The sequence below is a fragment of the Acinonyx jubatus genome, chromosome C1 (genome assembly GCF_027475565.1).
Source record: "Acinonyx jubatus isolate Ajub_Pintada_27869175 chromosome C1, VMU_Ajub_asm_v1.0, whole genome shotgun sequence".
Lineage (NCBI taxonomy): Eukaryota > Metazoa > Chordata > Mammalia > Carnivora > Felidae > Acinonyx > Acinonyx jubatus.
In genome coordinates, this window is record NC_069381.1 from 30681881 (window position 1) to 30787138 (window position 105258).

At 38.3% G+C, this 105258-nt stretch overlaps 1 protein-coding gene across 1 annotated transcript; it reads left to right on the forward strand.

The window, feature by feature from the left end:
- Positions 1 to 18404: 18404 nt before the first annotated feature.
- Positions 18405 to 101851, forward strand: RLF (RLF zinc finger). The gene is made up of 8 exons (XM_027059553.2): positions 18405 to 18675; positions 50821 to 50975; positions 52057 to 52138; positions 55679 to 55811; positions 62646 to 62848; positions 79996 to 80132; positions 89971 to 90112; positions 96967 to 101851. The coding sequence occupies exons 1-8, from the start codon at positions 18439 to 18441 to the stop codon at positions 101608 to 101610; spliced, it is 5733 nt and encodes a 1910-aa protein (XP_026915354.1). The 5' UTR covers positions 18405 to 18438; the 3' UTR covers positions 101611 to 101851.
- The last annotated feature ends 3407 nt before the right edge of the window (positions 101852 to 105258 follow it).

Sequence of the window (105258 nt, forward strand, 5' to 3'; positions counted from 1 at the left end):
TACACTTGTTAATTACCTGAGTAATCAACTCATCAACTTTGCACATATGATAACAAAGCAGGTTTTAGTAAAACATATTTTATTTTAGGTAACCATATTTCTAAATATGTTATTACAAAGTTCATTTTTTTTTTAATGTTTATTTATTTTTGAGAGAGAGAGAGAGAGAGCACACAAGCAGGGGAGGGGCAGAGAGAGAGGGAAACAGATGATCCGAAGGAAGCTCCTGTGCTGTCACCAGAGGGCCCGATGTGGGGCTCGAACCCACAAACCGCGGGATCATGACCTGGGCTGAAGTCAGGCGTTTAACTGCAAAGTTCTTTGTTTTTTTAAGTTTATTTATTTTGAGAGAAAGAGAGAGAGAGAGCAGTACTCGCTCATATCATCCAGGAAAAAGGCATGTGCTCAGTCATTTTTGTGCTTTAGATAACATTATTGGTTTTTGTCTACGCAGACGTGATTGTGGACCGGTCTTGTTTTGTCTGCCTCTGTCATAATCAGATAAACATATCTGATGTTTATGTTCTGCGAAATGTTGTTTTTCTGTTGTTGTTCTGCCAAATGTTTTCATGTTCAACAGGAGAACACCATGGCTGAGCTACGAGTACCAGGCCAGCTCCCAGCTGTGCTAAGGCCCAGGTGTGAGTACCAGGCCAGCTCCAGATGAAAGCGGCTGCTTTTCTCTTTCCCATGATATTAAGAATGCGTATGATATGGGGGCGCCAGTCTAGCTCAGTCAGACAAGCATGCCACTCTTGATCTGGGGGTCATGAGTCGAAGCCCCACATTGGATGTAGAGATTACTTTAAAAAAAAATTGGGGCACCTACATGGCTGTCAGTTAAGCATCCAACTCTTGATCTTGGCTCAGGTCATGATCTCACGGTTTGCGAGTTGAGACCTGACTCACACTGACAGCACAGAGCCTGCTTGGGATTCTCTCTCCCTTTCTCTGCTCCTCCCCCTGCTCACTCTCTCCCTGTCTCTCTCAAAATAAATAAATACATTTTTAAAAAAAGGAACATAAAATTTTTAAAAAGAATGCATATGGTATGAATATATCATGTATAAAAGTTAAAAAGCTGATAATTCGGGGGATGCTGTGTGGCTCAGTTGGTTGAGCGTCTGATTCTTGATTTGGGCTCAGGTCATGATCTCACAGTGAGTGAGATCCAGCCGCTCATCGGGCTCAGCCCTGATGGCATGGAGCCTGCTTGGGATTCTCTCTCTCTCTCTCTCTGTGCCCCTCTCCTGCACTTTCTCCCTCTCAAAAATAATAATAAATATAACTTCCAAAAAGAAAAAGAAAAAAAGAAAAAGCTGACAATTCAGTTAAGTAATTCAATGAAAATTGAGAGGGGTATATTGAAAATTTTAAGTACCTGGTAAAAATAGAGCAGGATAAGAGACAATGTTATAGAGGGAGAATTGTACTGTTAAATGATCCAAATTGTTGTGTAGAATTTTAAGTTTTATTTAAATTATAATGTATATTAGACTAAGATAACAATAATGAGGTGAGGGTGAAATTAAACTTGTCACTCTGAAAGGCTTCCATTCAGTCTGCAAAATGGTTAATGTTTCCTTTGTTTTGGGCTATTTGACACCCAATAGTCATGGAGCATAATAATACAAATGCAGCCTCAGGTCCTAAATCCTTCAAATTATCCTTCAAGAAAAGAAACCAGGGTTCTTGGAGGGCAGCCAGTGCCAAATCTCCAGGCAGAGAAACTCCCCGTACGTCTTGTTACTGACAGGAAATAGCAATTCTTTGGGGATTTCATGTATGGCGTTGGAGGAGGCAAACAGGACAATTTGAGAAGAAAGTGTTCACATTCAGGGACAGTTATGCCACCACAAGCTGAATATTGAAATCAATGACTGTAATCAACTGGAACAAGTTGTTTTTTTTTTCTTTTAAGTGGGTTCTACACCCAATGTGGGGCTTGAACTCACGCCACTGAAATCAGGAGTCACTTGCTCCACTGACTGAGCCAGCCAGGCGCCCCCATGAAACAAGTTAAATCTATAAAAAATGCCTCGAATCCAGGATAATACGAAGAAAAGAGGTATTAACATGAAGTACATTTAAAATATAATTTCAGTGTAGAGGTAAATGATCAATGTATATTTATAACATTCAGAAATATTATTTACTGATTAAGCCAAATCATGAGAAGCTTGTCTTAAAGCTGTGGTCATGACTTGAGTAAATGATCACAAATCATTACCCAACAAGGCAGCACTGCCCAACAGAAATAAAATGTGAGCCCCATATGTAACTTTAAATTTTCTAGAAGCCACATTTATTTATATATTTTTTTAACGTTTATTTATTTTTGAGACAGGGAGAGACAGAGCGTGAACGGGGGAGGGTCAGAGAGAGAGGGAGACACAGAATCTGAAACAGGGTCCAGGCTCTGAGCTGTCAGCACAGAGCCCGACGCGGGGCTCGAACTCACGGAACGTGAGATCATGACCTGAGCCGAAGTCGGACGCTTAACCGACTGAGCCACCCAGGCGCCCCAAGAAGCCACATTTAAAAAGTAAAAAGAAGCAGGTGAAATTAATTGAAATAATATATTTATTTAATCCAATATATTCAAAATATTATAATTTACACGTGATCGATGTAAAATTATTAACGAGACTTTTCTCATCCTTTTTTTCATACTAAGACTTTGAAATGTGGTGTGTATTTTGTTTTTTAAATTTTGTAAAAGCTTTTTTTTCATGTTTATTTTTGGGAAAGAGAGAGAGAGAGAGAGTGGGGTAGGAGCAGAGAGAGAAGGGGACGAGGATCTGAAGTAGGCTCTACACTGACAGCACAGAGCCCAATGTAGGGCTCAAACTCACGAACCATGAGATCAGGACCTGAGCCGAAGTCCGATGCTTAACCAACTGAGCGACCCAGGCACCCCAGATTTTTCTTTTTAAGTAGGCTCCACATCCAATGTGAGGCTTAAACTCACAACCTTAAGATCAAGAATCACACGCTCTACCCACTGAGCCAGCCAGGCACCCCTGGTGTGTATTTTATAATGAGAGTTTATCACAATCTGGACGAGCCACAGTTCAAGTGTTCAATAGCCATATATGTCCACAGGCTCCCATGTTAGACAACATAGCCAAAGGCCTCAGAAATGAATTGCCTGACTAAAGGATAACTGTGAAAAAAACCCAATTCCTCATAGGTCCAAGTTGCAAAGAGAGGCAAGATGTACCTAATAAAGAGGTGGGCATCATAGGAAATCACAAAAACATCTGTTTATAATGATAATCAACATTTATTTAGCATTTTCCATGTACCAGACTCCGTACTAAGAGCTTCACAAGGGTTATTTCATTTACCTTAATCCTCAAAACGCCTAATAAGGTAATAATAATGGCTGACATTGATGTTACATATTTCTAAATATTTGCATCTATTAATGCATTTGATCTTATCTAACCCCATGATGTGGTTTCTGTTAATATTCCATTTTAAAGATCTAAGACAAAGAGATTAAGAGCCTTACCTAGTAAGTGCAGAACTAGAAGCTGGGCAAGCCTATTTGTAAAATATACATTATTTATTATTTTCTTCGCAGAAAGAGAAGGGTCATGGTGAATGGTTTTATTTCAAATGCATTGCTGGCAGAAATTAAGCTGAGATCATTTATTTTAAAGTTTATTTATTTATTTTGACAGAGAGAGAGAGAGAATGTGCTTGCTTGAGCAGGAGAGGGGAAGAGAGAGAGAGGGAGAGAAAGCATCCCAAACCAGCACCATGCTGTCAGGGAGAGCCCACCCAACGTGGAGCTCCGTCTCATGAACCCAGAGATCATGACTTGAGCCAAAGTCAAGAGTCAGATGCTTAACCGACTGAGCCACCCAGGTGTCCCAAATCCGAGATCCTTTTATTTTATTTATTTTTATTTTTTAAAGTTTATGTATTTATTTGAGAGAGAGAGAGCATGGGCAGGGAGGGGAAGAGAGGGAGGGAGAATCTCAAGAAGGCTCCACACTGTCAGCACTGAGCCTGATTCGGGGCTCAAACTCATGAACTGTGAGATCATGTCCTGAGCCAAAATCAAGAATTGGTTGCTAAACCGACTGAGCCACCCAGGCGCCCCTCTGAGACCCTTTTATAGTGCTAAGTGATACCAGGCCATAAAAGATGTGATTTTGTAGTATTTGTAAATTTTTTTCTTTAGAGGTAAGATTAAGCAATCCTATCAAGAACCACTAAATTCCTCATAGTTCTGAAAAGGCCTTTGAAACAAACAAACCAATGAGAGATAAACTTTCTTTTCTGTTGTAATAACCTGGGGAAATGTGCACCCAGGGTGTTACTGAACCTGCTTTTTTACTGGTAGAAACCAAGGAAAGGAGATCTCATAAAATGTTGTCCCAGGCTTTTCGACTTTCTCCGTACAGGGATCCAGTACCATTAAGACAGGTCTCAAAAGGGTCCCTAATTTCACTACCATTTTTTTTTAAGATTTTATTTTTAAGTAATCTCTATACCCAACGTGGGGCTCAAACCCTGAGATCAAGAGTCACATGCTCTACTGATTGAGACAGCCAGGCACCCCAGTTCATGACCATTTTAGGGAGGACTTCGAAGTATAAGAATGTGTACCATTTCCTTCTATTGAAAAATATTTTTTTTAACTTATTTGGTTTTATAGAAAAATCCATCCTAAAATTCATATCAAATCTCAAGGGACCCCAAATAGCCCAAACCATCTTAAAAAGAACTATATTGTTCTTGGTTTCAAAACTTAATCCAAAACTATGGTAGTCAAAACAGTTTGGTACTAGCATAAATGCAGACATAGACCAAAGGAAAAGAATAGAGCGTCTGGGAAAAAACCCTCATATATACAATCCCATTACTTCTTTAACCTTTGTTTTAATTAAAGTATAATTGACACACAATTTTATACTGGCTTCAGGTATACAACGTGATGAGTCCACATTTATATACATTACCAATAATAAGTGTAGTTACCACTTGTCACCACACAAAGTTGTTACAATATTATTGACTATAGTCTCTGTGCTATACTCTCATCCCCATGACATACTTATTTCGTAACTGGAAGCTTATACTTCTTAACCCCTTCACCTATTTTGCCCATCTCCCCAACCCCTACCCCGCTGGCAACCACCCATCTGTCCTCTGTATTTCTGAGTCTATTTCTGTTTATTTAATTTGTTCATTTGTTGTGTTTTTCAGATGCCCCATATATTTTTAAATGTTTATTTATTTTTGAGAGAGAGAGAGAGAGAGAGAGAGCAGGGGAGGGGCAGAGAGAAAGGGAGAATCCGAAGCAGGCTCCAGGCTCTGAGCTGTCAGCACAGAACCTGATGTGGGGCTTGAATTCACAAACTGCGATATCATGACCTGAGCTGAAGTCAGATGTTTAAATGACTGAGCTACCCGGGTGCCCCTAGATGTCCCATATTCTTGCAGGCCCTTTCAGTAGGACTAGAAAATAGTATATCAGCTAGGAAATATACTTATGGATACACATACACACACAAAAATAGATATCATGCACCTTCTAAGATGTTGGGCTGGAGTCAGTTCATATGGGCTTGAAAAAGCTCAATGTTGAATATTCAGGAATTCTTTGAGCAGCTGTTAAACTGATGGTAGTTTGAAATCAACCATAGTAGGAGTATTTATACCACAGAAGTCAGTAAATGCTACATATCAGTGTGGGTTTTTTAAATGTTTATCTATTATTTTTGAGAGAGAGAGCATGGGGGAGGGGCAGAGAGAAAGGGAGACAGAGGACCTGAAGTGGGCTCTTGGCTGAGAGCAGAGAGCCTGATGCAGAGCTCGAACTCATGTGAAATCGTGACCTGAGCCGAAGTCAGATGCTCAACTAACTGAGCCACCCAGGTGCCCTCTCAGTGTGTTTTTTTAATCAGAAAGCCATTTACCAGTACAACTACATATATATCACACACATATATCTACTCTTCTCTATATATGATAGTTAATACTATCTCTATCTCTCTATACATACAGACGTGCACATATATGCATCTATATACACCATGGGCTCACGCTTCTACCTTTAATTCTATTTCAACATCAGTTTGGTCTACTCTTTTCCATTTCCATATTTGTAACTGTCTTCTCCAACAGTAACTTGGCTCCCATTATTCTCCATATATTCACTTATTTACTCAATCTCCTGACCACAGGAGCCATCTGCTTGGCCCCATCCCCATAGACTCTGCCGGAGAGCACAGCCTCCTTTGCCTTGAGGGCCTACCAATCCTGACCTTTCAAACCACACTTTAGCCCTAGCCCTGGCCGCCCAGACCACCGGAGTTGCCTTCTTGGCCTGGGCCCCATCAGCTCTAAGCTCATCAGCCAAATCTTAACTTTAGTCCTCACATTTCCCATGAAACATGCCTGTTTCCCTATTGTTTATGAGCTCACGGTTTTGAGTGGTTAATTTAATTCATTCATATGGATTGCCAGATAAAATACGGGAATCCAGTTCAGTTTGAACCCGGGAAAATACTTAGGCCAAAAAAGTATTTGTTATTTATCTGAATTAGAAATTGAACTGGATGTGCTGCATTTTAATTTGCCGAATCTGGCAATCCTCGTTAGAACTACAAATAAGCTTCCTTTAATCCTCAACAGTCCCTGGGTCATTTTGAAACGTGGGCTGTAACTCCAGACTTCTGGCACACATTGGGCTCCTAGCTCTTCCTGCACTGAGTCCTATCCACCTCATACCTCTGCTTGGAAGGCACAGGTAAGTGCCCCGCCCCAGTCTCACTTTCTATACATCTTTTCTCCGTCCTTGTTCTGCACGCACGGCTTTTGCTCTCCACCAAACAACTATCAGAGTTATAGACAGTAGTACACAGTCTAGTATACAGCTAGAGATTTTGGTTTACTAACTAGTTCGTGTGTTTTTATCCTGGAATACTCATAAAGGAGAGGAGGCAGCCTCATCAATCCTCTGGGGAGCTTTACCTAGTTAGCCAGTAGTCCGTAGTATTGCACAGAACCCACTGTATTCTTTTCATTCCCCCACCATGATTTTTACCTCCTTACATTGAAAATGATCTGCTGCCCTCCCTGTCTGTCAGCCCGTGGACTTGTCAGGGAGCTGATGGCCAAACATCAGGGTCACATGGGGGCCAGACTGTGATGCACTCTGAGGGGAGGGGCCTCCTACTTGCACTTAACCTGATAGTTCAAGGTCCCCGGGGGCTGACATTTGTCTCCTGTTTGTGAAGCTCGGGGGTCTCGAGTCTGGGCTGCACCAGGCTAGGAGAAAAATTAAAGATTTGTTTGGTTTTTTTTTATTAAAAAAAATTTTTTTTTGGTTTACACTTATTTTTGAGAAACAGAGTGAGACAAAGTGTGAGCAGGGGAGAGGCAGAGAGAGAAGGAGACACAGAATCTGAAGCAGGCTCCAGGCTCTGAGCAAGCGGTAAGCACAGAGCCTGAGGCGGGGCTCGAACCCACAAACTGTGAGATCATGACCTGAGCCAAAGTCGGATGCTTAACTGACTGACCCACCCAGGTGCCCCAAGGATTGGATTTTTCTAAAGAATTAGCTCTATTGGGGTGCCTGGGTGGCTCAGTCGGTTGAGCGGTCTGACTTCGGCTCAGGTCATGATCTCGCAGTCTGTGGGTTCGAGCCCCGCGTTGGGCTCTGTGCTGACAGCTCAGAGCCTGGAGCCTGTTTCGGATTCTGTGTCTCCCTCTCTCTCTGACCCTCCCCCATTCATGCTCGGTCTCTCTCTGTCTCAAAAATAAATAAATGTTAAAAAAAAAAAAGAATTAGCTCTATTGAGACGGGATTAGTATACAATAAAATACCCACATAAATGTACAATTCAGTGAACTTTGACAAATGTATATACACATGTAACAGGAACCACAATCAAGATATAGAACATTTCTCACCCCAAAAGGTTCTGTTTGGCCCTTCTCAATAAATTTCTATTCCCAACTCCTGGTGACTGGCAACCACTTAATAATTATATTACACCTATTAATGGATCTTAATATATATTTAACTACACACACTTAAATAACAGAACGTCTGCGTTTTCTTAGTAAACCAAAAAGCAAAAGACTGCCTACAAAAAAGTACATGGTTTGACCATGTTCTTGTTTTATCCATTTTTTTCCAATTCTCCCCTTTTTTAGAGAATAAATTTGTCATTTGGCAAAAGAAAGAAAAGTGGAAAGCCTGCCTAATTTTCAAGAACAATAGTGGCAGTTGCCATTTATTGAGTAGCTACTGTGTACCAGGCACCATATTCACACTTTACATGAATCCGTTTTCTCATTTGATCCTCACAACATCCCTGAAAGGTGGGTATTTATTATTATCTTCATTTAATGTATGACTCAGAAACACCCTGACCCCACCTAAGCATGGTTAACACAAATGTACTGAACAGTATCAGTAACCCAAACTTCTGGAGCGCCTGGATGACTCAGTCGGTTAAGCGTCCACTACTGATTTTGGCTCAGGTCATGATCTCAGTGTGCGGGAGTGAGACCTGCATTGGGCTCTCCACTGACAGTGCAGAGCCTGCTTGGGATTCTCTCTTCCTCCCTCTCTCTCTGCCCCTCTCCTGCTCACGCTCTCTCTCAAAATAAATAAAATAAACATTAAAAAAATAAACGAAATTTCTAAACTCTAAGCAACCCACCAAGAGCTTAAGTGATAGCAAATCCAGTCTTTCAATCAGGTCCCCTCCCCAGTTCTCAAAAATAACTAGACCTACCATTGTTACTCTGCAGCTCGAGGATTGCTGCCCTCTTCCAGGCCACTGGACTTTCCATCTGTGGCACACCATCTATGCTGGGCCCAACTCCGGCAAAGCTGTGCTGGGGTCCCTCCTCTCTTTCCAGGGCGTCAGAGTAGCTGGTAAAGATCTTCAGACATTCCTGGGATTCTGAAAACACTATCCCAGAAACAAAGGCCCTCTAGGGGGCAGTGTAGATTAACACGTTGGCCCAACCTAACAACCTACCTCTGCCCACGTTAAAATTCTGTTAACACATGAAAGTGAAAGCTTGAGGCTCAGAGAAGTTAAATAATGTGGTCACGATTGCCCACTAGTCAATTGCAAGAATGGGATTCAATTTCAGTCTGTCTGACTTCAGAACAGTAACCGCTTTTCACTCTGTTGGGCTTTCTTGACCATTCATTAGACTGAAGGGAAAAGGTCATAGCAAAAAGCAAATAAATAAATATATGTGGAGCAACTACTCTGTGCCAGGCCCCAATTATGATGTGAACAAAAGAGGAAAGATAGCACTTGAGGGAAGAAGTGTTCTTTGGGGAGATTCATGTGTAAGTTAAAGCAGAGAAGAGTTTGAGAAGAGAGGTGGTTTTGCTAATAACAGAGCATGCATTATAACCCAGACGGTCACTCAGGCGTCCAACAAATATTCATGCTTATGATAGCCTCTGTGTGAGGCATTGAAATAGAGTGGGGAACTTATGATCTAGTGAGGTGTTAGTAGGAGATATCAAACGAATAAATGCATACTTAAATGTGTCATTACAGGTTGTGGTAAGTGCTATGAAAGAAACAAAGAACAGGCTGGGAGAAGAGAGAAAAGCAAGGGACCCACTTCAAGAGAAGAACTCTGAAGATTGAGAAGGAGCTGGAGATGTAAAGAACATTCCAGACAGAGAGCACAGCAAGTACAAAAAGTCCTTGAGGTAAGAAAAAGATTAGGGTTTGCGGGGCTGAAGGAAGGGCCAGTCTACCATGACAGGATGATACTGTATTTTCATACCGTTTAGTATCAATGGCAAGGAGTTCCAAGAAAAGGTGACGAATTGAGCAAAGACACAAAGGTAGGAAAACTGTGTATAAGGGGGGTGGTGACATGTTTGGAGAGCTAGCAAACAACTTTGTGCTCTTAGGAATAGCAAGTAGTTAAGTGGTTGGATTTAAAACCCAGGCTGAGGATTTTGATTCTATTTGAAGCAAGATGGGGCTGAACATTTTTAAGCACTGGAGGTGAATTTAGGCAGATGAATTTCAGAGAGCAAGTGGGATGGTCTAGAAGCAGGGATAACTGTTGGGACACTTGTGCAATAGCCCAAGCAAGAGAGAAGTAGGACATGTCTAATGGTGGTGGTACAGGGAAGGAATCAATCCTTCCATAAATCCAACAAATGTAAAATCCCTGAAAAGGAAGAGCAAAGAATAGTTCTCCAGGGGGAATCTCTGGCAGGGAGGAAGACTGCAACAGCATCTGTGGGGTTTTTGAGTTTCCATCTCCTTTGAGGGTTCTCTGCCTTTGGGACCACCGACCCTTCATCAAAACACAGTAGCAAAGTCTCCCAGGAAGGAACACTAGACTCCTGGGATCCCAAGGACATGATGAGTCCAAGGGAGAGAGACTGGGAGGTTATGGTGACAGTCATGGGGGCTAAGCATTCAAAGGAAGTTCTGGAATATAGACATTGGTCCCTCACCTTGCAGCTACTCTCACCCTCCCTGGTCTTCTGTGACCTTTAGAGGACATCATGCTGTGTTCTGTATATGTTCCCATTTGCTGGGCAGGGGTAAATGGAAATGGGTCAGAGAAAAGACAGACGGAAGAAGGTTTCCTGAGGACCAATGGCTTGGATTTGGAACCTAACCTGATTAGATCTTGAGGAAACGAAAGAGAAAAACAGAAAGTCATTATAAATAAGGCTGGGTATGGAAGGGGGTGATTTAAAATCCTCTAGCTCCCTTTACACAGATCCTACCCTCCCTAAGCAACCTTCCGATGCTAATTTTGTTTCCAAAGTTGACTTTTCTGTAGGGATGCCATTATATTTCTTAGGGTGAATTAGTAAGTTGGGCTCTTGTGACTTAATCACCACCTAGATGAAATGATAGAGTGAGTCAGTCCACAATGTTTTTTGAATCCGAATAGATGAATCTGCACAATGAAACTACCCTAAATCATCACTTGTAAATGTGTCGCTGATGGTGTATTGAGAAATTTCCAGCTTCATCAAGGAGAACCAGGAGTATCTGTAGAACTAGAATATGACTAAGGAAAGTTGCAAATAAGTTAACTCTATTATAATTTCTGGGAAAAAATACAAAAGTAGGGACACCTTTTATTTATGAGATATATATATATATATTTATTAAAACATTTTTTCAGTTTATTGAATGCCACTCAACACTGCCCTTCAATTTTCCTGCACACATTTAGTAAGTATTCTTTCCTGTCTCACTCTGAAACAATTCTTTTTTTTAAATTTTTTAATTTTTTAAAATTTACATCCAAATTAGTTAGCATACAGTGCAACAATGATTTCAGGAATAGATTCCTTAGTGCCCCTTACCCATTTAGCCCACCCCTCCTCCCACAACCCCTCCTGTAACCCTCAGTTTGTTCTCCATATTTATGAGTCTCTTCTGTTTTGTCTCCCTCCTTGTTTTTATTTTTGTTTCCCTTCCCTTATGTTCATCTGTTTTGTCTCTTAAAGTCCTCGTATGAGTGAAGTCGTATGATTTTTGTCTTTCTCTGACTGGCTAATTTCACTTAGCATAATACCCTCCAGTTCCATCCACATAATTGCAAATGGCAAGATTTCATTCTTTTTGATTGCCGAGTAATACTCCATTGTAGATATATACCACGTCTTCTGTATCCATTCATCCATCGATGGACATTTGGGCTCTTTCCATACTTTGGCTATTGTTGATAGTGCTACTATAAACATTGGGATGCATGTGTCCCTTCAAAACAGCATACCTGTATCCCTTGGATAAAAACCTAAGTGCAGTTGCTGGGTCATAGGGTAGTTCTATTTTTAGTTTTTTGAGGAAACTCCATACTGTTTTCCAGAGTGGCTGTACCAGCTTGCATTCCCAGAGAGCACATTTTCAATCAAGAGCTTAGAATAGATATGGAATGTGAGAGAGAGAATGGGGATGAGCACGACTCCAAATCTTTGGCTTAAGCAGCCAAATGAACCCACTGTCATTTACTGACAAAGGAAAGGCTTTGGATAAGTTTTGTGTGAGCTGCCTGCTAGATATGTAGAGGAGACAGTTAGGAGGCAGAGTCTGGACATCAGTACAGTGGTAATGGTTAGCAGGTTCACTGTTAGTATTTTCAGGGTCAGAACCAAGAGCACAAATGGTGGTCCATATACCACATGTCTAACTATATAAAGTTATAACTAACTTAACATCACACTGTTAGATAAAACATGTTCTATCCTTCTGTCTTGATAAATATACCTTTACAACAATAAAACCTAAAAGGACACATAATGAAATTGTGATTTTTGTGGCCAAATTTTGGCTAAATATCACAAAAAAACTGAATTTGATTACTATCATACCTGTCTGACTGTTCCATTGATGGATCAGGGATGTTTAGATAAATTATAAAATACATGATAAATGATTACATATTTATTCCATACGATTAACTTTTCTTGCCTTAGCAAAATCACTAATCATATTGTTATAATAAAATTTTTCACATAGTTTGTATCTGTGGGAATAATGAGCTAAAAAAGGATTGAGAATAAAAGATAATTGTATTCAAAATGTACAAAGTGTAAATATATTTTGATAAGTTTAAAATGAAACTGTTGGGCCGCCTCACTGGCACAGTCAGTAGAGCATCTGACTCTTTTTTTTTCTTAATTAAAAAAATTTTTTTAAATGTTTACTTATTTTTGAGACAGACAGAGACAGAATGCGAATGGGTTGGGGCAGAGAGAGAGGGCAGCACAGAATCTGAAGCAGGTTCCAGGCTCTGAGCTGTCAGCACAGAGCCCGATGCGGGGCTCGAACCCACAAGCTGTGAGATCATGACCCGAGCTGAAGTCGAACGTTCAACCGACTAAGCCACCCAGGCGCCCCTTCTTAATTTTTTTAAATGTTTATTTATTTTTGAGAGAGAGAGTGACAGAGCATGAGCATGGGAGGGGCAGAGAGAGGAGTAGACACAGAATCTGAAGCAGGCTCCAGGCTCTGAGCTGTTAGCACAGAGCCCGACGCAGGTCTTGAACTCAGAAACCATGAGATCATGACCTCAGCCAAAGTCAGACGGTTAACCGACTGAGCCACCCAGGCACCCCCCAGAATATCAGAATTTTAAATCAAAATTGTATAAACAATGCAGGGAATAGAAAGTTAGCCTTTAAAAATCAAATTGTCTTATTCAATATTTTTATACAAAGTTATTCCCAATGCATTCCCAATTCATTGAGTATTGACAATGTAAAGAACCAGTTTTTCCATTCATTACAACTAGACAAATACACACATGATGTAAAATTTCACGGTCAAAAGAATTGTTTAGCACTGTGGAATTTTTTTTCAGCCACTATGGGAAATGGTACTAAATCACCAATTGTTTCCACACCTTGAATCGGAACAGGTAAAGAGGCAATTAAAAAAAAAAACCCAAAAACCTTCCTGCATGGTGCACCTGGGTGGCTCAGTTGGTTAAGCATTTGACTCTTGATTTTGGCTCAGGTCAGGATCTCAGGGTTCATGAAGTTGGGCTCTGTGCGGACAGCACGGACCCTGCTTGGGATTCTCTCTCCCCTTCCCCCTGCCGCTCCCTCTCCTTTTCTCTCTCACTCAAAGTAAATAAATAAACTTTAACAACAACAGTAAAAAGGAACATTCACTACTACTGGGAAATAATACTTGGTTATGCAAGAATATGTTGCACCTGTGTTAAAGAACTGAGCCACCCAGGTGCCCCAAAACTCAGTATGTAATACTAACTCCCCGTTCTCCTTTGCCCCAACCCCTTGCAACAACTCTTCTACTCTTTGTCTCTGATTTTAAATCCTTTAGGTACCTCAGATAGGTGGTATCACACAGTATTTATCTCTGTGATTTATGTATGTCAGTTAGTATAATGTCTTTCAGGCTTATCTATTGTGTAGCATGTGTCAGATTTTCTTTCCTTTTTAAGACTGAGCAATATTCCATTGTATGTATATGCCACATTTTGTTTGTCCATCCATCCTTCAGTGAATGCTTGGGTTTTTCCCATCTCTTGGTGATTATGAATAATATTGCTGTGAATATGCGTATACAAATATCTGCTCAAATCCTTGCTTTCAATTCTTTTGGTGCCTTTCCGTTTGAGGACACAGAGCAAAAGATATGGAGTTTGAATAATGCTAGTTATAAAAGTAAATAGAGTTGTACTTAAACATTTTTTTTAATGTTTTATTTTATTTTTGAGACAGAGAGAGACAGAGCATGAGCGGGGGAGGGTTAGAGAGAGAGGAAGACACAGAATCCGAAGCAGGCTCCAGGCTCTGAGCCGTCAGCACAGAGCCCGACGCGGGGCTCAAACTCACAGACGGTGAGATCAGGACCTGAGCCGAAGTCGGAAGCTCAACCGACTGAACCACCCAGGCGCCCCAGGGTTGTACTTTTTTAAAGTTTATTTATTTATTCTATTTAGAGAGAGAGAGAGAGAGAGCAAGCAGGGAAGGAGCAGAGAGAGAGGGAGAATCCCAAGCAGACTCCTCACCATCAGCACAGAGCATGACAAGACACGAACCCACACACTGCAAGATCATGACCTGAGCTGAAATCAAGAGTTGAATGCTCAATCAACTGAGCCACACAGGCACCCCTAGGGTTGTACTCTGTGATGAGGGCTGGATCTTGAAAGATAGAGAAATCTATGTGTTCTTTAATATAGTTAGTGTGTGTGTGTGTGTGTGTGTGTGTGTGTGTGTGTGTGTGTGTGGAGAGAGAGAGAGAGAGAGAGAGAGAGAGAGAGAGGGAGAGAGAGAGAGATTTGCCAGGGCAGGGCCCTTCTTGGATGGTTTTCATGGGCCTAAATATGTAAATGGTATTAGAACTGGGCGGGTACAGGGGCACCTGGGTGGTTCAGTCCGTTGAACGTCCAACTTCGGCTCAGGTCATGATCTCACCGTCTGTGAGTTCGAGCCCTGTGTCGGGCTTTGTGCTGACACTCAGAGCCTGGAGACTGCTTCGGATTCTGTGTCTCCCTCTTTCTCTGTCCCTCCCCTGCTCATGCTCTGTCTGTCAAAAATAAATAAACATAAAAAAAAAAACTGGATGGGTACAGCAATGAGTGTAGATAGAAAAGAGGTTGAAGGGCTGTGCCTGGGACAGCTGGAAATCAGAAAGAGAAGGGAAAGCAAGAAAAGAAACCACGAAGAAACACCAGGAAAGTATGGAGACTTGGAAGCCAAGCGAAATCCAATACCGGGGAATGATCAACAAGGCCAAATACTGCCAAGGGACTAAATAAAGGACTGAGAATTTGCCACTTGAGACAACAAAAGTAGAAATTACTGGTAACATTAAAAAAAAAAAAAAGGCAGTTTCAGCGAGGACTGGGGATGAAAGCCTGGCTGTAAAGGGTTCAAGAGAGAATGAGAAGAAAGTGCAAATAGAGGATTTGGCCAGCTCTTTACAAGAGTTTTTCTACAAAAGAGAGCAGAGATGTGGGACGGAAACTAGGGGAGGATGTGGTGGAGTGAAAGAAGTCTTGTGGTTTTTGTCTGTTGTTGTCTTGTAACAGTGGTATGACCACTGATGGTTCTGCATCTCCAACCCTGCCCACAGACATATATCCAAGCGCATCCATTTGGATGTCTCATAGGGAAATTAAAATTAACCCGTCCCAAACAGAACTTTCGGTTCTCTCTCCCTCTTTTCCCAATCTGTTTCTTTCCTTAGTCTCCATCTTTCTCAGTAAGCATCTTTGCCAACCATTCAAACTGAAGGCCATTCCAGATTCCTCTCTTTCCCTCACTCCTCATAAACAAAGCATCGGCCTGTTGGTTCTGCTTCCAAAATGTATCCTTAATCTGTTCACCTTTACTACTGGGACTGCTGCAATAGCTTCTCTGTCTTCCTTCTTGCCTCCCATCACCTTTTCTCTACGTGGTGGCAGCAGGAGTGTAAATCAGATGATATCATATGACCACTTAATGCTTTTCGGTGGTTACCTGTCACACTTTAAATCCCCACTGCTTGCCTTGAGCTATAAAGTCCTATATTATCTGGCCCTTTTCTCCTTCTCCAACCTCATCTCCACCACCTGCCCTGCCTTGCACCACATTACAGATACACTGACCTTCTTCCCACCCCACCGCATCCTGCCTTTTTTTTTTAGGCCTAATTATTTTGTATGCCAAAGATACAAAAAAGTACAGAGAATTTTATAGAAAACTATGTGCCTGTTACCTACATCTAACACATTAATGTTTAGCCACATCTGTCCATTAAAATATGTTGTTCTCTGAATCTCTGTTAGCTGGGAAAGTGCCCAGCACATAATAGGTGGTAATCAATCAATGTTGATGTATGCAGCTTACTATGCTGATGTATGAAATTTTAATTCATTCATTTACTGGCTGTATATTTTTTGTGTGTGAATATACCATAATTTGTTTATCCATCTTTCTACTGTTGAACATTTAGGCTGTTTCTGATATTTTATCATTATAATAGTGTTGCAATGAACATTGGCAACATAGTGTTTAAGAAGTCAGATTTGGTGGCTCGGGTCGGTTAAGCATCTGACTTCAGCTCAGGTCTTGATCTCACGGTTTGTGAGTTCGAGCCTAGCGTCAGGCTCTGTGCTGACAGCTCAGAGCCTGGAGCCTGTTTCGGATTCTGTATCTCCCTCTTTCTCTCTGTTGCTCCCCTGCTTGTGCTCTGTCACTCAAAAATAAATAAACATTAAGAAAATTTTTAAGAGGTCAGATTCTATGGTAGTTTTTTTTTTTTTTAAGTTTGTTTATTTTGAGAGAGAGCACTCAAGCTTGGGCAGGAGAGGGGCAGAGACAGAATTCCAAGCAGTCTCTATGCTGTCAGCGCAGAGCCCAATGCAGAGTCCAACGCCTGGCAATCTCATGAACTATGTGATCATGACCTGAGCCAAAATCAAGAGCCAGTTGCTTAACCAGCTGAGCCACCCAGGCACCTCTAAGAGATCCGTTTCTGGAGCAGACTACTTGGGATTGAATTCCGGGCACCATAATTTCCAAGTTGTGTCACTTTGGTCAAGTTACTTAAACTCTCCATGTCTGTTTCCTGAATTATAAAATGAGGGTAAAAATAGTAACTTTTCATGGTATTGTTAGTAGGATTAAATGGGTTAAAATATATAAAAAACCTTATCTCAATGGATATCAACTATTATTATTATGAGGAATTGCTGAGTCACAGGACATGTGTATATTCAATTTTATTAAGTGATTACCAATTAATGCCTCCACCAGCAATATATAAGTTCCATATTTCTAAATCCTAAAACATGGTACTAATGGGTATAAAATTATGTATATATATAATATCTACATATATTATATGTATATATATGTTATATATGTGTGTGTATATATATGTATGTATGTATATATATATATATATATATATATATACGTTTATTTAATCTCTACACCCAATATGGGGCTGGAACTCATGACCCTGAGATCAAAAGTCAAATGCTCTTCTGACTCATCCAGCCAGGTGCCCCATATATTGTTTTAATTTGTACCTTGATGGTCACAGTGAAGTTAAACATCTTTTCACGGGTTTATTGGTCATTCTTATTGGTATTTTGGTGAACTAGCTCTGTATATCCTTTATTTACTTTCCTACTGGATTGTGCTTTTTTCCTTTTGATTTGGGGAACTTTTCGGATATTAATCTTTTGGCGGTTTTATATATTTGAATACCATCTAGTTTTTGGCTTGTCTTTGTGTTGCATCTTCTTAAACTTCTGTTGTTACAGAATTAACTAATTTTAATGCAGTCAAATCTAACAATATTTTCTCACACGGTTTGTGCTTTTTTGGGGCTTATTTAAGAAATTCGTCCCTATTTTGATATCCTAAAGAAATATTTCCTGAAAAATATTTCGGGGCCTGTAATCCACCTGGGATTTATTTTTGGATATGGTTTAAAGTAGAAATCTAAATTTTCTTCCTATTGAAAAAGTTGCCTCAGCCCCATTTCCTGTAGAGGTCATCCTTTCCCTACTGACTTGTAGTGCCCATTCTTATAAACCACCTTCCCACGGACCTAGTCTTCATAACCTTTGCTTATTTTCTTTCCACCGGGGGATCCTTATTCTCTCTTCCTTGCGATCGCAGCTTAAGCGTCAGGCCGCTCCTGTCTAGGTTATGTCTACATGTATGTCCGGCTCGGTGACCCCGTGACTCCAGAGAGTCTGGAAAGGCTGAGAGAAGTAGGTGTTTGGCCAGCTGCCGCCAGGCTGTTGCCAGGGCGGCTGTCGGGAAGGCCGCCGAGAGGAGGAGCACCCAGAAACCCAGTGACGGAATCCGACCCGCGCCCGCGTCGCCAAGGAGTGCGTCACCACGTGTGGTCGAACGGGGGCGGGGCCAGGGCTGAATCACGTGGCTTGGTTGCCTACGCGCTGCTGGGCCGTGGGAAGATGGCGGACGGAAAGGGAGAAGCCGCCGCCGCCGCCGGGGCCGGGGCTGAGGCTCCGGTAGGAGCCGGAGCCGGGGACGGAACCGAGACTGAGTCCATGGCTCGGGGTCATCGCCCTGCATCTCCGGCTCTGGGAGCCCCGGGACTGCGACCGTGTCTGTGGCAGCTGGAGACAGAGCTGAGGGAGCAGGAGGTGTCGGAGGTCTCATCTTTGAACTACTGCCGGAGCTTCTGCCAGGTGAGGGGCTGACTGGCTGGCTGAAGGCGGCGGGGTGGGGAGGCCAGGGGAAGAGGCCTCGGATCGGTTGCCGCAGCCGGGGCTGGACTGAGAGGCGCCACCTCCGTGTCTCGCCGCGCCCCCAGGCCGGGAAGGCCCAGCTCGGGAAGCTCGACCGCTGGCCCCCCTTCACCACTGCCCGACTTTGGTCACCGCCAGGGCGGGTTGCGCTGGGCCAGACTGAGAGCCCGGAGGGCGCCGGCGGCTCCCTGGAAGGGCCGTGCCCTGTCGCCGTTGCCTGTCCCCCTGCCGGGTGGTTGGTTGGAGCGCCATTGCCTCCAGAGAGATTGATTGCTCGTTCCTGCTGGGAGATCGTTTTTTGAGTGCAGATCTCCAAACTGGAAAACCTGAGTTTTCCTGAATAATCCGGAGATATGTGTTGGGGCCAGAGACTTCTCTTTGGAGTCAACGTCATCTGGGCCCCTAAAAGGTCTGACAGTTGGCTTTGAAAAGCGTCTTGGGCTTTCTCATTAGTGATTGCGGAGCCCATTGGTTGGTTGTGTTGTTTTTTTTCTTTCTTATTTTATTTATTTATTTTTGAGAGGCGGGGTGGGGAGACTTTTAAGCTGTTCTTTCCCTTCTTCTGGATTCCTTTGAGGATTGTGCTATCAGCAGTGAGGCTAGTGAGCTAGTGGTGGCTATTTAGGGTCTTTGAGTGGAAGAGGATTGAGAAAGATGTGGAGTGTGGTCTTTTGGCAGTGGTATGACCATTTCTGTGCTATAGTGGGTCCTAACCTGTGGTTACATACATATTTATTGGTATGTTTAGTTTATAGTCTCCATGGTCACTTCCAGATTTTTGTCTATAAATTTAAAGATATGCCATTATTATTTCCATTTCTGCTATTCTATCGGGTTTTAGGACCAACCCTCTGCTCCTCACCTGGTGTATCTGAGAGAATGCAAAATAATGGTAGTATGTTGGTACTTGGACTCTTGATGAGTCGTTGAGTGTGCCGAATACCTTGCGCTGTTGCAAAGTTGTAATTGGGGGGGGACAATTTTGCTCTCTTAGTCCAGTGGAAAATAAAAAATTGGCTTGCTTTCTTGCTTTTCTCCTTCCTCTTTGCTGAGCCAGAGATACCTCATCTCTTTGAATGGAATTTTGTCCATGCTCATCTTTTCTATACATTGTATCATTAGCAGTTTTTATGTCTACAACCTGCAGCATTTGTCTGCACTAGGAAGTGTCCCGGTGTAATTCTTCTTTGCTTCTATGCTAGTAATGAGCATTGGTGCTTAATACATTTATTCTGCGAACTTTTACTGACTGCATTGGATGATGCCAGGCACTTCCTCGAGTGCTGAGGAAACGTAAGACAGCACTTACCCATGATGAGCTTACAGTTGGAAGGAGGTGGTAGACGTAACCGTATTTCCAGAACAGTTTTGGTAATGATGGAAAAGGAGGTGTTGTAGAGACAGTGGTAAGGGGATAGCCATCATGGCACATCCTAATGGAATGGAATGACAATTAACTAGTAAAAACAAATTAAAAGTTTAACTGTGGACCGTACTGTGTACTTAGAAGTAACTGGGAGAGGCCTCTTTAGATAGGGTGGTCCAGGAAGGCCCTAAGGCTGAAAGGTAAAAAATGAGTCTTGGGACTATAGGGGGAGGGGAAGGGAGCATTTGAATGCCAAAGGTAGAGATGAGAAGGAAAATTGAAGCTTTGGGAGAATGGGAAGCTGATTGGACAGGAGTAATGGGGAGGACGACAGGAGAAGAAATCGGGGTTTGGGGAAGTCTTCTAAGCTTGTGTTATTATCTTAGAAAGATAACAAGAATGGATGTAACTACTTAAGTTGAAGCTTGTCAGAGGATACCATGTATATATCTACATATCTATATATTTTGCTTTATGCCTAGTGCTTGCAGCCCTCATCTCATTTTAACTGAATGTTTTAATGTCTTGAGTCTTGGTGACACCTAGAAATGTAAGGGTACAGAGGAATTTAAAAAGCAAAGTACTTCTGTAATTTGTCTTTTCTGTGAAGATTTCCTTTGGCCTGAGGTTTTTCCCCAAACACTTTTTTGGACTAATAAATGTAATAAGAAAAGATGTTCCTGTAATCATGATGTGTTATAATAGGAAGCACATTGGATTGGGAGCTAGTCGGGTCCTATCTGTGACTCTACCGCTTATTAGTTAATAACCTTGGACACACTGTGCCTATGGAATTTATTTTGTTTCCTGGCCTTTATCTCCTTATAATGCTTTATACAAACAGTAGAAGAGAAAGTTTATATACAACTCTTCACAATATTTGTCAGAATATTTTGGTCACATTTTTTCCCAGTAGTCCAGATAAAATCAACTCATGGTGCCCTTGTTCACCAAATACAGAAAAAAAATTCAACATTTTATGATGAAGGAGGAACAATTTCACCATTCAGATTTGGTTGGATAGCTCTTGGTTTCACATTTGAAAGGCAGAATAAGATTTATTCATCCACTCTTTGTGGTGTGCCTGACGTTGCACTAAGTGCTGGATATAGGAACATGCCCTCTAGGAGCACTTAATGTGTAAAGATAGGTAGTAGCATCATAAAGGCCTGATTTGTGCTCTCCGGGATACTTAACTGCCACAAAAGTATTTTCATCAGGTATTTAGTTTAGAAATCTAGAGATTTAGATGTACCAAGCACATCCCTCCTGCAACAGGCTGGGACCATATTCTCTCCAGCTCTTGCAGTACTTAAAAGAAATGGGTCTATCTTTGGAATTGCACCAAATCAAGAAATAAACCAACATATGAAAGGATAGAGTAGCTTGTCTCATTCTGGGCATGTTTTCAATTTTCAGAAGTTTGTGAAGATGATAAAAATGAAACTTGAAAAGTAATAGTTACTAAGAAAATGATACTTAGATCAACTTGTATTCAGTGAACATTTGTATTCAATGACAATGGGATGTGGCTTTTCCCTCAATTTCTTTTCTGAAAACACTGTCTGCCAAACAGTGTGGATGAGATTAACTCCAGAAAATAGTCTTTCTTTGTTTTGTTGAAAAATTGATGGCTATCCTCTCAAGTTTTTGCTATATTTTGGGAATCAAGATTCCTAAAGTTTTACAACTGGTAGTTCTATTTGTAATACAAATTTTGAAAGCTTTTTAAGTAACATTAACAGACTTGAAATTATTGGGTGAATGATTATACGCTGAGAATACCAGGCAAAGTAGTTTATGAATAAATCTTGTTGATATGAAACTTTTAGGTTCTAGACTAATAGTGACTTTATAGATTTTTAAGTGTTAAAGTAAGTACTGCATATATTTCAGTTTCTCCTGGATTTGTGATTGAATGCAAAGGGTCTGCTGGCTTCACCATTTAAACTAGCTATGTGACCTTGGGTACGTTATTTTCTTTAACCCTTAGTTTTCTCATTGGTAAATGGAACAATAATAGTACTTACTATTATCTATGTAAACATATTGTTTATGGACTAAATAAGACAATCTAAAAAACAGTGTTCCCGGAATTGTCCTAGTTTTCCAGATTTCTTAGCCTTCGAATAGAAAGTCTTCACCCCCTTACCTCCAGTTTACTTTTCAGCTCTTACCTAGCCAATCCCATCACCATAATCCTACTCTTATTCAGAGGTATTTTACTTGGAGTCCTTGGACCAAAATTTCTCCAAGTACATTATTTTGGGAAAGCTGACTTTAATTTTCATTTGATTCCTCAAGATCCAAGATACATATTAGGCTTCGGTAAATATTTACCAATTGATTGATCTCCAGAAGGATACTTTAGCAAGATCTCAGGTCAAGTAGTCTGCCTTTGCCTTTCATTGTGCTGTTCTCTCCTTTTTTCTCTCATTTTCTATATGGCGAATTTTCCTTGTTTAGGGCCCAGTGCAAATACCATCTCCTCTGTGAAGCTTTCTCTAATTTCTCGAGACTTCCTCTTAGATGTTTGTCTTCTTTTGATGCTTTGTACATACTTTTAACTCTTGCTTTTCTTGCTGTCACTGGCTTAGTCCAGGTTTCATAAATAATGTCCTGTTGCAGCAACCTCTTCACCAAGCTCCCTTGCTTTCTGACTGACTTTATCTACACTCCATTCTGGTATTCTTTCTAAATTGTAAATATAATCTCGTTAGTCACTTTGTTCCCTGAAATTCTTCAATGGTTTCTTACGCCAAAGACAAGATAGAATTCAGACTTACCAGCCTCACCTGGCAGACAAAGCCTTTTAGAATTTGGACACTGCCCCCACTCCCCTTCCCCAGCTCCCACCTTTCCAACCTTTTTTCTTTTCTTTTCTTTTTTTAATACCTTTACTACAGTATCCATCTCTAAGTCTGCCTGATTAACCTAGGGTCCTCCCTTCTCCATCTGCTTACTTATCCTTTAAGACCAGCTCAAACATTAAGTCTTTGAGAAGTGTTTTATGATTGCAGCAGACAGAATGAGGTGATTCTTCGTGTACTCCGGTAGCATCTTGTACATAATTGTGGTACCTGAATAGTTGTTTCCATATTTGTCTCTTGTATTGGCTAGCAAACCAACAAGAGTAGAGGTCTTATTTAGTCTTTTTTGTATACTTGGCACCTAGCAATTAATACCATGCCTGGCACACAAAACTAATTTGTTGAATGAATTATATTGTAGAACTTCATGATATACTGAAGAGGTTAGTACTTCAAAAGAAACACCTGATGTAAAATCTGATGTAAAAAGCAACTTTATCATAAGAAACAGGATAAAGGAACAGGATAGACACTCTTTGCTCATCTCTTGGAGGCGTACTTGTGAACTTAGCCTACATTCATACAAGGTACACATTTACATGTGTGGAATGAGGAGTAGTGTTGGAGGGAGAAAATTAGAGGCGTTATAGCATTGAAGAAGAGTTAGCAGCCTAATAAGGCAACAGTTTGGAAATGTTGAGATGGGGAGTTTCAGTTAATTCCTTGAGATTGGTGACCATGAAAACTCTTGAGATTTACTTCTCATTTATTTTAAAGGATTTTTAATACATTACCTTTTCTTTTTGTGCATTCTAAATAGAAACTAGATGACAGGTGGTTATAATGGCATAAACTAGCTTTGCACCGCATATGACCAAAACATAATTATAAATGTGACTATGAAGCAGTGGGAATTTTGGATGCTGTCATTTACTTGGTACCACCCAGTCTCTTTCATACTAGTGATTTTTGTGTCTACCTGTGCTTCATGCTCTTCTGAACAATTTTAATAAAAAATCTAAGTAGAAAGCACCACTTGTTTCAAGCCTGCAAAGGCATTGGTCAACTAAAGTGTGCTTTGTTTTCACTTAGTTCTAGACACCTGTCACCTCTCCCAGAGGCCTTCCTTGACTGTCTTGTCTAAAACAACACTTCCCCATCATCTTCAACTCCTGAACACTGCTTTAGATTTCTCTAAATCACCGACTACTATCTGATGTCTATGACAAATATGTCTATTTATCTGTCTCTGCATCTGGAATGTAAGCATCAAGAGGGTGTTGACTGTTTTGTTTACCCAGTGCCTAGAATTGTCCCTGGCACTTAATGGGTACTTGGTCAATATTTGTTGATCTTTTATCTCCTTCCTTCCTTAAATCTCTGACTAGACTTCTTAAGAGTAACAAGTCTTGGGGCGCCTGGGTGGCGCAGTCGGTTAAGCGTCCGACTTCAGCCAGGTCACGATCTCGTGGTCCGTGAGTTCGAGCCCCGCGTCGGGCTCTGGGCTGATGGCTCAGAGCCTGGAGCCTGCTTCCGATTCTGTGTCTCCCTCTTTCTCTGCCCCTCCCCGTTCATGCTCTGTCTCTCTCTGTCCCAAAAATAAATAAACGTTGAAAAAAAAATTAAAAAAAAAAAAGAGTAACAAGTCTTATCTGTCTTTATTAAGAAATAGGGACATGTTTTGGTCAGCCAGTTTATGCTGCTTCCGAGCAGGGATCAGGTCTTACTGTTCTTTGTATCCTAATTACTAAAGAGTATAACTAAATTTTATTTATGGTTTCTTTTTTTTTTTTAATGTTTATTTTTGAGGGGGGGAGGGGCAGAGAGAGAGGGAGACACAGAATCTGAAGCAGGCTCCAGGCTCTGAGCTGTCAGCACAGAGCCTAACACGGGGCGCGAATTATGGACAGGACATTATGCACTGAGCTGAAGTCGGAGCTTAACCGACTGAGCCACCCAGGTGCCCCTTATTTATGTTTTCTAAGAATTTCCCATGGTTGCTTGTATTCCACAAATATTTAAAGAGCTTTTCAACAGGGTTTGCCTAGCTAGGTTGAAACATTTATTTTGGATATGGTTGATATCATACTGGAAAATTTGAACATAGATAAGGGATTGAGCAAGATTGTATACAAAAAAATAGATTCCTAAAACTTTTGTTGATCCCTAAAGCCAACATATAAACCATTACATGAAAAATTAGAGGGGTTATTTATTTATCTGTCAATCTTTCTATCAACTAATCAATCATGTTTTATGTGCCAAGCACTCAGGTAGATGGTGTTATTTTTTATTTTCATTTTACAGATAGAAAACTGAGGCTCAGGGAAATAAACTTTCCCAGGGTCACACAGCGAGTAAGCTGTGACAGAGTCTTCAGATTCCAAAGTCCATGCTCTTTTTCCTATATCAGCATTTCCTAAACTGTTTTGTTCCATGAGTTATATGTATTAGTAAGTACTTACTGAATTAAGGATTCTATGTTCATGTAAGTCAGGATAATGTTGGGATGAATATTTTTTTATGTGTCATATATGTTAAGATGCATTGTGAACCTCCTAGAGAGACATTGTTATGCAGCATTTGCCAAACTTAGCAGGTCTGGGACATTTAATATTTTGCTGTGTTCTAAACCTGATATCATCCCCAAATTACATGTTTTTCTTTCATTATAGTAAAGCAAAACACTATGTGGAAGAGTGGATTGCTTTATGTTTCTATATACCACTGAATTTTGATTCCCTACTTTCAGCCTAAAACATGACTGTGAGCTTTTTATGAAAAAAATTTCCCTCCAAGTTTTTGCAGGTTTTGAATTATACTTATTGTCACATATGAAAAGTATTTCAGTGTATTATAATTTTTGTAAATTGGAAATGAATACTATTTAGACATATCTTGAGGTCAAGGTTATTCATTTGGGTTTACCTTTATCTCTGCAACATAGCTAGCGCTAGCTTGGGAACTAATGTATTTGTCTATTTCTTCTCACTTTTGTGCTATGTCTGAATTCTTTAATATGTTTTTTTTTTTAATGCCTTTCTTGTACTTTTTGGGAGGGATCTATTAGTTCAGCATGCTGACATTTGATTTCATAGTATTTTTACTCCCAAGGAAATAGCCGGAGTGTGTCACATTAGCCAGCACAATAATGCTTTATTAATATGGACACGCGTTAAGAATTATTACTGGGTATATTGGAATGAATGGCCTAGCTTGGGAATTGCATTTTTGTGATACATGGTTATATAAAATAGGTGTATTTTTATTCATAATTTCATTTACTTTAATTTGCTTTTTTAACATATATGCTTAGAATACATAAAGTATCTTAAAATAATAAAACTGAATATATATATGTATATATAGATAGATATATATTTAAAGTTTTGTGACTCCTGCCTAGTATGTGCTCATTCTAAAAGCTTAAGACAAGATGTATAAGTGCAGAAAGTGAAACCACCATGTAATCTCACTGTGAATAGCTTGGTGTATTGTTCTGATTTTTGGGAAAATATGTATATAGTATACGTGTATATATAAGGATTAAAACTAAAAAAATTATTTGAGTATAGTTGACACACAGTGTTACATTAGTTTCAGATGTACAACATAGTAATTCAGCTTCTCTATATGTTATGCTATGCTTACTACAAGTGTAGCTACCATCTGTCACCATACAATGCTATTATAGTGTCACTGAGTATATTCCCTTTACTGTGCCTTTTATTCTCATGACTTATTCATTCTATAACTGGAAGTCTGTATCTCCCATCCCCCTCACCCTTTTTTTCTTTTGCCCTACCTCCCTTCCCCCTGGCAACCATCTATTTGTTCTTTGTATTTATAGGTCCAGTTCTGCTTTTTGTTTGTTCATTTGTTTTGTTTTTTTAGAATCCACATATGAGTGAAATCATAAGTTAGTTTTCTTTCTCAATCTGCCCTATTTTAATTAACATAATACCCTCTAGGTCTATCCATGTTGCACATAGCAAGGTCTTATCCTTTTTTATGGCTGTGTAGTATTCCATTGTGTGTATGTATATGCATTTGTCTGTTAATGGCCACTTAAGTTGCTTCTATATCTTTTTTTTTTAAATATTTATTTTTGAGAGAGAGACAGAGCATGAACGGGGGGGGCGGGGCAGAGAGAGAGGGAGACACAAAATGCGAAGCAAGCTCTAGGCTCTGAGCTGTCAGCACAGGGCCTGATGTGGGGCTCAGACCCACGAACTGTGAGATCAAGACCTGAGCCCAAGTCGGTTGCTAAATCGACTGAGCAACCCAGGCGTCCCTGTATCTTGGTTATTGTAAATAATGCTGCAGTAAACTTAGGAGTGTCTATCTTTTTGAGTTAATGTTTTCTCCTTAGGTAAATACCCAGAAGTGGAATTATTGGATCAAATGGTATGTCATTTTTTTTTAAGATTTTTTTTTTAAGTTTATTTATCTTTGCGGGGGGGGGGGGGGTAGAGGGAGAGGGAGAGAGAATTCCATGAGAGATCATGAGCTGAGCTGAAATCAAGAGTCAGATGCTTAACCAACTGAGCCACCCAGGTGCCCACTGGATCAAATGGTACTTCTAATTTTAGTTTTTGAGGAGCCTCCATACTGTTTTCCACAGTGGCTCTACCAATTTACATTCCCATGGTGTACAAGGGTTCCTTTTTCTCCAGCATTTATTATTATATCTTGTCTTTTTGGTTCTAGCCAATCTGACAGATGTAAGGTGATATCTCATTGTGGTTTTGATTAGCATTTCCCTGATGATTAGAGATGTTGAGCAATTTTTCATGTGTCTGTTGACCATCTGTAGGTTTTCTTTGGAGAAATGTCTGTTCAGGTCCTCTACCCATTTTTTATTTGGATTTGTTTGTTTTTTGGTGTTGAATTGTATAAGTTCTTTATATATTTGAGATATTAACCCCTTATCAGATATGTCATTTGCAAATATCTTCTCCCATTCAGTAGGTTGCCTTTTTGTTTTGTTGACTTATTCCTTCGAAATGCAAAAGGATGTAGTCCCAGGAGTTCACTTTTGCTTTTGTTTCCCTTGCCTTAGGAGATATATCTAGAAAAATGTTGGTGGGGCTGACGTTAGAGAAATTAATGTCTGTATTTTTTTCTAGGATTCTAGGATATTTAGGTCCTTAATCCATTTTGAGTTTATTTTTGTGTATGTTAAGAGAGTGGTCCAGTTTCATTCTTTTGCATGTAGTTGTCCAGTTTTCCCAGCACCATTTACTGAAGAGACTGTTTTTTCTCCGTTGCGTATTCTTGCCTCCTTTCTTATAGATTAATTAACCATATAAGCGTGCATGTATTTCTGGACTCTTTATTTTGTTCCATTGATCTGTGTGTCTGTATTTATGCCAGTATCATACTTTTTTGATCACTTCAGCTTTGTAGTATATCTTGAAATCTGGAATTATGATACCTCCACCTTTGGTTTTCTTTCTCAAGATTGCTTAAATATTGGAATTTTTAATTGTCCAAGAAATTCATGTAAAAAAAATTAGAATAATGTAAAAGAAGAGAGTAAAGGATGAAAACTGTCACATATACCCTAATACTTCAGTACTACATTTTTCTAGGTTAATAGTTTTCTTAGGTTAACAGTTTGGGAATATATACTTAGAGAATTTTTCTATATATGTATATATTTTTAGAAAAATAATGTTGAGCTTATATATTAAAACTTAATATATTGATATTGTAGATAATCTGTCTTGTGGAATACACACGTTTATTACTTTAAAAAATTGTCTAATATTTTATTGTAAACTGCCTTGATTTTAAATATTTTTAAAAATGTTTTTCATGTTTATTTTTGAGAGAGAGAGAGAGTGTGAGCAGGGAAGGGTCAGGGAGAGGGAGACACAGAATCTGAAGCAGGCTCCAGGCTCTGAGCTAACAGCACAGAGTCTGACGCGGGGTTCGAATTCTCGGACTGCGAGATCATGACCTGAGCCGAAGTTGGACACTTAACTGACTGAGCCACTCAGGTGCCCCGAAAACTGCCTTGATTTTAAATTCTGCAGGTAGCAAAACCTTCAACACTCTTAATTGAAAAAAAATTTTTTTTTACCTAGAAAAATATATATTGCTACAGAAAGGAAAAAATAAAAGCCCTTTTCTGCCTTCACTCTCTCCAGTCACTCCCCAAAAGAGTTAAGTCTCTTGTGTATTCTTAAAATCTCAAATACTCTTCTGTGATTTATATTTTAATTTAATGAGAACAATTTTCTATATCGACACACATTGAGCATGTACCATAATTAAAACGTTGTGTTCTTTTTTATTGTTATCATAAGTAAGGTTGCAGTGAATATCCTTAAACATCAAACACTAGTTATTTATACCTATAGCATAAATTCTTGGAATTGAAATTACTGTATTAAAGAGAATGTTTATTTTAAATTTTGGTGGATACTAGCCTACAAAAAGTTGAGTAGCATTTGTATGTTTTTCATGTGTATTAGATATTTCATGTTTTTCATGTGTATTTGAATTTTTTTTTCTGTGAGGTTTGTCTTTACTATTTTTTACATAACTGTATTTTAAAGTATTCCCGGCTAAAAGTCATTAAAATTTGATTGTGTTTAATCATTGAGTATGATCATGTAATCTTAAGATCCCATGCTGCTTTGAGGTTCTCAAGAATCTGAAGCCATTGGAATGTATGATACAAATTAGTGATTGGTGCTGTGAGAAATTTGTCGGTCTACTCATTTCCAACAGACATTTATTGATGTTTTATATATCAATGCTATTAGACTCTAGGAAGACTTAAGTCATAGCTGAATAACTGGAAAGGCCCTAGTGCTTTCCATTAGCTAAATTTTTCTTATATTGTTATTTTTATGTTACCAAATAAGGTGTCACTGAATGTATGTATGACCTTGGGCCAAATCAGTTTGTTTTGGGGACTTCAGATTGCTGCTCAAATCAGATGATCTTTAAGGTTTGATTCTCCTTAGACATTATATAATTCGTTTGAAAAATGTTTGCTAAGGATTATTTTCTAAGTCATCTCCAGACTTTGGTCTTACGTATCCTTACTGAAATAAATGAATAATGTTTTATTTATGCAGTAACTATATGTTATAAGCAACCACAGAAAAACATAAAAGTGGTAAGATTTTTGAAAGTCATTTAAATAAGTGTTAGTATTATGTTTCTGCCCCCAATGGGTTATTACTTCTCTCTCTAGGGTAAATGCCTATCCCAGTGGAAACCGCTCTACTGATTTGAACTGAAGTTATTCGTTTACATTAGTTATGTTTACTATCCTTATCTGGCTTCTTTCTTCAAAGTGAAGTCTTGATTACAGTCTTTAAGGGTCTTGGTAAATGAAAATGTTAAATCTAGAACAAATGATCCCATAAAGTTCTAACAGTAAGTGTGGATATGACATCAAATTTGGGCAGTCTTAATGTTTTACTATCTTATGACATGAAGAACATATCTAATAGAAAGTAGATTTGAAGTTAGGAGATTTCATTCTAACATTCTTGTGACTTTAAACTTTGCCTTGGATCTCTATTCTTGTCTCTAAAATTGGGGGTAATAGAAAGCTCCCTGATAGGTGGTTGTGAATATCAGGTGGGACAGTATAACACTGCTCTTAGCATAATTTTTGGTAGCAAATAGGTACCTGGTGTATCAATTTCTTTATATCCATTTCATCACGAATAATGTTTTAAAGAAATATTTCATGTAGAGCAGCTTTCCACCATTTTCCTGTCAATGTACAGCCCATTGGGGGGAAAAAAAGGTTTCCTAGATGTTTATAGAGCATTTGCTAATATAGTTTTAGAGAGCCTATGATGAGCTTTGTAGATTGGAAGTGTAATTTACAGTAAATTTCTTTTATGTTGAAACAATATGGATGTCCTTTGGGATCCACATATAGTGGATATAATGGATTTGACCTGTTGTAACTAACAAATCATTCTATATAAAAATTTCTTTGATTCATTTGACTACTGGTTTTAACTTGGCTTATTATTTGCCATTTAAATTATGTATTTCATTTTATTGAAATCTGTGCATATCAGAAGTGATTTGAGGGGTGCCTGGGTAGCTCCTCAGTTGGTTAAGCATCCAGTTCTTGATTTGGGCTCAGGTTGTGATCTCATGATTCTTGAGATAGAGCCCCAGGTCAGGCTCTGCGCTGGCAGCACGGAGCCTGCTTGGAATTCTCTCTCTCCCTCTTCCCCCTGCCCCCACTTGCAATCCCTCTGTGTCTGTCTGTCTGTTTCTCTCTTTCAAAATAAATAAACTTTTTTAAAAAGTGATTTGAATTTATAACACGTTGGATTTGAGTCCCTGAAAAAAGGTGGCCATGTTTTTATAAACATGTTTGAGGGAAGAAGTTTAGAAGTTATTTAGTTCACTCCCCTTTCAGCTTAAAACTTTTAAGGGGGAAACTCCCTCTCAGTGTAGGATGTTAGCTGAGGATAAGAATAGGTGATAATATCAATAAAATTCTGAACGTTGACATATCTATTTACCACCAAACAAAATTCATGACTAGTGTGTCATTAATCTGATGTGAACACCCTTGTAAAAAATAGGATTTAAGCATTTTCTTTTATTTATTTATTTATTTGTTTGTTTGTTTATTTATTTTTAAGCATTTTCTTTTAAAAACTCCCAGAAGTGCAGTTTGGTCAACATTATGCTGCTCTCCTCCTTTACAAGGGTTTGAATGAAGCAGTAAGAATTTGGAACCAAATCTACTTAGTTGAATCTGTTTTTTTTTTTTTAAGTTTTTTTTTTTTTATGTTTATTTTTGAGAGAGAGAGAGACAGAGCATGAGCAGGGGAGGGAAAGAGAAAGAGGGAGACACGGAATCCGAAGCAGGCTCCAGGCTCTGAGCTGTCAGCATAGAGCCAGACACGGGGCTTGAACTCACGAACTATGAGATCATAACCTGAGCAGAAGTTGGACACTCAACCAACTGAGCCACCCAGGTACCCCAAATCTGTTTTAATATACAATTGTTTCACTCTCTTCAAAGATATGTATCTGAGAAACTATCTTAATCAAACTTCAAAAATAATTTAGCATATCCTTTAATAATAGTGCGAAGCCTCAAGAGCAAGTAATTATAAGAATACCTGCTATATACTACTCAGTATGCTGGATTCTGATCTGCACTGATGACAAAACAGATGTGGTTCTTGCCCTCTGGGTTTATTATCTAGTGGAGAAGATAAACGTTAAACAATTTTTGTATTATGTTTGCTTATTGATACAGTAGAGCAGTAGTCAGTGTTTGATCATATATATTTATCCACCTTCCAATTAGTTTGTCCTTAGGTAAGAGGAACATAAGTGAAACAGGAGCTATTATTATTGCATAATAATTTTGAGGTCTAATATAAGTGGTTTTAAATATTTGAACATTGAATATTTGAATATTGAACATGATTTCTCTTTTCCAATTAGTATAGATTATAAAGAAACGATTTTTCATGCCACTTTTCTATAATCAGTTTCATTGATCTTGGTTGCCAAATTGAAAATTTGAAGCAAGTATATTTTTAAGAAGGGAAGACCTGGGGTGCCTGGGTGGCTCAGTCGGTTGAGCGTCCGACTTCGGCTCAGGTCATGATCTCACAGTTTGTGGGTTCGAGCCCCGCATCAGGCTCTGTGCTGACCGCTTGCTCAGAGCCTGAAGCCTGCTTCAGATTCTGTGTCTCCTACTCTCTCTGCCCCTCCCCCGTTCACGCTTTGTCTCACTCTGTTTCTCAAAAATAAATGTAAAAAAAAAATTAAAAAAAAAAAAAAAAGAAGGGAAGACCTTACTAATTTAAGGGGGAGTAGAATGCCAGAAATATTTTTTATTTTAGGTTTGGAAATGCCAAAAAATAAATACCCTTTGAACGTCCCAAAACCATAAGACATCTGAGCCCAGGAGATTATTATAAAGAATTAGAAAGCTTTTGTTTATGTTTATAAAGCATTTGTACCAAATTATTTATAGGGGTTATTTGGATGTGGGGAATGGGAGTAAAATTAGATGGAATACAGTTGTATTTTTCACTTCTTTATTGCGTACAAAATTTTAATGTGGTGGGATTGTAGGTGAATTTTACCTTTTTGCTGTATTTCAGTATTTTTTCAAATAAAATTTAAACAGATGATAAGGTAGTGCTATATGTATTGATAGGAAAGGATACCCAAGATGTTCTTTTTTTTTTAAAGAAAATTATCTCATTATATAAAGCAGTGGTATATAGAAAAAGTTTTGAATTACTAAAATGTTATGGGTTGCATTTCAGTCAAGATTTAGTGGAACATCCATTTTTCTTGTGTTTTTATACAGGTTGTACTTAACCTGTTACCCTTTTATATCATTTTTCAAAATAATTTTTAAATGTGTATTTATTTTGAGAGAGAGAGAGAGAGCATGAGCACATGAGCAGGGTAGGGACCGAGAGAGAGGGAGAGAGAATCCCAAGCCACTTCCATGCTGTCAGCATAGACCTCAGTGCGGGGCGCAATCCCACAATCCTGGGATCATGGACTGAGCTGAAACCAAGAGTTGGGTGCTTAACCAACTGAGCCGCCCAGGTGCCCCTCTAAAATATTTTATTTTTAAGCAATTTTTACATCCAACTTGGGGCCCAAACTTAACCTGGAAATCAGCTCACCAACTAAGCCAGCCAGGTGCCCCTATCTGTTACCCTTTCAAATTAATTTTCATTTTATCCTCTGTTGTTGTTGTTGTTGTTGTTGCTTGTTGTTGTTTTTGTTTTGTGGTTTTTTTTTTTTAGTATTTGTCTTTGTTTCTCTCCCTTCTGTTTCCTAGCCCTTGTGTCGTTTTCTTGTTTTACTTGCTTGCTTTGGATCTGAAGGAATACCACCCTCTGGTAGCTTTCTAAGATCTCTCCTGTCTCTTGTTTGTGTTAGACTGGGTGTAGGAATCTAGGTTGAAAATCAGTTTTGCTCAGAATTTTGGAGCATATGTTAAAAACAAAATACCTCCAACATACAAAGTAGTAAAGAGTATATTAAAATGAGCATGACCTAAGAAAATGATAGAGACTACCTATGTACCCTTTCATAGATTCATTTGCCTCCTACCACCATCCTGATTTTGGTATTTAATCATTGTCCTGAATCTCTTTACTTAGTATTTGTGCATTTTAACACATTTATGTGTTTTCTGCTTTACTTAAATGGTGTACTATATTCTGAAGCTTTTCTTTCTTTCTTTCTTTCTTTCTTTCTTTCTTTCTTTCTTTCTTTCTTTCTTTTTCTTTTGAGAGAGAAAGAAAAAGAGAGAGGGCACAAGTGAGTGAGGGCAGAAAGAGAGAAGTGGGGCTCACCCAAAGTGGGGCTCTAGTTCACCTGAAGCAGAACTCAAACTCATGAACCGTGAGACCCAGGCCGAAGTCAGGTGCTTAACCAACTAAGCCACCCAGGTGCCCTCTGCTGAAGCTTTTTAAATTCAACATAATGGAAAAATAAAATAAATGTAACAGAATGTTTCTAAGATTTATCTGTATTGACATGGATAGCTTTGGTACCTTCATTTTTCAGTGATGTATAGTATTTTATTATATAAATATAACTCATTTGTCCATTCGTTTATTAATGGACTTAGAGGCATTTGTTTTTATTTATTTATTTTTATTTTTTAATGCCTTTTTTGAGAGAGAGAGCGTGCGTGCGCAAGCATGATTGGGGGAGGGGCAGAGAGAGAGAGGGAGACACAGAATCCAAGGCAGGCTCCAGGCTCTGAGCTGTCAGCACAGAGCTCAGCATACTGCTGGAACTCAACAAACTGTGAGATCATGACCTGAGCCAAAGTTGGACACTTAACCAACTGAGCCACCCAGGCACCCTGAGGCATTTGTTTACATTGATTGTTGGGGTTGACATTTTCCCAATGTATCTTGATACATTGGTACAAGAATTTCTTTAGGGTATATGCTTAAAGTGGAGTTGCTGAGTTCATATATAGACCTGCCTTCAACTATAATACTGCCAAGTTATTCTCTAAAGTATTTGTAGCAATTTATGCCAGTTATTCATGTATGAAAGTTAACATTGCCCCACATTCTTGCCAGTAATTGGTGTAGTTCGTTTAATTTTAGCCATTCTGGTGGGTGGACTGTGGTATCTCATTGTGGTTTTAATTTGTTTCTTTTTTCTGTTTACTTGTAAGGAGTTACCTGTTTAGTTATATTTATTGCTATTCATATTTCCTCTTCTGTGAATTGCCTTTTCTTGTTTTTTGCTCATTTTTTAGTTGTGTTATTTGCCTTAAAATTTTTTTTTTAATGTTTATTTTTGACAGAGACAGAGACAGAGACAGAGACAGAGCCTGAGCCTGAGTAGGGGAGGGGCAGAGAGTGAGGGAGACACAGAATCTGAAGCAGGCTCCAGGCTCCAAGCTGACAGCACATAGCCGGAGACGGGGCTCAATCCCACGAACATGGGAGACCACGACCTGAGCCAAAAATTTTTTTTAAGATTTTATATTTCAGTAATCTCCACACCCAACATGGGGCTCAAACTCATAACCCCAAGATCAAGAGTCACATGAGCTGTCTTTTACTTTATAGTTTTTATGAAATTTTGTATTATGAAATATGAATCTTTTGCTGGCCATATACCTTGGAATTATCTTCTCTCCAATTTATCTTTTCATTTTTTTTATATTTATGCACAGAGGTTTTACATTTTTTACAGTAAAAATTATAAATCTGACAACTGAAACATAAAATTTATTTAAATTATTTTTATGATTTTGTGTACTTCTTGGCCCATGTCTTTTTTTTAAATTTATTTTATTTTTGGGGTGCCTAGGTGGCTCAGTTGGTTAAGCGTCCAGCTCTTTTTTTTAATGTTTAGCACGCGTGCTAAACACACACACACACACACACACACACACACACACACACACACACACAGTGGGAGAGGGGCAGAGAGAGAGGGAGACATAGAATCTGAAGCAGGCTCCAGGCTCTAGGCTCCAAGCTCCTGAGTTGTCAGCACAGAGCCTGATGTTGGGCTTGAACCCACAAACTGTGAGATCATGATCTAAGCTGAAATCTGGATGCTTAACTGACAGAGCCGCCCAGGTGCCCTAGCATCCAGCTCTTGATTTTGGCTCAGGTTATGAGCTCACAGTTGTGAGATCAAGCCCCACGTTGCACTCTGCACTGAGTGTGGAGCCTGCTTAAGATTCTCTCTCTCCCTCTGCCCTTCTCCCCTGCTTGCACTGTCTCTCTCAAAGAAATAAAAATAAGTTTTAAAAAAGATTTTTAAGTACTCTCTACACCCAACTTGGGACTTGAACTCACAAACCTGAGATCAAGAGTTGCATGTTCCACCGATTGAACCAGCCAGACGCCTCCTGGGCCACATGTCTTTTTAAAAACAACTTTATTGAGGGGCACCTGGATGGCTCAGTTGGCTAAGCATCTGACTCTTTTTTTTTTAATGTTTTTATTTATTTTTGAGACAGAGGGAGACAGAGCAAGAGCAGGAGAGGGGCAGAGAAAGAGGGAGACACAGAATCCGAAGCAGGCTCCAGGCTCTGAGCTGTCAGCACAGAGCCTGATGTGGGGCTTGAACTCACGGACCATGAGATCATGACCTGAGCTGAAGTCGGACGCTTAACCGACTGAGCCACCCAGGCGCCCCGCATCTGACTCTTAATTTGGGGTCAGGTCATGATCTCATAGTTTGTGGGTTCGAGCCTCATGTTGGTCTCCATGCTATTAGCGCAGACCACACTTGGGATTCTTTTCTCCCTGTCTCTCTGCCCATTCCCTACTCACGCTCTTTCTCTCCCTCTCAAAAATAAATAAACTTCAGAAAAACTACAATATTTATTGAGATATAATTGATATACAGTAAATTGCTTGTTTTAAAATGTGCAGTTTGATAAGCTTTGCCATATCTAATGGCAAAACACCGGTGAAACCATTACTGTAATCAAGATAATATATCCATCACCCCTAGAAGTTCCTTCCTACCCCGTTGCATTTGTCTGTCTTTTCCTACCATCTTTCATCTTCATCCAACGATTGATCTGCCTTCTCTAGAGATTAGATTCCATTTTTAAGAATTTTATATCATTCTTTTATAAACTATGCTGTGCCTTTGGCTTCTTTTACACAATAATTATTTTGAAATTCATGTTGTGTGGAATTAATATATTGTATTGCTGGGTATTCATTGTATGGTTCTATTATGCTTTGCTCATTCACCTGTTGATAGACATTTAGCATGTTTCTACTTTTTGGCTGTTACAAATAAAGTTGCTGTGAACATTTGTATTTATAAGTCTTTGTGTGGACAAATGCTTTCTCTTTCGACTCTTAAAAAATGAGAACAAACTGAGGGTTGATGGGGTGGGAGGGAGGGGAGGGTGGGTAATGGGTATTGAGGAGGGCATCTTTTGGGATGAGCACTGGGTGTTGTATGGAAACCAATTTGACAATAAATTTCATATATTTAAAAAAAACAAACGCTTTCTCTTTTCTCTTAGGTAAATATGTAGGTGGAATGGTTGTATCACATGACAAGTTTTTCAGAGTAGTTGTATCATTTTACATTCCCACCAACAATGTATGAGAGTTCTAGCTTTCTATCTCCTGATCAACATTTGGTGTGATCAGTCTTTTTAATTTTAGCCATTCTAAAATTAGTGGTGCTCTCTGTGGTTCTAATTTACATTTCCCTAATGACTTATTATGTTGAGTATCTTTTCATGTGCTTATTTGCCATTCTTATATCTTTCTTGGTGAAATATTTTTTCAAATCTTTTGCCCATTAAAAAAAAGTGGATTGTTTTTTATTGTTGAGTTTTGAGAAGGGTGTGTGTGTGTGTGTGTGTGTCTGTCTTTTTTTTCTGGACATAAACCCTTCATGAAATATATTTTTCTTTCTTCCTTTTTTTAAATGTTTATTTTTGAGAGAGAGAGTGGGGAGGGTCATAGAGGGGGGACAGAGGATCCAAAGTGTAGACTGTGCTGAGAGCAGAGAGCCCAGTGTGGGGCTCGAACTTAACAACTGCGAGATCATGACCTGTACTGAAGTCAGACACTTAACCGACCGAGCCCCTCAGGCACACCTATTCTTTATTTTAATGTTGAAGCTTAGATGGCAGAGAGTGGGCAGAATGGGAATGGTGATTTTCACTTCCAAGGTATACACATTCAGACCCTGAATCACTTGGGACTCTCTGGAGGGAACATCCTTGGCCATGACACAGATTCCATTGTGGTAATGTGGCCATGGGGAAAGCCTAAGGTACTGTCTACCTGCTTATAGGGAGCAAATCACAAGGATGAACTAAGGCAGAACAGCATCGTGGATGTCACACATTCTGGAATAACTGTTGAACTCATGTGAGATACCATCAAGAATTACTAGGATACTGGGTAAGACAGGAATGAAAAGTCCTACATAACTAATGGTGGGCATACAAGCCAGCCAAGCCATGGTTAATTTCTATTAAGTTGAACCCTTCTATAAACACACAGGCTTTTTTTCTTAGGCTTTTCCTTTTATTCTCTTACCAGTATCTCTTGAAGAACACACATTCTTAATTTTGATAAAGTTCAGTTTATCAACTTTCTCTTTTATCTTTTAACATGCTTTTCATGTTACATACAAAGATTTCCCTATGTTGTCTTCTGTAAGTTTATTTTAGGTTTTACATTTAGATCTATGATCCATTTGTAGCTTATTTTTATATATCCTATGATGGGTGGATGGAAGTTTTTTGTGTTTTTAAATGAATATCCGAATGTTCCGTATTGTTAGTTGAAAAGACTGCTTTCTCTGGGGTGCCTGGGTGGCTCACTTGGTTAAGTGTCTAACTTTGGCTTAGGTTATGATCTCATGTTTTATGAGTTCAAGCCCCATATCAGCCTCTGCACTCACAGCATGGAACCTGCTTGGGATTCTCTGTCTCCTCTCTCTGCCCCTCCCCTGCTTGCAAGTGTGCATACATGCTCTCTTTCTCTCTGAAAATTTAATATATAAACTTCAGAAAAAGAAAAGACTCCTTTCTCATTGAATTAAAAAATTGCCTTTGCACCTTGTTGAAAATCATTTAGCCATATGTATATAGGTGTATTTCTGGACTGTGTCCTGTTCATTGATCTATTTGTCTACCCTAATGCCATTATTATTATCTTGTGTTGCTTTTTCAAACAGAAAATAGAATATGAAAGCAATATTGCACATAGAGACAGGAAGTAGGTGGTTGTCAGGGGGCTGAAGGGAGGTAGTAATAATAGGGAGTTATTTAATGGGTTCAGTTTCAGTTTTGCAATGTGAAAAGTGTTCGATGCATGGATGTTGGTGATGGTTGCACAATACCATAAATATACTTAATGCCACAGAACTGTATTTTTTTAAATGGCTGAGATGATAAATTTTTTTATCATCTAATGGCTAAGTTTTGTTTGTTTGTTTGTTTGTTTGTTTTTTTTGCCATGATTTATTACAAGCTATATTGCACAATGTCTGGGGCAGAATGAATACTCAGTTTCAGTTGACTGATTTAAAAAAAAAAAAAAAAAAAAAAAGACCCAAAGAGGTTAGCTAGCAAATGATGAGGGTAAGAAGTTTGAATCCACAGCCAAAAGGCATATTATTTCACTCTATTACATAGCTACATCTGAATTGTAATACTTTTCCCCAACATGATAAAGCTTGGATTTTAAAATCTCCAGACTTACTAGTATTCTAGGTCAATGCTTGTATCAGTAATGACTCACTAAAGTAGAAATGGAGGATATGTGAGTTTATCCTCTTCTTTCTCCCTGTCTTCCTGTTGCACTTATGTTTCTTGAAAGTTGCTAATCTAAAATCTCAAGACATAAAGTTGGCTCTCTTTTTTGGTATTTTTTAAATTGTAGTGAAGTATGCATAATATAAAATTTACCATTTTAACCATTTTTAAGTACGCATTCAGTGGCATTAAGTATATTCCATTGATCTGAAACCATCACCACGATTTATCTTCAGAACATTTTCATCTTCCCAAACCAAAACTCTGAACCCTTTAGACACTAACTCCCCATTTCTCCCTCTCCCTAGCCTCTAACACCACCCTTCTATTTTCTGTCTCTAAGAATTTGACTATGGTACCATGTATGAGTGGAAACATACATTATTTTCTCTTTGTGATTTGCTTATTTCACTTAGCATAATGGCTTCAAAATTTATCCATGTTGTGGCATGTGTCAAATTCCCTTACTTTTTAAGGCTGAATAATATTCCACTATGTGTTCATACTACAATTTGTTTATTCATTCATCACTTGATGGGTTTGGCTTTTATAAATATGCTGTTATGAACATGGGCACAAATACCTTGTCAAGTCCTTGCTTTTGACTCCTTTGGGTATATATCTGGAAGTGGAACACTGGGTCATATGATAGTTGTTTATTTTTTAAATAATTATTTAAAAATTTTAAATAATTATTTATTTTGGGGAGCCTGGGTGGCTTACTTGGTTAAGTGTCCGACTTTGGCTCATGTCATGATCTCATGGTTCGTGAGTTAAAGCCCTGAGTCGAGCTCTGTGCTGACAGCTCAGAGCCTGGAGCCTGCTTCAGATTCTATGTCTCCTGCTCTCTGTGCCCTTCTCCAACTCACATTCTCTCTCTTGAAAATAAACATTTAAAAAAGTTAAAAGTAAAATAATTATTTTGAGAGAAAGAAAGAGTGAGAGTGAGAGCCTGCATGTGGGTGCAGTAGGGAGGAGGGGCACAGAGAGAAAGGAGAGAGAATTCCAAGCAGGCTCTGCACTGTCAGCGCAGAGCCTGATGTGGGACTTGATCCCACAAATCATGAGATCATGATCTGAGCCGAAATCAGGAGTCACATGCTTAACCTCCTGAACCACTCAAGTGCCCCAGGTAGTTGTTTAATTTTTGAGGGACCACCATGCCATTTTCCACAGTGGCTGCACCATTTACATTCCCAGCAGCAACGCACAGGGGGTCCAAATTCTCCATATCCTTGTCAACACTTGGTATTTTCTGGTTTGGTTTGGTTTGGTAATAGCCATCCTAATGGGAATGAAGTGGTTATGTCATTATGATTTTGATTTACATTTCTTAATTAGTGATGTTAAGCATCTTTTAATGTGCTTTTTGGCCTTCTGTGTATCTTTGGAGAAATGCCTGTTCAAGTCCTTTGCCCATTTTTAATTAGGTTGTTTGGGTTTCGTTGTTGAATTAAAAAAAATTTTTTTTAATGTTTATTCATTTTTGAGAGAGACAAAGTGTGAGTGGGGGAGGGGCAGAGAGAGAGGGAGACACAGGATCTAAATCAGGCTTCAGGCTCTGAGCTGTCAGCACAGAGCCCAGTGTGGGGCTTGAACCCACCAACTGTGAGATCATGACCTGAGCCAAAGTTGGACACTTAACCTACTGAGCCACCCAGGTGCCCTTTGTTGTTGAATTTTAAGGCTTCTTTATATATTCTGTATATCAGTGTTAACAGATATATGATGTGCAAATATTTTCTCCTGTTCTGTGAGTTGCCTTTTTACCATACTGGTAGTGTCTTTTGGTGTACAAAAGTTTTAAATTTTGATATAGTCCAATTTGTCTGTTTTTACTTTTGTTACCTGTGCTTTTGGTATCATATTCAAGAAATTATCTTAGATCTGTATTGAGTTAATTTTTGGATATGGTATAGGGTGAATCTAATTCTTTTGTATATGGTTACCTAATTTTCCCAACACTGTTAAGAAGACTGCCCTTTCCCCCATTGAATGGTCTTGGCACCCTGTGGAAACTCATTGACCAGATATGTATAGGGTTTATTTCTGGGCTTTCTGTCTCATTGGTCTGTATATCTTGTTTTCATGCCAATATACACTGCTTTGATTACTGTAACTTTGTAGTAAATTTTGAAATCAGGAAATATGAGATTTGCAACTTTATTCTTTTCAAGATTGTTTTAGCAATTCTTGGTCCCTTGAGATTCCATAATTTTAGTATGGATTCTTCTATTTCTGGGAAAAAAAGTCATTGGGATTTTGATAGGGATTGCATAGAATCTGTAGATTGCTTTGGGTAGTATTGATATCTTAACAATAGTAAGTCTTCCAATTTATGAACATTTCCATGTTATGTCTTTCCATTTATTTGTGTCTTCTGTCATTTCTTTCAGCAGAGTTTTATAATTTTCAGTGTGCTTGTCTTTCCCTTCCTTGGTTAAGTTTATTCCTATTTCTTTGATGTTATTGTAAATGGACTAGTTAACTTCTTTTTCAGATATGTCATTGTTAGTGTATAAAATCAACTGATTTTTGTGTGTTGATTTTGTATCCTGCAAGTTTGCTCAATTTGATTATTCAAATTTATTATTATTTTTTTAATGTGGAATCTTTAGCACTTTCTACATGTACAATCATGTTGTTTACAAAACATTGAAACTTTTACTTTCTCTCCAGTTTGGTTGCTTTTTGTTTCTTTTTCTTGCCTAATTGCTCTTACTATGACTTCCAGTACTATGTTGAATAGAAGTGGTGACAATAGGCATCTTTTTTCCTGATTTTAAAGGAAACGCTTTCAGTCTTTCACCATTGAGTATAATGTTAGCTGTGGGTTTTCATCTATTATTGGTGTATATTATGTTGAGATAGTTTTTTTCTTTTTTATTCAAACATTTTTTTAATGTTTACTTATTTTTGAGGGAGAGACAGAGTGTGAATGGGGGAGGAGCAGAGAGAGGGGCGGACACAGAATTCAAAGCAGGCTCCAGGCTCCGAGCTTTCAGCCCGGAGACTGATGCGGGGCTTGAATTCATGAACCTTGAGTTCATGACCTGAGCTGAAGTCAGATGTTCAACTGACTGAGCCAGCCAGGCACACTGAGATAGTTTTCTTCTGTTCCTTGTTGATTATTTTTTATCATGAAAAGTTCTTGAATTTTTCAGACACCTTTTCTGCATTAGTTGAAATGATCTTGTGAAGTTTTTTCCCCTTTATTCTATTAATGTAGTTTTTACATTGATTTTCATATGCTGAACTATCCTTGCATTCCAGGAATAAATACCATTTGGTCATGGTATCTAATTCATTTTAATATGCCATTGAATTTAGATTGGTAGTATTTTGCTGATTTTTTTTTTTTTTTTAATTTAAGAGAGAGCCTGCATGCAAGGGTAGGAGAGGGGCAGAGAGATAGAATCCCAAGCAGGATCCACACAGTCAGCTCAGAGCCTGACATGGGGTTCAATCTCATGACCCTGGGTTCATGACAAGAGTCAGACACTTAACCAACTGAGCCACCCTGGTGCCCCAATGAATTTTTTATCAGTGCTTATAAGGGATATTGATCTGTAGTTTTCCTACTTGTAGTCTTTCTTTGGCTTTGGTATCAGAATAGTGCTGGCCATATAGAATGAGTTAGAAGTATTTTGTCCTCTTTGATTTTTTGAAAGATTGAAGTTAACTGTTGGAGCTATTCCCATCCAAGCTTTCTTCCTTACTGTTATTGATAATTCAGATGAAGATACCTTATAAGATGCTGTAGTAACTTCAGATTACCTCATAAAAGAAATAATGAAAATTTTATTCAACTTCACCAGTAATGAAAGGATTGTTAAATTGAATAAACAAAATAATTGTATTTCCCCTATCCAGTTGACCCTCAAAAAATCATATTTAGATTGTAATATACAATAATTGTGACAGCTCCCAATCTGTCACTGTCTAACACTAATAATAGGAATGTAAATTGGAACAAATTTTCTGGAGCAGAATTTGGCACAATGTAAAGCTTTAAAAATTATGCATCTTTTGACCTAGCAATCCCATTTATAGGATATTATCCTAAGAAAATTGTCATGAAGAATACATGCAAGAAGTTAGAGGAATGCCTTCAACATTATGTGTAACAGTACAAAGTTAAAAACTATAATGTCCAGAAAAAGAGAATTGGGTAATAAATTGTGATACATACACAAGCCTGTGCAACTATAACATACTGATGTTGGGGAATGTTACAAAATAATGTATAGTATGACTCAATTAAAATGTTTCTATTTAGGCATTAAAACCCCCTCAGATTTAATATTACCTGTTAACAGTGGTCTGTTTCTGGGTGGTGGTAGTGTGGATTCTTGATATTATTTCTACTTCTCCATCTCTCTATTTTTTAAACAGTAAATGATACGAGTTTTAGGACAACACAGGAAAAGGTATTCTGTTAGAATTGAAAATGGTGCTTGCCTCAGCAGCACATACACTACAATTGAAAATGAAATGAAGCAAGAAACCATAGTTAAATCTTATGACAGAATCAGTATCTAAAAATAATCTGGGTAGGCTGGGATGATGGACTGAATCCAATGAAATTTAATCAGGATGGATGAACTAGGTAGATAAGATAGAGTAATAAGTAAGTCATATTTCTGGGTTTGAAAAACCAACTATACTCAATATGGAAAGTGTGAAGTGGAGCCTGATAGCAACGTATGTAAAAGACTTAAAGGTTTTAGTTGACTCTACCCGCTTTTTCTGTGTGAGCAGCCAGCCATTTTCCTCCCCTTCCATTTCATCTCACACCCAGCTTAGTCTCTTCGTGGGAAACCTCCAGTGTTTCCTCACCAAGTGACGTTAAGTCTTGTCACCATTTGCCCCCATCTGTTCTAGTCATCTTTTCTGACTGTTCAAGTTGCTGTCTATTTGGAGTCCTCCTGTTCCTCTCCCTTTTGCTTTTTCAAACTTGAGCCATACTTCAGAAATCAGACTTAGTCTTGTTGGAAGCCTGTCTGTCATAGTGTGATCACATTTTACTCAAATTTATTTTAATTCTGGGAATTTCTTATGTTGAGAAATTAAAATCAATAAGGTTTCTCGCTTTATGTGCAAAATTTGAAATAATGCAAATCTCTTCTGTTAAAAGTGACATAATTTCCTTTTGCCTTGGGACATGCAGCCTTAACAGTAAATACCTTTTTTCATTTCTTTGTGAGCCACCAGCATTCTAAAGTGTGGGGCATTAATTAGCATCACTGCCGCAAAACCTTCCCAGAAGCAGTCACTTTAATGATACTACAAAATACTAAAGACAGTGCTTAGGGGAAAAAAGGAATTTAAAAGCAACTTAAAGGGGCACCTGGGTGGCTCAGTTGGCTAATAAGCATTTGACTCTTGGTTTGGGCTCAGTTTATGATCTCACGGTTCATGAGTTTGAGCCCCAGGTCATGCTCTGTGCCCACAGCACATAACGTGCTTGGGATTCCCTCCCTCTCTCCCTCCTTGTCTCTCTCAAAAATAAATAAACTTAAAAAAATAAAAGCACATTTAAAATAGTTGTAGAATTGTGCATTCTGAGAAGACATGCAGCAAAGTGATGAAGTGTGGGCTCTGGAGCCAGGTACCTCTGAATTCAAATTTAAATTCTGAATCCTGCACTTAGCTAGTGGGTGACTTTGGGCAGACAACTTAATCTGTGTCTCTGCTTTCTTATGTGTGTATGTACGTACGTTTATTTATTCGTTTTGAGAGTGAGACTGAGCGAGCAGAGGAGGAACAGGCAGAAAGAGGGAATGAGAGAATCCCAAGCAGGCTCCACACTGTCAGCGCAGAGCCTGATGCGGGGCTCAGACCCATAAACAAGATCATGATCTGAGCCGAAATCAAGAGTCAGATGCTTAACTGACTGAGCCACCCAGGTGCCCCTCTTTGTTTCCTCACTTTAAAAAAAAAAAAAAGGAAAAGATTTTATTTTTAAGTAATCTCTATACCCATTGTGGGGCTCAAACTTGCATGCTCTATCGACTGAGTCAACAAGGCACCCTTTTGTTTCTTCAGTTTTAAAATGGGCTGGGGACACCTGGGTGGCTCAGTTGGTTAAGCATCTGACTTTGGCTCAGGTCATGATCTTACAGTTCATGAGTTTGAGCCCCACATCAGGCTCTCTGCTGTCAGCACAGATCCTCTGTCCCCCACTCTCTCTATCCCAACCCCATGTGCACACGCTGTCAATAAATAAATAAATAAAAATAAAAATAAAATAAAGCTTAAAAAAGAATAAATAAAATGGGCTGATGGTAGGGGCACCTGGGGGACTAAGTCGTTTAAGTGTCTGACTTTGGCTCAGGTCATGATCTCATGGTTCATGAGTTTGAGCCCCGCATCAAGTTCTGCACTGGTGGTGCAGAGCCTGCTTGCAATTCTCTCTCTTCTCCCTCTCTCTCTCTGCCCCTTCCCCACTTGCATGCATGCTGTCTCTCTTCTCTCTTTCTCTCACTCTCTCTCTCTCAAAAAGAATAAATAAACTTGAAAAAAAAAGGGGGGGCTGTTGTAAATTGTGTTAGTAGCATGGAAAACTCCTAGGAGAATACATAGCTAATACTGTGTGCTCAAAAATACTATGAGAATTCCATTGGGAATATTTCTATTAAAGAAAATAGTCTTAAACCACTTGAGTTTTAAATTGCAGTACATCCCTGCATAAAATATGACTATTTTGTAAGAAATGCTCCCTCTTTGGGGCATCTGACTGGCTTAATTGCAAGAGCATGTGACTCTTGATCTCGGGGTCGTGAATTTGAGCATGTTGGGCGTAGAGATTACTTTAAATACATAAACTTGAGAAAATGCTCCCTTTTAGATAGTTTCTCGGAAAATAGGATGTGCCAGTCTCTTTGAAACCATGTAGTGAGGAATGTAGATAGAATTCAGATGAAGGGAGATTTTTTCCCCCTTCACTGTAAGCATAATAATTGTTCACTAAAGAAAATTTGAGCGTGGCTGGGTGACTCGGTTGAGCATCCAACTCTTGATTTCAGCTGAGGTCATGATCCCAGAGTCATGGGATCAAGCCCCAGTCAGGCTTTGTGCCGAGCATGGAGCCTTCTTGAGATTCTCCTTTTCTCTGTCTTCCCTCTCCCCTGCTTGTGACTGCACTCTTTCCAAAATAAAAATTAAAAAAAAAAAAAAAAGTGAAAAAAAAAGAAACTTGGGGGTGCCTGTGTGGTTCAGTTGGTTAAGCATCCCACTCTTGGTTTTGACTCAGGTCATGATCTCCCAGCTTTGTGGGTTTGAGCCCCTCATCCCTCGTAGAATTCTCTCTCTCCCTCTTTCTCTGCCCACCCCCACCCCCAATTTGTACTGTGTCTCTCAAAATAAATAAATAAACTTTAAAAATAAAATAATTTTAAAAAAGAAATTTGGGAAGTTCAGAAAAATATGAAAACAACAAAAAAATTGTTCATAATGCTACTACTGTCCCAGTGCTAACCATATTAGCATTTTAGTTGAGTTCCTTCTAAGTTTTCCCCTGTGCATTATTATTTTTTTTTAATATACATATATGTTGTGATTATAGCATACAGAACTGGAGGGTATTTAGCCTGGAGAAGTAAACTATTGTAGAAGTCCAGATGAGTCCATAGTAAACTATGTTGGGGGCCTGGTCAGGGTCACTAGCTATAGAAGTAAAGCATAGAGGTAGGAAAAAAAAATATTTCTGAGGTTGAATCAACAAACTGTGGGGTGGTGATTTAGTTTTTTAGCTCCGGCTCCTGAAAAGAGGCAGATGGAACATAGGAGGAAGAGCATATCTGCTGGGGAAGATGTTTGTTTTGGACATGTTGAGTTTGCGATTTGAGTAGGACATTCAGATGGAAATGTCTAATAGGCAGTTGAGGTTTTAAACAAAGACTTGAGAGGTAATCTGCCTGGGATATGCATGAGAGCACCCCAGTAAGAGTGTTTAAAATCATCAAAGATGGCGCCTATAGAGATGCACGTGTATCTGACCTCTCAGTATACCTTTCTGTTTAAGGGCAGGAGTAGAATTTCCATCCTTACTACTCAGCACAGTATTACCACATAGTAGGTGTTTGTGGAATAAATGAGTTTATTGAAACAGAGAGGGGACATTAATTTGGTCTCTGTAGAATCCTAATGAGCTTGAAGAAGTGATATTTATTATTTATCTTCCCTTTCTCTTTCAGTTTTCTTGGTGTCTAAAATAAAATTTCTAAGGAGAAATAAGACCTATTTTTCTTTACTGCTTCTGATGGAATTTTGTTTACATGAGATACTTAAATATTATTTGGATGGCTGTAATTCAGCTTAATCTTGAATTTTTTTAAAAAGGTGATTGTGAGAAAGATTGTTTCAGTGAATCTTCAAATGCTCAGAGTATGTCATAGTGGATAATGTTAAGATCTATTTAATTGGACTAACACATAAGGATGAAAAGATTTAGGAATATAAAAATATATAAATCAGTATAGGGCAAGCTATAAACATAAATATCCATGGGGTATTGAATCTTTGAAATTGTGTAGCTTGTGGAAGTCTTCATGAAATGTGTCATAAGATACTAGATTGGTGGCAGGAGCATTCTTAGTGGGAAGGTGGACTGGAAAGACCCACTTCATCTGTATGCATTCAACCCTTCTCTTTGTATACTTTAGGCAGCAGTTGGTTAATTTGCATGTGTGGTTTCAACTGTCACACTGTTGACTCATTCTGAAAGCTCCATGAGGATAGGCGTCCATGTCTTTTTCCCCCAGTACCTAACAGTGTAGGTTAGAGTAAGCTATCGGTAAATATTTGTCCAGTGAATAAAATGATGAATGGATTAGCAAACATTTAGTGAGACTTGAGAATGTTCTATGGGGGTGGGAGTGGGTGGAGAATTGTTAGTCCTGTAAAGATTGAAAACACATAGTATCTGACCTCAGGGAGCATAAAATCTGGTATTGAGTATAAATTTATCAAGCTCTCTGGTTTAACCAATGCAGACAATTAAGTAATTTGCTGACCTGAAACAGACTTTGTTTGTAACATAGATTTTAATAGATTTCTTAAGAGAGATTATGTGAATTTTTATTTATATAACAGATAATCACATAATCTCCATTCCTTTCGTGTACTCATTTAGCTACAAAAAGGATTGTTGTGGGCTCAGTTTTAAGAACCTTTGATATTATTAAGTTTTTATTTTATTAAAATTTGGGATTTCTTTTAAATATATATTTTTAATGTTTATTTATTTTTGAGAGACAGAGACTAAACAGGGGAGAGGTGGAGAGAGAGGGAGACACCGAATCCGAAGCAGGCTCCAGGCTCCAGGCTCCAGGCTCCGGGCTGTCACCACACAGCCTGATGCAGGGCTCGAACCCATGAACTGTGAGATCATGACCTGAGCTGAAGTTGGACGCTCAACTGACTGAGCCACCCAGGCGCCCCTAAAATTTGGGATTTGATTAAATGAGGACATAATGCTCCTCTGAAAATACAGAAGGAGCTCATATCTAAACTGTGATAAAGAAGCAAGATACCTAATTGAATTGGTATACTAAAACAACTGGCTTGATCACTCAAGTATGCAAAGACCAGATAATCCAATGTGTTAGCTAAGAGTTTTACTGTATATGGTATAATTGTTTATGATGTATTTCCTTGTAAGTTTTTTTTTTTTTTTAAGCAATCAAGACTAGTCAGTTCTTAATTATTAGAACTGATATAAGGCCTTTTTAGAAACTGAAGCTGCAAAAAATCCAGTGGAATCCTGTAGTGCTACTATAACTATTTGTGGTTCTTCACGCAGAAAAATTAAAGTGAAGACAGGGAGTTAGGACTTTTTGAAGAAATTATACTGGGGGTAATGAATTCAAATCATATGTAATTCGCTCAAGATAAAGCTACCCTTTGAAAATAAGACACTGGTCCAGTCAGAATGTGTATTCTGAGGGAAAAAACTTGTATGCTGCCTATGCATAATTCAAGTGGTAACCTAACTAGATATATCAGTTGAGCATAAGCAAAACCTAAGCAGTTGTTGGAAGGAAGATATATATATTAATAGAAGAGAGCACAACCCTGTGGAACTTAGAGTCCCCAAGCAAGAATTTTGCAGTGATTTTCTAGCATTGTCCAGAGAGAACATAAGCCAGCTTTCCACCATCATTTTAACAAATTCTTCGTGTTGGACACATGTAATTTATTAGGCTTGATTGTAGTTCCATTTTCCTTTGTTTTAGATTTCATACTCACCAGATACACCCTCTTAGGTAACCATGCTATAGGTAAGGCATTACTCTGGGTGGTAATATGACTGTCTCCTATTATAAACAAATAAATTGGCATTTGGCCTATATGTGGATTTTTAAAAAATAAACTTCATTGAAAATAAAAATATAACATCATTCTTTCATAAATTGGTTGGTGTAAATTAAGCCTAATCAGTTCTGTGTGTGCAGAGAAAAATGGATTTTTAGAGCTATAGAGCTGAGGGCCATACTCAGGAATAAATGTCTTCTTGTAGAAGGCAGGAACCATAGTCCTATTCTCATATACCCAGTGCTTACTACTGGCTGGTGCTCAATTTAATCTATTAATGAAACTCATTATTGAATTTCAGAGATCATAACTCCAGAGTTCTAGTGAGAATAACTATAGAGATTTTATGGCTTTACCTTTAGATTTATTCTCATGTCAAAAGAGCAGTTCTGGCTTTTCTTTAATTCAGTAGAAACAATTCATTAAATGATGAAAATAGAGTCTTCTCGGGGTGCCTGGGTGGCTCAGTCAGTTGAATATCCAACTCTTGATTTTAGCTCAGGTCATGATCTCACAGTTCATGGGATCGAGCCCTGCATCATGCAATTTGTTGACAGTGTGGAGCCTGTTTGGGATTCTCTTTCTCCCTCTCTGTCTGCCCCTTCCTTGCTCATACTCTGTTTCTCTCAGAGTAAGTAAGCAAACATTTAAAAAAAGAGAGAGAATAGAATCCTGTAAACAAATGAGAGGCTAAAAAGGCAAATAAAAGGTGTGTGCATTTGTTAGATAAAAGGGGAGTGACAGTATTTGAGAACAAAGACAGTCTGTTTCATTGTTTTTATTTCTTAAATAATTAATACTCTAATTTTATTTTTTAGACCTTATTGCAGTACGCAAGCAACAAGAATGCCTCAGAACATATGGTGTATCTTCTGGAGGTATATCGACTTGCCATCCAAAGCTTTGCCAGTGCACGCCCATATTTAACTACTGAATGTGAAGATGTCCTGTTAGTGCTTGGCAGATTAGTACTGTAAGTTTAAGTACTTAAGTCACTGTTAAAATTGAGTACTTCTGGTTGTAATGTTTGCTTGACTTTTCTTTACTATGAAATCACATTATTCAGAGCACCATTAAAGCCATACCTTTGAATGAAATTTCCTTTGCTCTGAGCCTTCATACTCTGGTTCCCAGGAAATAAAGTGCAAGCAAAGCTCCAGCCAAACAACGTAATCTTTAAATGCCTCCAGAGTCTCTTCTACTCAGGCTTAGCATCCAAGAATAATACATTTTCTCTCTGTTCTTAGGTATAGATCAATTTAAGTGACAGTATCTGGAAACTGTAGTGGTCTTTGAGGATCACTTTGTGGAGAAATACTCTGAAATTCTACAATTCAATTACATTATTTGAACCAAGAATAATTTTATTAGCGGACAATATCAGGATATAGTATAAGATTACTACCCTGAGTCCATGATAATTTAGCTGTTGTTTTAATATTTGGCTGTTGTAGTAACAGATAAAATTACACCTTTAATGCAGTTTTCATCTGCAAATTGAAAAGGTACAACTATTCAGTTTTTAGATTGGTTTAGCTTACAGATTGTTTGGAAGGATTCTAGTCTGGGTAGTCTTGATTTGTTAAAGACAAAGAATTGGCCTTGTCAGTATTTCTGCTTCCTCTGCAAGTGACAAGAATCTATATAGATGACAGTTACAATATTTATCTCTTTATCAGCTGCATTGACAATATTTTGCTCCTATTTTTGTCTTCAGGAATCAGAATGGTTCCTATTTGTGTGCCCTCCCCACATCCTAATAAAACTAAATAAAACTGCTTGCAATAATATGGTTTCTAAAAGGAATATATTATTACTGACTTCTAAAGCCACAATGTAATTATAAAGATGCCTGGTTTTTCTTTATTCTCTTTTTTAAAGTTGAAAAGCCAATATAACAGTGTTGAAGAAAATTTTGAAGAGTGAGAAACAAATTTCAAATAATCTAAACAAATGTAAAATGTATATTCAGTATCACTGTTGTACTATATTTGATTATGCTTATAACTACTATAACCACCTTTGTATATTGACTTCATTATTTTATATTATAGGAGCTGTTTTGAATTATTGCTTTCAGTGTCTGAAAGTGAACTGCCATGTGAAGTCTGGGTACTCTTCCTTCAGTCTCTACAGGTGAGTTGATTTGGGCTCAAAAAAGTTCTCTGTTTAGATATCCAAGACACTTAGTTAATTCCTCCCAGCAAATAAAATTGAAAACTTGGAAGAAAAACAAGCATACTGTATATTAGTTTCATGAAATTTTGAGGAAGATGCCTTCCAAATGAAGGGGGTGTGTTAAAAATTGTTTTATTCTTTCATTTGGTTTTGTTAGCCATTATATAGCTTAGGAATCAACATAGAAGTTTTCATTATTCAAAAACAAAGTTATAGACAGAAAAAAGCTATTAAAAATGTAAAGTTGTATATGGTTGGTTATAAGGTAGCAGTATTTGGATCATTCTTTGTACACTTATCTAGTAATTTCCCTTTAACATTAGGGATTATGTCTAGCAGTATAAGTCTCTCAAACAGCCAAAATAGTCATCATAGATTCTGTTCATGCATTTTGTTTGCAGAAGAGCTCCATTGGCTCTCATATTGGCTTGATTATCCACTTTCGTAAAAGGTGAGCAGCACATCAGAAAGTAACGAGTTGTGGAGGAGATAATAGGATAGGAGGAAAAGCAAGTAAAATGCCAGTAACAGGAAGCAAATTTGCCTGTTACTGACAGAAACCGAAAAGCTATTTAAAAAAAAATAGTTTGTTATCACTATGTACTAAATACTGCTCTACATTGTTTTGTGTGTTTTGTGTCTTTTAATGTGTTTTGTGTCTTTTAATCAAATTACAAGCCTATAATGTAGTGATCATTTGAATCCCCATTTACAAATAGGAAGACTAGGCATGGAGAGTGTTGATTAGCTTACCCAAAGTTACACCCAGATTTATATCCAGAGCTTGTTTTGCTAACTGCTTCCTCGAGGACATAACTCTGTAGTAGCCCAGACCTGTTTCATGTAGGCACAAGTAAATGTTTAGATGTTAACAGACATACTTCTTTATCTGGCAGTTTCTTTCTTCTGGGGTGTGTAATTCAAAATGAAATGATAACAGTGTTAATCTTTTTCTTTTTGGGGAAAAGAGGATTTTTTTTCTCATGTCTTTGGCCTGTTTGAATCCCTATAACATGGTCCTAATTCCTCAAATATTCATATGGGTGCTAAAATCATCTCTCATACATAACACACTGATTTTGTTATGCTGTGTTTTGAGGCTTGCCAGTAGTTTTGTCCTGGCATACAACAGTCTAGAAGGGCAAATCTCTCTATTCTTGTTAAGGCTATTACTATTATTTATATTAGTATCCTTTGCAGAGAGAATACTGTCCTGTTTCTTCATTCTTTTCTTAGATTGTATGCCTGCACAAAATATTTGCCTTTCCCCTACACCTGTGTAACTTTTTCCAGTATTTATCATACAGGATATATTTTTGAATATGTGTTCAATAAAAGAAATGTAGTAGAGGTACAGATAAATGTAAGACGTGGTCCCTGTTGCACACTAAAAGGTAAAACCCTGAAGTTTTCTTATTTTAGTGATAAATGAACAAGGCAGTAGATAGTTTTGAGGAAACTTTTGGTAAGAGAACAGTTGTTATCAGAGCAGGCCACAAGTAGAACACGCTCATTCCCTATTTTCAGCTTGTGTAACCCACGTCTTTTGCCTATGTGAATATGAAAATACATCCTGAAATGAATTTTCTAATAAACAAAACCGCAATCCTGTTCTTTGCAACTTTTTTTTAAGTTTATTTATTTTGAGGGAGAGAATGAGCAGGGGAGGGGTAGAGATGAAGGGAGACAATGAATAAGAGCAAACACATTAAAATTTCAGAATATGGGAACAACCAATAATCCTCACTAGTAATAGTGGACATTGGAGACATATACTTAATCATTTATGTCAAGTTAAATTTCTGACTCCTTTCTCCTGACCCTTTGTGTACATAAATATTTTAAAGAACAAACTATTGGCAATTATATTTTGTTTTCCGAGGAGATAGAATGATAGCTGATAACCTAGACTTTCCATGACATTTTGTATAGAGCCACTTTTCATTTAAAAAGTCTTTTGAGGGGCACCTGGGTGGCTCAGTCGGTTAAGCATCCAACTTCGGCTCAGGTCATGATCTCGCGGTCCGTGAGTTCGAGCCCTGCATCAGGCTCTGTGCTGACAGCTCAGAGCCTGGAGCCTGCTTCAGATTCTGTGTCTCCCTCTCTCTCTGACCCTCCCCCATTCATACTCTGTCTCTCTGTGTCTCAAAAATAAATAAACATTAAAAAAATAATAATAAAAAAATAACGTCTTTTGATAGAAGAATTTAAACAATGAAAAAATTTATCAGTTGGCATCATTAAATTAATATTTCTATTAGAAGGAATACATTGCCTTTGTGAATACCATGGAACCGTTTATTTATTAAAAAAGTTTTTTTTAATGTTTACTTTTGAGAGAGAGAGTGTGCAAGGCAGGGCAGGGGCAGGAAGAGAGGGAGATAGAGGATCTGAAGCAGGCTGTTTGCTGACAGAAGAGAACCCGATTGTGGGGCTCGAACTCACAAACCGCGAGATCATGACCTGAGCTGAAGTCTGGCGCTTAACTAACTGAGCCATCAAAGTGCCTTGTGAATACTGTGGAATCTTTTAAAAGAAAGGTATTAAATAGCCTTAAAATAATTTAGTAATTGGACAGTTGGGTGGCTCAGTCTGTTAAGCCTCCAACTTCAGGTCATGATCTCATGGTTCATGAGTCTCATAGTTTGTGAGTTCAAGCCCTGCATCGGGCTCTGTGCTGAAAGCTCAGCCTGCTTCAGATTCTGTGTCTCCCTCTCTCTCTGCCCTTCCTGGCTCCCACTTGTCTGTCTCTTTCTCAAAAATAAATAAACATTAAAATATTTTTTTTTAAATAAAATTATTAATGTGAGGTTGTAAATTGAATTATGGTCGTAATTTTACCTAAGGAGAATTTAGGAAAACATTTTATTTTATTTTTAAGTTTATTTTGAGAGAGCGAGTGTGTGTGAGCATGGGAGGGAAAGAGAAGGAGAGAGAATCTCAAGCAGGCTCTGTGCTGTCAGCACAGAGCCCAACACGGGGCTTGAACCCACAAACCATGAGATCATGACCTGAGCTGAAATGAAGAGTCAGACACTTAACCAACCAAGCCCCCAGAAACCCCTAGGAAAACATTTTAAAGGTGCTCTTTAGTGAAAATACCCTAGTTTCTTTTCTTTTTTTTTTTTTTTTAAGTTTATTTTGAGAGAGAGAGAAGTGGGGGGGGGGGGCAGAGAGAGGGAGGGGGAGAGAGAGAATTCCAAGCAGGCTCTGTACTGTCAGCAAGGAACCTGACACAGGGCTCGAATTCACCAACTGTGAGATTATGATCTGAGCTGAAACCAAGAGCCAGACTTTCAAATGACTGAGCCACCCAGGCGCCCCTCTAGTTTCACTTTTAAAAATAAACAGAGCTTTGAGGATGGTTTTTTTTCCTGCTTATTTCTCTTTTGGAAATCTAAGTTCCTTTCATAGACATTCAGATACATTGAAAAGGCAAAAAATACATTTTATATTGCTTATTAGTCTGTTTTCTGGATATGCTGTTTTTTGTTTTAGGAGTCACATGATGCATTATTGGAATTTGGGAATAATAACCTACAAATATTGGTTCATGTTACCAAGGAAGGAGTGTGGAAAAACCCAGTTCTTCTTAAAATTCTGTCTCAACAGCCAGTAGAAACAGAAGAAGGTAAGCCATAAAACTTTACTGACTATATTGAAGGAAGACTTAGATCTAAGAGAATTAGAATTCATTTATGGCTTAAAATTTTGTAAATATCACCTGTGTATCCCTACCCAGTCTGTTCTCCTTTGAATAGTAAAAACTAACCGTTAGCATTTAATGTCTTCCTAGTCTTTAGTATATGGTAGAGCTTTGCTCGTGTGTTGTTCACTGGTTACTACAACTAAGGACCATGGAAAAATTGCTTTTTTATTTTAAACTTATGAAATAATTGGAATTTAGCATTTTGTAGAGAAATGCAAAGAATGAAAATTTTATTTACAAAATTGTCAGTTTAACACCAGAAGATTTATGGAATTGAGTTGGTATTTGCATTTTAGACACAAAAAGTTATTTCATTTGGTACCACGACCAATTGTGATTTCATTTGCTTTAAGTTAGTAGAAAATTAAAAGGATCACATTCTGTTAAGTATGTTTCAGGAATAAAAATGAGCTTCAGAAGAGTTTTTATTTATACTTTCGGTATATCTTTAACTTAGGTCTTGAACAGACCATTTGAATGTTGATGCCTTAAAATATCCTAGTTAGCTTATTCATTCACCAAGTTTGACAGCCTACTGTAGACATGCTGTTTGGGTTTTCCGTATAGTGAGAAGATTGGCAAGGAGGGTACTTAGAGTTTTCTCTTGATCCCTTTCCTCTGCTAATTCTCCTGCTTATTAGTCACATTGACAAAAGAGGAAAAGAATAAAGGAAAAAGCTGTTAAATAGAAAAGAGGTTGGTTTTATTGTTTTCTGTTCAGGTTCCCAGTATATGTCATCCCATTTGTGGATATAGGCAAATGGAGGCTAAAATATCACCTTTCTTATTAATATAAGTTGCTTAGAGGATAGAGCCAAATAGTTTCAGAAGAATCCCAGAATTAGGCAGATCCCAGTCCAGATAAAGTCTGACTAGGCAGAGAAGAGCACTTAATTCTGTTACTCTCTAGAGGCAGGCCTAAGCTCAACAGGAAGAAGGCTAGACTAGCATTAAATGTCCCCACTTTATTTTCCCTTGATGTACGAGTCAAATACATCACCCCACCTCAGGAGTTAACAGTACTTAATTTCTTTTCACATAGAAAAAAATCAAGAGATGGAGAGAAGCACTGTTCACCTAACATCTTGTGGTATCCTATCTATTCAGTAAAGATGAAGTGCCCACTATCTGTAAGACTGTGCACAGAACAGTGACATGTCTAAGGAATTATTCTGTGAACTAGCATATAAATGGTGGGCAGCCTATATAGTCTGCCTGCTTTCTCAGTTGGCCCTGACTCTAATTTCAGGTCAGAAGATTAGAAAGCTTTCTTTAGGGGAGCCTGGGGGGCTCCGTCAGTTAAGCAGCCGACTCTTGGTTTTGGTTAAGGTCATGCTCCCATGGTTTGTGAGTTTGAGCCGTACATCGGCCCCTGCGCTGACAGTGTGGATGGAGCCTGCTGGATCCTCTGTCTCCCTCTCTCTGCCCCTCCCCTGCTCGTGCCCGTGTGCATGTGCTCAAAAATAAACATTACAGAAATTAAAGAAAGCTTCTTTTATAGCCCCACTGCCCTTTGTAGCCCAGGTATTAACATATATTTGAAATTAGAAAGCAGTGATTATCCTCTCGTTGATTCTCTTCTGTTCAATGATGTAGTCATCAGAAGCATAAAAGTACACATTTTAAGCCTCCAAGGAACTCAGTAAATGCTTTTCCGTTTATTTTTGTGGATTTAAAAAAAGATCTGTCAGGGTTTTGTTTTTCCTGCCTTGAATTCTTGAATTTTGTGACCTCCCCCCCCCCCCCCCCCGCCCAAAGTTTATTACTGAAGTATGTAATGAGTATCGGTTGTTGGCACTTCTGCCTGGCATAATCAGCAGGGAAATAGCAGGTTCTCCCACCCAGATTCCAGCCCAGGTACTGAAGGCCTTTCCACCCCAGGCTACCCCAGCAGCCTGCCACAGATGATGGGGATGGCAAGACCAAGCCCAGCTAAGGTCTCACTCGTAGTTTCCGTCCTGAGCTCCAGGATCCAGGTAACCTACAGACTAGGAGACCTGAGCTACCATCAGTGGGGAGCCCCCACTACCATAATGGAGAGATTCCATCTACAACTCAAAGGACACCCAGAGCCACCATCTGATATCTGCCAGTTTTGCCAACTGACCTGTACCCTACCCACCTACCCAGCCCCCCGCCCCCACCCTTTCCCATAACTTATGCCAGTAGGAGACTCAGGAGGGCCAAAGCCACAGTCTTTTCCTTTTTTTCTCTCTCCCCTCCCAAAGGTTGAAGGAACGGATACATCCTTGTTCAGAGTCACCAACTCCTTTCCCAAATCAGGCTGGTAAGGAACCAGCTCTTATACCTCCTCCTGGTTGTTTTTCTTTCCCACCCCAGTTTATTTTTTGTGTCCCTTCTGCCCCCTACCTCGGAAGCCATTTTATGAATTGTCAGGTGCCACTTGAGCCTTCCAGTAAAAATAAAAACAGGCTTTCCTGTTAAAAAATAAAAAAACGGCTGTTTTTAATTGGACCTTAAATGTTAACCATTTTTTACGTGATGAAGTATTGTGATGTTTGCAGTTTACTTTTAAATGGTTCAGGAAAAGAAAAGCGAAGTAAAGAAATGACAAAACAGTTCATTTGTTGAATCTAGATGGAAGAAAGGATATATGATTAAAAATTATTTTATACTAAAATGACCAAAAAAATACAGAAAGAGTCCCAATTAGGAAGGGGATTTCTATACTTTATTATATCATTTTTAAATATTGAATGTATGGATGGATTTCGTTTTAAAAAACAAAGTTAAGATACATAACTTGAAATGAATTTATCTATAAAGCTTATTTATTTATAAAGTTTATCCATCCTGAGAGAGAGAGCACAACTGAGGGAGGAACAGAGAGAGAGAATCCCAAGTAGGCTCTGTGCTGTGAGTGCAGAGCCGGATGCAGGGCCTGAATTCCTGAACCATGAGATCATGAACTGAGCCAAAGTCTGCCGCTTAACCACCTGAGCCACCCAGGTGCCCCTGTTTTTTTTTTTTTTTTAATTTTTTAAATGTTTATTTTTTGACAGCATGCAAGGGCCTGAGCAGGGGAGGGGCAGAGAGGGAGAGAGAAATCCCAAGCAGGCCCTGAGTTGTCAGCGTAGAGCGTGACGCCGTGCTTGAACTCATGAACTGTGAGATCATGATCTGAGGCAAAACCAAGAGTCTGGATGCTTAACTGACTGCACCACCCGGGCAGCCCTGAAATGAATTTTAAAATGCAAGATTGGTCTGTATGTTCAAAGTCGATATGGTGGTTTAACTATAGTACATTGAGTAAATTAGTTTTACCTCTATAATTTAGAGTGTTTGTTATGTGATAAGTACCATATTAGTGCTTTCCATATCTCATTTAGTCCATAAACCAGGTGAGACATTACACATGCCTAAGGCCACGTGGTTAAAATTGGGAGGCAGAATTTGAACACAGGTGAGGAGATATTGAAAGTTTTTGATTGAAGCATGATAACCACTCAGTTGCTAAATACATGGTTTTGTAAAACCTCTCTAATATGTAAGGCATTGTGTTTAGTGCTGCAGGGGATACAGAAGTTAACAAGACACGGTATTCACAAATTGCTGATGGTGTAGTAAGGGAGAAGACAGAAACAGATAATAGCAACTAGTATTGAGCATTTACTCTGTGCCTGGCCCTGTGCCAAGTGTCTTATCTGTGTTACGGTAGTTCATCTATGATTCATTCAGCTCTGTGAGGTGGATATTACTAATTTTTTTTTTAATAGATGAAGAAACTTGAGGCTCAGAGAGGTCAGTTAATTGTCTAAGGGTCTCACAGCTAGTATGTGTCAGAGTCCTGATTCACCCTCACATTGAATGTGATTCCAAAACATGAGGTAGTAATCTCTGTACACTGTAATCCTTTATTCCTGTAGTTAAAGAGAAAAGTAAGTACAGTGAAGGAAGTAAAATACTGTGGGAATTGTTTTTTTTATTGCTGTAAGAATTTAGAAGAAGGTGGGTTGTATAGCTCTTCAGGGTGAGATTTGTGAAAATGCTTATAGCCTTTTATAGGGCAGATACACAGAGCAGAATCTGATGATAGGCAGAATAGGATATTGGGGTGACAGATGTGGCAGGAAATAATATGAAAGAATTAGATTGGGAGGTTTTTTTAAATGTTTATTTATTTTAATTTTTGTGAATGTTTATTATTTTTGAGACAAAGAGACAAAGCATGAGTGGGGAAGGGGCAGAGAGAGAGAGGGAGACACAGAATCTGAAGCAAGCTCCAGGCTCTGAGCTGTCAGCAAAGAGCCTGACGCGGGGCCGTGAACTGTGAACTCATGAACCGTGAGATCATGACCTGAGCTGAAGTCAGACGCGTAACTGACTGAGCCACCCAGGTGCCCCTAATATATTTATATATAGAGAGAGACAGAGAGACAGAGAGAGAGAGAGAGAGAGAGAGAGAGATCTATCTATCAGTTACTGTTTTGGGGGGAAGAAGGCCGGAGGACTGGAGTTAGGGCAGAAAGGAGATAACTTTATAAACATTTTTTTGTGTTTCTGAATTTTATGTCATGTGCATATATGGTATTACTTATTTTTTAAAAGAATTTAAGAAACTGTACAGATCTATATATCTATATATGTATATACGTATCTATATGTATATATATGTATATATGTATCTATATGTATATAGATATATAGATATAGATCTACTTATTTATTTATTTACACACAAGCGAACATGAGTGGGGGAGGGGCAGAGAGAGAGGGAGAGAGAATCCCAAGCAGTCCAGAGCCCAATGTGGGGCTCAATCCCATGAACTGGGAGATCATGACCTGAGCCAAAATCAAGAGTCAGATCCTCAACTGACCAAGACACCCAGGTGCCCCTGATTGGGGAGTTTTAAAAAGAATTGCTAGCATACAATAAGGATATAATAATAATTGAGGGATGGAATTGGCAAGGAGGGATAATGCTAAACGTTCATTTCTGTATGATTGAGAGAATACCATTACTGAAAATAGAAGTAAGGAATGAGGAGCTATTTGAGAGGGAGATGTGATTATGAGTTCGTTTTGTGGAATTTAGTGCCTATGGGACTAAAACGGAAAAATCCAAGTGAAAGTGATCTGTTTTCCAGCCATACTTTTTGATCTTGACTACATTATTAGAGTATCTGTGGAATTTAAAACCAACACACACAGACACACATTCTCTATCCCCCTCTCTCCCTCCCCAGGCTTCACCTGCTAAATCAAAATCTGCAGTTAGAGCTCTAGAATCTAGACCTTTTTGAGCTACCACAGGAAATAGGCACCTTCCACCTATATAGAATGACCTATATGATATATTTAGTGGGAAAAGAAATAGGTCCTCTGTACTCAGAATATTTCTGGAAGAAATTGGAAACAGTTATTGTTTTGGGGGGAAGGAGACTGGGGGACTGGAGTTAGGGCAGAAAGGAGACAACTTTATAAACTTTTTTTGTGTTTTTGAATTTTATGTCATGTGCATATATGGTATTACTTGTTTTTTAAAAGAATTTCAGAAACTGTACAGTTGGTTCGGATGTAAAGACTGGGCAAGTAGTTTATCCCTGTCCCCACAGTGGTTTATCATTAATACAATGATTTCCACTCCATAGATCTCATGCTTGTAGACATAGCAGCATGGGTATCATCTGAGAAGCTTGTTGGAAAAACAAAATCTCAGGTCCCATCCCAGACCCACTGAATTAGAATCTGCATTTTACTAAGATACCCCAGGTGATTCAGAAGGCACTTTCAAGTTTGAGAAACACTATTTTAGATGGAACATCTAAAGCAGTTTGTTTACTCATGACTTGTCTTGACCTACGATATTCTCACCTCTGTTCTTTAAATAATAGTAACGATGCCACACACTTGTTGAGTGTATGCTGTTCGTAAGTCGTGGGATCGTCTAGAACACTGTAAAAATCAGTGCTCAGATGCTTAATATTTAGTACTGCCCAGAGCAGCATTTTCCAAAGTGTGTACTGAACCAGGAACATATATTTTACATTATGCTAATAATATGTGTAAAAGGGTTCTCTGGTCAAATCAGTTTGGGAGACATTGGGTTAAATAAAAGTGAACAGTTTTCTTTATTGCAGGACTGTTCAGAGATTTGACCAAGGAATCCTTTTTTTTTCTAGGACTATCTCTCAGGTCTTTTGGTCGGTGGAACACACTTTGAGAAATTCCTGGTTTAGAGGAAAGAACACCACTGGCTTTGGAATCCTTGGCAAGTTACCTAATTTCTCTGAATATTAATTTTCCTAACCTTAAACTGGGGATAATAATACTTGCCTTGGTGGTGGTGTGAAGAATAAGTGAGAGGTATATAGAAACACTCAGCCTAAAGCTTGGTACCTCATAAAAGTGTTCGAGTGGTAGTTGTTAATATTACACAGGCTGCTTCTTTTTCTTGCATTTATGCTTGTTGTTCATATCCATATTCCTTAATATCCTTATCAGAAAGTGAGGGAGGAGAAAGTCAAATAATTAATTTTAATAAAGTGTTAGTAGCTTTATTAAGAGGTTTGGTGTTTAGAATAAAACTACAAATAATGTGGGAATCATTAGCAAAATTTATCTTGCTATCTGCTCTGTTAGATGAGTATTGAGATCAGAATATACTTCCCAAGTTATATCAACCGAATTTTTATTCACTAAAAACAAACCAACAACAAAAGATATCAAACTATCGTCTTAACCTTGACATGTTATGAGGTATGTTATCAGACTTTCATTTTTCCTTTCTCCTAGTCAATAAATTGATTGCACAAGAAGGACCTTCCTTTCTGCAAATGCGAATAAAACATTTGTTGAAATCTAACTGCATCCCTCAGGCCACTGCTTTATCAAAACTGTGTGCAGAATCTAAGGAAATTTCAAATGTGTCATCTTTTCAGCAAGCCTATATCACATGCTTATGTTCCATTCTCCCGAATGAAGATGCTATTAAGGAGGTGAGTAAAGCAAATAAGTGCTGGTTGTCACTCACACTTACTATGAAGTTAATAGATTTTGATAAATGTTGCATGCCAGGATGAAAACCAAGAATTATTTTTTTCTGGCTACTGAAAAGTGCCGTATTAATTGTATATAACTGTTCAACAGAGTGAATATAAAGTTATGTCTTATAGGTGGATTTGAAAGTAGATAATTAAAGAATATGCAGGTGGGTATTTATGTGTTAGGGCAATGGTTTGCTTTGAAATTTTCAAATGTAAAAGGTGTTTTTCTTTTTTTTAAAGTAATGATTTCTATATGTTTGGGAAATACAGAAATTATTAATACTAACATCAAGGGATAAACTAAAGTAGGAATGTCACTTAGCTTTCATTTAAGGTACTTTACACATGTAACTGTAAGCAGAGAAATATGGGACTTTAGAACCTGTGAATATGTTTTGAACTATAATTAAATGCACAAGCTGGGTACTGTGGAAAATAATAAAATAATTGAATCTTTTTTAAAAATTATTTTATCAGTCACATTGCATTTTTTAACCCGAACCCTTTTCTTTAAAATGTTGGAATTCGTTTTCTCTAATCGTTTTTGATAAATTACATAGGAAAAGATGAATAATTTCTAGCTATATTCTGTCATCTACCTATAATTCTCCTAGATCTGGTACATGGATTCTCATTTTACTTCTCTGTTAAACCTTTCCTATTAAAGGTAATAATCCCAAGGATCTGATTTTATGCTGTAGTAATTCTTAAACTTTAATGATAGTTTCAACTTACAGTTTTATTTATAATATCCTACTCCAAATGCAACTCTCTCTTGCCAGCTCACTCACTCCAGGACCAAAAGTCTATTGATCCCGCTTGCCTTCATCCTCCTCATGTACGCCTTTCCCTCCTTAAACTCTGCTTTTCCATAGTCAATCAATATTATCACTCCCTAAGTTTCTCGACTGGTCTCTCCCTTAATTGCACTTATTTGACTAACCACCATCTTGATTATCTCTAAATCTTTACCTACTCTCTATCTTTTCCTGCACCATTGGGGTCAAACTGGGGTGGAGAAAACCAGCCTACTGATTTTACCAGTAATCAGTCACACTATATTTTTTTACGCTATTTGCTCTCCCACTTTCATAAAGTACTGTTTCATACTGTGTCCTTTCTTTTCAAATGTATACTGTAATGCCTTTTGCCCCATCACATTTTGCATTGATGAACTTTCTCCCTATTTCTCTGAGGAAATTGAGGCAGTTGGAAGGGGGTTTCTGTAAGCTGCTTCCATGACATCTATTCACCTACCTGTATCTGTGCGTGCGCACCTTCTCTTCCATTACTAAAGATAACTGTATCTGTTCTCCTGCCTAAGGCCAGTCCCCCCCGACTTCAGTATCATATCCCATCTGCTGTTGCCCCCTCAAGGATAATGCTTATTTCTCTACTGTATCATCAGTTCCCCCTCTACTGCAACCATCCTATCAGCATTTATGCTATTACTTCTTTCATCTTTAAAAAAGAAATCTTTAGATTCCACTTCCCCATCCAACGACCACCCCATTCTTCTCCTGGCCTTTCAGCATAATTTCTTGAATGAATTGTGTGAATTTACTGTTCTAACATCGTTCTCCTCTAACACATTATAATATGGCATTCACCCCTGCCAGTCTATCACATCACTAAATCCAATGATGATTTCTCAGCTTTCATCTTATTCAATCTGACTTCTTAACTTTGTCTTTTAAACATTTTTTTTAGGTTTATTTATTTATTTATTTATTTTGAGAGAGAGTACAAGGAGGGAAGGGACAGAGAGAGAAGGGGAGAGAGAAAAATCCCTAGCAGGCTCCAAGCTGTCAGTGCAGACCCTGACACGGGGCTCAGTCTCCTGAACCCATGAGATCCTGAACTGAGCCAAAGTCAAGAGTCAGCTGCTTAACTGACTGAGCCACCCAGGCACTTTCTAGGGTATTGCATTCTCCTGGTTTTCTATGCATCTAACTGGTTAGTCAGTCTTTCTTAGTTCTAACCTGTTCTTCCTCCTCATCTCTCTGTTGAGTAAATGTTACAGTACTCTAGGACTCTGTCCTTATGTGTCCTCTCTTTTCTACCTACAAGCATGCCCTTGGTGACTTCTTTTAGATTCCTGTTTTTAAATACCAACTGTTGTCTGCATCTCAAATGTTTTATCTCCAGCCCAGTCCTCTCCTCTGAACTCCAGACTCACATATCCAGCTACCTAATCACTATCTCTACTGGTATGGCTAATAGCATCTCAGACTTCATATGTCCATAACTAAGCTCCTGATCTACCTGATATTCGGGCTTTGTTTTTATGCGCTTTCTTCCAAATGAAGTCAGTTGCTGTCCAGTCTCAGTGTTGCAGGTGAAGGGGGGAAGGTAGTGAATAACCAGCTACCATTTTTTTTTCAGTCCTTACTGTATGTTAAATGCTATGCTGAATGCTTTATATATATTTTGTCACATTTAATTCTCACAACTCTTAACTCTATTTTTATTGGTGAGGAAAATGAGGCTCAGATCAAGTAATACGTTCACGCTTACAAAGCTTAAAGTGGTTAAGGTGAGATGCAAACCTGAGTTTGGTATACTACTACTAGTATTAAAAATGCAGGATAATATATATCATCCTAGGGGATAAATACCTAAGGGTTTATATGCCGAATGCAGTGTTAGGCATTGTGTTACAAAAATTAACTTAGAAACTTCTGAACTGACCTACTTGCTTTTTACTCTCACTCTCTACATTTTATTCTTACCAAAATTAACTAGAATAATATCTTTAAAACTTAAAGTGGGGTCATGTCACTTCCTGATCAACAGCTTTCCATCTTCTTCATAATGAATCCAGAAGGCTTTATTCTATGTGTCATGGCTCCTGGAGACTTCTCTAAACATCTGACAGTATCTTCTACCATGTAACGCTCATTGTTCCATAGCAATTTGCTGTTGTTTGAACAAACCAAACACATTCCTGCCTTAGATCTTTGTGGTTGCCATTTCTTTTGCCTAGAATGCCCGTCCACAAGATACTTGGGATGGCTCGTTCACTTAACAGCATTCACATCTCACTGCAATATTGCCTTATCAGAGACCTTCTTCACTGTCCCATCTAAAATAGTGTCCTATCAGGGTGCCTGGGTGACTCAATGGGTTAAGCATCCGGTTCTTGATTTCAGCTTAGGTCATGATCTCACCATCGTGAGATTGAGCTCTGGGTTGTGCTCCATGCTGCTGTGGAGCCCACTTGGGATTCTTTCTCTCCCTCTGCTCCTCCCCTGCTTGTGTACATGCACACTGTCTCGAGTAAATAAAAGAAAAGAAAATTTATACTATCCCCCTTCTCTGTCCTTTTTTTCTTAATACCTGTTATCGTTATTATAAATATATAGACGTCCATCTAAAATGGCCTCTGTCATTCTCTGTCCCCTTACTTACCTGTTTCTTCTTTATGTTTATATTACTACTTCTGCTAGACATCATATTTGCTTCTTTTCTGTTTCCTCCCACTAGGTTGAAAACATTGTAAGGATGAAGACATTGGTTTATTCACCACTATATCTCTACATTCTGGAAGAATAGTTAGCAGCGTAATGGGCATTTATTCATAAGCGACTAACTATAAGCCCATATGCTAATTTTTTTATTTGCAGTGTTGGGAAGGGTAAGGAGATGGGAGACTGCTTATCTCTAATAACAGTTGTAGTATTTTGTGTTTGGGAAACCTAATCAGAGTTAAGTTGTAGTAATGGTTACATTCAGCACCTGATACATGCCAGAAAATTTCAGAAGAAGCAAAAATGCTAGATCGTGGACTTGATTCCTCTTCATTCTATAATAATAACAACTTTTCCTTTAATGTCTCAGCCTTTGTTTATTTAAAACTTTTGTTTGTAGCATTGTGTGAGGTACTGGCAAAAACAGAAGCGTGTGTATGGCTTACTTTGGTTGCCAGAAACAGATACAGGAAGATAAGTACTAAGCTGTATGATACTGCCCCAGAATTCAATACAAGTGGGGAGACTCTTTGTTGACTGGCATATAAGGCTTTATAAAAATTGATCCTTGATTTGGACCTTGAAATAATGTTAGGGTTTGGATGGGTAGAAAGAATAGTTTGGGGATAGCTGACTTTGGTAGTGAAGGCGGAGAAATGAATGTGTATGTTGCTGAGGCCCACTAGGGAACACCTTGCCATGGCAGAGTGGGTGTTGAGGTCTTGTGAGAAATAAGACCTGTTGGGTGGGGAGAAGGGGGAGGCCTTGGAAACTCTAGTGAATTAAAACTGATTTGATGCAGTAGAAATTAGAAAGGTTTTGAAGGTGGGGATTGAAATGACAAACAGTATTTTAGGAAGCTTAGAAAGAAGATATATTAGGCTTAGAAGAGATTGATTGGAGTTAGCAAGAGGACTTAATGTCAAGAGACTCGTGAGGCCTGGGAGACTGGAAGAATGACAGTGTTCCGCTAACTGATCAGAATGGCAAAGAAGAAAGATATGGACAACAAGGAGGGCTTGGGAGAATAATCAGCTTTGTTTTGTCCATGACTTTCCTGGTTTATTAATAACAGGACAACAAAACAGGATTTCTTCCTGAAGTTACATAATTAATTCCTTTCAACAAATTTGTTGAGTTTGTAAGGAACGAAGTTAGAGGAAATGTGATTTGATTCTCTACAACAGAGGTTGGCAAACTATGGCATGTGGGCCAGATCCACCCAACTACCTTTTTTTGTAAATAAAATTTTACCGGAACACAGTCATGCCCATTTGCTTATTGTTTATGGCTGTGTTTACAGTGGTAGAGTTGAGTAGCTGTAACAGACTACCTGGCCCACGAAGCTGAAAATATTTTTTACCTGGCACTTTATAAAAAATGTTTGCTAGTCCTTGCTCTACAAGAATCAGATTTTCCAGTGTATAGTAAACATTGACTATCATTTAGTCTACTCCTGCATGGTTTACCAGTGATGAAACTGAAGCCAAGATGATAATGTTTCCAAGGCCCTACCTGCATTAAGCTAATTAGAGAGTCGAAGCCCAGGCTAGAACACAGATCTCCTTGCTTTCTGGCCAGCCTTTTTTTCCACTGTACAACTTATTTCCAGTTGGTAAATACAACGAGCCATGTTATAATAGGAAACATCTTAGTGGTATATCATCTATTCATATTTATACATTTATGTATAGGTGTGATTTAAAACATTATATAATGATTGAGATTAATTACTTAAATATATCAATGCAAAAACATTTAGCACACATCATAAAATTTTAAAAGGAACACTGGTACCATCATAATTAGTCTCACCCAGTTGTGCTTTCTTTTGCAACTGACAATAGAATTAAAGAGAGTCTTTAAAATTTGCTTTGGAAAAGTATAATGAATCACTAGACGTTCATTAATCAGGTTTAAAATCAGCATGTGTTCTAAAGTAGCAGAGTTCTATACACATTTGCCATCTACTTCAACTGAGTTCAGAAGAGTCAAATTAACTTGAGCAACAGCTGGGAATAAGAGTATTTGTATGTTGGCTCCTGTGGGTATCACCATAATGGGTGTGTGTAATAGGAAACCTCTGCTAGGGAAGATTTAGCCAGACACATACAATTAAGATTACTTGAGGGGATCACCTTGAAAGCCAAAATTCACAACCCCAAACTCAGAACCTCAGTGGAATCCTCAAGTTTCAGTTTCATTTAGAATTGAATGATACGATATTACTATTAGTTCTGTACATGAAAGATTTTTAATGAAAGTTACAGACTTGGTCATGGCCTAGTGTCCCAAGTGGATGTTTCCTATATTTTTTTCATTACTGAAGGAGGAAATCTTTGCAAAGATCAAGTTTTCCACATATAATATGAAGGATAATGAGATTGTAAACATGAAGCCCTTCTATTATTACGAAGAGCCAAGGAATCTGTCAGTAGAACTCTTGGCACAGTTAAGGCAGGAGTCCATTTCTGTTTTAATCCCTGAATGAACTATTTCTTCAGTGTCTAATGTTAATATACACAACAGGAGAGGCTTCTTTCTTTTCTTGATGTGGGAAGAAAAAGACAAACAGTACCTAATTTACTCACTAGTCTAGCACTGTTGGGAATTGACATAATCACTAGGTATAGATGATAAACAGCAAATACATTTAAGCAGGATCCATTGGGAATTCAGTTTGGGAGTAGAAGAAAAAGTAAACAGGAGCATAGAAATTTCAGGTGTAGCTTAAATAAGAATCAAGATTAAGATCGATCCTGAACAAGGAATAATAACAAAGTGTGTAATTACATTTAAAATTGAAGTGTAAATAATTTTACTTTATTGTATGGGGAATGAAACGTACTCTCAAAAAATACATTAAAGGGATGCCTGGGTGGCTCAGTTGGTTAAACTTCTGACTCACTCTTGATCTCGGCTCAGGTCATGGTCTCACAATTTGTGAGACTGAGCCCCATGTTGAGCTGTGTGCTGACAGCATGGAGCCTGCTTGGGATTCTCTTTCCCTCTCTCTCTGTTCCTCCCCTGCTTGTGCTCATTCTCTTTCTCTCTCTCTTTCTTTCTTTCTCTCTCTCTCTCTCTCTCGCTTGCTCTCAAAGTAAACTTAAATACATTAAAGGTAGAAAGGCTGTATGAAGATGTTGAGGGTTTGAGTATTTAAATATTTTCTCTCCTAATGTAGAGGTCTTTCAAATAGCTTTGAAGAGACATCTTCCTAGGGCAGTTTACATCTGGATCTTGCATCTAGTCTTGCTTTAGTGGGTTATGTGTGGGTATTTTGGTTGATGTAAGATTATACTAGTGAGTCATGGAGAGTTAGATGTATAATTTTCAAGAATTGAGTAGGACATTTCAGGCTTACATACACACAGCGATAGGGTTTAATTAGAAGCATCAATGACCATTACATGCAGGTAACCACTGGTGTTAACCTAGTGCTGGTCTGTGGTATTATTGCAGTTTAAAAGAAGTCTGATTTTTAGGAGCATGGCCTTTTTTCTGTGTTGTGTCTCTGAACCTAACAGGGATGATTCTCCCAAAGGTAGACCCAGGTTTATGTGAAATGTAGACTTGCTAATTGTAACTCTTACCTTTTTCCTGTTGGAGGATACACGTGACAAGAGTCTTATTATCTGGATAACCTGAAATCCACCTTGATTCCCTTTTGAGAAAACATCAGCTTCAGTTTAAAGAGTCTGTTATGAGGAACAAATGATTTGCATTGTGCCTCAGAACTGATCAGGGGAAAAAAAAGGAAAAAGATCAGGAAAATACTAAATTCAAAACCAGTAATGTAGAGAAAGATAAATGATAAAATATTCCAGTAATGGCACTGGCCAGAATACTGGTTTACCTTGGTAGCCTAATAGTGAAAATAAGAAGGCAGATATGCTGCTTCTATTCCCCTTCTCTTATGCCAGTTGGCTACCTGTTAGACCATTGGTATTTAATTGCCAGATTATTACGAAAGTCTTCTAATTGCATTCTTGTCCCTACAGTTCACTTTCTACAATACCCAAGATGATCTTTTTTCTTTCCTTTTTAAAATAAAAGTATATATTTTGTTTATTTTTGAGAGAGCGCATACACATGTATGAGCGAGGAAGGGGCAGAGAGAGAGGGAGATGGGATCTGAAGCAGGCTCCTCACTGTCCTCACAGAGCCCCATGTGGGGCTCAAACTCACAAACTGAGATCATGATCTGAACCAAAGTCGGACACTTAACTGACTGAGCCACTCAAGCGCCCCTTGAGATAATTTTAGATTCACATATTATTGTAAGAAACAATATAGACATACTTTCCAGTCATTTAACATATATTCATTGGAGGACTCTGTTAGGCAGTGGGGATACAAGGATGAACAAGACACAAGGGAGAGGAACAGCAAACAGTATTCATACACTGTGAGACTGAGGGGAGAGTTCTGAGTTGGAAATGAGGCGTTCAAGTCATCAGCATTTGAAACCACAGGGCAAATAAGATTAACTATTTCAGAACCCTGGAAATTAACTAAAGGCTTACTACAATCCAGAGAGGTTTTATTCAAGGAAAACCGATGAATCTCCCTAAGAACAACTTGATGCCATTTTAACTTGTCCTACTTCCTGTCTCTTCCCCAGCTTCACAGTAACCTTGAAAACAAACAGCCTCAAAACTACAGTAGTAGTAGTCTATGAAAACCAGCAGCCTAGCAACCAGCTGAGGAAGCAGAATGAGCTTTGGAACTCTGCAAAAGCCCATACCTAGCATTGTCACTATTTGATCTTTGTGGCAACTTCTAAAAAGTTCCATTCTCAAGACTTGTCTTTATTTGACTCAGAGCTCACAATGACAAAAGCTGTGTCCTCAGTATGTATTTGTCAGAAACAATCAGTGGTAATTGTTTAATGTGACAGTGGTCAGAGGAGGCATTATGAGTCAGGCTAACAAGAGACTGCCCAAAAAGATTAAAGAAGAAAAGATTAAAAAAGAAAAACTGGGATATGGGACGTCATACGGGACTTTGAAAACTTTGATGTATTGCTAGGATTCTGGAAGGTAACAGGGCTCTGTGTCTGGTGAGGAATGACCTAAAATGGCCCTAATCTCGAGGCTCTGCACAGGTAGGAAATGAAAGGCAGGGCAGAGTTTTAAACTGCCTACTGAAATATTGAAAGTATGCCCCAATACACAAAGCTGCTTGGCAAAAGCAGAGACTTATTCAGGCATTTAAGTAAATGTCTTCAATACATTGAACATGTAGCTGACCATTAAGCGAACCAAGCAGAGGCTGTAGTGGCCACACATGACAAAGAATGTAGACTTTACAGAATTAATTCTAGGAAAGTCACTAAACCATCAGGCAAAAAGATCGATGGACTAGAATCCAGAATCTAGAAATAAGCCCTTCACACTTACCACCAGTTGATTATCTATGTGAATTCCAAGACAGTTCAATGGGGAAAAGAATAATCTTTTCAATGAACGGGTCTTTAACAACTGGATATCAGTTGCAAAAGAATGAAGCTTGATCCCTAATACTGTATGCAAAAAAATAACTCCAAATGGATTGTAGATATAAATATATAAATATAATACAAATATATATTATAAATACATAATTTATATACAAATATATTATCTATAAAATATATTAGATATAATCCATATTAAAATATAAACATATAATATGTAAATATTATGCTATAATATATAAATGTTAACTCTAAAGTATGACATCTTAAAATACAGGAATAATTATTTAAGGCTTTGGATTTGGCAGTTGTTTCATATTTGACACCAAAAGCACAAGTGACAAAAGAAAAATAAGACTTCATCCAACTTTGTGAAAGAACATCAAGGAACAGCAAAGTTAATCCACAGAATGAGAGAAAATATTTGCAAACCATATATCTTATAAAGGATTTGAATCTAGAATTAATGAAGAACTCTTACAAGTCACCAGTAAAAAGACAAATAATCTAATATTAAAAATGGTTAAAGGTTTTTTTGTTAAATTAATAGACTTTTTAAAAAAATTAATACATTTTTAAAAGCAGAAACAGTTTATAGAAAGTTTGAGTGGCAAGTACACAAAGCCCTTACCCCACATTTTACCTGTTAACATCTTGCCATGAGTGTGTTACATTTGTTAGAATTGTTGAACTAGTATATTATTAATTAAAATCTATAGTTTACATTAAGGCTCACTATCAGTGTTACACATTCTGTGAGTTGTGACAAACATATAATTGTGTGTATTTGTCATCACAGTAACATGCAGAATAGTTCCCCTCTTCTGAAAATGTCCTGTACTCTGCTTATTTATCCTTCCCTCTTTTTCCCCAGGCCCCTGGCATCCACTGATCTTTTTACTGCCCCCACAGTTTTGCCTTTTCCAGAATGTCATATAGTTGGAATTATGTAGTATGTAGCCTTTTCAGATTGGCTTCTTTCACTGAGCAGTATGCGTTTAAGGTTCACCATATCATTTTATGACTTCATGCTTCCTTCTTTCCTCTCTTTCCTCCCTCCTTTTCTTCCTTCCTTCCTTCCTTCACCAAACTCATATTCCTCTCTGCCTTTCTTTTTTCTTTTTCTTTTCTTTTCTTTTTTTTAAACAAACCAAAGTCCATGGTTAGGGTTCAGTCTTTGTGGTGTACATTCTGTTATCTGAAGTTCTTGGGAGTCTAGTCCTGCTGCTTATTATGTATACTGCATTTCTGGAATGGCTGGTTTAGTTGTACTTTTTATAGTTTGGGATTGTGAGCTCAGTTTTGATGGAAGTGGGTGGAAGCAAGGAGTGCTTTATTTCTGAGAATTCTAATAGGGCTTAGTTAGCATATGTCTCTCTAAATCAGTTTCAGTTTTCCTAATGCCAGGTGATTCAGAGATGTTACCAGCCAGAACCTTCTTTTTATTTTATATCATTTTTCTCAGTTTGGCATTATTAGACAACGGAGTAGTGTTAGGGCAAATTCCAAGCTTGAAGGACAGGTTATAAATTCTCAAGTATTTTTTTTATCCCACCAGAACCCAGGTTGAGATTGCTGTACAAGTTTTCCTGCTGTGTGCCTTATTTTGGTCCACCCGTTCTCTGAGTTTGTAGCTCTATTGGGGTTCCAATTGTATGCAGAAGTCTCACTGCCAACTTCCTGTCTCCAGGTCCAAGCTTTATCATCTATCCATGAGTTGTAAAACACAAGCCTCTTAGTGAGATTAGCAGTGATCCAGCAAGTTAGGGCGGTTGTCCAGTCACACTTGAATACTTTTTTCCCCCTTCATGATTTCTTTTACTTCTTTAATGTTCGGCTGTATGTTCTATAAAAGGCATTTCTGTTTTACCCAGGATTTCTAAGTGTTTTGCCACAGGAGAATTTTCAGGCATTACTCTTGTTCAGGACTGGCAGGAAGGTATGTAATCATTATATATTAAATTCACAGGGTAAGGTGGTATGTTTCATCTTTGCCACCAGAATTTCCAGCATTAGCCACTTTTTGCCTTGTGCTGTAAGTTGTGATACTTTGTAAATACACATAGCATTGATAGTGCTTATGCATGATTTATGATTTTGTATTATTAAGTGTAGCAGACTTTGTTATGAAGTAGATTTTAGTAAGGAAAGATCTGGAGGAACTAGTTAGGATTTTGAAGAGGTTGAAGGTGAGAACATGGTATGGAATGAATGTTCCTGACTAATCTTTCAGGTCCTTTTAAGTTCCTAGCTGGTTCTGCTCACTGTCCTTCCATTCCAGTTCAATAAATGTTTATTGACAGCCCTTAGAAACAAAATGATCAACGTGTCCTCCAGTCTCCTGCTATCATTAGCCTATATCCTTTATGGAAATTGGCAAAAAGGACCATGTTCCAATATGTCCTCCTTCATACGATTGCTTCCAAAGGTCTCCCTTCTGTGAGGAAGAGCCTCATGCCAAAACTTAGGGCTTGGCAAGCTGACTGAATTTCAGCCTCCATTAATATACTTAGCTGGTTACCTCTGTGTAGTATGAAACTGTACCCTGATATCCCCCCAAGAGCTATTTTCTTTGAAGCCTTCTTTGCTTACTCTAGTCTGCATTATTCTTATCTCCAGTCGGTCCCATTTATTTATTCTGTGGCCACTGTTATTTATCTTGTGGTTCTCTTTTATTCCAACAAATATTTATTGATGTTCCCCAAGTGCCTGGTACCATTGTAGGCACTGAAGATACAGTGGTGAATAAAAACAAAGTTTTGCCCAAATGGAACTTATATTCTCATAGGCAAGATGGATAGTAAACAAAAAAAGTATTGGGACACCTGGCTGGCTCAGTCGGTAGAGCATCTGACTGTTGATCTTGGGGTTGTGAGTTTAAGCCCCACATTGGGTGTAGAGATGTTTAAATAAATTAAGGGGAAAAAAACTTTAAAACAATTTTTAAAAAAGAACTAAAAAATTATTTCAGTACCTATCCAGGAATTTCCTAGACACTCACTGAAATTCTCAGAAGCTTGTCAGTGACCTCATTTTAATTTACTGTAGCTGAAAAGTATTTTGTGGCATATATTTGGTTTTTAATGTGGTCTTAAGCTATTCTATTAGAAAAGGTTGGGGACCATACTGTGTCTTATTAGCGAAGTGTTAAAAAATATGTCATTTTAATTTACCTGGATTTTTCTATTTTTAAAATTTTTTATTTAGTTTTGTTACTTTATCATAACTCTTTTTCCTCTGTATTCAAGAAAATACAGGTATTTGGGGCAAAATACTGATATCCTCTTCAATTAAAAATATTATCTGAGTGCTTGCTTATTTGTCACGTAAAGATCCTAAAGCAGGCACTAAGTAGGTTAAAAGCATGAGATAAGATACCAGCTTTCAAAGGACTTAGAATCAAGCAGAGTAGGGAACAGACTGAAGGAACTCTGGCTTCAGTTTCTTCACTTGGAAGAATGATGAGGGTTTTTTTTTCATTACTTAAATGAGAGTGTAAAAAAAAAAGTCTAGATGGTTGCCCCTGTGTTATTAGCATAGATGAGTATGTGTGAGGCAAATGAGTTCTTGAATTGGAAGGTTGTACAGAAACCCCACTATAAACTAGTCCTGTTTTGTCAGTAGAAACCTTGATGGAAGTAAAACAATGAAGGTAATGGATAATAAAAAAAAAATATGTAAGTTACCATTCTTATTAGGTGTTACGGACCTCTTAGAAACTTCTTTATCAGGCATATATTCTAAAGTGTCAGGTAAACAACAATATTAAGCATGAACTAAAAGCATGCTAGTACTTAAAATTTACTAGAAATGGGTAACATTTGGAGAAAGTTGAGGTTAAGTTTGAGAAGTTGGTAGAGGTTAGATTGGTACAGGAGCAGGCAAGGTTACCAGCAATCTTTGTGGTAGTCTCAGAAAAGGCACTAAGATACTGGAAGAGCAGAAGGCATCTACTCTTAGGAAACCACTAGAGTTGATACTCCAACACTATTGCTAAATTGCCATTAGCTGACTAGAAATAATTTATTTCTGTTTCTCCAGTTCCTTGTTCATTCTTACCTGTTGGCCCTTGCGATGTGTTTTTCTTCCTCTTTGGAACAGTTTTCTTATTTCACTCTACCCTTTCCCATGGCTTATCTCTACTCATTCTTTAATTCTCATTTTAAATGTGACTTCATCCAGGAAGTTGTTTTTGATCCCCCAAATTTGGGTTAGATCTCTTTTTATCAAAGGTAGGAAAAATACTCTGTACATCCCCATTGTAACAGTTAATATACACTGTAATTCTTAGCAGTTGCTGCTACCTCATTTGTTATCTGTGGCTGGACTGTGACTTCCGTGAAGGCAAAAATCAGGTTGGCTTGTATCCCCAGTACTTAGCACAGCACAGGTGCTTAGTAATACACAGCACTGCTTTGAAAGACATGTGCATTTTAATTTTAACATGTTTTTTTCCTGTGGCATTTTGTGAACAGAGGATTTTGGATATAAGACCATCTTCAGAAATTCATAGTCTAGTTAGAAAGCCAAAGTTCAAAGCACATGTAAAAAAAGTAAAATAATAAAAGGTAAAGGCCACTGTGAGTCACTAGTTCAGAAGTTGGCCCAAAATGGAATAAAAAATAGCCCAATTAAAAATGTTGATAAGATGCTGTGAATTCAGAGTAAGGCAAGAGATCGTTGGATGCTAGAGTAGTCTATGAAGGAAGTTTCAGCTGAATGTTGAAGGATGGGGAGGATCGGTTCAGCAGGCAAGAGGAGGAGGGCTGTTTGTTTAGGCTTATACACTAACTGGTAGTGTTCATCTTTGTAATAAATCATTTTTGTAATAAATGTTTCGTGTTTGTAATAAATAGAAATAATAGAACTACGTATACCTTCTAAACAACTAGTCTGGATTTTTCATATCATTTCCTCCTCCCCCGTCATTTTAGGTTAATGATTTTTGACTTGAAATCTACATTTCTAATTTATTTCAGTTTTGTCCCTTTTTCTTAATACTTTGGTTCCAAGGTGAAAGCTCATATCTCTCTGAAGTATACCCTTTTAAAATGAGCTTCCCTGTAGGAATAAAATGACGTGAGATTAGTTTTTCATTTTATTTACTGTTACTTTTTATTATTAGCCACAGTTGACTAGAGACAAGAAACAGTCTCTTCTCAGGCTCATCTTTTACTTGTGAAGTAGAAATAATATTGCCTGCATTGCTAATCTTACAGATTTATCATGCTGATAAAGTGAGATGATATTTCATTCAAGGTATTTGAAAAGGATAAAAAATGTTCTAGAAATGCAAATTGTATATTATTTCCATTCTAATTTATATGTCTGGCTTAGAGGGTTTCTCATGCTATTTCTCAGCTTGGAAATGTTATATATTGCTGTTACATTGCAAAATCAAATTTTAGAATTCTGGGTTTTTGACAGGAGCTTTAACATGGCGTGGATAGTAGGTGGTTGCCCTGGAATAAATAGCTGTTTTCATTTGCTGAGGAATTTTCATTTCAGTCCTTCGGTCACTTCAGTTATGAATACCCTGTGGTGGGCCTTTTGTCTCTGGATGACCCTTCTAATTCATTCAGCTATGGATGAGGACATGGTTGTTGAGGGCATCATTAAAATTCCATCCTCATTAAGTCTGATACGGTCTTTTTTTTTTTTAACCTGAAAACTGAATTTAAATTATGTTCTAGGCTTTACCAACGTAATTTTGCCTCCCAGTGCTCTTTAGATATAAATTTAAATCAGGTGTGATCTTGCATCTGCGAGTGATCTTTTGAAATGCTTTCTACTATTCTTAAGGTTGATTTTTTTTTCTTTTTCTTATTTTTAAAATTTATATATTTCATGAAAAATTCTTAAGAGCTCTTCTGATGTGCTCCCTATTTGTCAATCCCTGTTAGAATATATATTTTTTAAACCTTAACTGTAACTTTAATAGGCACACATACCACATTTTTAATTGATGCATAATTGACATTGTATTATTTTAGGTATACAACATAATATTCAATATTTATATAGGTTGTGAAATGATATCCAGATAAGTCTAGTTGATGTCTGTCACTATACAGAGTCACAAAAGTTTTTTTTCTTATGATGAGAACATTTAAGATCTATTCTAACAACTTTCCAGTATGCAATACAGTATTAATTATAGTCACCATGATGTACTAAAACATATTAAATTCTTAAAATAACTCCATGAGGGAGGTTCTGTTATTTCCATTTTACACATGAGGAAACAGACACTAAGTCACTGAGAAGTTAACATGACTTACCCAGAGTCACACAGCTAGTAGCTATAGAGCTGGGAAAAGAATATACACAATCTGGTTTTAGAATAATTGCTTTTGGGGCACCTGGGTGGCTCAGTGGGTTAAGCAACTGACTCTTGGTTTGGCTCAGGTCATGATCTCACAGTTCTTGAGTTTGTCAAGCCCTGCGTCAGGCTCTGTGCTGACACTGCAGAGCCTGCTTGGAATTCTCTCTCCTCCTCTCTCTGCCCCTGCCCTCTCTCTCTCTCTCTCTCTCTCTCTCTCTCTCTCTCTCTCTCTCTCTCTCTCACACACACACACACACACACACACACACACACTAAATAAACTTAATAAAAATATCTAAAAGGAAAAAAAAGAATAATTGCTTTTAACCACTATATCATACTGCTTATTGTGTCATCACATTGTCTTTAAAAGACTAGAAAACAGACTTGTATGAGGTTCACTTTGTAAATGTGAACATTTTACCCTCATTAAACTTGATTTGTTTATCCCACTCATCACCTGTTTACTGTTTTTTTAACGTGTTCCAGACAATGCTATGTGCTGAGTTTTGAACAAGATATACAAAGTCCCTGACCTCATTAATTTTACATTCTAGCAGAGAAGACAGATACTAAGTTCTTTGCCTAATGATTGAATTGTAGTTGTGATAGATGTTACAAAGGAGGAATTAAGAGTAGAGTTTTTGTATGTGGGGGCGTTTTTTAATTGAAGTACAGTTGACTTTTGGAGGAGTTGTTTTTTGTTTTCAATGGATGAGAATCGAGTTTTTGTTGGAGATTCTGACCTAGTCTTAGAAGTGAAAGGATTGTATGAGAAAATAGCATGTGAGCTAAGCTTTGAAAAAAGTCTTTCTGTGCCTACTTGAGGGTATGACTAAAATTAGATGTTTCGACCACCTGTTGGAACTGAATAGCACTTTGGAAAAGATGAACTAAACTCGTTTGTGCCTCATTCACCCTGATATTCACTTCATTTATCCTGAAATTTATCACTGTTTTGTACATTTGGTGTCTGGTATAATTCACATTTATAAGGCTGACATATGACAAAGAGATTAATCATATTCTTTGTTAAGACAGGGAAGTGATAGAGTTGAGAAAGGATCTCTTTAGAGGTCTTAATCTCCTGTTTCATTAGTATGTAAAAAGAGCCCCAGAAAATTCTGATTTGCCCAGAGGTGGTTTTAAGATTTCTATAATTAGTGTCAACGAGGGGCACCTGGCTGGCTCATTTGGTACTGCATGTGACTCTTGACCTTGGGGTTGAGGGTTTGAGCCTCACATTCGGTGTAGAGATTGCTTTAAAAAAATTGAATCCTTTAAAAAAAATAGTGTTAATGAAAAAGATGTATTTCTGAGTGTTTTAGCTGTTTGAACGCACTTATACCAAGTATTCTTTTTTCTCCTTAACTCTGAGAAAGTGATACAAGTTTCTCAACTGGCCTCGTTTAGCCCTACTGGCTGTGAGGATAAGCCTTGTGTTTTTCTATCTGTAACTAGAGTGACTTGAATAAAACTGTAAAGGAAATAAAGAAAGAAAAAACAAAAAAAATTATACTTCAAGTGAAAATAATCTGAAGTTATTATGCATCATTTGACTTATTTATATGGTAGCAAAGTTCATGAATAATTGAACTCTACAGAAATGCTTTTGTCTGTGTTGGGACTGCAGTGGAACTTCAGTCTATTCACTTCTCTTTAATATTTTCTAATATGATATAGTCCAGGAGATTTAGTCATAAGTTAATAGAAGAAAATTGTGTCCCTCTAATTGCCTCATCAATTGTCAAAGATAGAAAACCTTAAAAGAGGCTTCTTGTTACATAACAAAATATACAGGAAAGTCACCATTTTTATTTTGACTCCATCTTCTCATTTTTGATAGATTGCAAAGGTCGACTGTAAGGAAATACTAGACATCATATGTAATCTGGAATCCGAGGGTCAGGATAACACGGCATTTGTTCTTTGTACGACTTACCTCACTCAGCAGCTCCAAACTGCAAGTGTATATTGTTCTTGGTAAGTATATTTACTTTTTTTCACTTTATTTGTTTAGTACATAGTATGGCATTTAGAGTTTATGTAAAACATTGGCTTCTTTCAAATTTAAAGCCTAAGCAAATTAATTGATGACATGTGAATTACATCTTGCTTAGAAGCTAAACCATTTAATAAAAAATGTTACTGGTTTAATCTTTTCCAGAAGAGTCCAGAAATAAAGAGAGGGTAAAGAATTTGAGCTCCTCTTGATCATCTTATATAGAGGGTTGTCTGTTAACTTTAATATAGGTCTTCTTTGGAAATAAAATTATGGCAACATGAGACAAATTGGTGTTAGGTCATTTTCCTTTACACTTACTATATCTTTTGGTAGTCATTTTCCCCTCTTATTTGGAAACCCATTAATTATCTAGGTTTCCAGGTCAGTCTTGCACTAGAGAAGGAAATCCATTTGAATAGGTAATCTCTTTTGAAACTTTGGTACTGTATAGCAGAATTATATTAATTTGGTTTTAATTCAGTTTATATCTTGTTTGCCTACAGAGTACTTAGTTGCTAAAAAGAAAACAGTAAGTGTAACCTACGGTTCTTTCATTCCAACTGTGCAGAATCTGTTTAGGCCAAAAGGGCAGACTTGATACACAGGAGAGTTCTAGAATGTAAGACTGCCAGTAAGTATCAGATTAGTGATATGGATAATGCCATAGGATATTAGTGGAAGGTGCTCACTGTTTAAGAAAGGTGTCAAGGGAGAGGTTATATCAGAGCTTTAATTCAAAGAATGGATTGGATTTGCATGGTCTTGATTAGAGGAGCATGGAGAGATTTAGAACCTAAGGATGGCTTGAAGTTGGAAACGAACATTTTGATTGTAGGAAAACCCAGTAAAGCCCTTCGTGTGCTTTAGCCTTCATTGATCTCCTTTTGGAGCATCTGTGTGTATTTGTACTTTTATTATTAACATTGTATGCTACTATATTTCTTCCTGTTTACTATTTTATATAGAAATATTATTTGTGTGCTATAAATTATCTCATAATAATCCTCATAATTATCATTGTGCAGATGAGGCAGTGGGTGACCAGAGGAATCAGAGAAGTCTTGTGATTGCCCAGGGTCTTAAGGCTAAAGTGATAGAGCTGAGATTCACATCCAGGGTTTTTGACTCCTAATCCAGTGCTTTTCTTCTCCTGTGGTGGTTTTCTTGGTGCAGGGCCAGAATGCAGATTGCAGTCTTCTACCACTGAGTCCACTATGCCAGAGTTAGATCTCCTGTGAAAAGGGAGATAGTGGAACAGGGAGTTAAATATATTTTGTAATAATCACTATGGCATTTTGTTAGGAAACCAAAAAAGCGGTGCTAAAAATGAAAAGAATTAAGTAGCAGTGAGGGTTTTGATCATTAAATTAAGTAGAAGAGGTTTTTATCCCCCCCCCCCATGCATTAGAGATTAGAGATTTTAGCCTCAGTAAAACAGATGTATTTACTTGAGGAACAAACCCCAATTTATCTTGTTACAGTTAATTTCTTTGCCTACAATGAAAAAATAGCTGCTAGTGATAGCTAGATTTTCAGGACAAAGAAATACACTAAATTACATATGAGATGTGTTATACATTACAGAGGGTTATGGGGGTTTTTTTGGATTTTTTTTTAAGTTTTAGATGTACAGTATAATGATGCAACAATTCTATACATTATTCAGTGTTCATCACAATAAGTGTACTCTTAATCCCCTTCACCGATTTCATCCATCTCCCCTCTGGTGACAACCAGTTTGTCCTCTATACTATATAATGAGTATATTTTCATTTGTCTCTTTTTTCTTTGTTCATTTATTTTGTTTCTTAAATTCTGCTTATGTTTTAAATCATATGGTATTTGTCTTTCTCTGACTATTTCACTTAGCATTGTACCCTCTAGATGCATCCATGTCATTGCAAATAGCAAGATCTTTTTTATGGCAGAGTAAATTCCATTGTATATATATACCACATCATCTTTAACCATTCATCTGTTGATAGACACTTGGGCTGCCTCTGTATCTTGGCTGTTGTAAATAATGCTACAGTAAATGTAGGGGTGCATATATCTTTTCAAATTAGTGTTTTTATGTTTTTTGGGTAAATACCCAGTAGTGGAACTACTGGATCATATGGTAATTCTATTTTTAGTTAGTTTTTTGTTTTTTTTTTTAACGTTTATTTATTTTTGAGACAGAGAGAGACAGAGCATGAACGGGGGAGGGTCAGAGAGAGGGAGACACAGAATCTGAAACAGGCTCCAGGCTCTGAGCTGTCAGCACAGAGCCCGACGCGGGGCCCGAACTCATGGACCGCGAGATCACGACCTGAGCCGAAGTCGGCCGCCCAACCGACTGAGCCACCCAGGCGCCCCTCTATTTTTAATTTTTTGAGGAACCTTCATACTGTTGTCCACAGTGGTTGCACCAGCCTGCATTCCCACCAGTGGTGCATGAGGATTCCTTTTTCTCTAAATCCTGGCCAATACTTTTTATTTCTTGTGTTTTTTATTTTGGCCATTCTGACAGGTGTGCCGTGATATCTTATTGTGGTTTTGATTTGCATTTCCCTGGTGATTAGTGATGTTGAACATCTTTTCATGTGTTTGTTTGGTTATCTGTGTGTCATCTTTGGAAAAATGCCTGTGTCCTCTGCCTGTTTTTAAATTGAATTATTTGCTTTTGGGTGTGTTCCATTGTGTAATTTCTTTGTATATTTTTGGATATTAACCCCTTTTCAGATATATCATTTACCAATATCTTCTTTCATTCAGTAGTTTGTCTTTTTGTTTTGTTGATGGTTTCCTTTGCTGTCTGAAAGCTTTGTATTTTGGTGTAGTCTCAGTAGTTTAATTTTGCTTTTGTTTCCCTTGCCAAAAGAGACCTATCTAGAAAAATGTTTCCATGGCTGATATTGAAGAGATTACTGCCTGTGTTTACTTCTAGGAATTTTATGGCTTCAGGTCTCACATTTAGGTCTTTCTCAATTTTGAATTTATTTTTGTGTATGGTCTAAGAAAGTGGTCTAATTTCATTCTTTTGCCTGTAGCTGCCTTGTTTTCCCAACAGCATTTGTTGAAGAGCTTGTCTTTTTCCTGTTGTATAGTCTTGTATATTCCTTTGTCATATAATGACCATAAAAGTGGGTTTATTTCCAGCTTCTTTATTCTGTTCCATTGATCTGTGTGTCGGTTTTTGTGCCAGTACCATACTGTTTTGATTACTGTAGTTTTGTAGTATATCTTGAAATCTGGGGTTGTGATACCTCCAGCTTTGTTCTTCTTTGTCCACATTGCTATTTTGAGGTCTTTTTTTTTTTTTAATGTTTGTTTGTTTGTTTGTTTGTTTATTAGAGTGAGAGAGCAGGTGAACACAAGCAGGGGAGGGGCAGAGAGAGAGGGAGACACAGAATCCAAAGCAGGCTCCGGAGCCCTGTGTGGGGCTCAAACTCCGGAACCTTGAGATCATGACCTGAGCTGAAGTCAGATGCTTAGCCGACTGAGCCACCCAGGCGTCCGTGGCTATTTGAGGTCTTTTTTCATTCCATGTAAATTTTAGGATTATTGTTCTAGTTCTGTGAAAAGCTGTTGGTATTTTAATAGGGATTGCATTGAATGTGTAGATTGCTTTGGGTAGTGTGGACAATTTAATAATAATTGGTTTTCCCAATCCATGAGCATGGAATCTTTCCATTGTGTCATCTTCAGTTTCTTTTACCCGTGTTTTACAGCTTTCAGAGTACAAGTCTTTTACTTCCTTGTTTAGTTTATTCCTAGGAATTTTATTCTTTTTGGTGTAATTGTAAATGGGACTATTTTCTTAATTTTTCTTTTGCTGCTTTATTAGTATATAGAAATGCAACAGGGGGTGCCTGGCTCAGTCAGTTAAGCTTCGGATTCTTGATTTTGGCTCAGGTCATGAGCTCATGTTGTGTGAGATCAAGCCTTGCTTCGAGCTCTGTGCTGACAGTCAGGAGCCTGCTTGGAATTCTCTCCCCCCCCCGCCACTTGTGCGAGCATGCATGCATGCATGCGCTTACTCACACTCTCTCTCTCTAAATTAGTAAACATTTTAAAAAAATAGAAATGCAACAGATTTCTGTATATTAATTTTGTATCCTGTGACTTTGTTGAATTCATGTATCAGTTCTAGTAGTTTTTTGGTAGAGTCTTCAGGGTTTCTGTATATAGTATCAGGTCATCTATAAATAGTGAAAATTTTACTTCTTCCTTACCAATTTGGATGCTGTTATTTCTTTTTGTTATCTGACTGCTGTGACTAGGATGTCGAAACTATGTTCAATGAAAATGGTAAGAGTGGACATCCCTGTCTTCTTCCTGAACTTAGAGGAAAAGCTCTGATTTTCACCATTGAGTATGATGTTTGCTGTAGGTTTGTCATATATGGCCTTAATTAATGTTGAGGTGTGTTCCTGCTAAACCCACTTCGTTGAAAAGTTTTTATCATGAGTGAATGTAGTACTTTGTCAGATGCTTTTTCTGCTTCTGTTGAGATGATTACATGCTTTTTATCCTTCTCTTGTTAATGTGACCTATCATTGATTGATTTGTGAATAGTGAATCACGTTGCATCCTTGGAATAAATCACACTTGATCATGGTGACTAATTTTTTTTTAAGTGTTGTTGGATTTGGTTTGCTAATATTTTGTTGAGGATATTTGCATCTATGTTCATCAGATATTGGCTTATAGTTTTCTTTTTGTGTAGTGTCTACCTGGTTTTGGAAGCAGGGTAATGCTGACCTTGTAGAATGGATTTGTAATCTTTCCTTCCTCTTTTTTTTTTTTTTTTGAAATAGTTTGAGAAGAATAGGTGTTAACTCTTCTTTAAATGTTTGACAGAATTCACCTGTGAAGCCATTTAGTCCTGGACTTTTGTTTGTTGGGAATTTTTTGATTTCTGATTCAACTTCACTGCTAGTAGTTGGTCTGTTCAAATGCTCTTATTTCTTTCTGATTCAGTTTAGAAGGTTATATGTTTCTAGGACTTTATCCATTTCTTCCAGGTTATCAAGTTTGTTGACATACAATTTTTCATAATCTTGTATAATCTTTTGTATTTCTGTGGTGTAGGTTGTTATTTTTCCTCTTTTATTTCTGATTTATTTGCATCCTCCTTTTTTTTCTAATGATTCTGGCTAAAGGTTTATCAATTTTGTTGCATTTTTTAAAGAACCACCTCCTGGTTTCTTTAGTTTTATTTCACTTATTTCTCCTCTAATCTTTTTCATTTCCTTCCTTCTGTTGGCTTTGGGCTTTGTTCTTTTTCTAGCTCCTCGAGGAGTAAGTTTAGGTCATTTGAGATTTTTCTTGATTATAAAGTAATTTTAAAACTATAATCACACGGTTCTTTTAATATTCCTAATAGAGCTTCCCTTCTAGAGTGACCTATAGCTTTATTCTTCTTCCTTTCTTTACTCTGACACATTAGCCCTTCCAAGGATGTTAGCAGCTGTAGGATTAATGCTGCTCCACGCAGCAGGAAGGGATTAACAAGGATTTCCCTCTTGTTGGCCTCCTGAGGAGCTAGAATGAGTAAAGGAAAGAAAATATTTAGTCACTTCACACTTGGGTAAAAGTAAGCTTCTTCCAAGCAGTTTAAAGAGAAATAGAATCTAAAATTTTGAAATTTGGAATCTTTTTTTTTTTTAACTCCTTCTGTTGTTTTCATAGGTGTTTGTTTGTTTTGCTAATGGGATATTGGAGTGGGATATTTGAAACTTAGGAATTCTGTAAAACATGTGACTAACTTGGAATCTGATAAAAGCAGTCACTTATTTTTAAACACATATACTAGAATTTATTTATCGGAAGTATCATTCTTGAATGTGATCATCACAGAAGATAGTATTTGAAGTGTTAACTATGTAACTGTTACCCAAAAGTTTTTTTTTTTAATTTTCTTAGAAATTTCCTTTAGAGATACTTACAAATCACAATAAAATATATCCTATTACTTTAAATCAGCCACCATATATATGCTTGATCTCAAAAGGTATATTACTCAGCTTATTAATTAACCATGGCCCCAAAAGAATTTTGGCTCTGCAAAAATCAAAGATGTGCTGGAGGAATGAGTTTCCTATAGATGTCTGCAGTGATAATACCATTAGAGTAGCCAAGCAAATAAGAAAGATAACCATTTTTGAATGGGACAGTGTACATATAGATGTCTAATTACTACTGCTGCTTTTAAAATAAAGTTCAGGGTGCCTGGATAGCTCAGTTGGATAAGCGTCCGACTTTGGCTCAGGTCATGATCTCATGGCACGTGGGTTTGAGCCCCTCGTCGAGCTCTACCGACAGCTCAGAGTCTGGATCCTGCTTCCGATTCTGTGTCTCCCCCTCTGTCTCTCTCTCTGTCCCTCTCCTTCTTGTAGTCTCTCTCTCTCTCTTCTCTCTCTCTCAAAAATAAACATTAAAAAAATTAAAATAAAATTCATGGGGCATCTGGGTTGCTCAGTCAGTTAAACGTTCGACTTAGGCTCAGGTCATGATCTCAAGGTTCGTGAGTTCGAGCCCTGTGTTGGGCTCTGTGCTGACAGCTTGGAGACTTGAGCCTGCTTCGGATTTTGTTTCTCCCTCTCTCTCTCTCTCTCTCTCTCTCTCTCTCTCTCTCTCTCTGCCCCTCCCTCACTAATGCTGTGTCTCAAAAATAAATATAAAAAAAAGTAAAGGTCATACAGGGGTGCCTCTCTCTCTCAAAAGTAAATAAACATTAAACAAATAAAGTTCATACAGGTGCCTTAAACCTCCACACAAAGCTTTCAGCAAGTATTTGATAGGTTGACCTTTGCTTTCTTAGATCTGAGTTTAATGTATGTTGGGGCACCTGGGTGGCTCAGTCAGTTGTACATCTGACTTCAGCTCAAGTCATGATCTCATGGTTCGTGAGTTTGAGCCCCACCTGCTCGCTGCTATCAGGAAGAGCCCTCTTCCAATCCTCTGTCCCTCTCTCTCTGCCCCTCCCCACCACACTCGCTTATGTGCTCTCTCTCTCAAAATATATGTATAAAAAAATCTTGTACATTTGTGTTTCTTTGATGTAATCTCATGCCTGTTCTCTCCCGGGCTAGACTGTGATATGCCAGGGTCAATGTGTGTGTTGTCCTCAGTACCTGACGAAGACCACATATCCATATATGTTTTATTTAACCGAATTTTGTTGGAAGTAAAAAGTGGTCATGAGAATCACATACTGTATCTGCAGGAGCCACCTTTAAAGATGGTCATCCCTTAATGCCACAAAGTTTTCTTTGACTCATTTCCACAATGCCTGAATTCTAGATAACCGTGTGACATACTGACTGGACTTTGGGCTTCCTGATATGCAGAAACCCAGTGTAGTTTAAAGTTCTTGCATGGTAGCTAGATCTCTGCTGAAGTATGTTTCCTACCATTAATAGAACTAAATTTCCTTTCCAGTTTTTATGAATTTGTATGTAATTTGTTGACTTGAAGTAGGCAGTGGGCTAATTGGAAGCATCTATACAGTGGAATCATTTTCAGTATATTCTTTAATGGTTGTCCATTTAAAAAAATCGTACCATTATAGTAATTGATATTCGTCCCAGTGCACGTATGATCCAACAGGTTCTGAGTTACTATTTTATTGGTGGTTTCCGTTTTCCAGTGTACAGCTTTGAATGGATGACATGGTAGCATTTTCATGAGCTGGTTGTTTTGCTTTCAGGCAAATTTGTATATTTGGTTGGGTAATGAGTGGTAGTTTTAAATTGTTGGATCATAATTGTGTAAGTATGTTTGAAAACAAAATACCCTTTTTTGATCATGGTTATTTGGAATTAAAATAACTATAGCTTGAAATATTTAATTTGGAATAAATCGGGCCATAAACCTTCTGATATATATTTTAAAAGTTATTTGAGGGGCTCCTGAGTGGCTCACCGGTTAAGTGGCCAACTTTTGGTTTCAGCTCAGGTCATGATCTCACGGTTCATGAGTTCAAGCCCTGCATTGGGCTTTGTGCTGGTAGTACAGAGCCTGCTTGGGATTCTCTCTCTGCCCCTCCTGCACTCCTTCTCTTTCTTTCTCTCTCTCTCTCTCCCTCAAAATAAATAGATAAACTTAAAAAAAAAATTATTTAAGAGGCTTTAATACTCAACTTGCCTCTTACCACTTTATCAGATTTGCCTAACTTTAAACTAATAGCTAGTTGACGTATTTTAGATAGTAGATATTCCTGATGCAGGGCTCAAACTCAGGAACCATGAGATCATATATGACCTGAGCTGAAGCCAAGAGTCGGATGCTTAACCGACTGAGCCATCCAGGTGCCCAGCAATCTTGTGAGTTAAAAAAATGGTCACCCCAATTACTTGCCTAGCCAGTAGCTATTTTCAAAGCTGACCTGTCTCAATTTTTTACTTTTCCTGGTTAGGAAAGCAACACTAGTCACCAAAGACAAACACTTAAAGGCATTTTAAGTTAATTTTATTTATCATAGCTCAAATTTGCCATCATTAAATATTAAAAGCTTTAATCATGTATCTTTTAAGGAGTATATTCATTTAGATCTTTGAGGCAAGTTTTGTATGTATATAAGAATTTCACCATATGAGAATCCTAGTTACTTCTTTAAAAATACAATAGGGATGCCTGGGTGGATCAGTTGGTTGAACAACTAACTCTTGATTTCAGCTGAGGTCATGATATCAGGGTCATGGGATCAAGCCCTGCATTGGGCTTTGTGCTGAACACAGAGCCTGCTTGAGATTATCTGTCTTCCTCTGCCCCTCTCCTGCTCACACACATGCTCTCTAAATTAATTAATTAATTAAATTAAATAAAGTATAATAAAATAAGTTCTGTTAAATATGTTTATTTTCAATCTGTTGAGGTATGTTCGTTTATTAAGCTTTGTATTTGTACCCAGCCTCCTAGAATAGTCTGTTAATAGCAGTAAGATATTAGTGTTCTAAAACTGGCTTGTGAAAATAATACTTTTTTATGAAAATTGTTTAAGAAATAATTACAGTGTGTATTGCAGTGTACAGAAAAGAGTCACTTTTTTAAAGTGGTAACATTCTCTTTAGTTTTACTAAGTAACTTCTCTTGCATTCATATTAGTATTTTTATCCTGGACATTTTTGAGTTACTAGTGCTTTTCCTTGAGAATTTTCTCTTGGGGCTCCTGGGTGGCTCAGTCGGTTCAGTGTCAGACTCTTGATTTCGGCTCAGGTCATGATCTCACACGGTTGGTGAGTTCAAGCCTCATGTTGGGCTCTGTGCTGACAGCGTGAAACCTACTTGGGATTGTCTCTGCCACTCCCTGCTCGTGCATTCTGTCTTTTTCTTTCAAAATAAATGAACTTTAAAAAAAAAAAAAGTTTTTTCTCTTAACCCATTCAGTGCCTTTAATTAACTTGTTCTTTTCAAGCTTTGTTTCCATAATGAATATTTGTAAGATTCTCGTATTTTAGCTGTTTCTAAAAGTGCCATTTTGCTAATTTTATTAGTAATATTTAAACATTCCAAAATGCATGCCTAAGTAGCTTCATGACATTTTAGAGCTAGAAAGGGCCACGTAAGTGGAGAAGTGTACTGTTAGAATATTTATTAGTTGTATACATTTTGTTAGCAGTGTCGGGATGTCTCATGATCTCTGCCCACTAGGATAGAGTTTAACGATTTTACCAGTTTGAGAGGACCCAATAGGGAATGTAGACAGTTTTTTTTTCCTTCTAGTTTCTGTTCACTATCAATTTATCTTTACAAACCAAAGTGGGGTGGGGAGGTGGACAGCAAATACCAGTTGCTTTAAATGTTTTACCTTAATCTTTCTTTTTATAGGGAATTGACTCTCTTTTGGAGTAAACTGCAGAGAAGAATTGACCCATCTTTAGACACTTTTTTGGAGCGCTGTCGTCAGTTTGGTGTCATAGCTAAAACACAGCAGCATTTGTTTTGCCTGATTAGAGTTATACAAACAGAAGTGAGTAATTTTGCTTTTTATGATGATTGTCCTAGAACTGAAGAAATGAGTGGGGAGATTACTTCTCAGACAACTCCTTTTAGACGAGGCAAGATTATGGAATTGGACGTACCTAGATGTTTCTGCAGATTGACCTTTTAGAATCCACAGTTTTCTTAATGGAAGATAGTGATTTAAAGTGACTGGAGGAAGGGAAGATTATGTTTCTGGGCTATAACCTCAACTACCCTATATCTACTTTTCCTAGAACAGTTTTCTATATTTTATGCAGCATGTTTGTTTGCATATTAACATAATTATTAAAAATGAAGAAAATATAACTATATTTTCCTTAAGAATAGAGTAATACATTTTCTAGGTTTTGGAATAATAGAACAGTTCCAGAATTAGCTATACAAAAATTATAATCTGTCCACAACAGGAAACAAGTTAGATATTTTTAGGAAGTAAATATTTCCTAAAATGAAATGAAGTGCTATATATAAAGCCTTGTTTTTTGAGTTGAGCCCTATAGATATAGAAGACTATTAGCTTAGAGATTCAGCACAAATCTTATACTGTTCCCTGTTTTTGTTTTGTTTTTAGTATCTGCTCATGACTGAGCTCTCCATATACCCATAGCTGTAATGGCTCATGGCTATGTTTCATGGGCTACTTCTTTGACAACATCCAAGGATTGTTTATACTAAAGCCAAGGCACAGTTGTATCTTTGATACATCCTTTCTCCTTTAATGTAAACATCTATATCCTAGACTTTATTTGAAATATGTTGGTCTGGTCTTCTCCAGTGAAGATAGGAAAAGGTAAAACAGTTATTAAAAAGTAAATTCATGGTCAGATATGTTAGGTGATAATTATTTCTAATCACTGTGAATGAAGTTGTATCTCCTGTCACAGAAAGAACGTGTTCAAGTAATTACCGAACTTGTGTTATTTTTAAAAATTAGTTTTAGGGGCATCTGGGTGGCTCAGTCGGTTAAGCATCTGACTGGCTCAGGTAATGACCTCGTGGTCTGTGGGTTCGCACCCCACATCGGGCTCTGTGCAGACAGCTCAGAGCCTGGAGCCTACTCTGGATTCTGTGTCTCCCTCTCTGCCCCTCCCTGACTCACATTCTGTCTCTCTCTGTCTCTCAAAAATGAATAAACGTGCTGGGCGCCTAGGTGGGTCAGTTGGTTAAGCATCCGACTTCAGCTCAGGTCATGATATCACATTCCGTGAGTTCGAGCCCCACATCGGGCTGTGTGCTGACAGCTCAGAGCCTGGAGCCTGCTTCGGATTTTGTGTCTCAGTCTCTCTCTTCCCCTCCCCCACTCGCACTCTGTCTCTCTGTCTCTCTCTCTCAAAAATAAACATTATGGAAAGAGCCTAAATGTCCATCAATTGATGAATGGATAAAGAAGTTGTGGTTTATACATACAATGAAATACTACTTGGCAATGAGAAAGAATGAAATCTGGCCTTTTGTAGCAACGTGGATGGAACTGGAGAGTGTTATGCTAAGTGAAATAAGTCATATAGAGACAGACAGATACCATATGTTTTCACTCTTATTTTGATCCTGAGAAACTTAACAGAAGACCATGGGGGAGGGGGAGGGGGGGGGGAAGGTACAGAGAGGGAAGGAGGCAAACTATAAGAGACTCTTAAAAACTGAGAATAAACTGAGGGTTGATGGGGGGTGGGAGGGAGGGGAAAGTAGGTGATGGGCATTGAGGAGGGCACCTGTTGGGGTGAACACTGGGTGTTGTATGGAAACCAATTTGACAATAAATTTCATGTTTAAAAAAAAATAAACATTAAAACATTTTTTCATTAGTTTTAGAATTGGCCTTTAAAAAGTTTTATTTTGGGGGCGCCTGGGTGGCTCAGTCGGTTGAGCGTCCGACTTCGGCTCAGATCATGATCTCACAGTCCGTGAGTTCGAGCCCTGCATCGGGCTCCGTGCTGAGAGCCCGGAGCCTGCTTCAGATTCTGTGTCTCCCTCTCTCTCTGACCCTCCCCTGTTCATGCTCTGTCTCTCCCTGTCTCAAAAATAAATAAACACTAAAAAAAATTTTTTTAAGTTTTATTTTGTAAGTTTTAAGGAGAGTATTAGTTTTCTATTGCTGCATAACAAATTACCACAAACCTAGCACTTAAAACAACACCCAATTGTTAGCTCAGTTTTGTAGGACACAGTGTAGCACAGTGTGGCCAGGTTTGTTGCTCAGAGTATCAAGAAGGTGGAATCAAGGTTTTTGCCAGCTTGTGTTCTTATCTGGAAGCTCTGTGGAAAATCTACTTCTAAGCTCATTCTCTTGTTGACAGAATTCTCTTCCTTTCAGTTGTAAGACTAAAGCCCTCATTTTTTGCCGGCTGCCAGCTGCAGCCTGTTTTCAGCTACTAGAAGCCATCCTCATTCCATACCTGCATTTTTAAGCCAGCAGACATTTAAGAAATTCTCCTAATTTGAATCTGACCTTCTCTAAATCTGATTTCCAGACACCTAGATGTAGAGGGCTTGAATGATTAGGTCAGGCCCACCTAGGTAATCCACCTGTTTTAAGATCAACTGATTTGGGGCCTTTATTACACCCACAAAGTCCTTTTTCCCATATGACATAATCATAGGAATTATACTTACAGGATCCACTTACCCTTGAATGGAGGAGATTATACAAAAGTGAGGGTCATTTTGGAATTCTGCTTACCTCAAGCAACCACAGAAAATGGGAAAGCTGCTAGAGGACTAGGGAAAGTGGGTTTCTGAGGCACTTGGCTGGCTCACTTGGTGGAGCATGTGACTTGTTCTTGGAGTTGTGAGTTCATAGAGATTACTTTAAAAAAAAAAAAAAGTGGGTTTCTGACACAGACCAAGGAATTTGCTGTCCACCTACATAACCAGACCCATTCCTCTTTAATCCTCATTTCAGGTACTTTCCACTATAATCATTCACGATAACTGGCCTAAAGGGTAGAAAAGATGTGGACTGGTAGGTGGAAGGCAGTGAGTGGAGAATTCCCTTCAAATTGAGAGACTCACCTCTGGGTTTTTAAAGAGGGATGGATCTAACCTGTATCAGTTAGGATCTAGTTCTGCCGCGAGTAGTAGATATCCCACAATAGTAGTGCTCTAAAGAAAGTGGAAATTTTTCCTTTTCTCATGTAGGTAGATAATCCAGGCAGACAGGCCAAGGTTGCTTTTAGTGGTTCCACGTATCAGAAACCCAGGTTCCTTTTTGTCTGCCATCAACACATAGTTTCCGTCTCATGTTCTAAAAGCGGACTATTCCAATCCTAGCTATCATGTCCATTCCTGATAGCAGGGCACTGGGAGTGGGGAGGCAAACCACACCATGATAACACCTTTTCCTCATCCCCTCTAATACACACAGCCCCATCTAGCTGCAAGGGAGACAGGAGATATATTTATTATTTCAGGTTACTTTGTAACCAGATAGAAACCAGGCATTCTGTTTTTGTAGCAGAAGAGGCAAAGGATATTGGGAGACAGCTTATAACCAATGACTTAGTCCTTGGGATGGAACAGGTTAATGATGCTAAAAAGCTTGTGTGGGCATTAGGTCTTTTGCAGAAGGCAACAGTGTATAATGGAGAGGGCCTTGTGATAGTACCTCTTTATTTTCTGGGCTTCCATTTTCTATAAATGAAGAGCTTAAACCAGATCATTTAAAGGTGCTTAGGGGCATCTGGGTGGCTCAGTTGGTTGTGTCTGATCTTGATTTGAGCTCAGGTCATGATCCCAGGGTCATGGGATTGAGCCCCACATCGGGGTCTGTGCTGTACGTGGAGCCTGCTTGGGATTCTCTCTCTCTCTCCCTCTCTCCTCTCCCCCCACTCCTTTACGTGCATGCTGTCTCTCTAATTAATTACTTAATTGGTTAAAAAAATTAAGGTGCTTAGAGTTGTTAGACTTTAAAAATAGTATGAATGAAGGTAGATGAGGTTATATTTTGAAGTGGAAGTTAAAGAAGAGGGCAACATTCAAGAAACTTGAATCCAGTTTATTTGGCCATATGGCCCTTTTTGGTGGAACATCTAGTGCTTACTGTTTTGCAAAACATGACTTTGTCTATTTAGATTCCTTCTCTTTAGTAATAGAGAAGCTGAAAATTAGAGGTGTATGACTTGTAAAGATTGTAAACCTAGTTGCAGCAGAGTCAGGACTGGACCATGGGTATCTTGACAAATTGCGTAATGTGATATGATTATCATTTGTAAATCAGAGCACAGAGGTCTTGGAGGGTCAGGTAAGTTTTAAAATAATTCATAGGTTCTCAACAAGTTATTATTCTTTTTGGAAGAGTGAGATAAACTGCAAAGAATATTCTTTTTTTTTTATGTTTATTTTGAGAGAAAGTGCATTAGCGGGGGAGGGAGGGAGACAGAGAGACAGAGAGGGAATCTTAATCAGGCTCCACCCTCAGCGTGGAGCCAGACGCAGGACTTGATCCCACAAACCGTGAGATCATGACTTGAGCTGAAATCAAGAGTCGGATGCTTAACCAACTGAGCTACCCAGGCTCCGTCCATTCTTTCTTAAATAGCCCAATCTGGATGAAATCTACAAAATCTTGTAAAATCTACAAAATCACTAAGAGCACTTTTCAAAAAAACAGACTTTATACCATTATGCATTCTAAACAGATATACCAAGAAGTTACTTGTTAAAAGAGTAGTGAATAAATTATAGGATATGAAATGTGGAACTGAATTTTGAAGATAAGACTAAATTGATTTTAAACCAGGTAGCTGGAACAAAGAGTGGCAGACATAGTGTATGAAGAGCACATAGGATATAGCCATATCAAGCTTTGGAATTCATAAAGGTTGTAAACTGGTTAAGAACTCAGGTTATGCACAAAGATAGCTTTAAGTTTAAATCCTTGTTCCTTTGCTCACTAGCTGGTGACTTTGGGCAGTTAGCCTTCCGAGCCTTGGTTTCTTATCTATAAAATGAGGATAATGTGGGAAAATAGTATTTGGATTAGTGCCTAGACTGTAGTAAGGTTTCAGGGATGCCTGGGTGGCTCAGTCAGTTAAGCATCTGACTTCTGCTCAGGTCATGATCTTGTGGTTCATGGATTTGAGCCCCATGTCGGGCTCTGTGCTGACAGCTCAGAGCTTGGAGCCTGCTTTGGATTCTGTCTCCCTGTCTCTCTGCCCCTCCCCCCCTCAAAAATTAACAAACATTAAAAAAAATTTTTTTTAATAAAAAAAATGTAGTAAGGGTAGGGTTCTGTAAATTGATGATAGTTGTTTCTCTGTGTTCCTAGAACTTAGAATGAATGATGCTCAACACAGTATAATTGCTTAACAAATTGATTATCAATTTGAAGAGTAGAGCTTATCCTGTTATTTTACATGGTATTCTGTTGAGTACTAACTATGTGCCAGCAATGTAGTAATCACTTTATATTGCTTATTTCATTTTTATAACAATGTTAGGAGGAAAATCTAATGTTACCACTACTGTTTCCATTTTATAGATGAGGCAGCTACAGCTTAGGAATTAAGAACTTGTCACTGCAGTGAAGCTGGGTTCAAAAACAGTAAAAGTCTGACTCAAAAATCTATGCCATTGGGGCACCTGGCTGGCTCAGTCTATAGAGCATGCAGTTCTTGATCTCAGGGTCATCAGTTTGAGCCCCATTTTAGGCATAGAAATTACTTTTAAAAAACTTTTATGTTTTGCATTTTAAGCCACTCTGCCATACAATCCTACTTTTCTTTGCTCATAGTATTTTCATATTCCATTTCAGCCTCTCACGTAAGTCATCTTCTTGTATGCCTTGTATCATATATGACCAGATCTTTTTCCTGATTTTTTTTTTAATGTTTACTTATTTTTGAGAGAGAGCTCAAGCCAGGGAGGGGCAGGTGGAGGGGGAGGAGGCAGAGGATCTGAAGCAAGCTCTGCACTGACAGCAGTGAGCCCATCGTAGGGCTCGAATTCACAAACTGTGAGACCATCACCTGAGCCAGAGTCAGACACCCAACCGAGTACCCAGGCACTATATAGAAAGAATTTTAAGTTTTTGTTGTTTTTCCCATGGGAAGCTTGAGATTGAGTATACCTATAGCTATAAAGTACTAATTCTTTTAGGAGAAAAGAGGGAGAATCATTTCAACCTTGAGATTTTGAAAACACGCAGCTGTTCATGACAGTTGAATTTCTTAAATCGAGTTTTATACAGCTGTTTCCTTTTTCACCCATTTATTTAAGCCCTGTCCTTCTTAACCAGCTTAAGACAATTCTTTTTTTGAATCCTTCAGTGACCTTATTTATCCTGATTTCCTTTGAATTCATGTACCTTTATTATTTATACATTTGGCATATAAATAAATTCCTTGAGGGTTAGACAGTGCTTTAATAGGCAGTGTCTTGTAAAGTTGGACACTATAAATGTACATTGTAACATCTAATCCAGTCCTTTCTTTGCTTGTTGAGGCAAAAAGAATTGGAGCACCTGAGTGGCTCAGTCGGTTAAGTGTTCATCTTCGACTCAGATCATCATCTCAAGGCTTGTGGGTCTAAGCCCCAGGTTGGGCTTTTAAGCTGACTGCTCAGAGCCTGGAGCCTGCTTTGGATTCTGTGTCTTCCTCTCTCTCTCTCTGCCTGCCCCTCCCCCACTCATGCTCGCTCTCGCTCTTTCTCAAAAATAAATCATTTTAAAAACTAAAAAGGAGAAGGATCTAAATGTAACTTGGAGGAAGAAAGTTTAAAGATAAATTTAAGAACACTATAAGGTTCGAGAAGTATGTATCTTACCAGTGAAAGTTAGGTAATACTTCATAATGAAAAAGTAATAACTCCCCCCCCCCCCACCCACCCCTGTTTGTCTTACAGGCACAAGACGCTGGTCTCGGAGTGTCAATTTTACTATGTGTCAGAGCTCTTCAACTCAGATCAAGCGAGGATGAGGAAATGAAGGCATCAGTTTGCAAAACAATTGCTTGTCTTTTACCAGAAGATTTAGAGGTCAGACGAGCCTGTCAACTTACAGAATTCTTAATTGAACCTAGTTTGGATGGATTTAATATGTTGGAAGAACTGTATCTGCAACCAGATCAAAAATTTGATGAAGAAAATGCACCAGTTCCAAATTCTCTCCGATGTGAGCTCTTACTAGCTTTAAAGGCCCACTGGCCTTTTGATCCTGAATTTTGGGACTGGAAAACTTTAAAACGACACTGCCACCAACTGCTAGGACAAGAGGCCTCAGATTCTGATGATGATCTAAGTGGCTATGAAATGTCTATTAATGACACAGACGTTTTAGAGTCATTTCTCAGTGACTATGAGGAAGGTAAAGAAGATAAACAATATAGAAGAAGAGATTTGACAGATCAGCATAAGGAGAAAAGAGACAAAAAACCCATTGGTTCTTCTGAAAGATACCAGAGGTGGCTTCAGTATAAATTTTTCTGTTTGTTATGTAAGCGGGAATGTATAGAGGCCAGGATTCTTCATCATTCTAAGATGCATATGGAAGATGGAATTTACACCTGTCCAGTTTGTATTAAAAAATTCAAGAGAAAAGAAATTTTTGTTCCTCACGTGATGGAGCATGTTAAAATGCCACCAAGCAGAAGGGACCGTTCTAGAAAGAAATTACTGTTGAAAGGCTCTCAGAAGGGAATTTGTCCCAAGAGCCCCTCTGCAACCCTGGAGCAAAACCAATCATTGGATGAACAAGCCAAAGGAGAGTCTCATGAATACGTCACATTCAGCAAATTAGAAGATTGCCACCTGCAAGACAGAGATTTGTACCCATGTCCTGGCACAGACTGTTCCCGGGTATTTAAGCAGTTTAAATACTTAAGTGTGCATCTTAAAGCTGAACACCAAAATAATGATGAAAATGCCAAGCACTACTTGGATATGAAAAATAGAAGAGAGAAGTGTACTTATTGTCGACGACATTTCATGTCTGCTTTTCACCTGCGGGAGCATGAACAAGTGCATTGTGGTCCTCAACCTTATATGTGTGTATCTATAGATTGCTATGCAAGGTTCGGATCAGTGAATGAACTACTTAACCATAAACAAAAACATGATGATCTGCGTTATAAATGTGAATTAAATGGCTGTAATATTGTTTTCAGTGACTTGGGACAGCTTTACCACCATGAAGCACAACACTTTAGGGATGCATCTTACACATGCAACTTTGTTGGCTGTAAAAAATTCTATTATTCCAAAATTGAATACCAGGATCACCTCTCAATGCATAATGTTGAAAGTTCAAATGGAGATGTGAAGAAATCGGTGAAACTTGAGGAGGCTGCACCAGGTGAAAAGCAAGATTGTATTGATCAGCCCCATCTACTTGACCAAACTGATAAATCACATTTACCCGAGGATCTTCTTTTCTGTGCCGGATCAGCTAGTTCTCAAATAGAAACTGCAGAAAATCTGAAAGAAAACAGTGACAGTAATTCTAGTGATCAGTTAAGTCATAGCTCTTCAGCTTCCATGAATGAAGAGTTAATTGATACACTGGATCACTCGGAAATGCAGGATATATTATTATCTCATGAGAAAGTCTTTGTGCCCTCCAATTTAAAAGAGAAATGTTCCAATGTGGCAGTTTGCTTTGATGGGACTAAGTTCACCTGTGGTTTTGATGGCTGTGGTTCCACGTACAAAAATGCAAGAGGGATGCAAAAGCATCTCCGCAAGGTCCATCCGTACCACTTCAAACCCAAAAAGATAAAGACAAAAGATCTCTTTCCCTGTGGGGGTAATGAACACAATCAAGCAACTGAAAAGTTTGATGCAGAACCTAAACCCAGTTCAGATACAAACAGTGACTCCCCAGATGAAGGTCTAGACCACAATATTCATACTAAATGCAAACGAGAATATCAAGGTTATTCCTCAGAAGCTTCTATCTGTGCTTCTAAGAGGCCGTGTACAGAGGATACCATGTTGGAACTTCTGTTACGCTTGAAACATTTAAGCTTGAAAAACTCAATAACGCATGGATCATTCTCAGGGTCATTGCAGGGGTACCCATCCAGTGGTGCTAAGTCTCTTCAGTCGGTTTCACCTACTATCTCCGACCTTAATTTTCAGAATCAAGACGAGAATATGCCAAGTCAGTACCTTGCACAGTTGGCAGCTAAGCCTTTTTTCTGTGAGCTTCAAGGATGCAAATATGAATTTGTGACCAGAGAGGCTTTGTTAATGCATTATCTTAAAAAACACAATTACTCAAAAGAAAAAGTCCTTCAGTTAACCATGTTTCAACATCGGTATTCCCCATTCCAGTGTCATATTTGCCAAAGGTCATTTACAAGAAAAACACACCTTAGGATTCATTATAAAAATAAACATCAAATTGGCAGTGACAGAGTCACTCACAAACTACTAGATAATGAAAAATGTGATCATGAAGGCCCCTGCTCAGTAGACAGATTGAAAGGTGATTGCTCTACAGAACTTGGTGGTGACCCCAGCAGTAACTCTGAGAAGCCACACTGTCACTCTAAAAAGGATGAATGCAGTTCAGAAACAGATTTGGAGTCGTCTTGTGAAGAAACAGAAAGTAAAACATCTGATATTTCATCACCCATGGGTAGCCATAGAGAAGAACGAGAAGGACGAGAGGGAAGAGGTAGCAGGAGGACTGTTGCTAAAGGAAACCTCTGCTATATTTTGAATAAGTACCACAAACCATTCCATTGTATCCATAAAACTTGCAACTCCTCCTTCACTAATCTAAAAGGCTTGATTCGTCATTACAGAACTGTACATCAGTACAACAAAGAACAATTATGTTTAGAAAAAGACAAAGCAAGAACCAAAAGGGAACTTGTCAAATGTAAAAAGATATTTGCTTGCAAATACAAGGAATGTAACAAACGCTTCCTGTGTTCCAAAGCTCTTGCTAAGCACTGTAGTGACTCTCATAACCTAGATCATATTGAAGAGCCTAAAGTGCTTTCTGAAGCTGAATCTGCAGCAAGGTTTTCCTGTAACCAGCCTCAGTGCCCTGCTGTTTTTTATACATTCAGCAAGTTGAAGCACCACTTGATGGAACAGCATAATATTGAAGGAGAAATACATTCAGAATATGAAATTCATTGTGATCTTAATGGCTGTGGCCAGATTTTCACCCATCGCAGTAATTATTCTCAACATGTATATTACCGACATAAGGACTATTACGATGATCTATTTAGAAGTCAGAAAGTGGCAAATGAAAGGCTACTGAGGAGTGAAAAGGTGTGTCCGACAGCTCTCACTCAGGGGCATGAACATCAGACTACCAGGAGATCATTTAATGCTAAGGCTAAAAAATGTAGTTTAATCAAAGAAAAGAAGGCTCCGATTAGTTTTAAAACAAGAGCTGAAGCCCTCCATATGTGTGTGGAACAGTCTGAGCACACACAGTACCCCTGCATGGTTCAAGGATGCTTATCTGTGGTGAAGTTGGAAAGCAGCATAGTGAGGCATTATAAACGCACCCATCAGATGAGTAGTGCCTACTTAGAGCAACAGATGGAAAACCTGGTCGTTTGTGTGAAGTATGGTACCAAAATTAAGGAGGAGCCCCCTTCTGAAGCAGAGCCCTATATAAAGAAAGAAGAAAATAGCTGTGAATCAGAGCACACAAAGCACGGCCATTCCCCAGGTGACAGCGTGCCTGTCCAGAACACAGATTCCCTTCATCCAGGTGAAAGGGATGGAGGTCAGAAAGGATGTACAGAAAGCAAACCAGTTTTTGATGCAGATACTCTCCTCTACAGAGGAACTTTGAAATGTAACCATAGTTCAGAAACCACTTCTTTGGAACAATGTAATATAGTTCAGCCTCCTCCTTGTAAAATAGAAAATTCCATACCTAATCCTAGTGGGACTGAGAGTGGGACTTACTTCACGAGTTTCCAGCTGCCTTTACCAAGGATCAAAGACTCAGAAACTGGGCAGCCAAGTTCAGGGCAAGAAAACACTGTAAAAAATTTAACCCCTGTTCCAAAAGAGAATTTTAGGAAACATTCACAGCCCAGGTCATTTGATTTGAAGACTTATAAACCTATGGGATTTGAATCTTCATTTCTGAAATTTATTCAGGAAAGTGAAGAGAAAGAAGACGATTTTGATGATTGGGAACCTTCGGAGCACTTAACATTAAATAATTCTTCACAACCCAGTAATGACTTAACAGGGAGTGTTATGGCAAATAATATGGTGAATGACAATGACCCTGAAGTTGACATACCTCATTCTTCCAGTGACTCTGCAATTCATGAGAACCTGACTGCAATCCCACCTTTGATAGTAGCTGAGACAACAACAGTTCCTTCCTTGGAAAACCTGAGGGTTGTATTGGACAAAGCATTAACAGACTGTGGAGAGCTTGCCTTAAAACAGCTTCATTATCTTCGGCCAGTGGTTGTCCTTGAAAGATCTAAGTTTTCCACACCAATTTTAGACTTGTTTCCAACAAAAAAGACAGATGAGCTTTGTGTAGGAAGTTCCTAAATAGCAATTTTGTTTTAGAAACAGACTGGCTCCAACACTGCAACATGGGGACAATTGCCAATTTGAACAAAGGCTGCGAACCAGCCACACCATTGTTTAGGGTAGAATAGGCTGTGTATTTACATGAATGTATAATATCTATGTCAGCAGTATTGGCTGAGTCCATTAGCTCTCCAGTTGGTTTATTGATTGGGGTTTTTTGTTTTTGTTTTTGTTTATTAAAAAAAGAAATGGAACTGTACTCTTGTTTGGTGCTAATTAATACATCAAAATATATTGGGGCTTCCTTTTTCAAATTAAGTGTGCATGATTGTATATGGAACAGATACTAAGATCCCAGGGTGGGAGGGCTAGGGAAAGGGATATGGAGTTCTTACTTGACTTGAATGTGCACCTGAGGGTGCTTTGTGTAATATATTGTACACTACAGCATCTTATATTTTTTGAGTTGAGTTTCAATAAATTACGATTTTTCACCCATTTCTTGTTTACTCATAATGAGTTTTCATACCATACACTAACTGAAACTGCACTGGGCATTTTCTGGAATATGCACTTATATTTTACCCCAGTAGTTTCTCGTTTCTTATTAACCAAACCATTCAGATCAAGTTTCTTTCTGAATGACTGTTGTCATAAAGTTTTTGTGTAGAGAAAATTCTGAAATTGAGTAATTAGCTCTGAGGGTCAAGATAGCTCCCAAAAGAGGATGCCCGGCAGCTGTCCAGATAGAAAGAATACCAAGGAGAACATGAAGGGCATAGATGGATGCAGTCATGTTTCCAGGGACCTACAAAGAATGTGGTAGGCTGCAAAGAAAGGGAAACACTGGGGTGGATGAGATGACTGTAGAGATCGATGGGCAAGGACCCAACCATGAATGCTATTGAGTTTGGACTCGAGTCCTTAGGCAGCTGAGAGGCTTTAAAGGATTTGAACAAAATAACATGACGTTAATTGCAATGTTAAATTAATAACAATTTGTAGATGTCTTAAAATGATTGTGATTTGAGAGGCTGAGAATGGAAACAGTAGATATTAAGACTGTTGAAGTAACTGAGGCAAACCTGATGAGAGTTTATACTATCAGTTGGAGCACAAGGAAGAGGAGATGAAATTTAAAGAGAGGGTTGGATGGTGAAAAAAACGTTTTGAGCAAAACCGATTTAGTAGTGATGCGTCCAGTTGAGGTTGGAATACAAAAGGAAGAAATGAATTTTGGGGAAGAGGATGGAAAGCCAAGGTGAGCTTGGTCTTTGGATGTGTTGAACCTCAGTGGACTATGAGCCCTGTATGTCTAATGACAAAGCAGTGTGTTCTTACAAATACAGCAGCTTTATTCTCTGTTCTTGTGAAGTTCTCAGTGAGTTTCATCAGCTAGCAGTGAAGTGACTCAGACACTCCTAATAATCCCTTTCTTATGTCTGTCGTTAGGATTTTAAGACCTTTTCTCTGACCCCTAAAACCCCCCCCACACACACACACATGGACACACAATGCCTAAGTGCTTTCTTGGTTCAGATCCTAGTAGGTAACCATAGGGTTCTCAAATAAGCATCTGTTGAAAGAAAAAATGGCAGAAACAGTGGACAGTGGAACATCTTAGAGGCTGAGGCTACTACTGACTCCTTGGGACCTTTAGCTAATTTCTGTGGGCTTCAGTTTCCTCACCTATAAAGTGAAGAGGTATGGGATATTTTGACAGGTCACTTTCTGTGATCTGAGCATGAGAAACAGCTGGCAGCTTCATTTTTAGCCCAGAACAAGAGAAGATTGCTAATTTGCTTAAGACTGAACTACATCCATTCGACCACTCCTAATTTCTACCCCCAGAAAGGGCCAAGTAGGTCCGTTTGTAGTGGAACCAAACCCTAGTTGAACGCTATTGAAAGTTTGCTTCAAGTACAAGCCTAAATGGTTCATCCTAAGATTATTTTCTATTCCAGTTGGAGCATCTTTATTTGGCTTTTTAATAAGACCACGTTTTATGTCAAACCCAGCATGTGTAGTTCTATGATAATACAGAAGGTCGGACAGTTATTTTTCTAGCTTTCCATACTGTCATTTTTACTTGATGTGTCTTTGGGATTTGTCCCAATGCTAGCACAAACCTGGAAGCATTGACTTTGTTTTCAAAGCCCTTTTAAAGTCAAGAATGCCCCCTAAATAATGGGTAGAAGTTCAGAGTACCAGACACTTTCATTCTGTCCTTTTACCCAGAATTCTCTTACTTCAATGTTTCCCCATGTTGATGAACACGTGTGAGAGAGTGGGGTGGGAAATGAAGGAAAAGAAAGTTTTTGATTAGTATTCACAGTATTCCATCCCAAACCTATCGTCTCTTAGTCCCAGGTTGCCTACTTCTGCCCTGCACTGCCAAGGACATAGTCATAGTTATTAACCAAATATTTAAGTGCACACATATTTAGTGACGGTTTCAGATGCTTTAAAAGATAAAAATGTAAATTTATCAAGGCATCCTGGCGGTGTGGAGCTTTCATGTGAGGGCTGGGGTAGCTTTAAACGTAAAGTGTGGTAAGTGGACCAGCAGCGTGGGCATCACCTGGAGCTTGTTAGAAATGGAGAATGTCAGGTCCCACTCCAGAGCTTCTGGACCCAAATCGCATTTTAGTAAGATCGATCTCCAGATAATTCATAGGCACAGAAAAATTTGAGAAGCAATGGCCTAGAATACAAAGTGGAAAGCACTGTGAGAATTCAGGGTAATTGCACTTTTTTTAAAGCACTTTACATAAAATTATCTTGTTGAATTTTCAAAAGTTCATGAAGTAGGTGCAGTTACCCTTATTTGGCAACCAAAAAGAAATAAAGTGTTTTGCCTAGCTGATAAAAGCTAGGAATAGGTGGAGCCTAGTTTCCAATCTCATCTGACGGAAGGTATCAGGGAGGGGAAGTTAATGTGAAGGAAGAATATTAGAAGGTTGCAGGTGGTATTTAAAGTCCCAAAAACACCCTAGCTCTGTAATTAAACTGAGTATATGGTTTGTAAAAGTGAATAATGGAGAATAAAGTTTGAAATGTAAGTAAAAGGTCATGCGAATCCAATGCCAATCATACATCTATTATTGACATTTTCTCATTTGAGGAAAAAGGAAAACTAGTTCATATGGTTTCAGTGAGTAATTTGTAAACTGTTAAAAAGTCCATGTTTCTCTCAGAGAGAAACTTCTAAAAGTCTGAAAGGTTGCCCAATCCCTTCTCCCCACCTGCCACCCCACGATAAACTGTGATACCCCTGGTTTTATATGCTGACTCAGAGGCAAAGCCTCCCATTATGTAGAGCTGAGTCTGGAAAGAGGGGCCTGCCTTAGTCTGACCTGCTTGGTCTATACCTGCAGGAATAGATTCTGTGACAGACTGCTTTTGGAGGTCTGAACCACTTTGAGGAAGGGAAGCAGGATAGTCAGGAGATTTAAAAACCTGTTCACCTGTATTCGACAGGTTTAGCCTGGAAAAGAAGACTGGAGGTACAGGAAAGCTATAGCCAAGTATTCGCTAAGCACATACTATCTGCTAGCTCCTGAGCGATGAACATGAGGCAGTGAGTTTCCTGCATCATGGTGATTAGAGTCTAGTAAAGAAGAGACAATAAACAAAACACTACATAAAGTGCTACAAAAGAATCTG

Bases quoted from the DNA above. Each gene is read 5' to 3' on its own strand.
- RLF (XM_027059553.2), top strand. From the start codon at position 18,439: ATGGCGGACGGAAAGGGAGAAGCCGCCGCCGCCGCCGGGGCCGGGGCT. The intron at 50,976-52,056 runs GTAAGTTTAAGT...TTTATATTATAG, and splicing joins GTGCTTGGCAGATTAGTACT to GAGCTGTTTTGAATTATTGC. The intron at 90,113-96,966 runs GTGAGTAATTTT...TTTGTCTTACAG, and splicing joins TTAGAGTTATACAAACAGAA to GCACAAGACGCTGGTCTCGG.